The following is a 122,448-nucleotide window of genomic DNA, read 5'->3' on the forward strand; positions in this document are numbered from 1 at the left end:
CGGTACTGAGAGAAAAACACTTTTCTGTCTGCACTGCAGGGTCAAGTAATGAAAAGAAACAAAAAAGGGCCAGGGGAAGAGACGGGGAAAGAGCAGGAGCTGCGTCCTGAACCCCTCCCTCGGAACTGGCGATGCTCCTCCCGCCGCCGGCTGCTCCGAGTCTGCCCCCGCCGGCACCCAGCAGCAAATGGGGGTGAAAACGGTCCCTGTGTTGTCCCGCACGCAGCAGCCCCGCAGCCCCCGCGCGTGTCCCAGTCCCGTGTCATCGAGCGGACGCCAGACCGAGCAGGCAAGTGCTCCGGCGTGTGCCGCGAGAGGTGCTGGCGAGGAGGCGAGCCAGGCGGGCTGGCACGTCTGCGGCGCAGGTGCCCGAGGGCGGGCTGGTTCTTCCCCAGGAGCTGGGCAGGGAGAGGCAGAGGGGTGCGAGGGCAGGGGGTCGCCTCTTCATTTGGCTGGTTTGGTGATAATGCGAGCGGAGAAGTCAAAGAGGTTCTTGTTGATTTTCCGGAGGGTGCTCACCTCCTCTTCCAGCTCGCTCACCTGGATCGTCAGATGCTCCTGGTCTCCCACCAGGTTCTGCGACAGAGAAACGCAACAGAGGGGGGTCAGGCACCCGGGTTTCACCCCTGGCAAACGGCAGCTGGTGCTCCCTGCAGCAGCAGCAAATCCCAAACCCTTTCGTCCTCTCCCCGCTCTGTTTCCCACTCAAACCGCAGCCCCTCCTGCCGACGCCATTGGAAAACTCCAGGGCTTGTTCCTCCCCGTCCCCGCCTTGCACAGGGCCCCAAGAACCGGTTCGGCTGAAGAGAGGACCCCCGGGGTCTGTACCAGAAGGATGCGATTCCCGCACCCCGGAGTGGCTCTCACCTTTTCCCTCGTGGAGTACATCTGCGAGTACATCTTCTCGGCCTTCTCCAGGTAGCTCTCCCCAGACTCCTGCAGGGACCAGGCAGGAGTGGTTGACACAGAAGACCCAGGCCCCCTCCCAGCGCCCCTGGGCAGGGTTCCCCGCTGGAGCAGGCAAAGAAACCCCCTCCCTCATCCCCACAGGACAAAGCAGAAACCGAGCACGGACTCCAGCGGGGTCCGGCCGACCCTGCGGCACCAGCAGAGCCCGGCCGGCCTGTGCGCAGGGCTGGACACGGGCCCCAAAGCAGCCCCTCGAGAGCGCCCTGTGCAGGGACCGACATTGCCAAAGCAGCCCCTGAGCTGGCCCCGCGCCGCCGGCGTGCCGTCCCCTCCGCCGAGCCGCGGGCAAACAGCCCCTCCTGGGCCAGCTGCCACGTCCCCGACACGGAGCTCATCCATCAGCCGTGGCAGGCCCGTCACCCGCCTGGGGACAGAGCAGAGAAGCTCTGGGACTGCCGGCAGGGAGGCCAGGGGACGGGCTGGCACAGCATGCAGTGAGCCGGTGGTCGCTGATGGTGCAGGATACCCCCCTGCCCGGGGACGGCCCCGCCGGGAGCGAGGGACAGCAGCGGTGGGACAGCAGAGCCAGCCCATGCTGCGGCACAGGGCTGGGAGGACAAATGACCGCGCCAGGAGGGGGGAGGAACGGGGCTCACCACACCGGAGACGGGCGTTCGCAGAGGGGGAGCAGCCTCTGGCAGACAGAGGCAAAGCCGCGGCCTGGGGGGGCTCTGGACAGGCGGGACTTGGGGCAGGGCAGAGCTCCAACGACCTCCAGACCCCCCCGCCACGACTGACACGGGGGTGATTTCAAAGGGACACCCTGCGCCCCAGCCAGGACCCTGCTCCTCTTCCCCAGCCGAGAGGAAGGGAAGAGCCTGCCTGCCCCCCGCCTGCCCCCCGCCTGCAAGGCTCCCCCGCCAGTCAGTCAACTGGGCAAGTCACTGCTTTAAAAACACGGCGCTCGGGGAAGCTCAGCAGCGCGGGGGAAGCTCAGAACAGGCCACGGAGCGGCTGCCCATCCGGAGCGGATCAGCACAGACCGGCCACGGCCACTGCTCTGGCTGGAGGAGAGATTTTGCACCCTCCGGCACAGACCCCCGCCCCCCATCTCCCCCTCCCCAGCAGCCCACTCGTCCCCGGTACCTGCTGGTGGAGCCCGAGGCGCAGCGTCACTCCCTCGCTCCCCTGCTCGTCGTTGCTCTCGGTGCCGTGGAGGTGTTTGCTGAATTTGGGGAGAGGCACGCTGGGTTTCCCGTCCGGGTTGAACATGTTGGCTGGGGCCAGCACTATGAAGGCGTTTGTGACCGGACCTGGGACGGGACAAGAGGAGGGGACGGGTCACACTCGTCCCCTGGGGTGGGGCTGCCCCTTGCCTGGTGCCTCGGGCAGCCCCGAGCACAGAGAGCACAACCCGGCAAGGGCAGAGCCGCTCGCCCTGTCCTGGGCAGCGGGGACGTGGCTCCGCGCCGGGCCCGGCGGGCAGCGCGGGGAGGAGCGGGGCGGCCCGGCCACCCTCCGCAGAGCCCGCCATCCATCAGCGGCTGCTGTCTCCTGCAGTGATCTATCACACGCTCTCGTTTGGCAGAGCTAATGAGCGCTTTAATTACCGCATTTACCCACACAGGCTGCTGCTTTCTGTCAGCAGCCCCCTCCGCCCTCTCTTCTGAACTGGTGCTCGCTGGAGAACTCCCCCCACCGCCCCCCACCTCCAAACCTCTCCCTGTCAGACACGGCGACCTCCCAGCCCCCCGAAGCCCCCCGCCCTCCTGCAGCACACCTCCAGCAGCCAGCGGGCTCGCGTGCGGGCAGAGCAGCTCGGCCTGCGCTAACAAATCCCCGACCATCCATCTTCCCCCGGCCGGCCTCGACAGCGCGAAGGGAAAGGTTAAAAGGATCCAGATGCACCTGAGCTGCCGCAGCGCCCGCCCAGCGCCCCCGCCAAAGGCAGCGGGGCAAGGTGCCGGGTGAGGGAGGGAGCCCGGGGGGGCTCGGGGCCGCCCGAGACTTTCAGTCTCTGCGGAGGAGACGGACAAAGCAGCTCCGATGTGGACGAGGGCTTCCTCGCCATCATCTGCCCCCCCTCCAGCCAGACCAGAGCCTGCTCCGAAGCCTGACCCTCCCGGGATCCAAGGCTGGACCCCAGGGGCGAACCAAAGGCTCTGCCAAACGCTCGGTCCAGAAGCTGCTCTGCCAGCGGTCCCAGGCTGGCCCCGGAGCTGCCCGTTGCCAGCGCTTTGCTGTAACAAACCATTTGTTTGACTCTCGCTCCCTCCCTGCAGACAAGGCGTTTGCTGCTTCTTCCGAAAGCATCCATTAGCGAGATTGCTGCTGCTGGCTCGCCAGCCGCTCGAGGAGCGATTTGAAAGGAAGGGACGAGAAAGGCGGAGAGGACAAAATCTCACGAACTCGCCCACAGATCCCCAAATCTGGTCACCACCCAGGCACAGACCCCCCAGCCGCCCCCAGGCCCCCGTGCAGATGCAAGTCCCGTCCAAGCCCATCTCGCCACGACGGCTGGGGCACCAGGCGGTGGGTGACACCCTGCCAGTGCGGGCAGTGGGACTGGCCTCCACTGGGGGAGAAGAAATAATCTGGCTTCCAACAGCAGGAGGGATCGGCTGGCGCAGCCCCGGGGTGGGCGGATGGTCTGTGCCACGGTGTTTGCAGAGGGAAGGACGGAGCCTGCGCGACAGGATGGGAACCGAAGCCCGGAGGGATTTTGGGGCAATGCTGGCAAGAGAACTGGGGAGCGCTGGCTCACAGCCTCACCCCAGAGGTCTCCTGCTTCCCCTGGAAGCGGTGCCAGCCACGCTGGGTGACAGGGAGCAGCCCTGCCTTGCCCAGCACAGCCACAGCTCCTCACTCGCGACCAGCAGCCCAATTTCTCAAAGTCCATCCGCCTGCCCGCCCCTGTCAAGGACAAGCAAACCTTGCTGGAAAAGCCCCCTGCCTCTGTCCTGCCTGCACAGCCACGCTCCTCTCGAGCCCCGAGCCAGGCTCCGACCCCTCCGATCTATTTGCAGCACCATCGTGCGGGGAGGGCAGCGGTCTCTGCCTGGCCCCCAGCCACCCGCTCTGCCCTGCGAGCGCAGGGACCGCGCTCTCCCGAGCACTGCAGGCCGGAGGCTGCTGTCACGTCAGCTGCGGCAGAAAGCCCGTGTCATCTCAGCCCCGGGACGGGGAAGGCTCGGGGAAGGCGCTGGAGGGGCGAGCGGGGCGGCAGCAGGGGACAGACCTTGCCGGGAGGCTCCCGCCGCTGCGCAGAGAGGCGGCGAGAAAGGCCAAGGGGAGACGGGGCCCCGCTGGGCACCAGCACTGCGGGGGACCCGCTGCCCCGCTGAGGTGGGGTGGGCAGAGCTGCCGAGGGAGGGGAGAGCCAAGCAGCTCGGCGGGGGTGACACCGCTCTCTGGTGGGGTGCTCCCCCGCACGGCCGCTCCTGATCCACCGCACAGCTCCCAGCCCGCTCCCGGGCTCAGGCTAGGCGCACAGCGGCAGCAGCAGGGTGGTACCGGTGCCAGGGCTGCCGGGGAAGCCAAATCCCTGCCCGCAGGAAGCGGCGAGGCAGCGGAGGCTGCAGAAAGCACCCGCACCTCACGGCCCCGGCCCCCCGCCACGCGGTCAGCCTGGTCCTGCCCTTCACGGGCCGAGCTCGTGCCCATCCGCACCCCCCTGCAGCCTCGAGGAGGGTTTTAATGCCTGGCTCGCAGCGAAAGCTTGCTCCCCCCCTGCTCTGATGACTCACACAGCTCCGATTTTGTCTGCTTTCGCCTTTCTAAGTGGAGCAAGGCTGGACGGGCGCTGCAGTAGGTCCCCATTAGAAACGGTCCTTGGCAGCAGAAGGACAAGAGGGCAGGGCCTGCAGGCAGCCCGGCTTTCAGCGACTGCCCTGAGGCGGCAGCTTGCCCACCTCTGTCCAGAGGCAGCATCACGGAAGCACAGGGGCTGGCTGTCACCCCCGTCACCTTCCGGGAGGGTTCAGGCAGTGCCCGGAGAGCAGCGCGGGCAGCCCCCGCAGCGAGAGCGGCGTTAAGAGACTGGAGACCCCCACAGTCACGTAAGAAACCCAGTTAGCAACAGCTCGAGCAACAGGAGGGCTAAATCATCCACTGCTCTGAGGCACCTAATTGCCAGCCTGGGCCTGCAGAGGTTTGTTTGCTCGGTTTATCGGGGCCATCAGACCGAAATCCCAGGCGACAGCTTCTATCGGATTCACTTCAAGCCTAATGAGCTCATGGGTGCGCCTTGCTGGGGTCACAGAGACAGTCTCTTCTCCAGACATCCTCCCCCTCTCACAGCCTCCCCAGGCGTTAGGGTGCGTGTGGGGCAACCGCTCCCTTTGGGAACCAAGGAGGAAGATCCTGGTCGTCCCCAGCGACAGGGTGAAACCTCTGACTCACGCCCCGACAGTGCACAGGGGGGTTGTCAGCAGACATGGGCAAGGTCAAAACACTACTCCAGACAGCCGAGGCGTCCCTCTAACGCCTCTACCCTTCCTGGAGGTGTGAAGCAAGTAGCAGAGAAATGCCTGAAGTGCCCAGGGTGGCGTCAGAGCAGAATTGAGACAGCAGCTGAGGAGGAAAGGATCCCGGAGATAAGGGCATGCCTACCTTTGTGATTCATCGTCTTCAGGCACTGCTTGCTCTGGATGTCCCACAGCCGGACCGTTTCGTCGTGCGAGCCGGAAAGCAGCAGGCTGCCATCCGTGGAGACCGACAGACACGTCACCTGGTTCCTGGAACGGGGAAGAGGGTGTTTAAACTCAGGATGACCCCAGGACTGCCAGAAACTGGCCAGGCGGGCAGACGGGGCGATGAGGCGTTTGACAGGTATGTCTGGTCCCTCACCTGTGCCCTTTGAAGACCTTCCCGTTCTCCCGCTCTGTCTGGAAGGTCCGGTCTCTCTGGACCGGCTGCAGAAATGAAGGAAGAAAGGGAAAGAGCGGTTTGAATTCAGGAAGACCGAAGCCAGCAGGTTCGTCACTGTGTCTGGAGGGGGCAGAGGAGACACAGGGGAACCCAGCCCCTGCCTGCCCTGGCGGGTCACACCAGTCAGGCAGTGAGGAGGGGGCAGTGGCTCAGGAGCAGCACCGAGCAGCTCTGCAGCCCCCACACTCACCCAGGCACAGAGATCCACCTGGAAGATGGATCCGTCCATGCCGCCGCAGAACATGTGATACTCGGAGAGGTCGAGAGTCACGGCCATGATCCCCACATCGAAGAGGACGGAAAGCAGGAGCTCCCCAGATGAGACCTCCCAGAGCTGGAGTGAGGGGGTACAGCAGAGTCAGGGGCTTAAACGTTAGCGGCGGGATCGGGAGGACACGCTGCTGCTTACCGGCGCCCGCCCAGCGGCGAGGCGGCAGCGCGCACCGACATCCCCTCCCCGCTGCGGAGGGGACACGGAACCCAAGGCACAACCAGAGCAGAACCCAGGATCAGCCTCAACACGCGGCCCTTGACCCCCTCCCGTGCCTGTCCTGCCCCCCGGGGCAGAGCCCTCCTGGCAGGGCAGGAGGAGCAGGCTGCGGGCTCCAGGCTCTGCTCCCGGCCCTGGAGGCCAAAGGACAAGGCAGGGGAAGGGAGGAGCGACCCCGACATTCCGCAGGAGAAGAGGGGCTGCCAAGCCCGCAGAGGCCCCGCCGGAGGGCAGGTGCAGAGAAACTGCTGGTGTTTGGAGAGGCAAAGCCCATCAGCTCTGGCAGCTCTGAGTCATCGCAGAGACAGCCAAGAAATTCAGCTACCGCAGCCCTCCCGGCCAGCTCCGCTGCAGCCCAGCACAAACCCCGCTTTAACCCTGTGGGGCCCGCGCCCCTCTGGGGCTCCGGCTCGGTGGGACAGAGCCGAGCTTTACCTTCGCCGTCTGGTCAAGGGAGGCTGTGGCAGCCCGTGCCAAGGGCCCTCCGAAGCCGCAGCACAAGTCCGTGATGGGGAGGCTGTGTCGGGACCACACGTGGCGGGGGTCGGGGATCTGGGAGGGCTCTGCCTGCAGCACGCTGCGGGAGAGGAGAGCGCGGCGGGTCAGCGAGAGCGACGCCGGAGCAAAGCGGCCGTGGGGAGAGCTGGCCACGGCTCCGCTTCCCCGGGAGGGCTCTCCCGGCTGCGAGGACCGAGCAGGCCACGGGAGCCATCAGCGGCCACGGCACGTGCGACACCGAGGACGAGGGCCGCCGCTGAGTTCCCCGTCTCGGAGGGGACAGAGCCCGCAGCTGCCGTTAGCAGGGAGAGGGCACGATCCTCTCCGTGCCAAGCAGGGAAAAGAGGTCGGCGCCAGACGCCACAGCTTGGGACACTCAGACAGAGACCAGGAGAAGCCTCTCTGGCAGCCAGGCCGGCAGCAGAACCCGCCCAAGGGGGCACAGCCTCCTCGCCACCAGCAGGCTTTACCAACAGCTTAGGCACGCGGGCTTAGTTAGAGCCGATTCCGCCTCCGGGAAGCGGTGGCTGATCTCTTGTCCTAATATTCCTCGCCCAGATGCTCCCTGTCCCCCCCACGCGCGGGTCGAGCCCCCCCCCCCGCCGGGCGGGGTTACCTGTACAGGTTCCACACCAGGGCCAGACAGTCCTTCGCCCCCGAGAGGAAGTGGCTGCTGTCGTCAGTGAAGCAGAGGCATGTGAGGTCCTGGTAGTGTCGGTTCAGGATGGCGAGGAGGTTCCCGTTGGAGACCTGGAGCAAGGGAAAGGGCGGGTGAATACTAAGAAAGGAGCCCCGAGACGCCCCAGAGAGCAGGGCGGCGAGGAGGGGCAGCCAGCGGTGAAAAGGGAAGGTTGTGTCGACCACGAGAGCCCCTCGGCACCTCACTGAGGGCAGCCGACACAATCAAGGTGCAACCAGCACAACCACAGATGCTCATGACTGAAGGTAAACACAGCAGAAGACAGCTGGAAAAAGTCCTGCCCATGTTAACTCTGGAACCTAGTGACGCCAGTGCTGTTTCTCTGGTCGACACAAGCACACAATAAAGATTTCCTGTTCACTGTTAAAATTACTTTGACGGCTTCTTGCAACCGCCCACAACGTCTAACGAGATGGCTGAGGGGGATACAAAAGCCGTGGGAGGTGGGATGCCCCCCCAGAGGGTGGTGCAGGGTCCCGTGCCAACGGGGGCTTTAGGGTGGGCAAGAAGTTCCCTAAACCCGGAGCTTTCCTTGTTAGAAGGCAACACGGCAGGTGTGGAGGGAACGAAGGGGACAAGGAGGGAGCCCCGGACAAACCAGTAGAATCGACCCCCTCCCGTGGTCTGAACTGCACCTCAAAACAAAACCGCGCTGCAGCTCCCGTGGTTTCAGGGGGCAGGCACAAACCCGGGGCTCCCGGGCCCGCTTCCAGCTCCACGGCGGCTCCCACGCAGCCTCTCCAAGGCGCCGGTTCCCTCTGCCAGCAGGGCAGCACCATCCCCCGCTCCGGGCAGCCGCACGGAAGCGCCAGCAAGGCCGGGCCGGCCGGAGGCAGAAGGGGCCGCGTTCTGCGGGGGGAGCGGAGCAGGGGCCGGCTCGGAGCACCACGAGTGCGGAACCGCCGCCCGCTGCACTCTCAGCCCCACACCCCTGGCGGGGGCGTCTCTCCAACACCGCCCCAGCACATTTCTAAAGGAAAAATCCGATGAATCGAGATAGCGCCGCCCCCACAGCGAGGCTCAGAAACGTCCCCCGGGACAGAGAGCTCCCCGGGTTTGACATCGCGGTGTTTAATCCCCGGGCTCAGAACAAGCTGGTTCTTTTATTTGCTTGGTGAAGTGCTTAGAACGTGGCATAATCCCCCCGTAAATACAGCACTAATTAAAAATAGAAGGATGGTGACCAGAGCACAGCAGTCTCTGCAGACACCCCGATCACAAGCCACACACAAATATTAGGCTAAAACGTGGAAGAAGCGCTAAAGGAAAACTAAGTCTTTTGTTTCTGCTTCGGGGCAGCAACACCTGACCCCTGAGGAATCCATAGCAGCTTGGAAAGAGAAGGAAAGAACTGACCTAAGCCTCACCCAGCACCTCCCACCACAATTTCTCCCCCCCCAAGCCTTGACGAGCTGCCCCACGCTCTGCACGCCCACGGAGGCCGCCGAGCAGCCGGCCCAGCCCCTCGGGGTGGCGCGGAGCCCAGCTGTAACGTGCGTGACCCAGCAAAGCCCGAGCCCCACAGCGTGGGTTTACTGACACCCGACGGGACAGGGGCACTGGCCAACTGCGGGATGGGAATCTCCACTCGCCCGCGCGCCGTGCCGGCCGGCAGCCCCTCACCTCCCACAGGTAGATGCTCTCAGCAACCCCAGCCAAGATGTAGAGCCCGTTGGGAGAAGCCGTCAGGCAGGTCACCGGCCCAGGGCATATGATCTTCTGCTGGAGCTGGTCCTGGGGGCAGAAAGAACAGAGTGGCCGTTCAGCACGGGCTGGAGGCCGAGAGGGAGAGAGAAACAAGACGCTGGTTCAGTTGAGATCGGCCTGTGGGAGAAGAGGCGGCTCCAGCAGCCCCCAAGGCGCCGCGGCTGCCGGCGTTTGAGCCGTGTCCTCGACCCACATCAGCCCTGCCGCCGGTCGGAGACTTGACGCCAAAGAGGACGACGATGGAGGAGCGCAGCCCGTGCGTGCAAATCACCTCGAACTGCTCTGCATTTCGCTGGTTTTGTGGCGGTTGCTTTATGTTTAGCCCTGCAGGGAGAAGTAAATTCCCCTCCAGCGAGCACAGAGCTCCAGCAGGAGGGTACCGAAAGGCAAGGGACCTGGATGCGGTTATGCTGGGGAACCCTGGAGATTCAGCAGAACGTGGGCTCAGAAGATTACAGCAAAATAACCTTGATAAAAATATAAAAAAAAGATGATGCGACCTCACAGCCTGGGAGAACAAGCAGCAGGTCTGAGAGCAGCTCCTCGGGGGAACTGGAAAAAACAGACCCCGAGCTGTGGCGGCGAAGGGGCAGAGTGTGCCGAAACCGACGGGCGGCTGCTGCTCTCTGCAGCAACACCGAGGGGAACAACTGGGAACGGAGAGGCTCCGGCTGTATTTGCTGCTGCCCTGCCCTAGTTGAAGCGCAAGCGGGACGCAGCGAGGAGGAGGAGGACGGGGCACAGCTGTGTAGGGACGAGTGAGGTTTGTCCGTCCGTGTTTAGGCCTCCATTTTTGGCTGGAAGGCGCAGAGGGCGGACTGAGGTGATGGGGGCCTCCAGGTGAAGCAGGCCCAGCCATGGGGTGCCCGCATCCCCCTGGGCTCTCCCTCGATGGGGACGGTCGCGTTTCTGGCCAGCCCTGGGAGCCACGACGCTCCTTTTCCAGCCTCGGGAAGGGGGCTGCGGGGTGGGGAGCACGGCCTGGGGAGACACCGGCCCTGAGAGGAGCCCAACAGCCAATCCCTCCTGCAGAAAACACCTTTCCTGGTGGTTCCCGTGCGATCAGGTGGGACCCCCGGGAAGGCAGCCGGGCCTTACGGGACCCACGACCCCCCCGGGGAGGGAGCTGCAGGCAGGTCCCCCCGGAGATGGAGGGCTCAGGGGCAGCACCGGGGGGTCCCTGCGGAGAGAGGGATGTCAGGCATCTGCCCGTGGCAATGGGGGTCGTTATGGAGGGAGCGGGGGGTCTGGGGGCCTGACCATAGAGGCGGGGGTCTCCATGGCGAGAGGGGCCATGGGGGGGTCTGGCCATAGAGACCCCCGGAGAGAGGGGCCCTCGCCACAGGGCCGGGGGGTCTCCAGGGAGGGGGTCCCTGGCGCATCCCCACCAAGACGGGGGGTCCCTCCGCGGGGCCCGGGGGCGCCCCCCGAGCCGAGGCCTCCCGGGCCCGCCCGCCGCGCCGGTACCTTCCTCTGGAGCTCCCAGACGTTGATGTAGCTCTTGCCGAGCTGGGCCCCCAGCAGGTGCTCGCCGCCCAGCAGCGCCAGCCCGCGGGGCCCGCTGTTGCCGCCGCGGTAGCCGGGCAGGGCCGAGCCCGAGTGCAGCTCCCAGACGGAGCAGTTGCAGAGCGGCCCGGCGGCGTCCGACACCAGCGCCACCTCCATGGGCGCCGCCATCTTCGCGGTCCGCCAGGGCCAGAGAGAGCGCGGCGGCCGCCTAGAGCGCCGCCCTCCCTCCGCCCGGCGGCGGCCAACCAAGAGCGGCGCCGCCGCGGCTGCGCGGGGCGGGACCCGCGGCGGCGCCCGCACGCGGCAGGAAGCTCAGCAGGGCCCGCCCCGGCCCGGCCCGGGATGGGGGACCGCGGGCACCCCGGGATTCCGTGGGGACCCCCTGGCGCCCTGTAGTGCTACAGGCGCCCCGTGGGGACCCCACGGGCACCCCACAGCCCCGTGGGGACCTTACAGACCCATGGCCCCCTCGTAGCCCTATAGGGACCCCACGGACACCCCCCAGCCCTATGGACACCCCGTGGGGACCCCCTGGCACCCTACAGCGCTATAGGCACGCTGCGGGGACCCCACGGACACCCCACAGCCCCGTAGGGACCTTATTAACCCACGGGCCCCCCGTAGCCCTATAGGGACCCTATGGACACCCCAGGGACACCCCACAGCCTCGGGGGGACCCCGTGAGCACCCCAGAGCCCTGTGGGCACTGGGCGGGCACCCCCTGGACACCCCCAGGGACAGAAACCCCAGACAACGCAACTTTTTTTTTTTTCTTTTAATATTTCATCAACTTTACAGGGTTACAATTGTCTTAAATATTCTGAAGTTTAAATACAATCTGTATAATAATGTTATTATAAAATGTAAACTTTCAGTGTTTTTATTTTATTTTATCTTTTTTTTTTTTTAATAATCAAAAGTTTCAATACCTGAATGTTTGCAAAACTGAAATATTTCACCGGGGGCCTGGGTGCGCCCAAGGCCGCCGCTCTCAGAGGTAGAATGTGGTTTTTATTCTTTTTCTTTTTTTTGTCTTTTGTGGTTTTTTTTCTTTTTCATTTTTTACCTGAGTTAAGATATGCACGCTGGGTAAATGCGTCTGCAGCTGTGTCCGTTCCTTTTTTCTTTCCAAACCCCAGAGAAACTGATTTAGGCTTTTTTTTTTTTCTTTTTTTTTTTTTAAATTGATATGCAAAAAGAAAAATAAAGTGGAAGGTAATATGCTCTCAAAAAAAAAAAAAAAAAAGGGGGAGGGGAGAGGAAGGGGGGGGAAAATAAAAATAATTAAAAAAACAAAACAAAACAAAACAACCAACCCAAAACAGTGACTGTACAAATGCAAAAAAACTCACTAAGAAAAATCTAACGCCCACCCTGGGCACGAGAAACCCCCCCCCCGGGATTTCTCCTTGCGGGGAGCTGGGCTGGATCCCAACAGCAGCAGGAGCTGGACGGAGCCCCCCCGCCCCCCCCCCCCCTTCCCCTCAAGGGGACAAGGTCCCCGGAGCCACCAAGGGGCATTTCCAGCTCTGGAGATGGGCTGGGGGCAGGGGGGGGGGAAAGGCTGGGGGGAAAAAAAAAAAAAAAAGCTGGAAAATCCCCAAATCCCCTGAGAATGCCGCTTCCCCAAGCGACCAAAATAAAAATGGGGGGGGGGGGGGGTGTCCAGCACAGGACCCCCCCACCCCCCAGGCACCTGGGGAAGGGGGGGGAAAAAAACCCTGTGCTCGAGGTCGAAACCTGAGGAATTGAGATACCGAGTTGGGGGCGGGGAGGGGGGGGGTGTGGGGGGTGTGTTTCGGTATCGGGTCGCGATTGTGTCTCACGCAGATGTGGGTGAATGTTTCGGGGGCGGGGGCAAAAGAAAAAAAGTCTAAAAAACTGCAAAAAAATAAATCCTTGGGGCTGCGGGATGCTCCGGGGGTCCCGAAGGACGCAGAGCGTCCTTCGGGACCCCCGGAGCATCCCGCAGCCCCCCCCCCCCCAAGCATCCCCCTCTAGACCCCCCGCAATCCATCGCCCGGATCCTGCTCTCACCAAGCTGCTCATTTTTGGAGGAAAATACGCCCAAAGTGGCTTTGCACAGTGGCTTCGCCCCCCCCCCCAAGAGCAGGCGCAGACCCCTGCCCAGAGACTGGGGGCAACTGGAGGCTGGGGGCTGCCAGCTCTGCCTGCACAGACCCCCGGCCCCGTAGAAATCCCCCCCCTCGGGGTCTTGGGGAGCCCACGGGGTTCCCAGGGGAAGGAGCAGAGCTTTACCCGGCCACCGACAACAAGAGGAGAAAGGAGGTTACGCGGTTTCCAAGCTCCCGTTTCCCTGATGAACACTAATATATATCCTTTGCATGTTAAAGTTCGATTCTTTTCTCTTCTTTTCTTTTTAGAGAATAAAATAGAAGCTATTTACAACAAAACAATCAAACAACAACCTCTTAGAATCCCATACAGCGAGTGTAGTTCTCAAAATAAAGGGGGAGGGAAGAGGATCTAAATGAATAAAATCTCTCCCGATTTCCAATTATTTCTTTTTTTTTTTTATCTTTTTTTCCTTTAGAGAGTGCCGGGGGGGTTTCACTAAAGCTCGCGTCGGCAGGCGTCCGTGCGTCTGTCTGGAGGTAACACGAGTTAAAAAATAATAATAATAATAATAAATGTACAGTGCAAAGTGTGATGTGAGTGAGGTAAACGGTCCCGGACCGGCGCGGCGCAGCAGGACAGCCGGCGGCTCCGGCAAAACCCCCGGGCTAAAGCTTTTCTCCTCGCAAAGGAAAACCCAACAACACGAGAACAAGGGCGGACCCCGGCCAGACCCCGGCCAGACCCCGGCCAGACCCCGGCCCAGGCAGCTGCCGGGCAAAGGGCTGCGGGCGCTGCTGGCGAGGGGGAAGGGGCCGGGGGGCCGGGGGCGTTAAGGCGAAGCGTTGTTGGAGGTAGAGCTGGGGGGCACGGCCAGGCTGGCCGGGGCTGCGGGGGGGACGCTGCCGCCGCCACCGCTCCCCACCCCGCCGCCGCCGCCGCCGCCACCGCTGCTCCGGCTGCCGCTGCTGCCGCCGTTGCCTTTGCTGTAGGTAGAGGAAGGGAGCGAGGAGGAGGAGGAGGAAGAGGAGGAGGAAGGGCCGGGCGTCTGGGCAAACAGCACACCTGGGGAGAGAGCGGTGGGGGGCTGAGCCGGGAGGGGCGGCACGGCCGAGCCAACGCTGCCGGCACGCACCGCGTCCGCGGCCGAAAACGGGGCGAACGCCAGCGGGAGCGAGGCCGGGTGGTGCACGGTGATGGCAGCGGGGGCTGCTGGGGACGGCAGAGGTCGAGCAGCCCCCGGCCCGCGCCGGCGGCCGTGGGGGCCCCTCACCTGTGTAGACGATACCGTTGATCTCAACCGACATGCTGATGCTGTTGGTGCCGTTGCTGCTCAGGCCGGCGGCGGAGTCCTGGCGGTTCTCTGCCGGGGAAGAGAAGCGGTTACGGACCCCGCCGGGACCAGGGGCTGCGGCAGCTCTGCCGGGGCGGGGGGCCGGGGCCGGCGCTGACCTGGCGAGCGGGTGCCCTGGCTGTTGATGCGGATGCTCATGGGCAGCTGGGCCGTCATGGCCAGGAGGTTCTGCTGCAGCGCCCGCTGCATCAGCCGCTGCTGCTCGTCCGTCACCAGCGCCATCTTCTTCTCTGGGGGCTCCCCCGACTCCAGCTTCTCCCGCAGCTGCTCCAGCGCCGCGGCTTGGGCGGCCGCCGCCACCTGCACCGCGGCCGCCTGGGCTGCCACCACGGGGTGGCCGGCCAGCGAGACCGGGAGCCGGCTGGGCATGGAGATGGGGATGGGGGAGTCCTCCTCTGCAGGGGCAGAGCGGGCGGTCAGGGACGCAGGGGACAGGGACGGATGGGTGCCACCATCCTGGGGTGTCCCTGGCCCCGGCACGCCAGTTCAGCACCACTCCGGGCCCCTTGTCCGTGCTGGGAGCTGCCCAGCACCTCCTGCCCCTCCAAGGGCCAGAGCCGGGTGACCAGAGTCAGGGTCCCCAAAATGAACCCCTGTGCCCAGAGCCTGGGGAGGGAACGGGAGCGTGACCCCCCTGCCCGTGGCGCCCAGCTCTGCCCCTTTCGGGTCTGCGTCCCTGGTGCCGGGAGGGGGCTCAGCCCATGGCCTGGACCCCGCGGTGGCCGTTACCTTTCTTGATCTTCTGGACGGGAGCGATGGAGCCGCCGTTGGTGGCGGAGGCCAGCCCCAGCGCCGGCACTGGCAGCTTGGGGGAGGAGAGGAGGCCATGGGTGCCACTGGGCGAGTAGGTGAAGAGGGAGCTGCCGAAGCCCTGCCGGCGGCCCTCCCGCCGGTTGCTGTCGATGGCTGCCTGCAGCTCGTTGGGGTTGCTCAGCCCTCGCTTCTCACATTCGTAGGGGTACAGGTACTTCATGTACCTGCCGGCGGAAAGGGACAGGGACGGGGATGGTGACGTGGCGGCCGGGCACCCCCTGCCCACGTGCCTCCCCCTCCCTCCCCACCGTCCCCCGCATCCTGCGCAGCGCAGAGGCAGCGCCGACCCCACCGGAGGATTTGCCCCCCGCCAGCCCACCGCGCCGAGCCCCCGCCGCTCACTGGGTGCGCAGGGTGAAGGCAGCGCTGGTGATGGAGGTGGGCAGGTTCAGCCCTTTGGTGATCTCCCGCCACAGCTTCTTGTTGATGACCTCCACCAGGCCGCCCTTCTCCGTCACCAGCGTGTACAGCATGTACAGGTCCAGCACCTGCTTGGCCATGATGGGGATCCGGTTGACGGGGGTCCCTGGGGAGCGGGGGGAGGAGAGAGCGGGTCTGCGCTGCTGCTTTCTCACCCCCGGGGCAAAGACGGGGGGGAAGCCGGTGAGACCCCCTGCGAGGGAGCACGGGGGCTCCTGCTCCTCCCTTCCCTTCTTCCCTTCCACCGTCCCCTTCTTTCCCCCTCGAGACCCCCCCCTCACTGAGCATCACCCCCACGAACAAAGGAAACAGAAACTCGCAGTTTTCAGCCACAGCCCCCGAAACGGGGCCGAGCGCGGTTTCTCAGGCCGAGGTTGGCGGCACCCGGCAACACGAGTTATTTATAACGGCGGTGGCCGGTCCCGCCGAGCTGGGGGCCGCACGTGCAGGGGGGCGTCCATCCCCTCGGCGATGGGGAAGGGGCTGCAGCGTCTCCTCCCTCCCGAGGGTGTCTCTGCCCTCCCGGCACCGGCGGGTGAGGGGGCTCAGGGGGGACCCCGGCGGGACGCCGCCATCGCGGGCCGGTGGCTCCCCGGCCCCCCCGCGCAGGCACACGTGCTTCCCCCCACGCCTGCCTGACAAAAGGCTGAAGGCAGCGATGCGTCAGCATTTCCAGCCCTGTTTTCCACGCAGGAACCGGACCCTTGACCAGGAGAACGCTTCGCTTTCAGACCTTTCCTCCCTCCCCAGCCCCTCCGCGCCCACCCCCTGCCAGCCCGGGCAGAGCGAGGGGCTTCGCCCTCTGCAATAACCTGGGGAACAGGCAGCCGGGGGGGAGGCAAAGCCGGGGGTGACGCACCCAGGAGGGGCTGGACGTGTGGGGAAGGGGCCGCGGGTCCCGCCTGCGCTGGGTGCGGGGAGCGGGGCCAGGCGAGGGGGGGGCCGCAGGCGCCGGATCCAGCCCAGCAGGTTTGACCCCGCTGTGCAAAGAGGTTAAAAATTAACCAGCGGCCCGGCCGGAGCTGTGACCTCGGGGCTGTAACGAGGGGCGAGGAAATGAGCCCCTGGCCCCGGGGCGGGGGGGAGCGGGGCGGGGCACCGGCGGGGGGCTCACCTCGCTTCTGCATGAAGCTGAAGAGGTCGTCCAGGAACTCCTTCCTCCTGGGGTCCCCGTCCAGCTCGTACAGCTGCGCAACGAGAGGAGAAAAGCGCTCAGGAGACCCCTCAGCCCGTGCCCCCCGCCACCCACAGAGCCCCCACCCTGCCCGAGCAGCAGCCCCGGGCTTGAGCCCACCAGCCTGAGCTGGCCAGCTCGCAGGGCGCCAAACGGCGCCGGGGGGGTCCCTGCAGGGGTCATGGGGTCCCCGGGGTCCCGGCAGCTCGGGGCTGACCTGTGCCCACGGCTCAGCAGGACGGCGCTGCCATCCCCCGCCTGCCCCGCTCAGAGCTCGGCCCCGACACGCCGGTGCCGAAACCGCAGCGCTGCCCCACGCCTCGCCCGCAGGCCGGAGCGGTTCCCACCCTGCAAGTGCCGCGATCGGCCCCCGGCTCCTCCCGGGAACGCCGATCCCGGTTATTTTTAGCATCCGCCGCGTGCTCGGCACAGAGTGGGGCGATGCTTCGGCGTGATCCATCCTCCGCACCTGCAGTGCCGGAGGGAGCCAGTGTCGGGAGCTGGCGTTGGGAGCTGGCAAGCTTGTGTGCCACAGCATGAACTTGTGTGCCACGGCGTGAACTTGTGTGCCACGGTGTGAACTTGTGTGCCACGGTGTGAGATTGTGTGCCACGGTGCACGCTCGCATGCCACGGCGTGAACTTGTGTGCCACGGTGTGAACTTGTGTGCCACGGTGCACACTCGTGTGCCATGGTGCAAGCTCGCGCTTGCCACGCTGTGCTCGAAGGGGTCCCTGGGGGTACAGCCCTGGCAAACGAGGGCTGTGATGAGGCGAGGAGGGTGCCAAGCTGGACCCGCTCGCAGGACGTCCTCCCGGCCATGGCACGGCACTGGCTGCCATGCCGCCCGGCAGAGCCTGCTCGCCTCTGCCTGCTGAGGCCGGCGCTGAGCGTGGGCTGCCCTGGCGAGGCTTCGTGCCCATCCGGCAGCGGCCGTGGGGCTGGCAGCCTCTCCTCCTGCAAGAGCACCTCTCCCCACGTGGCCCCGCTGCCCGAGGCACGGCTGCCGGAGCAAACCCGGCAGGACGAACCGCATTGCGCCGCACCGGGACGTGCCTTTCTGAGCCGGGGCAGGCAGACCCGGGCAAGGCTTCCGGCACGGCCGTGCCTCGAGCACCCGGTTCTGCTGGGGCAGCTTTTGTCGGGACCCCACCCCGCGCCCGACAGCCCGGCACATTCCTGCCTGATTTATGGCTGCAGGATCTGCTGGCCTGAGCGCCCCGGCACGCAAGCAGGCACGCCGCGCCGGCTCTGCCTCTCCCCGGCGCTGGTAGCCAAAGCCCAGCGCGGTTTCTGCCCGGAGGTGGTGGCTGGCGGATAATCCTCACCCCCACCAAGGGGTGTCACAGCACGGCTTGCAGGGGCACGCGCTGCCCAGATGCCACGGGGATGGACGCCGCAGCCCTCACCCCGGCCCTGCCGCCCCCAGCCCCTCGGTGCCGAGCGGCTCCCGCTTTTCTCCATGACAACTCTGAACAACTGCCAGCGGAGCCGCGGCGGCCGGGAGGGGGCTATAAATATTCCCACGCAACTCACCAGGCACGCCCCGCGGGGCTGCCAACCGCACGGCAGCAGATCGGCGTGTTAACCGGGTCACCGGGACGCCCGCTTGTCCCACGGGCACCCCCGGCATGGCACCCCGGCGGCAGTGGGACCCGCGGGTGGGCGGCCATCGCCCCGGTTGTGAGTGAGGGGGTGCGAGCCCCCTCCTCCCACCGCCCCCCAGGGAGGATCCGGATCCCGCGGGGCTGAACTCGCCCACCGGCACCGATCAAAGGGATCAATGGGGCCGAGCGATAAGAGGGGCTGGGCGCGGCAGGAAAGCCATAAACCCCCAGTTCCCCTGGAAACCTCGCAAGGCTCGCCCGCAAACCCCCAGGGAAGGGCCAGGAGCCGCCGTCACCACCGGCCGAGACCCCTCATAGCCCCTCTCCCACCCCAGTGCCCCGGCAAAGGCTCTGGTGTGCAGGGGGAGCCTGGTGGGACCACAGCACGGGGGCAGAGGAGCGGTGCCCCCCGGCAGGGCAGGTGGGAGGCGGCACAGCGAGCACCACCGCGGTTTTTCGGGCTGAGCTGGGCGGGCTGCTCCCGACCGGCCGAGGGATGCTGGGCCAGCACCAATCCAGCCTCCCCCGTTTCCTCAAGCAGCTCCCAAAGCCGCACGCGGAGAAAGGGCTTCCCCGGCGCCTGCCATGGCGGCACGATCCTGCGGGGTGTGGAGGGGATGGGGCTGGAAGACCATCGGCCTCCTGCTCAGGAGAAAGGGAAACAGGAAAAAACAGCAGTGCTGGCAGCATGTCGCCGTGCCCCCGGCACTGGCAGGGCTTCGCCTGTCCACGGGGAGAGCTGGCAGCGGCGTCAGCCTCGGCCCCCGCGCCGTCCCTGGGGCCGGGGTCTAGAATCGCAGTGGGGCACGGGCATGACCAGCCAGCGCCGAACGCGGAGCCGTCCCGGCGCGGTGCGAGGGGGTCACCAGCAACCTATTAACCTGCAGAGCTCTAAAAATCGATTAGCCGTTTATGAAAACATCAGTTCATTCAACTTTTATAAAGCCAGCTCTTAAATAAAGCTGCTCTCCCCCGGCTGCAGGCGGGAGCTGCGGCTCCGTTTCGGAAGGGACAAACGCGCCGGTTCATTTACTGCCACGACACCCCCCCCCCGCCATGGGCCCCCCCGGGCTCAGTCCCGAGGGGAACGGACGCGTTTAAGAGGATGAAAGAAAATTAACCGTCAGCTGAGGAAAGCGTGCGCCGGCCGGGCCGCGGGGATTAGCGGCAGCAGGCGGGCGGCTGCCCCGTGTGCCGTCCTTCCACGCGCCCCCCGCCGCCCGCCGGCCCCGGTGGTCCCACGCCAAACTCCACCGTCCGTGGCCACTCTCCCTCCCGCCCAGCTGGGACGAAGCCACGGCGGGTCACCGGGGCCGGCGAGCAGAGGGAGCCCCGTTCCGGCCCGGCGCCCTCGACGCCCTGCCGGCACACCCAGCCGTCGCTGCCGGGCAAAGGACGTTTCGCAACCTGCCGCTCGTGGTTACTGGCGAGGTTTCGACAGCTCCGCCGTGCTCGGCTGCTGCTCCGCTGCCCCGGAGCAGGGAGAGGGGCTCGGCCAGGCCAGGGCTCCCCTGTGCCGGGTGCTTCCCTGCCTGCACCCCTGGGAGCCCCCCGGACCCTCGCCTGGCTCTGCGGCCGCCCGCAGAACGGCTCGTCGCAAAGGCAGCTACCCCGGGAGCTCGGCCAGCAGCGCCGCGAGGCAAGGATGTGCCCCGCCGTGGCCGGGACGTGCCCTGCTGGCACCGCGGTGGGTGCCGCGTGACTGAGCGGCATCCGCCGAGCTGCCCCCGGTCCCCCCTCGCCGCCCAGGCACAGGCAGAGACGTGGAAGCGGGCAGAGACGAGCGACTTCCAGCAGCCCCTCGCAGGATTTCCTTGCATTGACAGCAGTGCGGGCTTGCCGGGACACCTCGCTGGCAGCCCGCGGCGCTCCCGCGCTGGCGAGGACGCGGCAGAGCAGCCGCGCACCCCGTGAACACCAAAAGGCAGCGCAGGCTTTGTAGGAAAGCTTAGGTATTGGGTCTCAAAATAAAAATTGAGGAACAGAAACATGTTCTCGTTTCAGCAGCCTGTGAAACCGAGCATGCAGCCGGGCTCGGCACAGACCGGTTGCCGCTGGCATCACCAGACCGAAATCAGCAGGTGGTGATCCCCGGCCGGTGTCGGTGTCCTGCCCGCCGCGCTGGAGCACGGCTTCTGCTGGGCGCGAAGCACAGCTCCTCGCTGGGGAAGCGCGGGCGGAGGCGTCGGGGCTCGGTGCAAAGGTAACGCCGGCCGCCGGGCAGCGGGGAGAGGCCGCCCTGCCGCCGCTGAGTCAATAGATTTACATTTCGTAATTAGGGAGGCCGCAGGGAGGTGGAAACGACTTAATCTGTAATGCAGCTGCCCCGAGAATATCCTCTTACCGTGGGGAGGCCGTGCCGCCCTGCTGATGGGTCCCCGCGGTGCCAGGGGATGCCACGGCACAGCTGACCCCAGCCCAGCTGGGGGGGGATAGGAGATGCCCCCCACTTTCCCAAGAGCCCCCCGGGCTGGGGGATCCGGCCCCACGCACCCGGCAGCGCTCACCCAGCTCGGGGCAGACGCCCGGTGCCACCAGCACGGCCGGCTCCACACCGTGGTGCCCGACCCGCCTCGTTGCCAGTGCGACCCCCATCGGCCCCAGCCCAGCGTCCTTGCGGCCGGCTGAGGACGAGGTGCCAGATGGCCGTTGCCAGCAGATATATAATTAAGTGGAGGAGGCATTAGGAAGGCGGCAGGCGGGCGGCACTGACCCCACCACCCCAGCACCCCGGCAGGATGCCGGCCCGGCGTTTGGTGTGGATGACCGGATTAACGTTTCAAACCAGATTACGGGAAAATCCCAACCCGTTGGCTTTCAAAGGGCTGGCGGGGAGGCGGCCCCTCGGCAATGCCAGGAATGCAGGAGGGAGCCCTCGGCACGGGAGCGGTGCGTGCCGGGGGTCTGCCGGGAGGGACCGAGATAACCCCAGCAGCCCCCCAGCCCCCCCCCCGCTCCCCTGCTAACGGCCCCGGAGCTGCGGGCGAGGGGGGCAGTTAAAGCAGGGAGGGGAAGAGCTGCTCCGGGAGCGTGGCCCTGGCAGTGCCGGGGTTTACGCCAAAGCCAGGCAAGTCTCCCCATCGGCAGGAGCCCCCCTGCCCGCCCTGCCCAGGGTTGCGGGGACCCCCCAACCAGAGAGCAGGGGTGTGCGGGGCCGGGGCTGCAGAGGAGCCCGTGTCCCAGCATCCCGCGTCCGAGTTAAAAACAACCCCCCCTCCACAGCTTCGTTCCGGGTTTTCAAGCCTTGGGGATTAATTTTCAAGTTTCTCTTCCACCGCCAGGAAGTCTCGACACTCTCGGCTTTCCTCCCTTCTCTTCGAAACCGGTTTGGGACGTGCATGCCGTGAGCCAGGGGGGACACAGACCCCCAAGGGCCACTGTAGCAGGGGCAGGGGGCTGGTGGTAGCCCCTCCAGCAGGGCTGACTGCCTTCCAGGAGCTAAAAAAGCCTTAATTTCTGTATTTAGGGAAAAAATACAACAAAGGCAGCTGCAGGGGAGAGCCCACCCCAGTGAGGCGCCCGCGACAGGTAGCAGGACAAACGTTCTCTCGGATTGACCCCAGCCCGGACGGCGTGACGGGGGCGGGGGTCTCCTTCTCTCTTTTCTTCCTTCCTTCCTCCGAGCGGCCCCCAGGGACGCGTCCCTTTGTCCCTCTGACAGCTGAGGGGCGATGCCGGGAGGCGGGGAGAGACCACGCACGCTAACGAGTTATTTAACGAAGAATAAACACGCAGGCGGTGTTTCCCGCCCCTGGCACATGCAGCCCCCCAGCCCCTGGCATGCCGGGGCACCGCCCGGGCACCAGTCCCGCACGGATTGCACGCCAGGACCCGCAGCTGGGGCCAGAGAGGGCACTTGTTCAGAAAAAGAAAGTAATTGGTAAAAACTAGAGCGAAGGGCTGGTGGCGAGCCCCGAAATGAAGCGTTCCGGGTGGTGCTGGTGAGGTGGTTTCCCATAAGATGGTGGCTGAGTCAGGGCTGGGGGTATCGGGTTTGCTGGGGCCGATCCCTCCCAGCGAAGGGCGAAGGGAGAGCCGGGCCGGCACAGATCCCACTGCAGATAAAGCCCTCGGCTTAGGGACGGGTCACCTCTCGCCGTCCCCAGCCCTAATCCCCTGCGAGCCCCCCCAAAGCACAGCCCCTGCCTTACGAATGGGATGACGGCGGGGGGGCAGGGACACGCGCCCCCCTCCCCAAACTCCCCAGGGGCAGCCCCCCACCACCTGGCTCGCCAGCTCCAAGGCCGGCCGGGAGCGGGACGGTGCTGCCAGGAGCCTCGCCCGTGCGGGATGGGGCCGGCTCCCGCCGCCGGCAGCCGAGTCCACTGACCGGCCTGGCGGGATTCCTGCCGCCTGAGCACGGCCAGGGCCGCCCGGGGCGGGGGGCCGCTTCCGTGGGGGCAGCTGGGGAGGGGGCCGGGGAGCGCTGGGCTCTCGCCGCCATGCTTCCCGTCGGCACCATTGTTCCCACTGGTTCCCAGCATTGTCCCCTCCGCAGATCGGCACCACCCGGGCCGGGACGCAGCCCCACCGCAGGTGCCTGTCCCCAGCAGTGCCCCCTCCTCAGGCCGGGGGCTGAGGGACCCGGCAGGCGGCAGACCCATCGGCACTCCGGAGGCACAGGGATAGGCCCGCTCCCGACCCCCAGCCATCGCCCCAAAGGGCTGGGGGTCCCGAGACCACCCGGCCAGGCTGGCGGGAGCAGCTGTACGGGCGACCCAGGGGGATGCGGGCCGGTGACAGCGCCGACACGGCGGGTGTCACCGCGCCACGGAGGGGGACGCTGAATGGGCGAATTAGTCGCCGTTTAACCTCCCTGACCCCCCATTGTCCGCGCGCCGTCGGCCGCCCTCCCTGCCACACCGCAGGGACGACCCTGCCCGGCCAGCCGGCGGCCGCCAGGACGCTCCGCACGGATCCACGTCCACGCACCGAAGCCGTCCCGGTGCAGCGCGCCGCTGGGCCCAGACTGACGCCGGCTCCCAGGATGGCTGCGCTGTTGCTGTTTTTTCCCCTTCCCGCAGAGGAGGAAGCGAATCCTGCTGCCCTTGCACTTCAAACGACGGTTTCAGAGGGACCTGCCGGGCGGCAGCATGCCAGACTCTGGCTAAAATAAAAACCAGTTCGACGTCTGAACGCCGATGCGCGGCAAGGACTGCCGAGAGGTCACCGCTGAGCGGCGGTGGGACGGGGAAGCTGGGATCCTGGGGGCTGCTGCCCCCCACCAAGCCGAGAGCCGCCGGCTGGGGCAGGTGGCTGGGAGTCAGCCTGGCAGCGGCGGCTCTCCGGGCGTGCGTGCCGGTGCATGCCCTTGACACATGCTCGCTATCGCACCGGACCTTGTGCAAATATTAATTCAGTGGAGTCAGGCAGTGTTGAGAAAGCTCGTCCCAGGGAGCAACACCCAGGGTCCAGCTCGCACGCTGCTGGCGCAGCTCCCCACCACTAGCTGGGCAGGCCCTGGGTGGGCGGCCGAGCCGCAGCCACGTGGCATGGACCTGGGGGTACCGTGGCAGGAGCAGCAAAGCTTTTCCTGATGGGAAAGCAGTGCAAACCCCCGGGGCAGCGGGCCAGCCCCTCGTCTTGGGTTGTCCCTCACCGCGTGCCCCCAGACCTCCCCGGGGTGAAGCGGCAGGTCGAGACGCCCGGGCGAGGACCTGACCGGGGTACGGGGGGCAGCTGCGCAGGCAGGAGCAGCGGCCGCGCTGGCCCTCGCAGGCAAGCTGGGGTTTAAATTCCACCATATGTAAATGATCGTCTTAGAAAGGGGATCGCTGTAAGCCCGAGCAGATGAGTCACCCGGGGCTTCCACCGCCCGGCCGGGGATTTGTCTAATTGCAAATCTGTTCCTGAAATGCGAGGTCCCGCACCTCTGTCCGTCCGCGGGACAGCCGCTCCCTGCTGCGGTGGGGGTCCCGGGGGGGTCCCGCCAGCCCCACACGCCCTGGCCCTGCCCGTGGGAGCTGGAAGAGGTCCAGCAGCCGCAGATGGTTTTGACACGCAGCCAGCCGCGGGCCGTCAGCCCTGGGAACCATCACCGCAGAGCTGCTCCGGCAGCGCCAAAACCTCGCTGCTTCCTCACGACCCGCGGAGGGGAGCGGGGCGGCGGGAGGCGCTGCCACCGCACTGACGCAGCGCCGGAGCGATGCCGGCTCTGGCAAAGCTGCTGCCCGACCCCGTCCCACCGTGGCACCGGGGTGGGTGGCCATCGGAGGAGTCTGAGTCTCCGAAAGCAGGCAGTGCTGCCTGAGCGGGGGGCTCCACGGTGGCCGTGGGCAGAGGAGCGTGCAGGCAGGTGGGGAAACTGAGGCAGGAGGCTAAGCCCTTCGCTGAAGGGATTCAGGGCCAGGGCCCGCATGGGCGCTCCCGGCTGCCATCTGCCCCGGGGCGAGACCCCTGAGCCGGCTGCTGTGGGGGGACAGGGAAGCCCTTTCCCCAAAGGACGGTCACCACAGCAGTGACAGGGCCGCCCCCTCCCCACAGTACACACGGGGACAAGGGACCCCTCCCAGGGAGAAGAGCCCCAGCTGCTGAGCAGCCCCACGCAGGGCGGATTACCACGAGCTCTGTCCAGAGCGGGGACCCAGGCACAGGCCGATTAAGTGACCGATTGGAAGGGTCAGGGAGCGGGTCAGGAGCCGAGCTGGGAGCTGTGGCCTGAGCCCCCCGATCCCGCTGCCCCACGGGGCTCAGAGCGGCAGTATGGGGAGAGCAGGGGTCTCCCCACGTCCCCGAACTGCCGCCTGCCCCTCACCCTGGCCCCCGATTGCGGCACGTCCGGCTGGGCCCCAGGACCGGCTGCCATTTCTTCTGCGGTTTGGGCCAGAAATAGGGCGATGGAGCAACGCTGCGCCCTTGCCCAACCGCTCCGCTGCCGGGCGGCTGTTTGCTTTGCTGACAAAGGACCTGCTCTCGTCTCTGCTCTTTTTTTTTTTTCCTTCTTTTAAATAAACCCTCATTCCTGTTAGTTCAGCTGTGCCGGAGCTGGGAGGCAGCCGCCTCCTCTGCAGCCCTTAAATCAGCCCGGGGGGCCGGGGCTCTCAGGGGGACACGAGCAGGCGATGCCCAGGCTGGGGGGAAGCCAGCGCAGCTCCCGAGCCAAGGGGCGCTGGGGGGACAGTCCACCCCGGGGCAAACGAAATCATCAGGGTGAAGGTGCTGGCTGGGCACCCAGGGCAGGAGGGACGTGTCCCCCGTCCCCCACCTCATTAATTATCCCGGGTCTCGTTGGGGGAAAATGGCTTCACGCGGTACCTGGACACCGGGACTGGCACCCGTGGGCTGCACGGGCACCCAGGCGTCAGGCTGGGGGAGGCACTCGGCGGCTAAGCCGCTCTCGCCGAGAAGTCCCTGACCCCTGGCCAGGGATCTGGGGGGATTACGGCTCCGGGAATGCTCCCTGAGCGCTGTGAGCCGATTACCGGGCTGGATCCCTGGGGAGCACCCTTCAGCAAGCTGGACGGTGGCGCGGGGCAAGACGGGCGATGGCTGCGCCGGGGTCACGGGGGCGGACGCTGCCCTTCTCCCAGGAGGGGTCCACGTGCAACTGAACTGCTGCCCCCCACGCCCCGTCCCCTCCTCGCCCCCGTTATCTGCCGCCGGCCCGGCCAGGCGCCGCAATCACCTCCACCCGGCACAGAAGCGCCCGGCCGCGGGCCCCAGGGCGCTGCCCTTTATCTGTGCCCCTGCCATGCCACGGCACCGGCCAGAGCTAAACCGCCTTCGGGGTGGGGGGACGGTGGCCCCCGGCCGGGTGACGACGCTCGGGTGCCCCTTTCCCAGCGCAGGGGCCCCCTCGCCCTCCCCAGGGGCGGCTCATCCGCTCGGCTGGCTAATGCAATAAAGCTCTAATCAATATTTTAAAGAAAGTAAATGGACCCTCCTGCCCTTGTTAAGAGGCCGCAGGGCCCCCGCTCCCGGCCCCGCTCCCCCAGCCAGCTTTAGGCTTTTTTAAAGGAAAATAATCCACGGGAGAAAGGGGCTCAGGGCCTCGCGCCGGGGCTCTGCTGCCCGCGGGGGCAGAGGGGAGCCCCCACACCCCAACCGTAGCCTGGGGTTTCTGCACGAGGCTCCAAGCTCCGGGGCTTCAGAGGAGAAACAGGCTTTTCCTCGGCCCCTCCAGTGGTTCCCCCAGGAAAATCCTGGCTTCAGCTTCCCGGGAGCCGCCGTGGCCCTGGCTGGTCCCCAGGCCTGGGAGCAGGCGGGGCGGGGGGCCCAGTTTCGCCCCCCACCGCACCCAGCGCGCTGCCCGCCGAGGTTGCAGAGTTGCTTTCGGTTTATTTTTTTTTCCCCCAACCGTTGCACTTTGAAACGCCGTATCTCGGGGGAGCGCTGCTCGGCACAAGATAAGGGCTGAGGTTTTCGCCCCCTGCGTGCCACCGGCGTGGTTCAGACATCCCCATTTGGGGCAGCTTAAAAAACCTCCCACCCTCCCCCCAAAAGCACCGACACCCCACCACGGGCACCGTGTCGGCTTCTTAAAGCCTCTGATGCTCCCTGCGAACGGGAGCAGAGACGGGGGGGGGGTTAAACATCAGTCCTCGGTGTCCTAAATGGGGCACCCCAAAGGGAGCCCAGGGGAACACCGGGAGCAGACCCCCCCCAGCTGCCCTCCCGTGGGACGGGGTGACAGGGTGCACGTGCCGGGGGGAGCACAGGCAGCCCAGGAAACTCCAGTGGGGCAGGGGCAGGAAACTCCAGCCCCGTGGGCTGCCAGCGCGCCCTGGGCTCACGCTCCCGGTTTTAGTAGGGCACAGTAATAGCTGTAACGAAACAGAAAGGTCAGGAGGGGGGTACCCTGCGGGGCAGCAGCAGAGCCCCCCCCCCCCGGGGCTGGGGCACGAACATCAAAGCAGGTTTTCCCCCGGCAGCCCCACGCCGACGGCAGGAGCTCACCGGCCAGGCATTACGCAGCAGTTCGTGGTGGCGCGCAGCAGCGCCGGATTTTTGGCAGGGGTTGGCTGAGCCACGCGTGCTGTGGCGGCTCGTCAAAGCCCGGCTACCCCCGGAGCAGCAGCGCAACAGCAAACGCCCGCAGTGCGAGCGCCAGCAAGCCCCAGCACCCCGCTGCGGTGCCCTGGGGGGCGGGTGCCGGGGCTCAGCCCACGGGCAACCAGTCCCCTGCGTCCAAGCCCAGCTCCACTTGGCAGCCCGGATACGCCGGCATCGCCCTGGCCCCCCAGGACCTGTCGAGCCTTTTGGGGTGAAGTTAGAGACGATCCCAAACCCAAACAGGAGCGAACACGGCCCCGTCCCAGCCATGCAGCCCGGCACAGTGGCAGTGTGGGGCGATGTGCCGACATCCTGCCGGACCCCCCCACCCACCCGTGGGGCTACAACAAGCACAAGATCAAAACGAAAGCGAGCCTTTGGCTAGCGGAGGAGGACGTGGCAGCCATTCCCCATGGGGAGCCTCTTCCCGCCCCAAAAACGCCCCTTTCCCCCCCGAGGAGCCACCGCACCCTTGGCAGCCGCTGCCCCTCGAGCCCCCCATCGTAGCGGGGGCTCCTTTGTTCTGCTGCCCGCGCGGGCAGCGCCCCGGGTCAGCCGCCGAGCTGACCTCTGCCTGTGCGGTAGCCGTCCCCAGGGACGGGGAGGTGCCACGCGCCGGCTCCCTAACCTCCCTAACCTCCATAACTCTTCCTCGCGCCCTCCCCTTCCTCCCCCTTGAACTGGGCCCCCTCCTCCTCCTCTCCCTGGCCCCTCGTGGTTCAACCCAGGTTTGCAGGAATCTGCCCCGGACGGGTCAATAAAACCCTGCAGCGGAGGGTGGGGACAGCCCCACGGCAGGCATGGGGCACGGGGGTTTCAGTGCGGAGACGGGCACGGGGACTCGGACGGCGGCACTGCCCGGTGAGGACCGTGTCCTTGAGCTCAGAGAGAGCTGGGCCAGGGACACCAGGAGCCCGACGCCAGGCTGGGCCGTTCACCAGCGCCAGCACACCCGGAGCTGCACCCGAACCACAGCCGCAGGGAGACCCGGAGAGCCCCAGAGGCTGCAGGGGTCGGGGCCGGACCACCAGCCCTGTGCTGCCTGCAGGGGCTGGGAGAGAGATCGGTCACCTGCCTCCCCCAGACCGAGCACACACAGCCACAGCTTGGCCCTGGGAGGTGCCGCGATCCACAGCTCAACTGACCCACAAGCTCGCGGGGGAGCAGCGGTGCTCCCAGCGCCAAGCAGTTCCTTTGCAAAAAAAAGAGGAACCCCAAAATAGCCCTTTCCTCAAGCAGCGTTCCCCCGCCGTGGCGGGAAGGCACAGCGCCGGCACGGCCGCGCTCACAGCACCGATCCCCACCGTCTCTCCCGCACGGTGCCGCCCGGGTTCCCCCAACACCCCTCTGGCCCGGCGAAGGGGCGGCAGCAGGGCCGGGGAAGGGGTAAAGCATCCCCCGCCAGCAGCGCCGGGGCCGCGGCGGCCGCCCCATGCCACAGTGGCTGTTTACATTCCTGCTGCTCCTTCCCAGGCCATGCCGGCCTGGCTGCGCCAGCTGGGCTGCGGCTGGAGCCGGAGCGCTCGGCGGCACGCGCTGGAGCGTGGCCAGGAGGAGCTCCCAGCCAGCGCCGCGCCGCACCGAGCAACCCCCTGGCCCGGGTCCAGCGGCCGCGATCCAAGCGCCGGCGCGCTGGCGGGCTGACGTGCCGGGGAAAGCCTCTCCCGGCCGGGCGCTTCGTCTCCTCTCCTCCACCCACGGTGCAGCGGTGGCAGCCGCTTTCCTCCCCCCTCCGGCTGTTTCCACGATTAACCGCCATGCCGGGAAGCGAAAGGGAGGGAGAGCGGGGACTCAGCCCCTTTTGCCAGTACCTCTTGGGGGGCAGAGCATGGGCTGGGACTGGGGCTGGTGTCCCCAAGTGCTGTGGCTGCGGCAGGGGACTCGGCAGAGCCTACGGCATGGCCCATGGCACAGCTACGGACCGCTGCGCCGGCACAGCGTGGGCCGACCACCCAGCCCCAGGTTTTCCCATTGGATCCCGAGGGCTGGGAACAATTGCCGGGCCCCTGGAGCTGGCGCGCGGGCCCGGTGCAGCACCGACATGGTGACAAACAGGAAGATCACGGCTGCGGTCCTTGAAAAGCCTTTTCACAGATACGAGATCAGGTCCCCAGCCCGTCGCTCCCCGATGGCAGGAAGCACAAAAGAGAGAAACCACAAGACGAGGAGGCGGCGTGGGTGCAGCGGCACAAGGGACGCGTCGGGGAGAAGCATCCCTCCTTCCCCGCAGCCGGGCAGGAGCGCGCCGGTGAGGGTGGCTGCACGCTCCGTGCTCGCTTGTGCTTCCTCTGCCAGCCCTGTCGCGAGGCGGCCCGCATCCAGATGTGCCGGAAAATCCCGGCAGCCCTTTCCCCCTTTTGGGAGGGATGCGACGGCCCCTGCCCCTTCCCCTTCGGGGCCGTCGCATCCCTCCCAAAAGGCCACCGTGCCCTGGCCGCTCCATCTGGGTCCCATCTGCTGCTGTTGGCTCCCGTCCCTTCCCCCAGCCCTAAACTCAGATGTATTTAAACACACACATCAAAGGCACCGGGCAGCCCCCGGGGAGCCCCAGCTTGCAGCACATTTCCTTCTATTAGCCGAAAGCGGGGCGCAGCGAGCTCCGGCGCCGGGAGCGCGCCTGCCTCCTGCCAGCCCAGCTCAGCTGGCCCGGGGAAGGCAGCGGAGGGGGCAGCCGGGGTGCTTTCACCCCAGTTTCACTCTTCAATGGCATTTGGGTGGTGGCAGGGGGGCAGCTCTGCCTCCAAACATCCACAGGGTTGGACCCATCCCGCGGGGCATCAGCTCTGCGGTGACGGGTGCAAGCCAGGTCCCCACCAAAAACAGCTTAGGGAGGGTGGAGAAGAGGAAACTGAAGAGCCCCTTCAGATTTACAAGCCTGGGTGGGTTTTTTCCAACATTTGCAGCACGCATCCTCCCAGGTCCTTGCGGCGAGCCCCATCACACTGCCTGCCTGCGCGGGGGACCGGCCACAGTGCCAACCAAGACACAGGATCCCACCAGAGCCACCGACCAAAGCAACAGGGGAGGGGGCAAGGCTGAGCCCAAGCACCAAAACCCCGGAGAAATCCCACGCTTTCTTAGCGGCAGCGACAGCAGCTCGATCCGAGAACATGGCCGGAGGCGGCACTGCCAGAGGCGTCCCACCGCGGCTCTCGAGGACGCAGGGACGCGTGGCAGAGCCGAGGAGCAGGGGAGGGACAGGCACGGGGGGGACACGCGCGTCTCGGCGGGCACCTACTTGCTTGAACTGCTCCTCGTAGGTCCAGTCGCCGTGGTCGGGCGCCGGCGGCGGGGGCTGCGCGTGGCCCAGTCCGGAGGGGAGCCGCTCCTGCCCGCCCGGCAGCCGCTGCGGCTCGCCCCGGTAGTGCTGGGGCGCCGGGGGCTTGCGGAGCAGCAGGGATCCTGCGCCCGCCCGCACCGCCTCTGCCGAGCTCAGCCCTTCCTCTCCCATGTCTTCTTCCTCCTCCTCGTAGTCTTCCTCTTCCTCCTCCTCCTCTTCTTCCTCTTCCTCCTCCTCTCCCAGGTCCTCTTCAAAGTCGTCTTCATCCCACTTGCCCTTCCTAGGGCCGGGGGAGAGGACAGATTTGGTCACTAGGCCGGGGGCTGGGTCCCCAAGGCCAATCCCTCTCGCCTGCCCCCTGGGGAACCTCACAGCCGTGGGGCTGGGACCACCCGCCCCGCACACGGGGAACCCAGCGGAGCCCCGGCACACCCCCGTTGGTGGGTGGCAGCCCCGTGGGGCACCGCCGGCCACCAGCATCCCAAGACAGCAGCTCCGGTGGCAAGCGGGGCTCCGGCAGATGGCTCCCAGCCTGTTCCCTGCCCCGGAGAGGACACGGGCTGGAAGGAGGCAGCGGCGAGGGCCCTGCATAATTTAAAGCCAGACCAGGATCCTCTGTCACAGCCCCACGTGGTTCCGCAGGCAGAGATGAAATGTCGCCCCACGCCAGCCTGGCACGAGGAATCACGGCTGCTGAGCCGTCGCTCTTGGCGACTCCTGCTCCGGGACGTCCCGACGGCACCAACCTGCCTCCCTGCCCCAAGCCGCACAGACCTGGCCGCCCAACGCGGCACAGGCAGCCCCTGGCAGCCTCCACCACCACTCCCCGGCCCCAAAGGGAAGCCTATGTCCCCAACCGGCCGTGCCAAAACCCACCAGGGCCAGACCGCACCCCTGCCCCTTCCCCGCACCCATAAGAGCCGCTCGTCCGGGCTAGCGCATACTCACAGGTCCTCCTCCTCCTCCTCCGAGCCCATCTCCTGCTGGTACCCGCCATCCTCCTCCTCCTCACCACGCTCCTCCTCCTCCTCTTCATCCTCCTCGGAGGCCTGGCTCTCGTCCGACAGCCCCGGGCTGGACGAGTGGCTGAGGCCGGCGGCGGCTGCCCGCATGGCGGCCAGGGCGGCCATCTGCGCCCGCTGGATGTGGGCGCTCTCGGGCTCCGCTCCTTCCTCCGAGGGCGCCGGGGCCGGATCCTGGCTGCGGCCCCGAGCCGGGGTGCTGGTGGGGGTCTGCCCCGGGGCCGGCGGGGGCTGCGCCGGGGGGGTCGTGGAGCGCTGCTGCTGCTGCTGCTCCTGCTGCCGCGCTTCCAGCGCCTGCTGCAGCCGTGCACGCTGCTGCCGCTGCAGGTTCTCCATCACCGCCTGCAGCTTCATGGCTCTGCCGGCAGGCGGTGGGTCCCCGGGGGGGCGGGGGGCGATGCACCCAGGGGCCAACGCCCGGGAGGCGTGGGGGGCAGCGCCCGGCAGGCTGCCGCGCTCCAGCGGGGCTGGGGGCCAAGGCTGGGCAGTGCCGGGGGGGGGGCAGCCCTGTGAGGGGGCTGCCAGAGCCCGGGGTGGGGGGGAGCGAGGACAGTGGAGGGTCCGCAGCGCCGTGGGGGGTGTCAGGGCAGGAATCACCGCCGCCAGCGGGTCAGGGCAGAAGGACGTGCCCCCCGACCCCCCTCAGCCTTGCCCCGACGACCCCTTTGCTCGAGGGCCCTGGCGGGAGCTGCGGGCACGGGGCTGCGCGTTGTCAGGATCAGGGGGCTGCCCAGTATCGAGCGTGTCCCAGGCAGGTGCCAAAATCTCCGCAGGCTCAACAGGCAGCAGCTGCAGCCCGGTGCATCGCTCGCTCCCTCGCTGATCGGGCACGTTCCGGGGGGCAGCAGCAGCTTCGGGGTCAAGGCGGTGTCCCCCTGCTCGGGGCCAGGCGTCCCTAGTCCTCGGCCGGTTCGGCTTCTGGCAGGCGTCGGCGCAAACCTGCCGGGAGAAGCGGAGCAGAGGGTCAGCGGAGCTGCGGGCAGGAGCAGGCGAGCAGGAAGGAGTTAAAGACAGCGCAGGAGCCTCATTAATCTCGAGCTAATGAGATAGGGAGGCCAGGCCCTGCTGCTGGAGGGGGAAGGGGCCTGCCGGACCCGATAGCCCAGCCTGGCCCTGCAGGCAGCGGATACCGGGATCCCAGCGGCCGCAGATAACAGGGAGGGCGCTGGGAGAGCCGCCCCACACGTCCCCCACGGGGGACGGGGCACGTCCCCACCCGGGGACACCAAGGACATGCTGCATGTGGGCGAGGGGAGCGCGGGGATCACAGTGACGGCAGGAGCAGGCGGCTGCCAGGCCAGCGCTGGGCCATCCGCGGCACCGCGGTCCAGAGCGTGTGGCAGAGGGGTCCCTCACCCAGCGGGGTACCAAAGGGCGGTGGGACCCGTGTGACCCCAGGGCTCCGGGGCAGCCCCCCGCAGGACGGGCAGGCACAGCCTCGCTCCTCGAAACCTCGGCAAACAGGCTCTGCCGTCCGCCCCCGCGAGCCCCCGTGTTTCTCCCCTTCCCTGGGGGCTGTGAGTGTCTCCACTCTGCTTCACCGCGCCGGCAAGTGCCGGAGAAACCAGCACAGTACGGCCAGGCCCTGCGACACCCCCACCACCCCAGCCCGGAGTTCCCCCCACAGCACCAAGCCCCAGTGCAGCCGGCAGCGGCCCCCAGACACACAGGGCTCTGCTGGCAACAACTTCGGCGTGACCTCGGCTGCGCCGAAGGCCGGGAGGGAGCTCGCCGCGATGCTGCCACGGTAGTGCCACATACGGGCGTTGATTCAGCCGAGTGATCACCCCGTTTCTGCTGCCCAGGGGCCGGCGGAGCACTCGCACCCCGGGACCCTCGCAGGAACCGACCGGGGACAGACCCAGGGCCGGTTGGGGATGCTCCCCAGGGCCGCGGACAGCCCCCGCCGTGGGGGCAGGACAGCCGGTGGCACGCGGGAGCCGGCAGCTACGGCACGATCCCGTGAATTCTGGAAAGGGGAACCCGTTTCCAGCGCGGGCCGGTGCTGCTGCCGATTGGGCGGCCGGGTGGGAGCTGCTTCCCCCGCGCCTCGCTGCGGCGGCGGCCGCATCCGCTCACAGCCCTGCCGCGCTACGAACACGCCACCGCCGCGGCCGCGGGGCTGCCGGCTGCGCCTCAGCCGCTGCTGCGGCCGCCTCCAAGGGGAGCCAGCGCCGGGGTGGCAGGAGCCGGTCAGCCACTCGAGCACTGCCCAGCCTCTGCCCGTGCCTCAGTTTCCCCTTCTCTACCCTGGCTGCCTCCATCTTGCCTGCGCGGAAGAGTTGGGGCAGGGACCCTCTCCTCTCTGCACAGGCAGGGCTGCCCACATGAGGCTGCCCCAGAGCGGTGGCCACTCGCTGGCCGTGGCCACGCTCCCGGGCACCCAGCCATCCTGCGCCACAACCGAAATCTGTCCCCCGCGCCCACAACAGCCACGAAGGAAAAATGGAGTGAGATTCATCCCGGGCACGTGCTCCTCCGGCCCTGTGCCACCAGGGCTCTGCCTTGCCACGAGCTGCCAAATTACTCAGTGCCAGCACCGGTGCTGCCGAGAGCCGGGAGCGAAGCTGCCCCCTTGAGCACCCCAGGCCGTGGCCGTGCCGGGGCCACGCTGCCGCGACCCTGCAGGGAACCAAAGCCCAAGTGGCGAAGCCAGAGCCGGGGGACTGTGGCACCCTGGCCTGGCGGCCGCGGTGACCTTGAGCCATGGCCCTTTGTCCCTCCTGGCCGTGGGGGCTTGGTGCCTCCACGCCACGCAGGCGGTGGCAGGCGACGCTCGGGGGATTTCGGGCGGTGGCACCCGCGCCCCGCGGGGCAGGTGCTCGAGAGCGACAGCGGCTCCGCTGGGCTAAAAATACACGTCGGCGGGTGGGGGTGTGACGGAGGGACGGGGCCTTTGTGCCACCAACGTCAGGCCTGGCCACGGCTGGACACCCCCGCCTGCCGCCCCCATACCCCTGGGTGGGCTCACACCACCGCCTGGGAGGGGGCTCCGAGGGCAGCGCGGAGATGGGAGTGAGGAGGAGGAGGAGGAAGAGGAGGACGAGGAGCCCGGGCCCGGTGGGTGCTCGTCCCCGAGGAGGGACAGGGCTTGGGTCCTGCGGGAGGGACCCCCAGGGCGGGCAGGGTACTCGTCCCCAGGGCTGAGCCCTGCCCCGGCCCCGCTCCCGGCGGCACGTGGCACCGGCGGCCCCCGGTTGAACCTGGGGATGGAGGCGGCGGGGCCCGGCCCCGCGAACCAGGGACAAACGGCCACCGCCAGCACGGAGGAACGGGGCCCGGCTGGGCCAGCAGCTCCCACCCACCCCAGCGCGGAGCCCGGCCCCCTCCTCCGGCCGGAGCCCCGGGAGGCCGCGGGCCCGAGGCTGCCCCGGCCGGGGGCACAGGGCGGCGGCGGCACCGTCCCGTCTCCCCGTTGGGGACCGCCGGGCGGGGCGGGGCGCGGGGGGCTCTAACTGGCCGGGACAGTAACGCCCGCAGGGGACGGAGAGTCCGGGCTGGGCCGGGGGCGTGCCGGCCGGGCCGGGAGCGGCCGCGGGGGGGGAAGCCCCGGCCCCGCGCGGGGGAAGCGGCCGGTAACCGGCCGCGGAGGGAGGGGGCGCCCCGGTCCCGCCCAGCAACCGGCCGCGGGGGTCCCAGCCCGCCCAGAGGTGCAGCCGGTACCCGGCCCCGGTCCCGCCCAGTCCCCGAGCGCGGGGGGAGAGACCCCGACTCCCGGTACCGGCCCCGGGAGCGGAGGGGGGGAGGGGGGAGTCCCGGTACCAGCCGCGGGGCCTATGTGGCGGCGCATCCCCGCTTACCCGGTGGAGGCCGTGCGCCGCGAAGCCGCATAGCAGCCGCGGCCGCCCGGGGCTCGGGCTGCGGCGGGGCCGGGGTGCGATCGGTGCCCGCACGGCGGCTGCTCTCCCCGCGGGCGGGCGGCGGGGCCCGGCCCCGCCCCGCCCCTTCACCCCATTGGCCCGTCGCGCCGTCCCCGTCCCTCCCTGCCCCGCCCCGCGCTCCCACTGGTCCGCTGCACCCGCCACGCCCCGCCGCGCCTCCCCATTGGCCCGTCGCCGCTGCCGCATGCAAATATAGCGTGCGGCCTGGCCGCGGGGCCGGCCGGGAGCGCAGCCGCAGCGCCGCCCCGCGGCCGGGAGGGGCAGCGCCGCCGTGCAGGGCGCGGCCCCTCTGAGAGCCCCGCGGCGGTGCGGGGCGAATTTAAAGGGGCCGCGGCCTCGGGGCTCCGAGGCTGGCAAAGCCCCGGTGCTAGGGGTCGTGTTCCCCCCACCCCCTTGTTCCCTACCCCCCCTCCCGCGGCACCCCGGGGCGGGACTCCGTGCGGCCCCGCCGCTCTGACGCCACTTCCTGCGGGAGGCGCGGGGTGGCGGAGGCCCCGGTGCCGCCGCCTGTACCGGGCCGGGCCGGGCCGAGCTGGGCCATGGTGGTGCTGCGGGGCGGCGCGGGCCCTGAGGAGCCCTACTCGTGAGTGCGGGGCCCGGGGCCGGGCGGGCCGTGGGGCGGCTGGGGGCCCGTCAGGCCCCGCCGTGGGGCCAGTCTCGGTCCTCTGGGCTGTCAGCGCGGCGGCGGCTCCGTCTCCGTCTCCCCTCCCGCCCCCAGCACCCAAGCGTTCCCCCCGCGGGCTGGGCCGGGGGCTCCACTTCTGCGCAGGAGACTCCCGGTGGTGCCGCGGCGGGGCCGGGGGGAGCGGCGGGCGGGGGCGGCTGTGCTGCCCCGGGAGAGCTTTTGCCCCACCGACCCGGAGCAGGAAAGCGCCTGGACCCGGAGGCGGCTGTGTCAGAGGCAGGATGCCGTGACTGGGATAATGGGCTAATTAGTGTTTACCCCGCCGAAGGTCACGGGTGCTCCCCGGGAACACCGGGGCTGGAGCCGTGGGGAGAGCTGGGCCTGGGTCCCTGGGGACACCCGGTCCCGGTGGGTGCCCCGCTCGGCCCGGGGCTGCTCCCACCGCGGGAGTGGTGAGTGCAGCCCCCAGCCCGCTGCCACCCGGGACGGGACAGGGCTGCTGAGGGCCGTGCCACGGCAACCGGGAGCCGGCGGGGCGGCTCGGCCCGGTGGGGCTTTCTCTTGGCTGGAGCAGCCGTCCCGGCTGGCAGCGGTGGCTTTGCTTTGGGCGTGGGGGCTGCGTCCCGCTTGCTAAATGATAAACAGCAGGAACTGGTTAAAAACCTCCTGGCAGGGAGCAAAGGGGCTGCGTGTGACCCCTCTGGAAATGAGAAGTGGACGAGAAGCCACGGAACTTTCTGTGTGGAGATGCTGGGCCCATCTGTGCGGCCAGTGTTTGCTCCGGTCCCCGGGGAATGAGCTGGGCTGGGACCCCACTCCCTCAGGGTGCAGTGGCCGCAGCGGCCCGGCCGTGGCTCGCTGGGGAAGGGGCCCCGACACCAGAGTTCCCATCAGGGACTGGACATGGAACTGGTCCGAGACCGGCTGCTCGCTCCTGGCTGGCGCCCAGCGCTGTCAAGCCCGGCTCTGCTGGCGCAGGCCTAAGGTCACGGTCACCTGTGAGTCTCCCAGGTTGGAAATCAATCCCGCGGCTCTGCCGAGTGCCAAACGGCAGACGTGGCAGCGCCGGGCGCCAGGGCGGGGTGCCAGGCCCACGAGCACGGGCCGGGCAGCCTCGGCGTCACCACAAACGGCCCCGGAGGCTTTGGGGAGCGAGAGGCGCGTGCGGCGCAGCAGCCGAGCTGCTGCCGAGGGGCTGGGGCTGCGCCTGTCCCGGGGCCCCAGCCTCGGTGCTGGGCCGGGGGGTCCTGGCGGTGCTGGGGGTGCTCCCACCCTGGCGACACTTGCACAGCTGTTTTTAACATCCTTTTTTTGCCCCCTCCGGCGCAGGCTGGAGGATGAGCCCTCCTCGTTGTCCCGCCGCCCTGAGTTATGAAAACGGGGTAAATATTTACTGTGCGTTGCCCCAGACTCCTTCTCTTTGAAAGGCTTTTTCTGTGGCGCAGCCACCCCGGGGCCATGCCGGTGAGCCGTGACGGGTCCTGGTGGTGCCAGGCTCGCAGCTGCTGAGCTCTGTGTACTCAAACCTCCAAACTGGGGCCAGCAGTAAGGTGACTCCTTCTATTATCTTTTTTTTTTTTTCAACCACCTTTGTATCAAAACTTGATCTGCAAGCCCTGGTCACGCTCTGTTTGCAGCTTGGGTTACAGCTCCCCACCCGGTCTGTTACTCCTCGCCGGGGATACCTGCATGCCTTTTATTCCTTCCAAGGCCACCTCTGCCGCTCTTTTCTCTCCAGCTGGAAGGGGGAGAGGTTGGGGTTTTTTTTTTCCGTCCCAGAAACTGGCCCCGATGCTGCCCCCGTCAAGGGGAAGGGGAGGAAAAAAAAAAAAATCAAGGCTTTGACGTGGGTAAGCAGCTGGCTGCCTTCCCGGGCTGGCAGGCCGTAATCGGACGGTGCAGCCCGCTCTGCCCCGCTGCCGAGGATGGCTGTGCCAGCGCCTGATGGCGGTGCTGGGTCTCCCCCGAGCCCCAGGGTGCTGGAAAGGAGGGGACGCAGTGAGGACAGCCGTGCCTGGTGGGACACATCCCCAAGGAAGGGGCCGGACCACGGTGCTGCTGCAGTGGTGGGGACAGCAGCCAGCCTCGCTGCTCCCCTTCCAGCCCTGCCCGTTCATCGGGGGGGCAGTTTGTTTTGGTGGTGCTGGTTTTCTTGCCCACCTTCTGCTGCGCTGGAGGAAACCCGCACAAACCGGAGGGGAAGTTGCGATGCAGAGACCTCAGCAAGTGGGCAAAGAACAAGCAAAAAGGTAGTGAAACTTCCTGCCTTTGGCGGAATTTTAGTGAACTTTGAAACCAAAGCGGTTGCGTTGCGTGCCCAGTGAGCCTCTTGCTCATCCCTTGGTTTAATTTTCACACAAAATCATCTCAGTTTTATGGTTGTTCCTAAACTGTGCGTTGTCTGTAAGTAACGTGCTGACCACAGACTTGTTGCTAACAGAAGCCAAACGCCGCGGGTGCACCCGGGGGCTGGACCTTTACGGCAGCGAAGGCTCCCGCTGCTGGGCCCTCGGGCTCGCTGCCCGTTGCCCGCTCTGGGTGGTGCTGGGGCGGCTGGCGCTCGCTCCAGGCCCCGCTGGCTTGTGCCGTGCAGCAGCTGGGGGTGCCGTGCACCGGCTGCGTCCCCAGAGGATGGGGAACCATCAAAACCAGCCCTTGCTGGGGCAGGGGAGCACCTGGCTCTGGTGGGGTGGTGGGGAGCAGCAGCGTAATGGTCTGGAGGGAAGAGCCGGCCCAGCCAGTGGTTGCGTGGCCAGGGTGGGTGTTGCTGCTGCCTTCGGTCGGTGAAAGAGCCCCTTGCCGATCGCTGTGGGGGCTGTGGGGCAGGACGGCGCCGGCGGCTCCAGCGGCGCGCTCTGGCTGGGCGATGGCAAACACGAGGCGCAGCGGGTGTGCGGCACCGCGGGGTCCCTCCCCAGCCTCTGCCTCCGCAGAAACGAGCCCCTTCGTTTTGCCTTGCCTGCTGGTGGAGTGAATTCCCCAGGACGCCCGGCGGCTCGTGCGGCGCTCTCCGAACGGGCCGAGTCCTCGGAGCCAGCCGTGGTTCCGCAGTGCGGCGGGAGGCGGTTGGCCGTGACTGGGGGGGGAGCAGGGCCCCGCGGTGCCCATTGCACCGGCCTTGGTGGCTGATGCTCTGCCTCCCGCGTTGCCCCCGCCGCAGGCTCTCCCCATGCAGCTCCTTGTCCTTGCCCCGCCGTAGCTGCCCCCGGCCCTGGGGGTCTCGGGTGGGCTCAGTCCCTCCTGCCGTGTGTCCCTGCAGGAGGATCGAGGACTGCCTGCCCCCGCTGGAGGACTCCCCGTCCAAGAGGTTCTCCCCCTCCAAGCGAAAGCAGTATTTTATCAACAAGGCCATCCGCAACTCGGACCTCATCCCCAGGGCCAAGGGGCGCAAGAGCCTGCAGAGGCTGGAGAACAGTAAGGACCCGGGGCAGGCGCCGAGCGCTGCCTCTTCCCGGGCTGGCTCTCTTCCCCAGGGCAGGTGGCTGCTGCCACTGAACCCTCTGCGGTGTGGTGAGCCGGGGGGTGCTGGGGGGCGCAGGGCCTCTCTGAAGGCGCTGCCTCCCCTCTCGGGGGCTTTGCTCTTCCCCCAGCTCGCTACCTGATGACGCTTCTGGAGCGAGACGAATGCGGGAGCGACGAGGGAGAGCTCGCCCACTCCGCCACCCCCAGCATCTTCACCGAGGCCTGTAACAACGAGACCTACGTGGAGGTAGGCGCAGCCGCCCGCCCGCTCGGGGCTTGCCGGGGAGCCCCTGGCACAGCGCGTGCCGTTCTGGCAGCACGTGGGGTCCGTACCTCGTTCCTCCGTCCTGAGGAGCCCCCCGCCCCGGCCTGAGCTGCTGTGCCCTGGCTCCTGCCTGGTGTTGGAGTCAGGGCTGGCGTCTGTGCGCCCGGCTGCTGCCGTGTGTGCAGGGGGGGGGAAGATCAGTTCCCGGGGCCCCTGCGGGGTGGGGGAGTCCCTGGGCAGATCCTCTCATGGAGGATGTGCACAAACGGGCAGTGTGAGACCCAGGTCTTGCTCGCAGCCCGGCCAGGCTGGCTCAGGGGCGGCTGCTGCCGCCCCGGCGGTGCCCGGAGCGCTGCCGAGTGCCCCAAGGCGCAGCGCTGTCCCTGGGGAGCGCCGGGTGAGCTGCGGCGCTTCCTCCGAAACAGGCCCCTTGCCAAACCCCAGGGTTGCCTCACGCTGCCCAGCGATACCGGCTCTGTAACCGGGCGCTCTGACACTTGGCTCCTGTCCTGCTCGGTGCTCAGGGCTTTGGCTGCAGAGCGACCCGCGTGGTGTGCCTGCGCGCTCCTGGCTCTGCACAGCTCCGCTCTCGCTGCTTCAAGCCGCGCTTAGGAAGCCTGGTGTAGACCTGGCTCGGCTGTTGTGTCAGCACTTGGACTCCCAGCACCTGTTAAAAATCCACCTTCGTGTGTGGCTCCGAGTGTTAAATCTGCGTCTCCTCCCAAAGCGGTTGTTATGAGCTGTGATGGATGATCAGGAGCTGGAGGCACAGGGAGAAAGGTCGTCCTTGCTGCGGCTCGTGTCCACCGCGGTCTGTCTCCGTGCTGGCTGGGGCAGCACTGCGGCTGCGGAGCTCTGCCCAGCCCCATCCGTTCCCCTGCCTGAGCTGCTCTTCCTGCTCTGCCTGGGGACGGGTGGGTGAGGAGGAGGCTCACGGGGTGCCAGGGTGGCCGTGCACCGCCGGGTGCTCCCTGGAGACCTCTGCAGTGGGGCCCGGTGGCTTGTGTTGTCAGATATGGAACGACTTCATGAACCGGTCGGGAGAAGAGCAAGAGCGAGTCCTGCTCTACCTGGAGGAGGAGGCCAGGAAGAAGCACAAGAGGAAGCTGCCCGTCAAGAACGAAGACAAGTGGAAAGGTGCTGGGAGGGGACACTGGGTGGGGAGAGCCTCTCCCTTTCCTCCCTTGCGCGTGTTTGGGGAAGGACGCTCTTCCCCGAGGGCTGCATCCTGCTCCGGGCGCCATCTGCTCGTGGCGGGGCCACAGGATGACTGAACCCACCCCTGGGGTGCTGCGGCAGGGTGGGGTTTGTACCCCCTCCCATGGACCCGGGAGGGTTTGTGGGAGTCGGGAGTGGCTGGGGCGACAGGCACAGCAGCCGTCCCCCGGTTGCAAACCCCCAAATCTCCGCACCCTCCAAGCGCTGCTTGGCTGGGGGCGGGGGGTGTTGCTGGTCTGCAGGTGACTTTGTGCAGATCCAGGAGTGAAGGAGGTGGGTGGCCAGCCGGGGCCCCCCGGGGTGGTTATGGGGACGTCGGGCTGCTCCCGAGAGGTGCTGCCGTGGGGCTGCGGCCGGAGCCTTCCCGCGGGTGCTGGGGACGTGAGCCGTGTCCGAGTCCCTTCTCTCTTCTCTCCGCCGGCCGCAGAGCACCCTGCCTACACGCCCAAGGAGTGCTTCCAGCGCATCAGCCGCCGCCTGCGCTCCACCCTGAAGCGGGGCCGGATCCCCATGGTGAGCTGGGGCTGCTGGGGGGGGCGGCGGGGCTGGGGCAGGCGGGGGTCTGGCTGCCAGCGCCCCACGTGCAGCTTTGTCCGTGGCCGTGTCCCGAGCGCCGTCCCCTGACCTTGCGCTGGGGCGCTGAGCCAGCCGAGTGCCGAGTTTCAGATGAGCTCCTGGGGAACGTGCTCCGGTGCTCGTATGACCTCTGCGGCCGTGGCTGATCGCAAACAGACATTCAGCTCCCCGTGCAGATGGGGTTTCCTGGCTCAGTTCAGATCTTTCTGGTAGTTGCAGCACATTTTGATGTGGTTGTTACCCGGTGTCCGCCCGATGAGCAGCAGGTGACAGGGGAAACCCAACGCGTGTGCCCACAGGGGCAGCAGTGGAGACTTTGGGGTCTTCAGAGTGGTCCACGCGAGCCTGTTTGGAAAAACTCAAATGCATTTTGAAAGGGGTAAAACTGCATAAACTGCTGAGCAGACCATTAGGGCTGAATGAGAGGCAAGCGTGGCCTCGTGCCGCCTGGCTCGGGGAGCCGAGCTGCCTGCACCGTGCTGCCTGCCCAGACACTTGCTCTCCTGGGCCCCGGGGGTGCCTGGCTCCCTGCTCCCTCTCCTCAGCGGAGCTGTTTTCCTGCTCTGTTTGTTTTCTTTGCTCTAATTAGAGTCTCTAAAAGCAGCCTCGGCTCCTCCTGCCCGCTGGCTTCTGCTCAATTTGTTCTTAAATGAGACTCGCTTCTGCTGCTTGTCTCTGGGGTCACGGTGCTCTGGAGAGCTGCATCGAGCTGATCTTTGACTGTCAGGAGAAAAGGAGATGTGAGGCACGAGGCTTTCCTGGCTGCTGCCGCTCTGAACATGAGGGACGATGCCAGCCCTTGGCACACAAAGTACAGAGTTGGCAGGGGCCGGGTTCTTCCCCGCCTCGGGGGCTGGAGAGAGGAGCCGTCTCCTCTCCTTGTGCCTTCCTGCCGTCCCACATCCAGAGAACTTGTCTGGGAGCTGCTGGCGGTAACTCCTCGGGAGTCGGAGATCCCGTCGTGCCGGGGCTGTGCCCACTGCTGCCCTCTCCTCACTGACAGCCCCTGCCTCTCCTTGCAGGGGACACTGGAGGGCCTGGAGGAGGAGCTGCTGGCCTTCTTCTCCGTCACCCCTCACTCCGTCTACACGGCGCTGATGGACAACAGGTATTTCCCCGCTCGGGCTCTGTGGGTGTCACGGAGCAGGAGCCGGGGTCCCGAGCTGTGGGGCTTCCCGGCTCACCATGGCCTGAGCCTGCTGCCGCGCCCCCAGGCTGCTCCGCTTGCGTTCCCCTGCCCCAGCCTGCGCCCCAGAGCTGCCCCGGGCTGCAGGGGGGCTCTGGGAGCGAAGGAGACCCCTTGGCCTTCCCTCGGCCAGGCTCGGGTCTCTGTCTGGGGACGTTCACTGGCCTGGCCCCTGCGGAGCCCGCAAGGGATCCCTGCGCTGGGGGATCCCTGCGCTGGGGGATCCCTGCGCTGGGGGATCCCTGCGCTGGGGGATCCCTGCGCTGGGGGATCCCTGCGCTGGGGGATCCCTGCGCTGGGGGATCCCTGCGCTGGGGGATCCCTGCGCTGGGGGATCCCTGCGCTGGGGCATCCCTGCGCTGGGGCATCCCTGCGCTGGGGCATCCCTGCGCTGGGGGATCCCTGCGCTGGGGGATCCCTGCGCTGGGGCATCCCTGCGCTGGGGCTTGTGGCACTTTGTGCCCCCCATCACTGGTCCATGGGAGGAACGAGAGCAGGGCAACACTGGGGAGGTGCTGGCCTGAGGCAGGTCAGCTCTAACCCCATCCCCCATCTCCCGCAGCTTCGAGCGACTCCTGCTCCACGCGCTCTGCCAGTACATGGACCTCGTCTCTGCCAGTAAGAGCCTCGTGTTTGCTTGTTTGGTTTTGTTTTTGTTTTTTCCTTCTCTTCATCGCTATCTCTCCTCTCCAGCTCAGCCTCTTCCTCCTCCTGGCCCCACCTTGCTCTGTGGCTCACAGATAACCCTGCTCTCCTGCTTCCACTGCTCGAAGCTCCCTCAGGAGCCTCGGCTGTGGTCACACCGCTTCGCCAGCGCTGGTGGCGGGTGGGCAACATCAGCCACTGTTGGGGGCTGAAGCCCAGCAGCCGGCGTGATGACCAGGCCCGGCTGTGCCTGGGGGTGTGTCGTTCGCAGCAATGCTGTCATTTCTCCTCTTGGTTCTGGGTTTGGATGGCCCAAAGCGAGGGGCTGCTGGTGGGGCTCCCTCTCCTGCGACTGCTGCCCCCTCCCACAGCGAGCGGCCGTGCCCACACCCTGCCCCTGGGTTTCCCTGGAAGGGCTTGTTGCTGAGGCAGGGGAGGAGAGGCACCGGGCTCTGTCCCTGTGGAGGAGTCTCTGCTGCTGAGCGTTTCATTAGCTGCTGCTTGTGGAAAACAGCGTGAGAGCCCTAATGATGTGGAGCCTGCGGTGCCAGCAGGGACGTGTGGAGGGGGCTGGGGATGGCGGGGACAGCTGCCTGCTGTGCCGAGCACAGGTTCCCCTGTGCTCACTGCGATCCGCAGGGAGGAGGGGGAGGTAGCTGGGCTCGGAACGCCGTGTTTGGGACCGAAGTGGGGGGATAGGGGTGCGCTAACTGCTCCCTCTCGCCCCCAGGTTCGGACATCGAAGGGAAACGTCAGATGAAAGTGAGCAACAAACACCGCGTCTTCCTGCCCCCCGAGCTCTTGCTCTCAGACTACCTGGGGCAGATGAGCTGATAGCCCCGAGGGACGCCCTGCCCCTCGCTCGGGGCGCTGAAGGCTTCCGTCATCTGCTCCCGGCCTCTCCCAGCCCTGCCGTCCCCTCGGGTCCAGCCCGCTGCCCGCCTCTCCCCCTGCCTGAGCGGGGTGCAGTGCAGACCAGCTCCCCCTGCCCCGCGCCCCCCTCGAGGGGCTCGTCCCTTCCCCTGCTCCAAGAGCCGAAAATGATGGTGCAGAGCCGGGGGCTCACGGCCGAGCTCCCCTCGGGGTGCCGGGACTCGGGGCGGCGGGCGGCCTGGCCCTGCTGGGTGTCGCCGGGCGCAAGGCGTGGGCGAAGCCGGTGCCTATCTGCCGCGCTCACCCGGTTCCCCCGGGCTGCCGTGCTGCTGCTCTCCCTGGAACTGTTTGTGTGTCTATTTATAGCCCAGGTGCTTTTAAAAAATAATCAGGCTGGGCCAAACCCACCTCCGGCACCGACGCTCGTGGGGTGATTTTGGTCCAGATTTTTCTGTGGTGAAACAGCCCCTCGTGGGTGCTGAGCCAGCGCTGAGCGAGCGGAAGAGCCTCGGGGCCCCCGCGTTCCCACTTGGCCCAGCACCCACCGCCCCGCGCCCGTCGTGGGGTGTTGCATTGCGTGGGGGGGGCTGTTCGGCCCCTACCGGCCCCCCTCGGGCGGGGAGCAGCGTGGGTGCTGTCGCCCCGTCGGTGTGTCGGCAGCGCCCTGTTCCCTACCTCACGCGCCAGCCTGCGGCACAGGGCCCTGAGCTCTTTTTAAGTGTAACATAGCCTGTGGTTTTTAGTGTGCGTGTACGTGCCGACGCGTGTGTGTGTGTGTGCGCGTGTGCCAGAGCGCAGCCCGGCCCACGGGGGTCGTGGGTCTCCCCATGTCCCCCGGCCACTGGTCGTGGGTCTCCATGTGTCCCCCGTGTGTCGAGGGCTGCTCGCAGGGGATCGAGGAGCCCTGCCGGGGGTCCCTGCTCTGGCCTGGGACCACTGGAGGGGTTGGACCCCCACTCCGAGCTGTCTCTCTGCCTGTTGCGGCAGCACCCCCTGCCCTAGGAGCTCCCTGTCGGCCGTGAGGACTCCCACCGCCGCTGACCGAGGGGACCCCCCGGGGCAGGGGGGAGCCCCCAGCGCACCGTTGCCCCCCCCCCCCTTTGCTTGTGTGACTCTGGCGGCGTTCAGGAACAATAAACCTCGGTGCTCCCGCGCTCCGGCTGTGTCTCTGCATGGGGGGAGGCTCGGGGGGCGCCGGGCGGGGGTCGCGGGGGGTTCCCTCTGACGTTGACTTCAAAAGGCGGGTGCGGGCCGGTCCCAAAAATATGGAACGCTTCACGAATTTGCGTGTCATCCTTGCGCAGGGGCCATGCTAATCTTCTCTGTATCGTTCCAATTTTAGTATATGTGCTGCCGAAGCGAGCACGAACCAGGCGTCTTCCGCGACAATATTTAAGGACCCAGAATACAGGACCTGTCAGGACAGGGTGACTACTTTTACTCTCGCGGATAAATGGTTGTGGAGTCCTTCGTATTTTTCTGATCCGTTCAACACCTTATTTTCCTTCAGCTTCACTAAAATCGCCCAAATTCTCAGGTTATACTTGCTGCCGCTGCCCCGGTGCGTTCTGGGTAGCCTTCCATGTAAATTAAACCGCTCTCGGTGCTGAGGGCCTCCGACCCGGGGTGCCCGCAGCGGTGCCTGAGCGCGCGGGGCGGGGCGCAGGCGCGCGGCGGGCAGCCCTCAGGGGCTGGGCGGGGTCCTCGTGAGCGGCGGGAGGCGGTGCGGGGCCGGTGAGTGCGGCCGCTCCCGCCCCGCCGTGACACCCCCCCCACACACACCGTGAGGGGCCGGTGGGTCCCCCCCCCGCCACCCGCTGTGGGTCGGTACCCCGGCGGGCAGCCCCCCTCTGCATCCCCCCTTGCGGCAGGCCCGGCTCCCCCCCGCCGTGAGCGGTAGGCCGCGGTCCCACCCCCACCGGGGCGGGCGCCGGGGCTTCTCCCGGTGCGGGCCTTGTCCCCACCCGCATCCTGGGGGCTGTGCTCACCACACACATACCCCCCCGCCCCCGGGGATGGGATTCCCGCTGGCCCCTCGGGAGCTGGGGGTTGAGGTGCGGCTGGGCCTGGGCGGGTCTCGGTGGCGGACCCGGTGTAACCGGGCCTCTGCTCGCGGCCTGCGAGTGCTTAACTGGCTGTTTCTTGTTTCTTGCTTGAACTGAGCACCTTTCCCCTCTTTTCGGGGTCCCAGGGCCAGCGGAGCCCCGGGGCTTTGCCGGCGGTGCGATGGACTTGGCGTATGTCTGCGAGTGGGAGAAAAAGCCGAAAAGCGACCACTGCCCTTCCATCCCCTTGGTGTGCGCCTGGTCCTGCCGCAACCTCATCGCTTTCACCACGGACCTCAAAAATGAGGAGGAAAAAGGTACGGTGGGCGTGCAGCGGGCTGGGTAGCATCTGTCGGGAGCTCACGACGGGTCGAGGCAAGTCCGGCCCCTGGGAGCCGCGGGGCCGGTGGCCCGGGCTCTGCTTTGACCCTGGAATCTCTCACCTGCACTGAGCGGCACAAGAACCTCGTGCTCTTTCTTTTCCTTCTGTTGCTTGTATTTAACGGGTGTTTTGTTCGCTGGGGAGCGGTTCTCGCCCTGCTGCACCAGGGCAGGCTGCGGTGGTGCCTGGCGCCTCACCAGAGTTGCCAAGCGCAGTCGTTATCCTTCCCCGAACTGCATGAGAGGGAATATTTTCTGTCTTTCCCTGCATCAACTGAGGCTCTGTGGGTCTAAAAGTGCCGGCTGGTGACAAGGGACGGCAGCTCACTTCCCTTGTCGTGTAGATCTCACCCATATGGTCCATATCATCGACACCGAGCACCCGTGGGACGTCTACTCCGTGAACTCTGGCCACGCTGAAGTCATCACATGTCTGGAGTGGGATCAGTCGGGTGAGCCTGGATCCCTTCTCGTGACCCCTCTGTCCCGCCGTGGGCTTGTGTGCGTTTCCCAAGACGACGGCGAACGCTCCGCGGTGGAGGGGGAGTTTGTCCGTTGCCTCGCGGCCGTGAGCCGGCTGTCTGTGCTGGGGTGGGGTGAGGTCTGGGTTGATCGTTCGGCCGCACCCCCCGGTTCTTACGAGGCGCCGCCGCCGTAGGCTCCCGGCTGCTCTCGGCGGACGCCGACGGCCACATCAAGTGCTGGAGCATGACCGACCACTTGGCCAACAGCTGGGAGAACACCGTGGGCAGCATGGTGGAAGGGGACCCGGTTGTGGCCCTGTCCTGGTTGCACAATGGCGTGAAGCTGGCTCTGCACGTGGAAAAGGTTTGTCCCGGCTCCGCAGGGGATCCGCTCGGGGAGGCTGGCTCAGGTCGTGGGCAGAGGACGCGGGGAAACCCCTGTCTGTGTGCGTCTCTGCTCTGGGCTTCCTCCGTGGCCCTGGGCAGGTCGAGTAGGGGAATTTTTGCAGTTGAAAAGAAAAGTCAGTTCCTAGTTCCTGCTGAATTTCAGCGGGGGTTGGGCGCCTTGTTTCCCTTGGCGCTTTAAACATGTCTTCTTTCGTCTGGTGCTTCAGTTTCCTTGGCTGTAAAGTAGAGATAAAAGCGTTTCTTTGCCTACTGTTTCCTAAGAAACGCATTCAGGGTCCTGAGGTTTGATCCAGGGATTTGGGACCAGGAGCCATACGTGTGTGGAGATCAGCTGCTCGTTTAGAAACGTGTCCGCTGCGGTCTGGCTCAGAAAGAGCAGGTCTGCCAAGGAGCAGTCACCTGCTTCTGGGTTTTTAAACGTTAACCCTTAGGGGGTCCCGCAGAGAGAAGCCTTTCCCTCGCCTTAGTGCTGGAGGACCCGAGGCACGGGGGCGCCAAGGGCTGTGCAGCGGGTGGGTGTCGGGGCTGGGTTTGACCCTGAAAGGGAGAGGGGCTGCCGGGCCCGGGCACGGCCATGAGGCCCGGGCGCCGCGAGAGCTTTGCTGAGGGGCCGGTGCGTCCCGCTGCCGCCTGCCCGCTGGCACCGCTGCGGCGCGGGGCAGAGGGGGCTCTGCAGGGTCACGTACCGGGGCTGGGCGGCCGTGGGCGCCCCGCGGGCGTCGGGCGCGAGTGCCTGAGCGGTGTCGACCTGTGTTCGCAGTCTGGAGCGTCGAACTTCGGCGAGAAGTTCTCCAGGGTCAAGTTCTCTCCGTCGCTGACGCTGTTTGGCGGGAAGCCCATGGAGGGCTGGATCGCTGTGACCATCAGCGGGCTGGTGACCGTCTCTCTCCTCAAGCCCAACGGGCAGGTGCTGACGTCCACGGAGAGCCTGTGCCGCCTCCGCTGCCGCGTGGCCTTGGCGGACGTCGCCTTCACCGGCGGGGGGAACATCGTGGTGGCCACGTCGGATGGCAGCAGCACCTCCCCCGTCCAGTTCTACAAAGTCTGCGTCAGCGTGGTGAATGAGAAATGCAAAATAGACACCGAAATCCTGCCCTCCCTCTTCATGCGCTGCACCACGGACCCTGCCCGCAAGGACAAGTACCCAGCAGTCACTCACCTGAAATTCCTTGCTCGGGACATGTCGGAGCAGGTGAGCCTCTGCTGTTAAGCCGGTGGGAGCCAAAGGAACAGCAAGGAAAGAGCTGTTTGCTCCACCTTTGGCTTCCCCACGTGGCTCTGGAGGGGAACGATCGTGTCCCCCAAAGCCCTTTGCGCTTCCGGCTGCTGGGTCTGGACGTGCCGCTGGTTCAGCTTCGCCGCCAGCGGGCGGCACCCCGAAGGCCTGGGGGGTAGTGGCGGCGCCCTCCGGTCCGTGGAGAAGCAGCCTGAAGGCCCCGGCCCTCGTTAGCCTGACGATGCTTTGCTTTGTTTATTTTCTGGATCCGGCAGTGGTGGTTGGGGGAGCTCTGCCGGGCGGCCCGGGGGGCTCTGGGGTGTGAGGTCTTTCCTCTTCAGGCCGCGGCTCCAAAGCAGCCTCTCGCCAGAGCGCCCGGAGCTCGTGGTCTGTGTGACTTAATTTAGTGGCTTCGCTCTGTTTGCCGGGGCATGGCTGGGGCGAGTCGGGAGAGCCGAGCGGTCGGAGGAAGCCTGGCCTCTCCTCTGGGCAGGACGGTGCCGTGCTGGAGAACAGCCTCCGGCTTCACAGTCAGTCTGGTCCCGCCCTTTCCTTTACCTTTGGCTTGTGGCACAAATGAACGGCACGGCCGGTCTCAGCCTCGCGGGGGATGAGGGTGTCCGTGGTGTGGAGAGGCGCAGGCGGCGACAGCGCGCGGCAGAGTTCCCTCCCGCCCGGCTGGAGCGAGGGACTTCGCCGTTGCGTGTCGCCGATACGATCCTCCGCTTTTCGCCAGTGGAACCTAAACTGGTCGGGAGAAGGAGCCTCAAAGTGGAGGAGAGAGGGAGGGGGGGCAGATGCGACGGGCTGGTGTCTGTCCCCGTGGCCCAGCGCGCGCGTGCGGCTGCAGCCCGGGTTCTGTTTTGCAGGTGTTGCTTTGCGCTTCCAACCAAACCAGCAGCATCGTGGAGTGCTGGTCCCTGCGGAAGGAGGGCTTGCCGGTCAATAACATCTTTCAGCAGATCTCCCCTGTGGGTGAGTTTCTGCTCCGGGTACTGGTAAACAGCGGGAGCGTGGTCGAGTGGAAATGCAGGAGGTTCTCAAGGAACGGTTCCCAAACGCGTCGTCGCATACGTGGGGTTGTCCAGAGCCCCGTGTTTATTTTTCAGGTGTTCTCAGTCAGGCGCTCTGTTCCGTCTGTTTGCCTCTTCGGCAGCAAACTGCAGGTTTCCAGGAAGCGGTTTGGTTGTTGCTCTCACTCAACAAAAGACACTTTCTGTGTGACGCTGCGCAGCCGCTCTCCCTGCTGAGAGCCGCGTGAGCTGAGCCTTCTGGAGGAAGGAGCTGGTGCAGCAAAGCTCCTGTAATCGAGCTGTCCGGTGGCGTGGCTTTTCCACCCGATTTCAGATATAACAAAGCCAAATCTATGCAGCTTGTTCCAGTGAAATATAAAGGATTATTGTACCTAAGGAATTTTTAATTGCCGCCAGCAGAGCCCTCCATCAGAAGCGATTTCACAAAACAAGTTGTGTGTACAATCCAGGAAAAAAACCTGGGGAGATATGAGGGGAGTACAGTGGTGTGGTGGAATGAACAACTAGTGCTTGATCTGTAATCCCACGTACCTGGGGGGGAGCGGGGGCAGAAGTTGGGGGGGGGAGGGGCCTCTGATCTCTCTGGGGAGACACGTCTCACTTAGTTACTTGTTCTTCAAAGTTGTAGACAAGCAACCCATGATACTGAAATGGCGGATTCTTTCTGCCACCAACGACTTGGACCGGGTTTCGGCCGTGGCTCTGCCGAAGTTGCCGATCTCCCTGACCAATACTGATCTGAAGGTGGCGAATGACACCAAGTTCTTCCCTGGGTTGGGTAAGGAGTTTCTGTTGTCTTTCTCCTAAATATGTAGCTTTTGCCTGAAACGGTACCTTCTTCACCTTCTGAACTGTAGCGGGAGTCAGAAGGTGGGACAAACCATGTGAAGTGCTGACAGGAACACTGACAAAGACAGGGTGTCCTCCTAGCCGTCCCGTTCCACTTCCCTGGGAAGAGGCGCGAAGCGCTGTCGTGGCCTCAGGACGGAAGAGGGCTGCGAGCTCGCGGCCTTCCCGGTGCCGTCTCGTTGCCACGTGGGCTTCGGTGGCGGCCACTTCTCTGGGCGAGGTCCGTGTGCTGCCGGGAGGAGTCGCTTGCTCAGCCTCGGTTCTCTTCTCCCCCCAGGGCTGGCTTTGGCTTTTCACGACGGCAGCGTCCACATCGTTCACCGCCTGTCCTTGCAGATGATGGCCGTCTTCTACGGCTCCTCCTCCCAGCGCCCCGTGGACGAGCAGACCATCAAAAGGCAGCGGACTGCCGGGCCCCTGGTTTACTTCAAAGCCATGCAGCTCTCCTGGACGTCTCTGGCCTTGGCCGGCATCGACAGTCACGGGAAGGTATTGCCCCCCCGGTACGGGGGCGGGGGTGCGAGTCATTCCCATCCAGGCTCTCTCTGGGTGGCGGTGGGTGGCTCAGGAAAACGCCAGCGGTGTTACTTCCAGCGGTGCGGTCTGGGTTAAGCAGAAGAGCTGTGTCCCGTGGGCACCCGGGCGCTGTCCTTGGGTCAGGAACGAGCTGCCGTCGGCCCCGAGTTGTGTGGGAGCTTTGTGGAGCGTTTCCAGCCGGTTCGTGACGCGGGTTTTCCTTCGCCTCCCCCTTCAGCTGAGCATGCTCCGCATCTCCCCCTCCATGGGCCACGTGCTGGACATGAACATGTCCCTCCGCCACTTGCTGTTCCTGTTGGAGTATTGCATGGTGACCGGCTACGACTGGTGGGACATCCTGCTCCACGTCCAGCCCAACATGGTGCAGAACCTGGTGGAGAAGCTGCACGAGGAGTACATGCGCCAGAACGCGGCCCTGCAGCAGGTCAGCGGGAGCTCCCCGGCTGGCTCCGGGGGGGTCTCCGTGACCGGGAGGAGCGGGGGGGCAGTTGCCAGGGCTCAGAAGCCGGACGGCTCTGCCTGCCTGGCTGCGCCGCCTCCGGGGGCTCCGCTGGGGCAGGCTGGGGGTGTGCGGAGCCTCCGCTTAAGCGTGTTCGTTGTCGCTGACGTTAACGCGTCTTTACCGGCTGGAGGCTCCTGGTGCGAGGGTACGGTCTGGTTTTGGCAGGGAACAGTAGCGCCGTTTGTACACGCACAGAGCAGCGTTCCCCTGCACCCACAGCACCCCCTGTTCCTGTCGTTCAGGTGGCAGAAACGGAGCGCAGAGAACAAAGCAGCTCGCTTTGATGGGCTCGTTCTGATTCTGCCTTTACTCCTCCGTTTTTCCTGGCGTCTCTCTGTCCGTCAGGTCCTCTCCACGCGCATCGTCGCCATGAAGGCGTCTCTCTGCAAGCTCTCCTCCAGCACCATCGCCCGCGTGTGCGACTACCACGCGAAGCTGTTCCTGATCGCCATCAGCTGCACCCTGAAGTCGCTGCTGCGCCCCCACTTCCTGAACACCCCGGACAAGAGTCCCGGGGACCGACTCACCGAGATCTGCTCCAAGATCACGGATATAGGTAGCGATTGCTCCTAACATCCTGCGCTGCATTCGGAGGGGTTTGTGGCAGATCGTTCCCCTTTTAGGTTCGTCAGAAGGCGTCACGGTCTCATAGAAGCCCCCTGGGTTTGAGGAAGGGGAGGGCGACCCCTCTTGGCACCGCAGGGACGGTGGGGGGAAGTTCGGATCCATCTTCCCGAGCCAGGAGATGTCTCGCTTCTCTTTCAGACATTGACAAGGTGATGATTAACCTGAAGACAGAAGAATTTGTCCTGGAGATGACCACGTTGCAGTCCCTGCAGCAGCTCATCCAGTGGGTGGGAGATTTTGTGCTCTACCTGCTGGCCAGCCTTCCCAACCAGGTGAGAGCCGGGATCCTGAGAGGAGCGAACAAATCCGTGTGCAGGGTTCGGGCAGCTTCAGCCGAGTCACGCCCGGCCCTGGTGTTCCTGCCGAAACGGGCTTGGGAGAAGAGTGTGAGAAACAGCAGAAACCCAAAACGGTCCTTTCTGTGCCCGTCGGGGCACCCGTGGCCGGCTCAGCAGCGGCCCGACTTGCTTGAACTTTTGCTGAGCCTCTGGGTGCCGCTGCCCTCCACGGCCTCCTCTGGCAGCGGGTGCCGCGGGCCGCGTCCTGCGTGGAAAAAGGGGCCTGAAGGCGGAGCGGTGGTTCCTGCGCCTCGTGTAAGTCCCGACCTGAGCTGCTTCCCCCCTCCAGGGCTCCCCTGTGCGGCCGGGACACAGCTTTCTGCGAGACGGGGCGTCCCTGGGCATGTTCCGGGAGCTGATGGTGGTGATCCGCATCTGGGGCCTATTGAAGCCAAGCTGCCTCCCTGTCTACACAGCGACCTCCGACACCCAGGACAGCATGTCCCTCCTCTTCAGGCTCCTGACGAAGCTCTGGCTGTGCTGTAAGTGTTTGCCGGTTGCCCTGAACAAAAGATTCCTTCCCTGACGTGGATTGTGTGCGTGAAAGGAGTAATTGCAGGGAGTAGCTTTGAGTGGGTCTGTCGTGTTTAGAAAGGGCAGGTGCAGCTGCCAAGTTTATTGTTTGCTGTGCCGTGTTGGCGGCTGGAGGAGGAACCGCACGCGATTCGCTCGGTCTCTAACTGAGAAGGTGAAGCTCACGCTGGTTCTCTCTCTGCTCCATTTTCCGCGCAGGTCGTGAGGAAAATCACATAACGGAGCCAGACGATACCCTGATAGACGAGTGCTGCCTCCTGCCCAGCCAGCTGCTCATCCCCAATATCGACTGGCTGCCCATCAACGACGGCATTATCAGCAAGCTGCAGAACAAGCAGCTTGTCCGGCTGCAGTTTGGGAAAGCTCCCGGGCTCGTTGGTCACACTGTCTCTTCCCAGTTTGACGCCTTTGTCAGGTACAGAGGCCCGGAACAAGTAGGTGGTGTGGGGAGGAGAGGGGATGGGGCGGCTTTGGCGTCCCTTTGCAGCCCTGAGAGGTCGGGGGGTTGGGCCGCCTGTGGCTTTTGGCTCATCCGCTGGCTGGTGTGACCCAAGAGCCCTTTGTCCTCTCTGCCCGAGTTCATTTCTCGCCTCGCAACGGGCTGGGAGTTTAAGGGTCAAAAGGAGATGGCAAGGGGAGGGGGAAGAAAAAAGCTGGTTTGTGATGAGGTTCGTGCCAGCGTGGCTTTGGGTCTGACTAGTGTCAGAGCCCGTGTCCTGTTGAAACGCGGCCCGCGCTGTCCTGGGAACAGCTTTTGGCAAGTGCCCGCCTAGAAACGGTCCCGTCCTCCCTCCTGCCCAGGGCGCCTGGACAGCCCAAAATCGACCACCTGCGGCGGCTTCACTTGGGGGCCTACCCGACGGAGGAGTGCAAGTCGTGCACCAGGTGAGCGAGGCCAGGCGGGCGTCGCCCCGGGGGGCTCGGCAGGGGCTCGGACGGCGCTGCTGGCGTTCGGGAGCTCCCTCGCCGTAGTTGTGTCCGCAGGAGGGAACGCTGCTCCTGCGACCCGGCTGCTGGCGGAGGCGCTGCCCCCGCCGTGAGGAGAGCGGTTGTGTTTGGGGCGTCCCCAGCCCGCGGGACCCGGACCCTTACGTGCTCCTTGCAGAGCCGCAGCCGCTGTCCCGTTGCAGCCTGGCTGTGGGGTGACAGACCCGAGGGCTTCGCCCCGCGCTGAGCGACCCCGGCTCTGGGCACGAGCTGCCCTCGGCGCTGCCAGGGGCTGCGCGGCGCCGCCTCCAGGGCTGGACGGGGCGTCTCGGGGTGAAGCCGGTGCCGCTCTGGCAGGGAGGGCTGGGAGCAGCGGGGCTGCGCGGGTGGGTGCAGGCCGGCTTTGGGCTGGAGGAGTCTCCCCCAGCAGCGAGAGGCCCCAGCTCGTTTGGCAGATCTGGCCTTCAAGGAGAGCCGCCCGCGTTCGGGGAGAGGAGATAATCAGGGTGTCCATGGTGCCCATTTTGGGTCGCCTTTCAAACTGGGCTGGCGGTTTGGGCCCCTTTGTGCTGTCCTCCTCATCCGCCCTCTCACAAGAGCCTGGCTTTCAAAATAATGGCACAGGGAACAATCATCCATCTAATCATGGGCCTGAATTAGCCTTAATTATTGGGTTTAATAGAAAGCCGCTGTAGCAGATGAGTTTTACAAGACGACTGTCGGCCCTTTCATGTACAAACAGCAGCTGGGGCTGGTGTCTTGAGCGGCCCTCTCTTCCCAGAGACCCCCTCTCCCTTTCGGATCCTGCTCACGCGGCTTCAGCTGGTTTCTAGTGCTGACAAATGTCGCCTGCCAGTGCCAAAAGCCGTTCCCTCCCCAGACTCCTTCCTCCCCGCCTTGCGCCAACCCCCCAGCGGCGCTGGTTCTTTGCCGGGGCCTGGCCGCACCGCTCTGCCTTCCCAGGTGCGGCTGCGTCACGATGCTGAAGTCGCCCAACAAGGTCACGGCGGTGAAGCAGTGGGAGCAGCGCTGGATCAAAAACTGCCTCTGCGGGGGGCTGTGGCGGAGGATGCCCCTCAGCTACTCCTGAGCGGGGGCAGAGGGAGCGGCGGGCGCCGAGCAGGGGGGCCGCTCGGGGCTGCCCTCGGCGGAGGTGTTGGGGACAGAGGGACGGCCGCTCCTCCCCCGAGCTTGGAGAGCACCGTCCTGGTGCTGCCCGTGAGAGGGTGCCCGGCAGCTGCCCGCAGCGCTGCGCTGCTGCTCTGCTCTTTCTGCCGCAGAGAAGAGGAGGGAGCTCTGCCCTTCCGCAGGGAAGGCTCCGAGCGATGCTGGAGGCTCCCCTGTTGTGTCGGCTCCGGGAGGAGCGAGCGCTGCTGCGTTGGTCTCCGGGCCGAGCCGGTGGAACGGCCGGGCCCTGGTGTGAGCCCTCGCCTGGGCTGGGGGGTGGCTGGGGGCGAACAGGCCTGGTCCCCGGTGAAAGGGGAGCAAATTCCCGGTGCCTCGTGCTCGTCGAGGGCAGCGTGGGCTGGTTACTCCGTGTCCCTGCGCTTCTCCATCCCCTGCGTAAACTTACCCCCGATGGGAGACTTCTCCATCGTTCCCGTCTGTGTTTTAACGGGCCGATTCCTCCCCGCCCAGAGGAGCAGGAACACGAGAGTGTTGCCGCCTGGAGCAAACCTCTCTGGCCCTCAACCAGCAGCTCTTTTGTAAATAAAAGTTCCCTTAATTTTGTACAGAACGTTTGGGTCGTTTTCAAAACTTCGGTGGTCCTTCGTGGGGCTGGTCCTACGGCACGTGGCCAGGACGGCCCGTGCGTGAGAGGAGCGGGACAGCCCCGTTAATGGCGTCTGGAGCCGCCCTCGCTTGCGAAGTTGGAAGGAGAAATGAATGTTTTCAGGCTTCCATCAGGTTATTGCGGACACGAGAGGAGAAAACATCGAGTCCTTGGGGCTGCTGCAAGGCTCCAGCCTCGAAGCCGGACGCCAGCACGTTTGAGGAGGAATGTCCCCCCCCGCAGCACCGCGCCGCTCCCGAGGTCGGGCGCAAACCGCATCGACCCCTTGCGCCGCTCTGACAGTGCTCGGCTCCCTCCGCGCTGGGCGCCAACGGGCGGTGCCAACGCTGGCGCCTCTGCCGGGGGCGGGAGCCCTGTGGGCGACCCGGGCTGGCGGCGTGGGCTTGCTCCGCTCGCTCAGGTCCTGCCGGTCTTGGGGGGGCTCGTGATTGCCTGAGGAGAAGCCCCCAGGCGGGTCGGGGGGCGCTGGATGCAGCGCAGTTCGGCGCTGCCGTGGGTCTGCCCGGCGTGGGGCTGGTGGCAGCCGCGGGGGCAGGACCCGCCCACGGGAGCCCGGGCACCGCTGGTGTGGGGCCGCTGGGAGCGGGCGGCTGCTGGGAGGTCCTGCCCTCTGCTTCTGCTGGGATCCAGCCAGGCCCAGGGCGCTCAGCACCTTTCCAGAACCGGACCTCAACGTCCCCGTGCTTTGACGAAGCGCAGCGGAGATGCTCGGAGCTGTTCTGTGGCTCGGCCAAATTCCTGCCCGGCCAGACACCGTCTGGGCCACCCCAGAGACCATTTACGGGAGAGCACAAACCCGTTTTTACACACGCCTTTCCCTCGGGAACTGTGTTTTCATTTACCAGTGAGAAATCGAGCTGATGGCAAAGAGCTCGTCTCTCAGCTCCATTTAATGGTTTGCTGTATGGAGCTGGTCTCTGCCTCGCTATTCTGCCGGTAATTAAGGAAAATCAAATGGCTAATTAGGAAACTACAACCTCTTGTTAAGGCTCTTTTCTCCTGTAAGTACAACGGTGATCAACCTGGGCCCTCGTTCATCTCCTTTTTCTCAGGGACCAGGTTTGGGGTTATTGAACGTTTGATCACTGCTTCCCCCCGTTTGCATGGAGGTGGGGCTGAGCGGGGCGGGTGGGTGCTCGCCTCCCCCCAGGATGGAGCCCTGCGGCTGGGAGCAGCTCCCCGAGGCGCTGGCTGAGCTCTGGCGCAGCTGCCAGCATGGCGAGGGGCGGAGGGTGGGTTGTAAAGTCCAGACCCCCCTTCTCCTCCTTCCTCCCTGATCCAAGGGCCATCAGCCTGCGCCTCACCCTCCTCCCGCCCAGTCCATCCCTCCTTGTCCCACTCCGTCCCGCTCCCAGCACAGGGATGCTGGAACGGTCTCGCCATTCCCTGACACGACGCTCCTTTGTGCCTTCGCCCTGGCCCTGCTCGCTCTAAGGGCTGGGGGACCCCGTCCACAGGAGGGTGAGGGGCTCCTTGTGCCAAGGTCCCGCGCTGGCCCTGCCACAATGGGGGGCACAGGACAAGGACCAGGGTCCTGCCATGGCCTGGCTGGGGCAGCGCTGGTGCCGCAGCTGCTCCTGGGCCTGGAGGGAGCCTTGCAGGCAGGGCTGGGGGGGGCTCTGCCTTGCCCCTGCCCCTCGTGATGAGCGCAGCATCTCCCGGCCCCCTTTGCCTTCCCATGGCTCCTTGTGCAGGGATCGGGGGTCCCAGCCCCTCCTCTTGCCCTCGGCCTTATCAGCGATTTGCAGGTTCTGCTTTAACAAAGCCATCGCACAACGACCCCCCCGGGAGGTCCCGACTTCAGACCTTATCGCCCCCGGCCGTGTCGCAGGATGTGTCCCCTGCTCCCCCCTGAGCTGCGGGCGATGGGCTGGGGGTGCTCAGCTGCAGGGTACGGGGATGGGAGCGGGGCCAGGAGGGGTGCTGGGGGGTCGGCAGAGTCCCTGTGCCCCTTGGGGAGAGCCCGCTCTGGGGCAGAGCTGGGGTCGAGCGCTCACAGCAGCGACTTTGGGGGGGTCTCAGCCCAGGGCCAAGGCAAAGGAGGGGATGGGGCTCCCTCCAGCTGCGTGGGTGGCAGGGAGCCGTCATGGGGGGCCCTGGCCACGCTGTCCCCATGGGCTCGGCCTCAGCACCTCCCCACCTCGTGTCCAGCTCCCCCCAGTGCTGCCTGCACCCCCTGGGCAGGGGGCTCCCATGCAGACCCCCCCCAGGGCGCTGGCAGCTCTGCAGGAATCATCATTGCTTTATTGCAGCGGGTCGCAGTCAGCGCGTTCAGCAAAGCCTGTGGCTCGCGCCGGCACGGGGGGCTGCGACCCCCTGCCCTCCCCCGGCTGGGCCCTGTGCTTTGCGAGCGGGGGGCCGGAGACCCCCCGGACCTGGGTTCTGGCCAGTCCCCCAGCCCAGCAGCCCCCGACGCTCCAGCAGCAGGTCGGGGCAGCGGTGGAAGCCTCCGGCGCTCGGCGGTGCGGCTTTCCCCGGGCGGCAGCGTGGGCGCTCCGGCCGTGCCGGCAGCAGCAAGCCGTGGCGTGGAGCCGGGTCCCCGGGGGCTGCTCAGTGAGTGTCCCCCTCCCCAGCCGCGGAGGCCATGACACTGTCGATCCAGGCCGCGTACGGGGCGATGCGGGTGTAGATGGCCGGTTTCTTGTAGTTGCCGCAGACGCGGGAGCCGGCCGTGACCACCCCCTCGGCCACCCCGTCGCAGACCAGGGGGCCGCCGGAGTCTCCCTGGGGGACCAAGGCCCGTCAGCACCGATGAGGCTTTGCTGCCCGGTCCCAGCCTGTCTCCCACCCCAAGCCTGGAGCTGGGGGTCCCTGTCTGATCCAAGGCTCTGTGGGGGGCCCTGGGTGCTCTCAGCCGCGGGTTTCACCCGCAGGAGCTGTGGGTCGGGGTCCGTCCTGTTCTCCCTTGCTCCGTGGGATCCCTGACTCTGCTGGGACGTGGTGGGGCAGGCTGGGGGGCTTTCAGCATGGTCCCTGGCACCCTGGCAGACCCATCAGTGGGTACACTTGGGGTGCACAGGGTCATGCCCGTGGCCTCATCCCTATCTCCAGGCTCACGAGAGCAGCTTTGTGGTGGTCAGCACAGGGCAAGGAGCCCCCATCACCCTGGGGACGCAGACCCCATCCTGCCCCCCAGCCCCACACCCTCACCTCTTCCAGGCCACAGGTATCCTCCCCCCGATCCAGCCCACTCCCAGACCCCCGAGGGGGGCCGGCAATCCCAGCACACGGGTCCAGCCGTGGTTCCGTGTCCGGGAGAGGAGGGGGTGGGAAACCCGGGCGAGCGGTACCTTGCAGGTGTCCTTCTTGCGGGAGTCGGTGCACATCATCTTCTCGGTGATGGTGTGGTCGTGGCGGGTGCGGTGGTTGCAGACGTCGCGGCTGATCACCGGCCGCTCCACCTGGTAGAGCTTGTCCGGCCGGCGGCCGCTGTGGCTGATGGTGCCCCAGCCTGCCACATCGCACACCGTGTCGGCCGCCACGTCCCTGTCCTCCCGCTGGAACGGCAGCACCCGCACGTGCTCGTTCAGCTCCGCTTTCTCCTCCAGCTGCCACAGAGCAAGAGGGGACCTGGGTCAGCGGGGGACGGCTCTGGCCCAGGATCTGGCACGGGGCACAGTGAGTCCAGTCCCGACACTGGGACTGCCCCAGCCTCGGCCATGCTTGGGGCTTTGCCTTCCACCGGCAGCCCCCGGGACACAGCCGGAGCCCAGAGCCACCAGGGCCGCGGGGAAGACGGAGGCATTTGGATGCAGCCCAAAGGTCTTTGCTGGGGGAAGCAGGGACAGTCCCACGGGACAGGGAAGGAGGGACAGGGGGGACTGAGCAGTCCCAGGCTGGCCTCGAGGGTTTCCTCCCGCTGCAGCCAGTGACCCCACGGGGTCCCAAGGGGCACAGAGATTTGCAGGAGCGGCGATGTGCGCGGCGGGTGGTGGGGAGGAGGGTGCTGGCTGGGGTCCCGGTGGCCCCGAGCCCACCTGGAGGAGGAGAAGGTCGTCCTTGTTGTTGTGGATGTTGCTGCCAGGGTGGGGGATCTGGGCGCGCACTCTGTACAGGCGTTTGTGGGGTTCCGGCTCCGTGAGCGAGTGGGCGCCCAGGAGGACCTGGAAGACTTTGCCATCCCTGGAAGAGAGGCAGCACGTGGGGACCCTGCCCGCCCCATGGTGGGGATGTCGCTGCACCCAGCCACAGAAACAGGGTGCTGTGGGGTGCCAGAGACACACACACACACCCCCCCCCCCGGGGTGCCAAGAGGTCCTGGGGGTCCTGCAGCCCCTGCCCAACCCTCATGGCAGGTGGGAGCAGAGCCCTGATGCTCTGATTGGGGCTATGGAGCAGGATTTGCCCTGAGACCAGCAGTGACCCCCTCCAGCCCCGGCGCTGACACCCCCACCCCTCCCAGCACTTACGTCTCCTCGGTGCAGTGTGCGGCGCTCAGCACCCACTGCTCGGCGATGAGGAAGCCCCCGCAGACGTGCTGCCCGTCCAGCTGCAGCGAGGCCATGTACGGCCTCAGGTGGGGCTTGGCCTCGTAGCCCCCCAGGATCCGACCCCGGGGCTGCCCTGTTGCGGGGGAAGAGGGGCCGGGTCAGCCGGGCATCGCCCCAGCACGGGGCAGGGTCACCCTGGTGGCCCTGGGACCCCTCCCCACAGGCCACTGCAGTGTCCAGCTGCAGGTGGAGGCAGGAACTGGGGGACTGGGCAGGACCCCCCACCCTGTGCTGGGGATGTCACTGCCACAGCCTGTCCCTGTCCCGGGGTGCAGGGGGGTGGACATGCTCACCGTTCACCGCGGCCCCCAGCAGCAAGGCGAGGATGAGGGTGAGAGCGAGGCTCAGCCCCATGGCTGCGGTGGAGCCTGGTGGTTCCTCTGCCCCAGCCGTGGGGTCCGTGGGGTCCGTGGGTTTTGCGGGACGGACACTGCTTGGCCGGGGCTGGGGCTGGGACTCGCTTTTATGTCCAGCTTTGGGGCGGCGGGGGGGGCAGGAAGGGGGAGCGCAGGGGGGAGCAGGGGGGGGGGATTTCCGCAGTGTGGGCCGAGTGTTTTTAAATATTCAGCTTATAAAAGGGGTCAAGAGTTCCCAGCACAAACGGCGCGGGAGGGAGGAAACAGCCCGTCCCAGCTGCCGGACCTGGCACCCGCCGCAGGGGATTTCTGCTCCGTTGTTTTCGAAGCCGAAACTGAATCCAGCCCTTGGCGCGTGAAGGCTCCGGCACATGTGGCAGTGACCGGGCCTGGCCCCACTCCCCCCGGACCAGGGACCCCCACCCAGCTGTCCGGAGAGGGTCGGTGGGAGCGTGGTGCTGGGTGCTGGGTGCCGGCTCGGTGGGTGCCCAGGGCTGCGGAGCAGAGCTGAGCTTCCCCCGGGCGTTTGCCCTTGAGGCTGGCAAGGACGAGGACAGCGGGGTCGGGACCACCAGCACCTGGTTGGGGTCCCCAGGAGGTGACCCCTGCCCCGAGGGGGGCTCCCGCGAGTGCCGGCGGGCGGTGGCGATGGCGGTGGCGATGGCGGTGGCGATGCAGGGGCGGTGGTGGCGATGGCAGCCCCAGTCCCCTCTGCCTTTCTCCCCGGTGCCACTAAGCGGAGCCACCGCCGCGGCTGCCGGCGCGTCCCCGAGCTCCGGAGCCGCCCGTCGCTCCCGCCCGGGCTCGTCCCCGACGCCCCTCACCGCGCCCCGGGGCTGCGACCGGCGGCTCCGCGCAGAGGGGCCGGGGCTGGGGCCGGGGCTGGGACCGGGACGTCGCTCCCTGCCCTCCTGGGGCGGGGGTCGCGCTGCCTTCGCCCTCTCGCCACGGTGGCCACCGTTGACCCCAGGTGCCCACGGCCCGGCTCTGCCAGCGCGGCCGGGACCGAGCAGGGAAACCGGGCAAGGGGCAGGAGCCCACCCTCCTCTTCCTCACCCTCCTCTTCCTCCTCCTCCCGCGCCACGAGCCTTTACAGCTCCAGCCCGCCGGGTTCTCCTCCGCGCAGACACCCCATCACCCTAACCCATCGACCGTGTGTCCCCCCCCCCCCCCCCCAGCGCCAGCCGGCCCCCCGGCCCCCCGACCCCCAGCTCCCACCGTCCCTGGGGACACCAGCGAGGAGGGTGCTGGGGCCGGGGTGCCCGTGGGGGTGAGGGGGTTTCGCTGCTGGGTTGGCTTTGGCTTCGGTGTCCCGCTCCCCCCCTGTGTGTGGGGCAGCACGTGGGGGCAGGGGTCGGCCCATGCGGGCGGGAGGAGGGTGTCGCGGTGTGGCCGGCTCCGGAGGTGGCCGGGTCTGGCTCAAACCGGGGATTTTCCGCAGGGAGAGCGGCTTAATCGCGGCTTCCAGGGATTCGGGATTTAGGCGTTAAATACGCCGGGAGATTTCTGCCCACTTAGGGCCAAAAATGGAACAAGGGCAGCGTGTGGTGGCCGGTGCCGTGGTGTGGGAGCTCGGACGGGACCGTGAGTGGGTGGGCGGTGGGGGGCAGGTGATGGGCCGAGCGTGGGGTGCAGGGCACGGGGCGTGGGGTACGGGCTAGGGCTCGGTTGGGGCCACGATCCGCTGCAAGCGTGGGGCAGGGGAGGGCAGCGCGGGGGTGCCTTGTCCTCCTCCGGGAGGTGCGGGAAGTCCCCGGGGGAGCAAAGGGAATTGCAGCCGCTTCCCCAGCCCTGAGTTTGGGGAGACTCGAGGCTCCAGCTGAGGTTGGCCTCGGGCTCCGTCCCCGGTGCTCCTCTTTCTGCCCCCCCCACCCCCCACCCCCGGCCTCGCTGAGTGCGGGGAAAGGGTTCGCCCCCGCGTCGCCTCCGAGGACCCCGGGACGCAGCGGTGCCCGTGGGGGGAGCGGGTGCCCCCCGGCCGGCAGAGCCCAGGTGGGTGCCGGGGGCTGGCGGAGCTCGGGGCGGTGGGTTTGGGGCTCACACACCCCCGTGCTGGGGGGACTCGGCGAGGGCGGCGGCTTCGCAGGGCAGGAGGATCCCCGGGGCGGTGGGGAGGGGAGACCCCCACTCTCTGCAGCACACGGGGGGGGGGGGGGGGAGGACTGATCCGGGCGGGGCCAGGGGAGGAGGGAGCCCCGGGGGGGCGTGGGGCGGGCCTCTGGGACCCCTCGGTGCCCGGTGCGGAGCCCGGGGCGGGGAGCAGCTTTCGGGGGTGCAGAGCCCGGGGTGCGGAGCAGCTTTCGAGGGTGCAAGAGCAGCGCGGGGGGGTCGGTCCTGCTCGCTGCCCCCGGCCCCGCCCGGCCCTTTGTCTCGCCCCCGATGCCCCCAGACCCCCATCCCCGGCCCCGAGGGGGCTCAGAGACCCGGGAGGGGCCGGAACTGCGGGGCGGGGCGGGGGGCGGTGGGGAGCAGGCGGTGGGGAAGAGGCGGTGGCGAGGAGGAGGAGGAGGAGGAGGAGGAGGCGGGGGCGGGGGCGGAGGAAGCTGCCGCTCCCCGCGCTCCGCCGAGGCAGGAGCATCCCGGCTCCCGGGGAGCCCCGCGGCCGCCGCCCCCGCCGCCCCCCCCCCCCGGCCCCGCGTCGCCCCGGGGCGGCCGCAGCAGAGGTGAGTGGGGGGCGGGGGGCCGCGGGCTGCACAAAGGGCCGCTCCCAGCCCCCCCCCCCCCGCGGCCCGACCCCCCGCCCGCGGCTGCGGCACCGCCGGGAGCGCCCCCCCGGCCCCTGCGCGGGGTGAGCCCCTGGGTGCCCTCTTTGCTGCCCCCCCCGTTAATACCCCCGCGTTATTGGCCGCCGTTATCGCTGCCCCACGCTATCGCCCCCGTTGCTCCATCCCCGTTATCCCCCTCCCCCAATTTTTGTAGCCCGGGGCTCGGTGGCAGCTTCGGGGGGCTGCGGCCGGGGGCTGCCCGGGGACCCCCGTCCTCGGCTCGGCTCTGCGGGCGGCACACCCCCTCCCCACGCCCTCCGCGGCAGCTTCGCTGCCTGTCGCGGTAGTGGCCGCCTGTCGCGACAGCCGAGCCTCCGCCCCACCTGTAGTCGTTGTCACAGCCCCCGGGGTGCTGGGGGTCCCCTGGGGGGGAGCGGGGACAGCCCCGGCCCGGCTCGCCCCGCCGTGGTGCCCGGGGGGGTCCCGGCATCTTCTCCCCGGTGAGCGGCTGCAGGGGGGCTGCGGGGTGAGCCCGAGGGCTGCCCGGACCCCCGCAGGGCCGAGAGCCGGGGGTGACGCTGCTCCCCACAGCAGGGCGGAGGCGCAGCCCGGCGGGACCCCGGCGCCTGCCCCAGGACCATGATCCCCCCCAAGGAGAAGGCCAGGGCTCCCAAGGACAGCATGACGCTCCTGCCCTGCTTCTACTTCGTGGAGGTGGGTACGGGGTGTGTGGGCATGGGGTGGGGGGTCTGAGCCGGGGGCTCCTTCCCCAGGCCCTGGTCCTGCGCTGGCATGGAGGGGACGGGGGGCTTTGCCCCTTCCCGGTGGGGCCGCACGATGCCGGTGCCCGTCGTACTGGGCGGCACGGTGGTCCCCACGCTCTCGCCCCCGCAGCTGCCCATCGTGGCCTCCTCCATCGTGACTCTCTACTTCCTGGAGCTGACCGACCTCTTCAAGCCGGCCAAGGTGGGCTTCCAGTGCTACGACCGGGCGCTCTCCATGCCCTACGTGGAGACCAACGAGGAGCTCATCCCGCTGCTCATGCTGCTCAGCCTGGCCTTCGCTGCGCCTGCTGCCTCGGTGCGTCCCAGGGCTCGTCCCGCTGCGGGGGATTTGAGGATGGAGCCTGCTCAGCGGCAGAGCCAGGGCTTGGGGTCCTGGTACCAGCAGGGGACTGGTGCGGGGAGCCTGGCAGCACCCTGCATCTGTGGGGCGGCACCACCGGCAGCCCAGACCCCCCAGTTCCCCATGGGGCAGCACCCCCTGAGCTGCCGGTTCCTCCCCAGATCATGGTCGGGGAGGGCATCGTGTACTGCCTGCAGTCCAGGCTGAAGGGACGCGCCGGTGCCGAGGGCAGCATTAACGCCGGCGGCTGCAACTTCAACTCCTTCCTGCGCCGCACCGTAAGGTTTGTGGGTACGTTGTGCCGCAGCCCGGGCAGGAGCCCTGGTCTGAGGGGCCGGGGGCTGGAGGGGGTGTGGGGGCACCCTGGGTGCGACAGCAGGAGCGCACGGCCCCACCCAGACCCCAGACACCGCACTGGACGCATCCCAGCGTCTTTGTGTGCCCCGGGGCTGGGTGGGCCCTGGGCGCCCTGTGTGGGGCAGGGGGTGACTCGCCGCCCTGCTCCTGCCATCCCCAGGCGTCCACGTGTTCGGGCTCTGTGCCACAGCCCTGGTGACAGACGTTATCCAGCTGGCCACCGGCTACCATGCGCCCTTCTTCCTGACTGTCTGCAAGCCCAACTACACGCTGCTGGGCACCCCCTGCGATGCCAACCCCTACATCACCCAGGACATCTGCTCGGGCACGGACAAGCACGCCATCCTCTCCGCCAGGTACGTGATGGGGGTGACACCCGTGCCATGATGCTGACCTTCCTGCCCCATCCCAACTGCACCCTCCGTCTCCCCCGCAGGAAGACTTTCCCGTCCCAGCACGCGACGCTCTCAGCTTTCGCTGCCGTCTACGTGTCGGTGAGTTCCCGGCGCTGCCCAGCCCTCGGCCCTGCGTGTGCCGGCTCGGAGGTGGCAGCAGCTCCACGGCACTGGGCAGCAGCATCCCCCTCCTGTCGGCACACGCCCTCCCATGCACAGACAAGCTTTGCCCAGCACACGTGTGCCATGTTGGGTGGGGTGGTTGCACACCCGTGTGCACGCTCAGGCACTTGCAGCACCCACGAGCTCTCTGCATGGCTGGGGCTGGAGGGGGGGGGGGCGCTGCGGTGCCATGGTGGCAGTGGGTGCTGGTGCCATGAGCCACAACTAACGGCCTGTTCCTGCCCCACCGCTGCCACCAGATGTATTTCAATTCCATCATCTCGGACAGCACCAAACTCCTCAAGCCCATCCTGGTCTTCGCCTTTGCCATCGCCGCCGGCATCTGCGGCCTGACCCAGATCACCCAGTACCGCAGCCACCCTGCCGACGTCTACGTGGGCTTCCTGATCGGCTCCGGCATCGCTGCCTACCTGGTGGGTGCTGGTCCCTGCCCTCGGGGCGGCCGCGGTGGCTCGGGAGGGAAGGATGCTGGGTGCAGGCGGCAGTACCCAGCGCTGGGCTGACCCCACACCCCCCCCCCCCCGCAGGCTTACCACGCCGTCGGCAACTTCCGCGCCCCGACGGAGAGGGTCCCGGCACCGGCGCCAGCCAAGGACGCGCTGCGGGCGCTGACACAGCGGGGCCACGACTCCGTCTACCACCAGAACAAGTCGGTGAGCACCGACGAGCTGAACCCGCAGACGCGGCTGGAGGAGGCGGCACGGCCGGTGCCGCGGGAGAAGAACTCCCTGGGCAGCCTGAAGCGGGCCAGCGTGGACGTGGACCTGCTGGCCCCGCGCAGCCCCATGGGCAAGGAGAACATGGTGACCTTCAGCAACACCCTGCCCCGCGTCAACACCCCCTCCATGGACGACCCTGCGCGGCGCCACATGACCATCCACGTCCCCGTGGACGCCTCCCGCTCCAAGCAGCTCATCACCGAGTGGAAGCAGAAGTCGCTGGAGGGCCGGAGCATGACGCTGGCGGAGGAGGCGGCGCACAGTCAGGGCGCTGGGGATGCCGGCGAGGACGTGCCCCCGTCCCTCTACCCCACGGTGCAAGCGCGCTCGGCTGAGCGGGCGGCCATGGGGCCCCGCGTCCTCATCCAGCCCCGGCCGGGCGCCTCGCAGCTGGTGCACATCCCCGAGGAGAGCCAGGCGGGCGCCGGCGTCCCGGCGGGCAGCGGGGCGGCCGTGCGGGCCAAGTGGGTGATGGTGGCGGAGAAGGGGGGGGCACAGCGAGTGGCCAACCCCCCGCGCCTGATGCAGGTCATCGCCATGTCCAAGCAGCAGAGCATCGTCTCCGTCACCCCCAAGCACTCGGAGACGTCCTCGTCCTCCACCAGCTCCGACTCCTCGCAGTACCGCTCGCCCTCCGAGCGGGACAGCTCCAGCATCATCACCATCGACGCCCACGCCCCCCACCACCCCGTCGTCCACCTCTCTGCTGGCAACGGGCCCTGGGAGTGGAAGTCGGGGCCGAAGGGGCCGGAGGGGCCGGACGCCTACGAGCTGGGCGAGATGGGGAAGGATTTCCGCGGCTTCCACCCAGCCAAGAGCGCTGGCGTCTCCCCCGGCTCCTCCGTCAGCGACATGGAGCAGGACGAGCCGCGCTACGGCAGCCTGGCCGCCATCCCGGGGGCGGCGGGGGGTGGCGGGGAGCGGGGGGACGCGCCCCCCGAGGGGCTGCTGGGCACGGCCAGCCGGGAGTCCACGCTGCGGAGGAAGCCGGTGGAGCGGGACGGGCAGGCGGACAGCGAGGTGGACCACTACTACAAGAAAATGCAAGCCAGCCGGAGGTTTAAGGACTGAGCCCCCGCTGCCTTCCCTGCGCCCAGCCCCTCGCTCGCCTGTCCTTGGAGGGGTCTGTAACGCCGGGGTCCCTCTGGGAAGGCGGGGGGCAGCAGGACGGGGCTGTCTGGCATCGGAGCGACCGAGCAGCACGAGGACGTGGCAGAGCGCGGTCACACCGGAGCCTGAGCCGGGCAAGATTTGTGTGGCGACACCCCCCGACGCAGGACCCTGCTCCTGCCTGAGCAGCTGGGGGTCTCGGGGGTCTCTGCCCACCCTGGCCCGTGGGGCTGGGCAGCTCCAGGCACTTTTGACTTTCTTTTTCTCTCTAACACAGGTGCTGACATTTCTGAGGGGTTAATTTATTCCAGCTCTGGATGTGTGTGTCTGTCGGGGGGCGGGAGTCTGGGGTGGGGTGGGGGAGCAAATGGTGCTGAAGGGCTTCAGGGGGGCTGGATCGAGGGGTCATGAGTCGGGGGGGGGGGCGCTGCCGTGGGGCAATGGATGTTGGGGCTCCTCCAAGAGCTCTGCAGGAGGGGTTGTCACAGACCCCCATCCCACGCCACTGGGCTGAGTTGGGGGAGGATGAGGGGGGACAGTGCTGGGGCGGGGGGTGCCCAGGGCCAGGGCTCTGGACAGGCGAAAGCTGTAAATAGTGCACGGGCTGAAGTAGAGGTGGGTGCTGGGGTGGGGGCACGGGGTCTGGGCGCCGGCGGGGCTGGCATGGAGGGGGGCCAGGGCCAAGATCTGTCCCCAGGAGCAGCAGCCCTGTGCTGGGGACCGAGGTTTTGGGGTGGGGGGGTTGGTGTCTCCAGGCTGTGAATGCGTCGGGCAATGGCTAGAACCGCTGTGGTTTGAAAAGCAAATAAAGATGTGGATGTGCCCCGGCTGGATCCTTCGCCAGGGTGGGGGGCTGCTGGTCCCACGGCTGCTGGGGGGGGGCAGGACCAGGGCTTGCCGGCATCTGCGGGGTCTGCTCTGGGCTGGGGAGCGCCGGGGTCTGCCGGCCAGGAGAGCCCCAGCGCTACTGGGGCAGAGCTCAGCGCGGGGGGCTCAGCCTGAGCCTGTGCTGTGGCCAAGCAGCCCAACGGTGAGGGAAGGTGATATGCTGCTCATGCAGTGTGACACCACCCCACCCCCCCCCCCCCCCACCCCCACCCCACCCCCCCCCACCCCCCACCCCCCCCCACCCCGTTCCCAGGCCCCCCACCCCTCTGAAATTGGCTTAGGATCCTTCTTCTCCCTCCACGGGCCAGGTTCAAGCCCCTCCAGGCTCCCCAACCCCTTAACCATCAGGCAAGCACAAGCGATTCCACTACTACAGCACGATGCGTGACCACCCATCGGCTGCCCCTGCAGCGAGGAGGGGGCTGCGAGCCGTGCTGGGTGCTCCATCGCACCCTGGGGAGTTGGGAGGGGGGCTGCGTGGCCCTGGGGCATCGCTGTCACATGCATCGTCCTGCAAATCCCCGTGGACAGAGGGGCCCAGCGCACCGAGACCCCCTTGCCGGAAAGTGCCGCCGCTGCAGTTTCCCACCATGTTGCTGTGGCAACGTGGGCTCTGGCACCGCGCTGGGCTCCCATGTGCCACCGCCGGCAGCGGCACAGCCATGAGGCCGGGAGACCCCCCCGGCCGGTGCCCTGTTGTCCCACGAGAGCAGCCAGCAGAGCCCCGGCAGGGCAGAGGCCATCCCGTGGGCAGGGACCAGCCATGGTGCAGATGTCCACCCATGCCGCCACCTCCCCCAGACCTGTCCCCGTATGGTGGCGGTGAAACCCCGCACGACCCAGCCCCGGTGCGGAGGAGCATCTGCTCCCGTTTGTCACAGCTTGTGGATCACCCCGGGGAGGGGCGGCCGCCCACCGCAGGCAGCCTTCCCCGGGGAGAACCGCGGGCAGGGGTGGGGACGGCCGGGAGAGCGGGCAGCGCTGGGCAGAGGTGGAAAAGCAGCCGAAGCAGAAGGGAGCGAAGCAGGAGCGCTGCCAGGCCGCTCTGGTCTGGCGGGCAGAGGGCAGCTGGGCTGGCAGCCCCGTGCTCCAGCCTGCCCAGTGCCCGCAGCGAAGGGGCTGGAGCAGCCTCGGAGCCTTCCCGGTTTACAGCAGCTCCAGAGCACTGTGGAGTCGAGGCTGGTCTTGCTCCTCAGCCCACGGGAGCTGCCACCGAGCCGGGGCCAAGCCCTGCGGTGCCGCCGCCAGAGCCGACCCAGCCCAGGGCGCAGGGACAGCCCGTGTCCCCCCAAAACCAGGGTGACGTGCCAACAGCACCAAACTGCCACCGCCAATTGGATTAACGGTGGATATCCCAAAGCCTGCGCCTTGCAAACATACAGATTATCCGGCATAATAATGACTCGGTGCTGGAAAAGCCACCCGGGGATTAGCAGGGGGATTGCTGGCAGCAGCTCGAGGTGTGGGGGGCTGCGGCGGGGGCACCGGCGGTTGCATCTGCCCGGTGAACGCTCGGCAAGCCGTGGGTCCGACGCTGGCCGGTGGCAGCACGTGGGACCGAGGCTGCGGCATCCGTCCTTGGCGCCGTGACCAGGCTGGGCCCACGCCCCGCGCTGGCAGCCCTGGGGGAAGGGGGACGCGGGGGGCTCCCACCACCCAGGCCGCCGCCGCCGCTCTCACGGCTCATTGCGGTGAGCGATGGCGTCACACGCTGCTTCACGCGCTGCCTCTGACCCAGCGGTTTCCATAGCAACTGGCAGCCCCGCATTGCTCCCGCAGCCCCCTGCCCCCCCGGGCAGCCCCCCCAGCAGCCGCTGCTGCATTGCTCAGGGACCCACGAGGCCTGTGGGGGAGTGGGAGCATCCTCCTCCTCATCTTCCTCCTCCTCCTCCTCCTCCTCCATCCTCCTCCTCCTCCTCCTCCTCCTCCTCCTCCTCCATCTTCCTCGTCCTCGTCCTCCTCCTCATCCATTATCCTCGACCTCCTCCTCATCCTCCTCCTCATCCTCCTTGTCCTCCTACTCATCCTTCTCGTCGTCCTCCTCCTCCTCCCCTGGTCCCCACCTGTGGCCGCAGAGCACCCCTGCCCTTGGCCGCAGGCAGGAGGGAGCAGACATGGGGTTCCATTGAGGGCTGCCAGACCCCCTCTTGTCACCCCCACCACGGACAGGGGACGGGCACGGCTGGGAGCTGCAGCGGGGACCTGGCATGGGCACCGTGACCCCACGGCTTTGAGTGGGGCCGATGCTCCCGGTCCTTTGGCGAGCAGGCGTGGCCAGGCTGATGGATCCTGTGGTGCCCGAGCCCAGCTCCCCCGGCACGGGCTTCGGCCAGGACTTGCCATGGACAGCGAGTGTCCGGCGAGCCCTGATCCAGTCTTTTCTCCCTGGCACACGTCCCTGTGACCCCCCGGCTGTGACCCGGGAGAAGCGCCCAGCTTTGGGGCAGACAAAGGGCTCAGCCCATTCACCACCGACAGGCATCGCTGCCCCCCCTCCCCTGTGGTTTCTTTGCCCCCCAGCCAGGGGTACCTGCTTTGGGACCCCCTCTCTGGCTGCAGGGAGCGAGGAGGTGAGAGGAGATGTCACCCTCGTTAACCAAAGGGCAGTTGCTAATTGCTGCTGGAGGGCTGGGCACAAGCAGCGGTTCCCGCAGACCCTGTACAATACGGACATCGGACCCAAGGGGTGGCCGGGGCCCGGCACCGTCAGGACCGGGGGACCGAGACGAGGGGTTCGCTCCCCTTAACCACGCTCGAGAGCGACGATGCCGCTCGACGGCGTCTTTATTGGAAAAGCTGCAACTTCACTTTCACTAAGGGAGCTTGAGCGCCCCGGGGTGCAGCAGCCCTGGGTGAGGGGGTTCCCGGGGTCACCTCCCCCCTCTCCCTGCCGCGCCATTGGGAGGGTTCGCATGGCGCCGACTGCCCCAGCCATGTGTGGCAGCGGGGCAAGGGGCTGGAGCAAATACGGGTGCGGGGTGTGCAGGGGCCCCCCGGCCGGAGCAGCCCGGGGCGCAGCAGGGGCACCCCGGGAGCAGCAGCCCCCACAGGGCTCGGCCGTTGTGCCACGTTCGCTGAATTCTGCTCCCAGGGACGTGTGCGCAGAACTTCGCCCTTGCTCTGAGCTGGTGTGGAAGGGCGGTTTGACCCCGAGAGCTGGCGAGGGCGGCGTGCTCCGCTGGGAACAACCCAGGCCGCCGGCCGCCAGCGTTTTCCCGCCGGAGGCACCTTTGGAAAAGCCGCCTGCACCGGCCAGCGAGGCGGCCTCGCTCCACGCACCGGCAGGAGCTGGCGTCCCGTCCCGGAGCCGCGGCGATGCCAACCCCACACCAACCCCACGGGCAGGACCCATCCTCCCGCCGGGCAGCTGCCACCGTTCCCATGGCGACCCAGCCCCACGATCAATATTTGCTTCGCTGGCAGAGCTGCGAGGCCGTAATTACTGCACCGGGCAGCTAATTAGCAATTCATTGCTCGTCGGAGAGGGACAGGGCAGGGGTCCGCCCGGCCGGGCAGAGGAGGGTGCTGCAGGCCTCCCGCCTGCCCCAGGGCACCAGTGCCTGGTTTTGCTGCCACAGCGCCTGGTCTTCACCGCAAGGAGAAACAACCACGGACGTCGGTGCCCGCAGCTTTGTCACGCTTCGTGACTCTCCCAGAGCACCGAGAGCCGCCCGGCCCCGGAGAGCAGGAGGCTGCGGAGCCAGCCCGGGGCAGGGAGGTGCTGCGGATCCCGGCGGGGCTCTGCTGCTCGGGCGCCTCTCTGGAAGATCAGGCTGCAACCACCTTCCCAGCGTCAGCCACCGCCAACCTCATCTAGAAAACCAGACAGAGCGGCGGTGTGTGCCCAAGCCCGTGACACTGGGGATGGGCTGTGCACCTCGCTCCCGGAGAACTCGCTGGACCAAACCAGGAGCAACCGACTCGCCCCCTCCCGCGGGGCAGCGGCGCACACAGCTCGGCCTCGCTTTCCCACAGCCAGAGCCCGGCCAGGGAAGAGGCCGCCGTTACAAATCCCATTATGCTTTCAAGGAACAACAGGGACCTCTTTCAGCCGCCCGAGGCTCGCAGGACCCCGCTCGGCAGCCGTGGGGGCTGCAGCTGCACCCCGGCGCCCATGGAGTTCCTGTTCAGCGCCAAGGGGCTCAACGCAAGGTGAAGGGGCAAAGGACGGGAGCCAGCAGAGCCACGGAAGCAACGGCTCAGTCCATTTATTCTCCCAAGGACACAGGTGCCCACCCATGGGCCCACCCGCATTCCCCAGTGTCCCCAGCTCACAGCACTGGGGGGCTGGACCCTCGGTCCTGTTCAGCTGAGCAGCGAGGCCAGGGGCTCTCGGCAGGGAGCGAGGGGCACAGCATGCTGGTGACCGGCCACCGAGGGGCTGGGCTGCACCCTGGCATCCCAGGGGGGGCTCTGGGGGAGCACAGCCCCTCTCCCAGCCCAGGGGCCCAGCCTTGCTGCCTTCCCCTCTCCCCACCAGAGGTCTCGGTCTGTTCCCTTCTCCCACCGCTGCCTGCCAAAACAAAGCCGTGGAGTCCCCCACCCAAAAGCTCAGGCCTGCCTCCATCGCAGGCCAGGGCACAGGGGGAAGCCTTTACTCTTGGAAAGGGATTTTAACAGAGCTGAGCACACAGGTAAGAAGCCGGAGTGCGTAAGGAAAAGCCCTGCTCCCCAGGGAGCCCACGGACACGCACGTGTGCCCAGCACTGCTGGGGTATTTGCACATCGGAGCAACCCGTGAGAAGCGAAATGACCTGCAGCTCAAGGGGAGGCCCCTGCTCCCCCCAGCTGCGAAGCTGCACCCTCCAGGCGGGCAGAGCTGCGACCCACCTACGGTACAGCACTACAGAGAGGGGAAGGCATCCGAGTCGAGAGGGGGTTATTTCATGGTTTATGAGCTAGAACATATGGAAAGTTTAGGAACATGAAGTAAAAAAAAAAAAAGTGTTGGAGCGTGACAAAGGCAGAGCATCAGTTAAGGCCCCACAACCCCCGACCTTGTCGAGCACCAAAGGGCTGGGGCGCACAGGGCCGGGAGGGACCCGTGTCACAGCCCCCCGCCCCTCGCTCGGCCCAGGGTGCTGAGAGGGACAAACACTCCGCCAGCCCAGAGGTACGGGAAGAGTCAAAGTTACACAAAATGAGGCAGCTGAAATTACATTAGAAGGAAAAATCAGAAGCAAAACAGGCACAATAAAAAGATAGGAAAATCAGAAGCAAAGAATACAGAAGAAATTTATTGAAAGCACAAGTACAGACTGGCCAATAACTGCTTTCTACAATCTGAACAGTAAATAATGGAGCTACAGAAAGGTACAAAGGTTGTTATAAAATAGTTTTAATTTCATTTCTTTTTGCATTACAAACATTCTTTGAAAGAGGCAATGGAATTCTGATGTTGTGTATGCTTACCCTCCCCACCCCACCTTCCACAATACTGAACCTGTAATAGCTGTTATCAAAATATACAATACATCTGTTCACCATAAAAAACTGGGTTTTGCTGCCCCCTCACGTCTTACAACAGGTATAAAAAAATTATAAATATGTACACCCTTTTGTTACTCACATTCTTTACATGCAAACACAGGGATCCAAAGGAAAAACCCACCACCGCCCGGGGTCCGGGGCTCCCTCCACCCGCCCGCGTCTCGCAAACCACGGGGCCGCGGGCGGCCATGCCGGCGGTGAAGGCCCCCGGCCAGGCGTCATTCCACGAGCCTCTTCCCCGCATCCCGGGTGAGGTTGGTCGAACGCGACTCAAGGTTACACCACGGCCGTTCCGCTCGGGTTGCGCATGGATCCTCGGGGCGCGCTCCCTGCGCCGCGCTCGGCGGCACCGGCGCTCCCCGGCTGCGGGAGGAACCGATTTTTCACTTGGGGAGGGAGAGGAGCAAACTAACGCTAGCTGACAACTACCAAGACACCTGAATTTGCCCTCCTGAACACCAGATGCTGGCGAGGACACACGGAGCCTTCCAGAGAGGCAGCCGCCGGGCGGCACCGAGGCTCGCCCAGCTCGAGGGGGAGCCGCAACCAGCGTCCCCCCAGCCACCGCACGCAGAGCGGGGCAGTCGAGGCCCGCCGGTGCCACGCCAGCAACCCTCGCTCGGGCCTCGTGCCCCTCCGGCACAGCTCACAGCCTCGGGAGCTCAGGGAGGAGCTAAGAACAGTTAAGACTTCTCCGAACACTCAGTGCTAGGCAAGTCAAGAGCTCCCACGGTAAGCAAGGAAATCGTAACTTGCAACACTAAGACAATTAAAAAACAAACTTTGGTCCACAATTTGCAGAAAAACCCTGAAAAAAAGTACAAGATTCTTGTTATTTTGCATCCGAACAGGTTGCAGGTTAGAGGGAAATGTAAGGCAACATCGGATCACACAACAGAAGGCAGAATGGCCCGGGAAAGAGTTGTAAGCCAGAAAAAACACCCCAAAAGGTTGCATCATTGGGAAAAAACGATCTGCTGCATTCTACTTTTAATAAATTCCCTTCCTATAACTTAAAAGATCTGGGCTCGTAGGTTAAAAAGGTAAAAACTTTAGCCTGGGTCCTTTTACTTCAATCACAAGCTACTGGTGCTCGTTATCGCCAGCGCTTCGCTTTGGAAGTCCGCTTCGCTTCACATGATTGATTGGTTTCGTTACATCACTCGTCCTCAGTCATGACCTCAGCCTGGTAACTAAATTCCTGCCCTACAGTTTCAATTACAAAAAAAAAATAAAATAAGAAAGTACAGCATACAAGGGTAATACCACAAAGGAGTAAATTTAGATTACGTTTATACCATCTTATCGTTCTATAAAAAGGTACTTAAACTATTCCTTTTGCATATAGAGAGATTAGAATATTTGGTCAACTGGAAATATTGCTAGGCACAGATGACAGCAACGGCATCAAAAAGTATAATACAAGAATTAAAACAAAAAGCTCAAATGCTGAAGACATGCTATAAGAATGACGGCAGAGCTACATCGGTCTTGTTAATCTCAAATTAGGGGCACGAAGGTGACTCACGCGAACACCTTTCTAACGTGGGATATCCAAGAACTCCTCGAATCCTAGCCAAGTATTTAGATATATATATATACACACACGATTTCGACAAACTCGCAATGATTCGTCTTCACAAGTGTCCAACAGTGGTTAATTTTGTATCTTGATCAACGCTCTTGGGAAGGGCAGAGCCTGTTGGCTTGTGACTGACAATGGAATGTGGTTTGGTCTCGGGACGCTTCCCCACCCAGACCTTTCTGCTCAGCCTGAACGCTACGGACAAAGGGTCTCACGTTTAACTCCCGCTCGGCGGTTTGCAGATGGCGACAACCACAAGCAGATTGGAGGTGGCATGAAGACACGTGACACTGTGCAGATCGAGACATTTCACGGGCAGTGGCACACAACTGCCCGAAGAGTCAAAGCCCAATATTTTCTTTATCCACTTTGCCAGCTCCACTCGTCCTTCCCTACAACAAGCCGATCCGGTAACCAGAGCTCACACTCCCCTCAACTCTCCCAATCCACTCCCTGCAGTTCCGATGGTTTCCCCAAAGAAGAAAGAGGTTTAAGGCACAGGACAGCAGATGCACAGTCAAGGTAGGATCAATGCAACTTAAGCTTTGTGCTGGGCGAGTTGGGAGCTCCTATACACCATGCGTCTTGCAAAATCCTGACTCAAAGGCGCTAAAGTGAATTCACACAGTGGTTTTAGGTCTTTCAAGGCATGGATGGGTAAAGAAAATAAAAAAGGCATCAATGTGAAACCTGATAAACTTGTTAGGATCTGCTTTTTGGGGGAGGAGGAGCAGGAAGGGAGGGGAATTTCCCAGAGCAGGTTCCAAAGTGTAAACTTTAACTTGTGATTTTTATTTGAACAGTCAAGATTGTTACCCATCACCGCAAGGTTAGCAATATGAATTAGATTTAATTTTTCTTTTTTAAAAACCGGTAAACTGATTTCTCTTTAAAAAAATAAAATCTCTGGTCTTTTAAGGTCACTTCAGCTGCATTTTTAAAGTGGCTTTTTTTCTGGAATGATGGAAGTTGAAACCCTAGTGTTCAGCCTTTTAAGGTTAAGGCTGAACCCAAGAGGTTTTAAGTCAAGTCCATTTTGTCTCGCGCCTTCCAAAGCTTTAAATGGTGGACTTCGAGAAGGACACACGCAGGTGATGATTCTCACCCAGGTCATGATTATGGAGGTCAATGAGGGACTGAATGGCTTCTTCCAGAGAGCCCATCTGGATCAGAGCCATTTTACGGTCCTTCCTGACAAGACACAAGTTCACATCACGGTCAGTACTGCTGGGCACGCGCTCCTCAACTCGAGGCAGGCTTCTCACCCGGCAGAAACCCAGCACCAGGTAACCACAACACCCCTCCCTTCAACACGGGAGCATCTACCTGCAGATAAACAGCACACCCCAACTCCCCGCCCCGTGGCCTCAGCGCCCTTCATCTCACACCCACCCTGCACTCCGTCCAGGGCATCAAAGGCCTCATCCATCATGGACGATTCTGCTCACCTTTTGCTCGCCCAGAGCTGGAACTTGACCAGAACTAAGGACTTCTACCCTTCTCGTACTGAAGCGCCCAGTGTAAGGACGGGGCAGAAGAGAAAACACTTACTGGAAGAATTTGAATCCTTTGACCATCCCACCATTGCTTGAAAACAACATCTTAAGGTCGTCTTCAGTTATCGAAGGCCTGAAACAGAACAGTTTTTCCAGTCAAATGTACGTTGACAGACTAAATCTCTAAAACCCAGTTCTCATCAGAGCCTTTCCTAAGTTCTCTACCAGTAGCTTCTCGGACTGGAAAGGCAACGAGAACAGGAAGACGGGCAACCTTTCCCCTGCCAGCGGCAAAAAGCTGACCGTGTTCACTCTCACGCTGGATTTGCGGACATCTTTACACTCGGCCATACAGGGGCTCTCCGCACAGGTACTTACGGAATATTGGACAGATGAAGGGTGGCAGAAGGGGGAAAGATGTTTTGGAAATTTTTGGAGCCTGGTTTCTTGAAACGATGTAGAGGAGAGTTTCCATAGTCCTTCGTCAGGCCTTGGTCCTCCTGTCCCTCGCGGGGCAGCTGGACTGTCTGATGCTTGGACAAGGTGATACGGATCGGCTTCCCGTGAAGCTTCTGACCATTTAAATGGCTCATGGCTGCAAGGGTTAGAGACAGCACTGACTGCGGTGGCCTTCCAGGGCTCAGACGTTCAAACCAAAGCCAGAATCTCATTCTAGTTCTTCCCTGTGCAGACTGCTCCAGGAGCTGCACGCCAGGCACCGTTACTCTGCCTCCCTCTATTGTTTCATCTCCTTTCCCTCTAGACTGCCACACACTAACGGACCGTACCTCCTCCAGAGCTGCCCCAAATCTGTAGCACGTACGTGGGGAAACAGTTAAGTGCAAGGACACACTCAGGGTTTGGGTCTTTGTTTGGGAGAGAAGAACGTACTGACATGACATGAAAGCTTTAATTACCCATCAGGTCCCTTCACGCTAACAGACGGATACTTTTAAGCTTGCTTACCAAGCTGGGCCTGGTTTCCATCAGCCATCTGAACCAGGGCATTCTCTTTCTTATTAAATAAAATCTTCACCCTCTGCACATCACCATAGACTCCTTCAAAAAGTGAGGAAACAAGAACAGTCTTAGGTAGGGAAAAAAATGAAGTCTCATTCAACTTAATATTAATATTAGCTAATCAATCCAACAGCAAAAACATTCATTCACAACCAGAACCGATCTCATTCCAACCATGGTTACTTATTCTGCTCTAATTAAGGAAAATTCTTATATAGCAGAATAATAATGGAACAATACATTAAAGAAAAGACACTGGGTTTCAGCAAAAAGCAAAACTCTTACTGCCAGAAGACTGGACAATTTAGCATGCTATCACAATTTAAAACTCTTACAAAAGACATGCAAAGCAATAAACCATGCATAACTCAACATAAAATAAAGGCAAACTAAATTAAACAGCAAACTAAGTAAACAATGTAAAAATGAAATTATGCATTCAAAAAAATGGCAAACTGCAAACTGTACATTTTTGAAGTATCAAAAAAGTAATCTCAAATAAATGAAAAACAAGGTAATAAAAAGTGTGAATAATAACATACCGAAAAGAATAAAGAGGCATTGGGGTGTAACTCTCTTTAGAGAACAGCAGAGCAAGGCAGCGGAGGGACAGGGAAGAGGTAAGGAATCGAAGGGGAGAGCGAGGTTGCACAAATCGTCCACAACGAGGAAGGGCAGAGTCCCCGCAGGAAATGGCGAAATTGGTTGATGGATGATGAAGTTTTCAAGATGGTTAATATTGAAGGGCAGGTTGGTTTCCGAAGAGCAGGGTTTTTTTTTTTTTTGGAAGGGGAATGTTTTTATTTTTTGTTTCAAGCAACAACAGGAAGCAGAAGTACCGTGCAGTCAGTTGGCAAAGAAATTCCGGATCAGGGGAAGAAAAAAAATTCAGGGATGGGGAGAAAAGAAAAAAGTAGCAAAAAACACAGGTCAGTAAATACATAAGGAAATATGTAGTGTTCCATCAGTCAGATTTATAGAATTCTACATACAATAACTTGTTTACAGAAACAGTTAATGGGTTTTACCTAGTGGAACACAATGATAAAGAAAAGGCATTTTTACTTAAGATATACAAAGAAGTAAGAGACAGTATCACGACAGAGTGACTTCTACAGGCTTTGATATTGAACCAAATGGCAACGATGTTCCCCAAAATTTGACTACAAGTATTTTCTGCGATTACAAGAATGCCTCAGAAGAAATGACTGCGGGGATCGACCCAAACACAGATGTACTGGCTGCCTCGGGACCGCGGCCGCAGGGAGCGGTCCGCATCGCAGCACTCAGCCGTACCCACACCAGCCCAATTTAGACGCCAACCGCTGCCTCTGAAGCAGAGGTTATCCTGGCGAGCAGCTGTAGCACTACAAAACCCCCGCGGTCTGTCAGCGGCATTTGCTATAGAGGACTCGGCACCTCTTCGCAACAGAGGTCTCTCCCCTTCCACCTCTGCGGCTCGGCCTCGCCTCGCGGAAACCCCGCGCTGCCGCTCCTCAGCCGGAAGGCGGGAAAAGCACCTCCGCTCCCAGCAACACCGACTTCACGGCAGGCAGGAGTCTGCGCTCAAAGCCAAAGTCAGCACAAGCCGAGACACACGGACAACCGCCGCTCACCGCGGAAAGGAAAAAGGGAGCAATTCCAGTTTCCGTGATTCCAGTTCAGAAAGCACCTTACACGTTAGGGCAGAGCAGTCACTCCAGCGAAATACTGTCTCTTAACTAACTGGTCGTGGCACAGGTAAGTTTCTACAACACTGATTACACAGGCAACGGAAAAAGTTTCAGGTCTGTTAGTTCACAGCTTCAGTACAAGTATCAAAGTCTCTCTAGCCCAAAGATAAGCTGGATGGATAGTGAAGAGCTCATCAAAAAACACAAGGCATGAAATAACTGCTTCCTCCTGCTTCAGCGAGGACTGTGCACACGTTCAGACACTGCCCAGAGCCGTGAGCACGTGCAGATTAAGCAGAGGTAGGGCACAGCCCTTCGTCCTGCCACTGCCATCCAGGCAACGCAGACTCATCCCAAGAAACACACGCTTGACCGTTATCACGCTGGTCAACAGTAACGACACCAGCTCTTAACGTCCATGACTTCTGTCACAGGACCGAGCCAGAGATGACAGTTCCTGGAATGGCAGAGGAGTTCCTCGGCAGAAAGAGCAACTCACCCAAACAGCCCCTGCTGTTATTTCATGCCCTGGAGAAAACAGTAATGACAGATAAAGAGCAGTCTGAAATACTGATTCAATTGGTTCATCTCATCAAGAGTTTAAACGTTTAGATTGTTCATCACATCCAGGCTTCCCCTTTGATGCAAGAGAGGTTTTGCGGTTACTCTGACATCACTGGTTAAGTCTTTGCAAAGTAGTATTAACTTGTGTGCACAGTCCCACCAGTTAAAGAGTTTTTCAGCAGAGGCTCATCATACTCTACTGCACACACTACATGATTCTACACTTTCAATCCAACAAAGAGCCAGAAGCTGACTGAAGAAAATCCAAGATACCCGTATCAAATTCTCTGTGATGCCGTCTTCCATTAAAGAAGATTTTTGTTCAAATATTACTTGCTTTATTTTTAAAGGAACCCAAATATTTCAACTCACTAAGTTAAGTAGAATTGAAAATGTAAACTGTGAGCTGTTAAGGGGTTCAGCTAAGGAAAAACTCCCAGGAATCTTGGAAAGGGAAAATGTGCAAGCACGTGGCAGAGGAAATACTGCACAGGTACAAGGTCAAGCTGGCAGGGGTCCAGACACTACACAGAAAGAGCAAAGGTCAGAATGAACTCTCTCTGTAGTTCTGAATTAATGTATTAAAAACCAGAACATGCCGAGGAAAAGAAAGAATGGACATGACTATTCTGTGACCCAAGTGACACTATTCCATGGGGATGGCAGGGAGACTCCAAATAAAAGAGGGAGGAAGGGACAGGCATTGTAGTCTTTACGGGACAAGAGCAGACAGGCAGCATCCTTGGCTTTGAACCAAAGAAGAGCAAGACTTTAATTTGAGATGGACTTTCTCATTTCCCTTCAGCAACTAGAGTACTGATCTGCTTTGAGTTTTAGAGCCGGCAGAGCACGTCATCTGCTTTTCTAGTTTTGCCGTTTCCTTTAGGATACAGTAGGATTTCACTTTCAATGTGTTTCAGCACAATCTGTGTTCAGAAAGTGAAAGCAGAGGTAACAGGAAGGAGAAAAAAAGAGTAAAGTTAGGACTCCACTAACCTCAGGATTCAGATTGCTAACCAGCAGAACAGAGTTCCCTGCCCCAGTGAGGCCGGGAATGGCAATCCGTCCCGCTGCAGCCGCTGCAGCTGCTGCTGATGGGATAGCCAAAGGAGCTAGTGCTCCATGAACATTTGGAACTGACAGGCCTGGAAATCAAAGAATATCAACCAGTAAAGCAATTAACAGCACGTACTCTAGTGTATCTGCTGCACCAGAAGGGAGAACAGTGCCCCTCAACACACGAGTGGCCGTTCAAACCACAGCGACCGGCTAGTCCGAGAGCAACAGGAGCCTCCAGTTCTGGTGCTGCAGGGAATGGTAACCATTTCTCACAGGATTTGCTCTTGGAGTGCCTGGTGCTTAGAGGTGCCTCAGCACTACCTTGTGGACTACAACATTTTGCACGTTTCGCAGGAAGCGGAATCAGCACAAAGCCTCAGCTCTGTCGGTGCAGGAAAGGTATCACAAACAGTGCATTTGTCAGGTCTTTCCAACCAGTGCATGCCAACAACGCTTTGTTCTTTAACCATGCAGAGAACAACGAGACACTGTGTGCTACCGCCAGCTAACCTCTTCTCGAACGGAGAACCCCTACAGTGTGATTCACAGGCGTTTCGGGTTGCTCACAGTAACAGCCGGCACCTCACTGTAGGAGCCCCCCAAAGGGAAGAGCTTTCGAGTTCCAGCACCAATTGCCAGTAATCAATAAACGCCATCGCGGCTCCAAGCGGCACCGTCCGTGTCCCCAGGACAGGGGATCGACACGTTAGCGGTTCCACAGTGCGGTGGTGCTTGTTTGTCAGAAGCAAGGAAATTCCATCAAGTCAACATAGCTTGGTGTGCTACGAAAAACAGAGCAAAATTGTTTCATCTAGCACTCCAGCCAGCGTCTTTAGCACCTAAACCCTACGACTTTAATCTCAGACACTTGGCTACTTGCAGAAGCAGCAGGAACTCGTCACCTGCAATACAAGCTGTGAACTTCACAGCGCACCTGTAAGGGTGTATGTAACCAGGCTGGTGTCTGAACAGTAGCTTTGCTCAAAATGTTTAGGAACACACAGACAAGGATTCCTTGCTTTTGACCACATTTACAGCTGTCAAAGTGAGTTTCCGACCTCTGCAATCACATGAGGAAATTCCAAATACAAAACGCTTGATCTCCTCCCCATGTCCCCCGATTATTTTAAATACTGCCCTTACTGTCTTGCCCATCCTGCTACTCATTCCCCCTCCCGTCCCTGGGGCAGGGGCTAGCCAGAGGTGCTACAGCTGCACACTCGCATTCCCAGTCACGGTTATGCACTGAAACACCATCCCCTGCCATGCCTAAGTGCCAGCATTTAGAATTTACATGACTAACCCCAATAAAAGTATCACTACTTAGCTTTAAAACATCAAGATGCTTCAGCAACAGAAAACCTATATAAAATTTCAACTTACGAAATACAGTACCTGCAGCCTGAGGAATTGCAAAGGCAGGAGGAAAGCCAGCTCCTGCATATGGAGAAGCAGATATTATTCCTGGGGCACCTGGGAAAGACAGACACATTATACAAAAACAAGTAACAGCAAGAAAACCCCAGACTTAACTGGAATGTCTTGATCTGTCCTTCAACATAAGCACTTAGTTGAAAGCTAAACCTTAAAAGAAACAGTTCAGAAATGTCTCTAACATAACACCGAGCTTCAAGAAACCACAACCACTCCTCCTCGAACTCTGCTGCTCCCAAACAGCTATCAGAACGTAGCTGCTGACCACCACCCAAGCTGGTAGCTCCTCTACCTGCTCAACCGTGACAGTCTGAAGCACAGGTTACACCCCCCTGCGCTGTCCCCGGGCCCACACTGCAGCACAACGGCAGGTGGCACCAGCAGCACAGACGGCTGGAAAGCCTTGCCCAGGCCTCCCCAAACAGAGGAGCTCTCAAAGCAGCAGCAAGCACCCACATCCCTATGTCCCTGCTGCTACCTCGTACGACTCTGACCCAGCAGTCCCCACATTTCCCTCATCAGTCGCATTACTCCAAAATTTCCTACAGCCAAACACACTAGGATTACGTCCCCTCCCCTTCCCCAACTGACACCCATATCAGTTATATTAGTCCTGCTCCCACTTCAGGAATTCTCACCAAAAGCAGCTGCCATGGTCTGATCAAGAGAGGGCTGGTTATCCCCAGAAGGTAGGTCTGGTCGTGTGTAATCTCTGCTCTTATCATTGTTGTATTTTACATTGAGACTTGTGAGCTTTGAGAAATCTATACGCAGCGTACAGCAGGCATTGTAGATATTCTGTCCGTCTAAAGACTGCAAGAAACAAACCATTCTTCATCCAAGGTGCATTTATACCAAGACCACAGCAATAAATCTCTGGAGAGAGAAGGTGTTACATCACCCCAGGTACCAGTGCTCCATCTGCGGGCACGCAGGTATCTTGCTCTGCGTGGAGAAAGCACTGCTTCATCTTACCCCTTCGGGGTCCACCCACGTCAGCCGTGCTGCTCTTGCTGGGGAAATCCCCTCCCACTGACACTCTGCGTCAGGGCAATCCTCACATAAACCTAACACGGGCACCGAATACCCCAAAATCTGGTTTCTAACATTGATCCTAGCTTAATAAAAGCAAGCTTAAAAGATAATTCAGGTGTTCAGCCCTGCAAGCATACTACTCACCAGTTTGGCATGCTGAGCACTCACTGGGTCGGCATATTGTAACAGGGCCTGAAACTGGTTGTTCTTCGTGAATGTAATTATTTTCAAGACTGTACCAAACTTGGAAAAAATCTGAAAGATAATATTTGCATTTCCAGTAAGTTAATTTCATATTGATCGTAATTATTAGAAGCAGAAATAACAGAAGTCACCCTTTTGCCTTGCTAGCTTGACAACTGAAAAATCTAAGGTTTTAAGCTACACCACGGGTGGTGTTTAACTGGCACCGTGGCATCAGACTAGAAAAACATCAGGGTGACCAGACTGCCCCCTTAAAGTCTTTGTTTTGTTACAGATTCTTACACAGAAGATTCACACACACCCCTTCACAAACTGGAACTTCTCCAAGAATTTCAGGGATTCTTAAATGCAGTCAAGCTGTCACTTTAAATGTGAAGATTAAGTTAAGCAGCCATGGCAGACAGCAGGAACTTTCCAGATAGGCTACTGCCAAAAGGACTCCTGGACACTCTTTTGTTTCCCCCTACCCTCACACAAGGGCATGAAGCATCTACTTCTGCTAAACCCTGAACAGAACTTGAAGAGTAGTCTTGAAAACAAATATTTGTCCCTTACACTTTGTCCAACTGTAATCCAATTAAAGTGGACCAGCCAAAAAAATGTCTGGAAATTAAAGTCTGGCCAGACTGGGACCAAAACAAGAAGAATCTCGTGTAGGCATCAGGGTCTCCAGAAACTGGAAATTTGACAGCTATGCTCAGAACTTGAATTACACAGAGAAAACCCACATGCTGTTAAAACACTGACATTGCAAATAGAACAATTCACTGTTTGTTGCTACCCCTTTCTCCAGGACAACCTCCAAGAAGTGGCGACATGTTTTACCTGATGCAGAACATCTAGAGTGACAGGATAGAAGAGATTCTCAACAATGATCCTCAGGACAGGGCTCTGGCCAGCCATCGCCATTCCTGCATCTACGGCTGCAGCAGAGGCTGACAGCGCGAGGTTTCCAGACTGCACGGAGTTCACTGCTTGCAGAGCTGCTTGGGCACGCTGCAGAACCAAACAGTCTGTTAGACCAACACTTCTGCTTGCAAAAACACACATTCAGCTTTTCTTGAGCTTCCTATCTGCAAGTTACTAGCAGAACTCAACCGCTAGCAGAACAGAAAGCAATTCACTGTTCCTAAGGCTAGGGACACAGTGACTTCAGCACATTCTAAACAAGGACAATACAGACCACCCCAATCAGTAAGAGCAATACAAAAATACAAACTAAGTGAAATATCAAGTACTTACGCTACTGCTAGAACCCTGCTCAGCATCTCACGAGGCGGAAAAGTTATTCCATCGTTTAGAAAAAAAGGAAAAACTAGGGTCTTCTGGGGGTGAAACACCATCTCCAGAATACTACACAGACTGCACATCTGCTCTAGGGATCCAGGAGCGAAAACTGACTTGAGTTTTCCTGCAGCATCCCTCCCACACGCAGAGCACTATGACGTGCCTGCTGCTGCACATCAGATCCTGGCTTTGTCTGATGCACCGAGTAGCAGCATCGTGTCTGCACAGCACCAGGTGCTCTGATCCTGATGAAAGCAGCCTGAAAGCGAGGTGGCAAACTGGATGTACTTGGCAGCCACCTCGATAAGGAGGCACAAGTAACTTGCACTTCTTTCCAGGGTTGCTGTCCTGACAGACTGCCAAGAGCAGCTGAGCCCAAAAAGGGAACTTCTTACCCTGTGTAGAGCACATCTTACACAGAAACCGCAGACCAAGCCTTAAGAACTGCTGCACCCAAGGGCTGCCTGCCTCAAAGCTGGCGCTTACCAGCAACAGACTGCACTCTGCTGGAGCCACAAGTTTTGTCCCATTAGAGCTCCATTTTATACAAATCTTTCAAATATTATGAACAAACACCCTAAAGCACTAGATGTTAATCATGTCTTTTAACAGGTACATCTCAAACCCCTCCCAGGCCTGTACCAGCAGCACAAATCAAAACAGCAGCTAAGAACTGTCTGTCCCTCCCACCAGTGTGACAACATGAAGAACAAAGACTAACTGCTTGGTTTGGAGAGTTGTCTGTCTTAAGCTCCTTGTGGTTGGAGAACTGAATATAGATGGGCTGGCTTCGAAGGACTGGAGTGACTGTGGTGTAGTAGTTCACCATGGTGTTGGCTGCCTCCTCCGTATTCATTTCTATGAAAGCCTGTCAAACACAACATGGACACGCGGTCAGAGCAGCTCACACTAGCAGACAGCACCACACCACTGAACTCCAGGAGGAACTCCCAGTTGACACGTGTATTCCATTTTCACAGCTGTGTTCACATGCAAGTTTTTGTAAACAGAATTAAGAACCAACTGCGCCATCTTCACTCTCCACTGATTTAACGACACGTTACAGTCTCATCCTAAGATCTCCATGCTACAGGGACTTAGGAACCTGGCAACAAGAGACACGACTGCAAGAACACAAGAATACAGCAATAATCCAGACTGAGCACTTATCACATCGAGCGACTTCCCACACTTCTCTACAGAGCAGCAAGCCCGTCATTGTTCCGTACCTTTATGGTCTTCTCTACTTCAAAACAAAAACGTAAGGGATCGAAGCAAGTCACTAACTTAAGTACTTACATATAATCACACCACGCAATATATGAGGCACATTTTCATAATTAAGATTAAACACATAGTATTTTAAGCGATGATTAAAGTTGGCTTGCTTTTTCACTCCTTAATTGGTAAGACAATTGTAGTTACCAAATTAGTGCACACCTTCTGCATTACCCAAGAGTGTTTTAACTTTACCCAGCTCACTTCTTGTATCTGTGAAGTTGTCCTTAATATGCAAAGTCACCCTGGTGGTTACTCAACTGTCAAGCCAGCCTGAGTGAAAAAGGCCAACTCATGCCACTGCTGTCCAAATAATTTACCTGGTCTGTAATTTAAAAACAGGCATAATGCTAATTATAAGTGATAACCTATAATTATGGACTTAGCTCCTCCCACACCCTGAAAATAGTATTTTCTACAGCTCATGGAATAATCATGGAAAAGTAAAGTAATAGTATGTAGAAGTTATTGACTCCTAATACATGACAGTTGATTAAACAATTTGCATCAGGTTTACCGGTGACAAACTCAATCGAGCCTTTGACATAATCCTGGCTTTCAATTACAGAGACAATACCTGATTTTTTCCTTTCAACATGAGAAGATTGGTGACCTTGCCAAAAGGTAAGCCCAAAGAAATGACCTCTGCCTCCGTGACATCACTGGGGAGTTTACGGACGTGGATTACTCGGGACGGGACCCCAGCACTTCTACTGTCGCCTTTGAATTTTTTGCTGTCGTTTCCATTAGCTGCAAAAAGCAAGAGTTACTGCTTAGGAGAGTGGGTCTGAAAGGACAACCACACACTCACCACCTTTGACATACAGTGCTCCCCATCCAGCTGTTACTCTATTACAGAGAAATGCCACAGTAATTCACCTAGAGTCTGAAGACACGCAGTTTTACTCTTTTTCTTCAAATTACACGTTGTGACGTAGCTGAATGCCACGGCAATGGAATCAACTCTCCAGTGGCCATTTTACAGCCTGTTTACAGCACACACCCACCCGCTTCTCTACTTTGTGCGGGCCTGAGCCACTAGTTCTAGACTGCTGCTTTATTCCTTTTCACTTAGTATTCCTGGCAATGAAGCAGTTTGAAGGGGACATCTTAAAGCAAGTTCAATTTGTCTTAGTATCACTGAAATGTCATTTTAGGTCAGCTTGATTACACCTATGGTGACGACTGTCAGCAGCACACCACCAAAGACATGAGCTGACAGCCTGGCAGGACACAGGCAAAACAAAGTGCCTCAAAGGACAACCGTAGCTCAAAGCAAGTCAATTCGAGGCACTGGCAAGCACAGAGGGTAAAATTCAGGACTGAGCTGTCTTGGTGGGATTACTAACCTCTAGATGGTGTGAGACTCCCGAATAGCAGCAAACTACTACACACAGCCAAAACAACCCTACATGAAACTCAACTGTGTTTTAAGTGTAACAGTTCACTGCAAAACCTGCATGTTCTAATTCTGCACAATCACTTTAGCAGCTGCCCTGCAATGATTTTATTCAGTCTACTAACCTTTTAGGGGTATAGGGCAGAAGTTTGTATCGTTCAGCACTGTCCTACAAAAGGTCTAATAAGTACTAAGAATTAAGACATTTTAAAATTAAGGCTAAGTGAGAAAAACCAGACCACGTCACAGTATTTGCAATACTTACAAACGGCTGCTCTGCTCTTTAGGCAATATTACCTGCAGAAGAAGAGTTGCTGCTCATGATAAAGGGTCCGTTAGTAACACAAGTAGAGAAGAGCTCGTCAGATCCCCGCTGGAAAAGAAAAGACGAAAGGTAAACTGACAGCATTTTTACTAGATTCTGCTCAGGTACTCCTAAAGCAGAACAACTCGGATCAAACTGCAGAGAAGCTGAACAGAAGCCTAAGTGAAAATATACCAAGAGTGGGCAGTGAACCTCCACTCCATAAATTAGGCATAAGATCCAATCTAGTAACTGAGTAGCACTATCCAGTATCTCTTTTAGCTAAGCACAGGAATCTTAGGAGTTGAAGCACTGCTGAATTGTCTGAAGCCACTAAATGCAGCCTTCTGCATTGGTATTCACATTCTCCCATTGTCTCTAACACAACAGGTTTCTGATGACTCCTACCAGCCAAGATTGTCATTCTTTTCAGCTAAGCTTGAGCAATACCGTGGTTGATCAGGAATAGCAAAACAGATAGGCCTCCTGGCACTCACCAGGGGACAGAGATTACTTGACTGTGGGTTACCAGGGTTAAGGAAATCTTAAGCAAAAGACAAGTCGTCAGAAGCTGGCCAAAACTGTTCATCTGTGACTTGGCAATTATGAATCAAAGATGTGTATTTTCCAGTCACAAGCAGACGATGCAACTTTGAGAAACTGAGGCTTGAAAGAAACTAATCTCTTCCCCTCCCCACTCCAAAAAAAGTGCCAATCAGGAAAGTAAAGGTACCAGCAAAAAGCTACCTTTCAAATTTTACAGCAGAAATAGGTCCACATAGAATAATTTGGGTTTAGTATAAAATAGTCTGATCACTGGTTTGTGGCCTTGTAGCCACAACCCCCAGAAGAGCAGCAAGAGCTTCTAGGACACCAGAACCACCAAGTCCCTGTCTCAAGTCAAAGGCAGACCAGAATCCCGAAGCAGAGGAGCGAGTGCCATGGGCACAACCCCTCTGCAATCCCACCCCTGCCGCCTTTCGCACTAGGAGCTCTTCTCCATTAAAGCCTACGGCTACTTGCAGAACAAGAAGCTGTGAGCAGCACAGTGTATCCCAACATCTTGATTCTTTGGTTTTCCTTACTGCAGCGCTGTGCCTTCCAACTCCACGGAGGAAGAAACATTTGACAAAAAAATCTAAACCAAATCGTTCCTACTAGACTTAGGCTACCTAAACAAACCGGTCCTGCAGAGCTGTAGATACAATTCCATCTACTCACATGCAGTTACTGTGCCCAGGAGCCTGGCACCACTCCTCCATTCCTGCAAGTAAAGCCGAACAGATCTATGGAACAGGTGACTGTAGCAACGTATGTGTTTGAATTCATTACGGCATTCGCTGCGAGGTCACCCGGCTTACCTCAGCTGGCCAAGACTAGTCTAATCCAAGCAGGAGGTATGAAAAACACTACTAAGACAAAGGGAAACAACTACAAATTACTTCTTAGCACAATCCATACTTATATACATAACACCTTAAAATCAGCATGTCTTAATTTCAACTAAGTTACATGGGAGACCTCAAACCCCGTTGTAAACTGCAAACGAACACGATAACGTAAGCCTAACACACAAAAGCAGTTTCTCCATTTTCTACACCACTCTTGCACAGAAACGTCACACTAAAAGGCTTTCACCACCAGAAAAAAAGAACAGAGCTCATCCCTGCCTTGGCCAGCTCCCACCCATCTCGATGGAAATGTACCCTGCTTCCCTGGGGCCACTAGAAATTCTACCTTCCACCATGCCCTACATCTGGTGGCACCTGAAGAAACAGTATCTGCACAACAACAAAGCTCTCTGCTCACTCCCCCCGCAAACAGGCTGGGAAAGTAGGTCACTCGAGGGCCCCAGAACGCCAAACTACAGACTCGGATTTTGGTTTTTTTCTTTCCCCCTCAAATCTTGAATTTCTTGTTTGACTACTCACTGCTAACTCTTCAAAGACAGGGTCAAGGACTTTGATGTCCTGAATATGAGAAATTGGGGCAGGTTCCAAAACCACAGTTCATGTGCCGCTGCTGGTCACCTGCGAGCGCTGACCAGGTCCACAGAGGCTACAGGCACCAGTGAGGTCTCCTCCTTCCAACAAGGTCCAGTAACCAGGAATAGGCTTTTTAACAGCCGTTCTAATTAGCACTTGGATGCCCCAGTACAGCAAGAGGCAAGCGAGTCTGGGAGCCTATTAGACTGTGATCCCATCCTTTTGATGACTCAAATTAATGTGTAAATCCAAGGCTAAAAAAAAATCCACCCATTTACTGTAAAAACACTCCCGTGCCTGCACTGCTGCAACCAGTACAGGTATGGCTTTGCTTTGGGGCCCGGGACACAACTGGCAGCTATTTACAAGAGCCACCCAGCAGCAAACAAAAGCCCTACCAATGCAGACAAGCGTTTACTGGCCTCATGAAACCCCCTGCACCAGGCCCTAATGGGTCTTCAACTTAAAAAAAAGTTTCTAAAGTAGTAACTTGTAAACTTCTGAACATACAGAACCCCAGCAATCCCAGTATGAATCAGTGGTCTGTACAAGCACACTCCATCATGGAAACACCAAGAGAACAAGCTGCATGTCTGGCTCTCAGGGAGGCAACACTAGGAAACTATAAACTGGAAAAACAAACATTTATACTATTATGGAAAGAATTTAAATTCCCTGAATTTAACTTTCCTAATGGCTTGTTTAAAATAAACATTTTCTCACATATTTTAAAATTTACTTGCAAGGCACTTTGACAAGGAATGCTCACTGCTGCTGGCTTCCACATGCCAGTGTTTCTTTAATGAAAGAGCAATTTCAAATCCACTCCCCTCTTATCTTGGAGACGTCTACGCTGCCCCGCTGTGACCAGAGCCAGGAGGCTGAGGGGGATGATTGTTCGACATCAAAAGAAGCAGCAGTCAATTTGTAAGCTTCCCAGCTGGAAGTACGTGCGAATGAGGAGGGAAGACTGCAGCAGTTGGAAAACCACAACGATTCCAAGGTCTTTTCTCTACACAACAAGGTTTACAGATGTGCCATTGAGTTACTCCAAAATTATTCCTCCCAGGCTCCCTTTAAAGGAATGGCTTGTGAAGTGCAAGCCTCTGAGGAGCACACCCAGGAGTTGCTCTGGTGCCACGGGCTGCCACCCTCGCGCGGCACAGACCGGTGCTGGCAGGCTTCCCGCGGCAGAAGGAAGCTGCATAGACTACGACCTCTCGTAGCGTTTGTTCCTCCTCTGATACTGCCGGAGCTGATCTCTGATAACCACAAGAACTCTCCATTGATGGGTGGCTTTTTGGAACCACCTCCGCTGAAGCAAACCGAAACCGAGTGCCCTATTAACCTGCACTCGGTGTCGGGACCTTCCGCAGGAGCCCGCGGCGTTGTCTGCCTGCACACTTGCAGCAACCACCATGATCTCTTTCCACACTCCAGTGTCGTCCCTTTCTACACATCTCAGAGCTGGGAACAAGCTTTAAACCACGCTACCCATCCGGATGCTCCACATCAAGTATCCCCATTCAGGAAAGGCAGAGGAGCCAAAGCAAGCCTGCTTGTTTCAAAGGGTTCAGAAGTTTCTCACCTACAACGTATCCATTGGTACTCTGAATTATGTTGGAAAAGTCAGTACAAAAGCTATTGATCCTCAAGCATTATTTTATTTCAGTTTAAACCTATGCAAAGTCAGCAAAGGGCTGTGTGGGTGCTCGGCTGCTCACCAGTGTCAACCCACAACACTGCTTTTTACCTTTTTTTATTCTCCCACTACCCTGGGGAGCCCCAGCTGCGCAGTGCTTCCCTCAAGACACTTCTTCAGATTCTGGAGTTCACATCCCTGCTCACAAGAGGCATTAATTTATGCTGACATTTCTGTTTAGCCAATTCTTTTGCAGCTGGTATTTTTATGACGAGATTAACAGAAGCAACAGTGTGCTAGCAGGAGCAGTGCTCTACACAAAACTCTTCACTGGAACTAACAAATCTCCTCTTCCTGTTTACGGAAAGCCAACACCGTTTCTGAAGTTACACTGCCAGACCTTACCTAGACCAGGGCAAGGCTGGTCCTCCTACCAAATCACCGGTCGGCATACACGCCACTACCAGGTGAAGCACTGCCTGGGAGCGTTTCTATGGCAGCAGCCTCTTTTTGTCTGCCACACTGGCTACAAAAGGCCTGTTGCTCAAGCTGCGTTAATTTAATAACACACCCCTGCTCCGTGCAGCCTTGCTATCCACACTTGTTCAGTTCCCCTCTCTGAATTAGAGAAAGACAGGCTGCCACAAGGTAGAATTCTAGTATTTCATATTTTTCCGACTTATCTTTTCGACCAGCTCCCTAACTCTAAGGCTCTTTTTACTTTAAAGTTTTAGCAAAGTTCTAAGGATTTTTAATTTGTCTAAGCTTTCACAGCTTAAAGCAACTGCTAATTCATATGAAAACTGAAAATTATCTTACTGTCAGTAGGATTTTACCTGAACTTCACCATAGTTTGGAACAAAGCGAGAAGTTCTCAGCTTCCACCAGCACACGTAGAAACACTACAGGAATTCTCAGCTGCCCTATGTAATCCTTTACAACTTAAGATCCAATCACTTACTGTACATGCTTTACAATGCACCAACTGCATTCTGCCTGTGCAAAAGGCCAGAAACAAATACAAACCAAACAACCATAAAAATATTAATTTCAAGACAAACAGGCGATATTAATTATTCAACCTTCAGAAAGCACCAAGTTACAGGCAGAGAGCAAAATCAAAGCAGTGGCAAAAAGACAGGGCATATGGGAAGGAAGAGGGCAATGACCAGAGAGGCCAGCAGCTCCTGCCCAGCCCAAGATCTATGAAGAGCCATTTCTTCCCCGGGCTCACTCAGGAAATCCTACACAGCGGCTGCATCCTCTGCCTTTGGACACGCAGCACCTCACACTGCTCTGGTGACTGTTAGACAGACCAAGGGTGGCAGTGCCCCTCTCCCTCATGAGGGAAGGGTGGATCTCTGAGGCATCCAGGCCACCAGCTAGCACACACCTACAGAGAGCAAAGCAGGTAACAGCTGCACCCGGAAAATCCCCCTCTGAAAATAAAACAAGAAAAATCTGTACTGTTAAAAATCCTCTGTCTGCTTTTCTTAAGTTTAGACAAAAAACCGCTCAGTTGAAGTCCTGTAACTCTGCCTGGCCAGAGCATGCAAGCATCGTTCTACTTCACTGTCCCTATTTTCGTAAGAAGATTTTAGGCCCAGTAAAAGACCACCGTAATATTTTACACACAAGGCGACACACAAATCTGAGAAGCTCACACAAACCCTTTGCTCCAATGAAGGCAGCAGAAAAATGTGTTTGAGCCCCGAAGGAATGGAGTGCCTCTGAAGCGTGCTCCAAGGGCTCTGCATGAGGTCAGCCCCAGAGGAATGGAAGAATGTATTCTGATACTTCAGTTCACAGCTCAAATCACCGCGAAGAAACTAATAAGAGAAATCCAGTCTGATGACATCATCATTCTCACTCATGTCACATTCCAACATTTTTTGCTGAGAGATTCGAGAGCTCAGAGTGGGGCTGAATTTACAGACCAGGAAGAAGGATGCCAGTTCTCCTTGTCTTCCACAGAAGATGCCATTCCAGCACAGTTCACTTCTGGTACCCACATGTGCCCCCCCTTTCCCCCCTCCTGCCTCCAACACCTCAGCCATTTAAAGTTAGAGCAGTGTAAAAAGAAACACTCCGATCTGGGTGACAAACAGAAAACCTGAGTCAACTTCGATGTGAAAGCACCTCAGCAGAACACACCGCCGTATCCTGCTTCAGTCCTGGTACAGCTGGAAAGTTGAGATCAATGCAATCACCCCAAGATCCTGAAGGCTGCAGCCTCTGAGGGGGCTGCTCAGCAAAGCGGGATACTGCCGTCCCACCGGTCTGAGGGAGCAGCTACAAGCTGTGTGTCACTCACTCCCCCCGCTACCCCTCTTGGAGACACAGAATTTTTCACCTGATCAGAACCAAAAGCAAGGAGGGGGGGAGAAATCAATGTAGTTCATCAAACAGCTCATTGCACCCCTGTATCGCTTATCAAATTAAACCCAACCCAGCAGTCAGTGTATCACCTTGATACAGTCAATCTGCGTCAGAGGCATTAATTACCCTATCTGGCAGGCACAGAGTGCATACTCCTCTTCCGAGCTATGCTCTGTACAGCTGGGGCCAGCAAACACCCACCACCTACCACTGAAGGCTTTTTAAATTGTTATAACCTCACTCTTGTCTGGACAACATTTAGCCCAATACATTTACAAGAGAGCCAGCACAGTGAACTTCCCACCAAGATTCACAAGAGCATACGGGGTACACATACACACACGTTCAGCATCTTTGAAACTAGGTTAATTGGTTGGAGCATCGCAAAGAATTTAGTGCTTTGGAAAATTCTCCTACCACATGTACTGCCACAATTGCCGGTACCATTTCTACAGCGCAGATTTTGAGTTCCTAAAAGACACTAGGGACGTAAGCATCGCATTAAAGCAATTGCTCACGCCACCCGACGTGAGATTTCGCAATCGATGCACGACGAGCTCAAGCACACACCAGCTTTAGTGCGAAGCCGGATCCTCAACCCACTCATCTCCTCAGCCCCTCCCTGACTTTCTTTCCCCGTCTTTGCTACTATGGAGACACCCTGTGAAACAAACCTTCCCTTTGAGCAAATAAAAGGTGTGGCCATTTCAAATAGCCCAAAACTACTAAACTCCAAGCGCTGCAGTAATGCAGTCATTCTGGCTTTGTAGGGCAGCACACACCCAAGGTTTATGATAGACTGTTCTCAAGTTGAAACTTAACTAGTAGTCAGCCTTGAGCTTTTAAAATCATCGCAGTGGAGCAGACAGGTCCTTGGTGGAGCTTAACACAAACACGATCAGAAAGAAATACTGCTGGATGAGTCACTTCGGGAAACTGGAACCTATGAAAGGACATTTTGTGCCCAAATCTGTAAAAGGGCAAATTGAACACACAGGTTTAGAAGGAACTCCACGCTAATTCAATCTCATTTAAATTGTGGTTGTGCAATAATTACAATCTGCTTTGGCAAACTCCAATCAATCATTACGTTGGGATTACCAAAACACACTTGCTGAACTAAGCACAGTATTCAACAAGTTTTCGTACCAAGCTTGAAAGACAGCCATACCAGAACCACACAGAATCTGAAATGATACAACACTTACCTTTCTTGCTAGTGGAAGACAACAAATGTGGCACCAGCACATCTGCATTTTCTAGTTTGACAATACTTAAAACAGATGTCAGTGACTCAGAGACCAGAGTCTACCCCTACACTTGTAGGATTAAAAAGATAGTTGAATAAATTCATGGGTGTTAAATATTTTGCTATTTTTTAAGATCACCACAGAGTGAGGGCAAACCAGGCCTGAGGTTAAAATAGAGTATTTTCTACAATCATTTGATTAACTGATCATTTTCTAGAAAGTCTCACAGTTTCATTTTCATCTACAACAGGATTTTCAGCTTGTTTCCTTTCCAAACACAAGTAATTTGAGCTGGCTTCCACATAAAAACGTGGTTGAGATGGGATTGAAGAAACGGCTTTAACAGATCTAAGAGCTGATAAGCCTGCAGTAGCAATCTCGCTCAGCGCCTGTGCTTCAGCCGAGAGCTTAAATTCCTGTTCAACATTAACGCAGATGTAAGGAGTTCTCCTAACCCTGGCCGAGCCTCGCCGACTGCCCTGCGCAGGTCAGCTGTCTGCGAGCTGGAGGCAGAGGGGCACAAAGCCCCTGTGCAGCACGACCCCAGATTAGAGCGAGCTACTGACCAAACCCAGCTGACACACGCTTGCCAAGACACTGCCATCCACCAACCTGGCCACCAACATGTGGCTTACATGTGTGATCACGCCTGTTAGAGAGGCCACAAGAGCCAGCTTGTTGCAGCCTCTAACTAAAGCCATAGGAGGGGACTGGAATTTCCTCACAACATTCTTGGCTTGCTGCCTGAAGCCATAATTACTGTTCCCATGGCAAAGATCCTGGCTTGATCACAAATCACTTCTATGCAGTCAGCCTGTATCACACTCCAGCAAGCCCTGTTTTAAAAATTAACTTCTCAAATGCCACAGGAGTGAAGTTTTTGTTTCTGGAAGCATAATCTTTCAAAAAGAGCTCAACTTAGCCAAGAAACTACAGGATTATTCAGCACCTAAACTATGCTGAGACTTTTTCGATCACTGAAACACTATTTCACTTGAACAGCAACATCTAGTTCATGCTCTTCCTTGCAAGTCAGAGACCATACCATGAGAGCCTAAAAAGACACTAATATCCAGGCAAATTAAAGAAAGCGAAAGGAGATACAGCGAGTGATCTTGTTCAAATTACTTAGAAGAGGCAACTGCAGGGGTCAGACCCAGTACCTTAGAGTTCAAACACAGTGACTCCATCGTAAAAGCCATACTTCCTTCCTTTTCAGACAGCAATGACATGATGGCAAGAAATAAGTCTTAAACCATGTGTTTCCAATCCCCAGGACATTCAAGAGGCTGTGCACCAAGAGCCTGTATCAGAACTGTAATGAGCTTCCTCAACAAATTCACACACTTTAAACCAAAGAGCCCGCGGACTCGGCTAAATGTGAAGCCAGGGAACAGCTACTACAATCCCCACCCTGACTAAAAACGAGGCCGTCAGGCAGTGCAGTGCTCACCCAGTAAGCCATGGGAACATCTGGGGACTTCTTAAGTTACAGAGCCTCAATATAACAAAGGTCTCAGCACAACTAATAGAAGCCGGTGTGAGTACCTTTAAAAATGTAAATTAAGGATGTGAGAAAATACTAAAAAAAGGTGTCAGCACTCTGCTTTTTAAAAACAATAAAAAAGAGGAAATTTACACACACTTTCACAGTCTTCAATTTCAACATTAAACTTAGCAGCCAAGAACATGTACAGCCCAAGACATCCAACAAGCCACTCTACCCTGACAATTTGCTCAGCAGTGTTCTAAGTTACAGGCACTTCTGCTTGTCTGGGTTCCTCAACGCAGGGACATTCCAGCCACAAGAGCAGAACATCGAAAAGGTCTGCTGGTGTCTCAGGAACAGGGTGCCTAAAGCACGACAACGGCTGACAGCTTCTGGGGACTGCAACCTTCTAACACCTTAATGAACTTGGAGCTCTATTCCCACCTTCTTTGTACACGCATGGCAAGAATGAGTAAGTTTACACCTCAGATTAAAAAGTTTTCCAGCTTAAATTTTCATGTCTAATTTAGAAGCTCAGCCAAGGTCTCTTCTGAGCACAGCTTTCCGAACAGTAACAAAGCAGTCCCATCTCCACCTGAATCTCATTTGTATGAACACGTTTTATAACGCCAGCAGATGACAAAGCTACAGTTCCACTGCATTATTTTACATTAGCAAGCAATTATAAATAACATCTGCTTCTGAAGGGGGGGGATCAGTTCATCCTTGAAGCGATTTCAGTCACGCCCCAGGGATCAAACAACCACCGATGGAAGATGGATGAACAGGGCACTCTCACTGTAGTCACTTCAAAGACAACACTGAAACGCTTCCGTGGTAGTACAGAACCTGCAGCCCCTTCAAGCTACGTAGTGGCAACCCAAGGAGGGCAGGTTGAAGCGGAAGCACCACAGAAAAAGCAACAGCACAATTTCAGAAGAGCTGCAGCCAATGAGGTTTTACACTTACCACAGAGGGAAGTATTTTTAGGCAGCAACCGATACATGATTTGATCACACAGCTTTGAAACAGAGATGCCTGCACCTCTCCCCGTGTGAGAGTCCGCAGTCAGAGGCAGCAGCACAGCAGCAGAGTGCGGGGAAACTGCCTGGACACAGCTGACCCGCACGCAGAGGACGCAGGCACAGGAGAAGCCTCTGCTTTGCTCCTAGCTGTGCGCAGACAGGCTTCTAACTTACCAAAGCAAATCCATGACATGTTACACCGTAACTTTAAAGAATGTACTTCTATTACGTGATCTACACCAGCACATTCAATGACTTAAACATAATCAGATAATATAGCTATCTCAAAAATAATTTTAGAACTTACCTTTATCAAGATGGTTCAGCTTTCCTTTTTGCTTCTGCCACTTTTTAAATTTTGATTCAACTTTCTCAAAGCCTGCCTCGCCTGACTTGACAAGAAACCTCATTTTTGATGCACGCTTTTGTCTCACCACTCCCCATCCCACTGCACAACTGGCATATTCGTGGTCACAACTCTGTCCTGTGCCAGGAGTGAAAGCACTCCGCTGGATTTCTCCCAGTCCTCATTTCAGAATCTGACTGTACTGCAGGAGGGACTGGAGTCACCCCACAGACTGGAGCGATGAGGCACACAATACCACATCCTGAAGCTTTTCAAGATTCACCCAGAGGACTACAATTACAGTTTCAGAAGCATCCTGGTCAAGTTTAGTTATGCAGAACCACTTCTTAAAGCTGCAGAAACCTAAAGCTGCAAATTACACATTGTTAAAACCAACTGAGGGAACTTTTACACAAATTAATCCATTTACTAGAAGATTTCCTATCAACCTGCTCTACAGCAGTCAAGGGATGACTTAGTCTACCTTCTATAATGGCTATGGACGATTAACCAACCTCATTGTCCCGGCTCAAGCCTTTCCTCCTCCTCCGATGGCAAACTGAACTCCGGCAGCAGATCATGTTCTCACCCAGACCCAGACACCACCATGGCACAAAGACTAGTTCAAATTTGAGATTCTCACAGGAGGAAAGGTTAGAATAACCCTTCCCCTACAGCTGTTAACTAGAGCCCCTTCATGCGTGCAAGACTACTCAGAAAGCCTAAAGCACTAACAAACGTGCCGGGGCTTACAGCAGTTGCATCTGATGTGGTACCTCCAGTACAAGAAGCCAGTGCTGCCCAGGAGTAAATTCTCCAATGCTCCCACTCCGCTTCGGCAGACCTAACAGAGCTCAGGATGCACAAGCTCAGCTCTACCTCAATCCAGGCCTCTCGCACTGCACCACTTCGCCAGCCTATTCAAGCTGCCACATGCACCTCTCCCAGCCAGTAGTGAAGATGCCAACACCGCACAATCCGGGCCATCAAAAAGGCTGCCGGATTACCACTTTGAGGGCCAACATTCACACACACAGACAGACTAATAAAAAGAACTCACAGGGCTGAACTTACTGTAATCCTGATCCTGAGCATTAGCTACAATGTTCACAAAGCAAAATGAAAAACCTTTAATACACGAAGGAGTGCCAGTCTACCCTGCACATTCCAGTTCAACATTTCACAGGAATGAGCTTTCATCCTGGGAACACAACAGCCTATTACCACGCACGGCAGATAAGGAGGCTCCTGTCAGCACTTTGAGTTTCAGGGCTAAGCCTGCAACTTTCAAAACCTGAGACTAGAAGGGTGAAGGTCATATTTACTGTACTCACAAGAGATAAAAATCAACAGCTAAACACTCCATTTTTTGTGGCAGAAGGATTTTTGACATATAACTGAACAGGAATTCACATAAACAAAAGAAAACAGAGTTCTCAAAAGAAAAAGGACCAATTTCTCCATTGAGAAGTATTGTCTAGCACACAAATAACAAGCACGGCTTGACATTTTAGCAGGGGAAAGGGCTGTTTCTAAATGCAATGAAGTTTGTTTTTTTTCCCTGACAGTTGATAATCAATGTCCAAATGCCAAGAGCTAAATGCTGAGCCATAATAAAAGTTTTAAATGCACATGAAACTAAATTACCTTCTGGTTAAAACCAATTTACATGGTACCAGAAATAGCCCTTTAAAGCTGAAGATCCACATTTGGTGAGGCTAAAACTAGGTCAGATGCTGAGCAGTGTAAAAAGAGAGAAAAAGTGAGAAGTGCCTACCTTTGTACCAACTGTTATATCTTGGACAATGCTGTAGAAAAAAGAAAGAAAAGGATTAAAAAAGTTAGATAGGTTTGCCACAAATATCCAGCATAGTTTACAGTAGTAAGAAAAAAAGCAAGTCAAAGTGCACAGTTGTCTTTGCGAGTGAGCCAAGGACAGTTTATACAAGGAAAAATTATTAGAGGGTGATGGTGGAGACCCAAGACCCAGCAGCGGGGGGCTGAGATCGAAAACCCCGGAGTTAACACAGCCTAGCCATCTTCACGGGGACGCGATGCGATTCAACCACCACCTCTGACTAAGCCAGGAGCAAGAGTGGCAACAGTCAACTCCATCACCGATATTCACTCTGCAATTCCTGACAGCCTTCCATGCAGAGGAGGGCTGCTGCTAGGCTGCAAACGGGCAAAATTATGGAGCCAAGGGTGAAGACCACGAACACTGCAGCTCCAGTGGCACCAGACACACCACGCCGAGTCTGGGCTGTTTCCTCGGCCAAGCTACGAGCCTGCGCCAGGCTTACAGCAGCCCTCCAGCCACACCACCGCCACTGGAGCCAGACCAGTCCCAGGCTAACAGCGCAATTAGAAAGAGTGGGGAAGGGGTCCAGGCAGCTCCCTGGTTGGGGTATGCCCATACACATTCTTTTCTACTCAGGAAAGCAAACAGTATTTTCCCCCAACACAGATCTGAAGGAAAACACGGTTATTAAACTACCACATAGCTTAAACCTCCTAAAATGAGACTTCCTGATTAACTAGTACGAAAAACACTGTTAGCTGTACCTCGAGCAACTTGTGGTAGCTCTTGCCAGCAGCGAACGTTATACACCACAACACACATCTACTTAGAGCAACTTCTTTCATTGATGGAATTGGAACGACTTGGCACGTTGTACCTGTGTAACCTTCCAGAGTACTACAGCACCTACACGTTACTTTTTTTTTTTTGAGTTCTCAAGACAGCCTCATGATTTCAGCTACACCCTTGCACTGAAGATCGCTGCCTTTTTTTTTTTACAAACTCCAAACCACTGTAAAGCAGCAACACAAAACTGAGAGCAGAAATGATCATTTTAGGCTGACGTATATGCAGCACTGCCTGTTTCAACTCCTGTCTTTCAAATACTTGACCATAACTTCAGAGTAACAGATCCAAAAGCAGCGAACAGACCTGCAGCAACTTCAAGGAAAGAGAGGCAGAAGGCAGGGCAGTTCTTAAGACAGCAATATGAAATCTGAAGTACTCAAGAACAATTCTACAAGGTGATTTAATGCTCAGAACTCACATTTACTAGTTCTTCCTTCCCTACCCTCCTGCAACAATCCCTAACGTCTCAGGGAATAAACGCTGCTCGATCTCACTAAGGCAGTCATGTTTCACTAGCTCCACAAACAAGCCGCGGCACCAGCACCCGCCAGCTCAGCTCCTCGCGCTTCCCCTTCGAAGCCAACCTGCCATGTCATCACAACCCAGCACTTTGCAGCCGGCGCCGCAGCCCGGCCCAGGCGCCGCTGCCAGAAGCCACGCGATAGTTTCTTTTTTCCACGCGAACTACTCGAGGAACGCTCTGCAGAGAACGCCGGGCTCCGCAACCCCCGGTGTCTGGTCACCACCCCAGATGGGTGCTGCTGCACTCTGAGGGCCAGCACTAATGAACTAATTAAACCCATCTGCACGTATCAGTTCAAAGAATCATCATCGCTCCGTGAGAATTACTACATATTCTACGAGCACACATTTCTTTACTTAAAAATACATACATTGACCCAGTGATTTTTCATAACCTTAAAAACAAATTATTGCCAGCAAAGCATAAGAAGAACAGGGAATCTCCCAAGTTTCCAAAACTCTCAAACTTACCCCAGAGCAATTTCTCTGACTTCCTGTTCCTCTCGTGGGCCTCACACACAGGAAATGTTTTACATAAAGTAGCCTTAACAGGGGATAGTATTTAAAATTATCCAACAGCAAGAGCTGTTTATTTACCAAGAATTATCGATTCCTGGGCTATTGTTGTAACCCATTTGATAGAAAATGCCACACGAAACGAGTACCAACAGTATTTGAGGATGTTTATTCAAGAAGTGTGCAATTGACTTCCAGTTCACATACACACACCCTCAATAAATCATACCTTAAGCTTCATTCTCCTGTCCTATGTCAACCTTAAGTAGGGGATTAAAGCTTCTCTCATTTCCAGAAGAACTGGCAATAAAGCCTTTCACAAAAATCACCTTTACATGGAATGGGATGATTCCTACGCAATCAGGGGGAACATTAAGCAGCACCAGTAAAACCTCCAGATTCTTTTCTAAGCAGCATTTCCCATCCAAACTCCTCACATGCTTTAACAAAGCAACTTACTCAAACGGGATCATGTGGAAAGCACAGCTACGTATCGTTCTAGGTAGGAGAAGCAGACAGAAGCAGCCTGTAGCCACAGAGGCCGCTCACCACCAGCTAGGCACGAATGGAAAACCACTTTCAGGAGCAGCTTTCGACAGGGGACAGCTTTCACAGTGTAAACAGGTCACGCCACAAGATCTCCAAAAGGTAATGGATAATTAAGAACCACACTAAAATTTCTATATTCAAACAACAACTGCTTTAACACATGCAGTAAGTCAGCTTTCCTAGCAACCACACAGTGAAGACAGCTGATAACAGACCGATTTCTGCCATCAGAACGTGGGATCCCACATGCTGAAGATTTCTGGTTTTTAAGTATCATTCAACATGATGAGCAACTTGTTAAAAGCAGAGTAACCCGAACTGCATCCTGGACTGTAAAAATTAACTGCAATATACACGATTTTTACGTGTTTTCAGATGAAAAATAACACTGAGACGCCACTTTTTCAGCGTGTAAAAAAACCAGACATGTGACTACGCCTAATTCTCACCAGACTAGTGTTCCGAGGCAAGAAGCGAGGAGGCACTAATTTGGGCTTCCCGTACTTAAGTCTCTGGGAAAACAAACTGCTTACTCAGAGGCCTTTAGAAATATTTTAACTACTGCACTCTAGAAGAAACAAAAAATCAGATCACTAAAAAAAATACACTACGCAAGAGAAATATGGAGACCTCCTTTCTGACAGAGTTGCCTCGATAAAACACCAGTTTTAAAGCAAACCCTTCCGAAGCGAGACACCAGCCAAGGTGGTGATTAAAGAGAAATCAACGCCGCCCAAGATAAAAGAGTTGCACTCCAGAAAAACTAGACGAGTCACACAGCTCCGGAGGAAAGTTCTATCCCGAAGGAGTTCAGGAGCGGACAATGGAGGCGGGAGCAGAAGAACAGCTCCGCTCCGCCGCTGCAGCTGTACCTACGGCTCTCAGGTAACGCTGCGGGGAGCCTGGCTGCCAGCGACCCCCCGGCGCGCCCGGGAGCGTTACGGCTCCCTGGAAACGGATGCGAGAGTCGTGCGGCTCCAGAAACTGCTCACAAAAGGAAACCCAGCCAGAAACACCCCCCCGCCCCCCCCCCGCTTGCGAAAGCGCAAGACAATAGGAGCAAGGCCCCGCCGTGAATCCGCTGCCCGCCCCGGCTGCGCCCCCCCGCCAGGTGCACCCGCTCCCGGCCCCCCGTTCCACCCCTCCTCCCCCGCGGGGCCGGGCCGCCACCGGGGCGCGCCGTACCCGGTCCGCCCGCCCGCCCCCCCCCCCCCCCGCACCGCACGCCCACGCGGCGCCCGCAGCCAGCCGGGCCCCGCCGTGAGGGACGCCCCCGCCGCGCCCCCACCCCCAGACCCGGCGGCGACGGGGCGGCTCCCCCCGGGCGAGACCCCCCGGCGGGGCGCGAGCACGAGGCGGCGGCGGGAGCACGCGCGGCGGCCCGTCCGCACGAGGCGCCGCGCCGGGGCGGCGGCCGCGGAGTAGGGGCCACCCCCGGGCCCGCGCTTCCCCACACCCCCCACACCCCCCCCCCCCCACCCCCCGCCGCGGCGAGGGGCTCCGGGAGGGCGGCCCGCGCAACAGACCCCCCTCCCGCCCCGCTGGCGACCGCCCCCGCCCCTTCCCGCCTCGCCTCGGCCGGGCGGCCCGGCCGCACCCTGGGCGCCCCCCCTCAGGTAACGCCCCGGCCCCCGGCGCGGGGCGAACCTCGGCCGCCTTCTCCCCCCTCCTCCGCACCCCGGGAAGGCTCCGGCAAACGCTGCTCCCCGGGCCCCGGCACGACGCTGCCCGTGCCGAGGCCCGGGCCGGCGGAGACTCACCCGTCCATTGCACACGGAGGAGACCCGTCAGGAACGGAGTGGAGGCGCCGGAATAGCAGGAACGAACCCAACCGCTCCGTGTTATAGACTCACAAAATGGCGGCGCCGCCCGGCCCGCCTCACCCGCGCCAACACCCCATTGGCTATCGGAGATGTCATCTGGATAGCAGGGGCGGGGATCGCCCACCTCCGAGGGTTGGCGCCCTGGCGCCCCTCGCGAAGCCTATTGGCTGCAGGCGGGACGAGGGGCGGTGCAAAGCGCCCGTGCGCGGCGCGATTCGGTAGGCGAAGAGAGACGGTTGGGAGGAGCCATCTTCAGAGCGGGAAGGGTGCCGAAATGCCACACGCATCCACCATCTTGATTGGGGGCAGGGCATGCGATAACAGCGTTGGGCGCCATCTTGAATACGGGCAAGGGCCCCGGCGTGCGCATTGTGTTGTGCCCCGCAGCGCGGGCCGGGGCCTGCGGGAGCGGCCCAACCGCTGCCGCCATGTTGACTACGGGCACGGAAGCCGCGGGCTCCTCTCCGTTGCCATCTCGAGTAAGGGAGGTCGGGGGGGCCTCATCGCCGAAATTCGGTTAACGGTTAGCACCGCCGGTCTGGGGACTTGTAACTGTGCTAGGCAGCGCTTCAAAGCTTTATTTAAGGTACAGGCTGTTTAATTGCAGTTAATGGCTTAAGGATAAAGATTACCCGGTGGGTGCGAGAGAGAGAGAGAACTCATCAGGTAAGATTGACCGCCTCCCTGCTCCGCACAGGCATGAGGGCCACGTTTTTCCCAATTTACAGTCCTGACACCGTTTGCTGACCAAAACAGCTCTTCTTCCAGTCTGGTGGGCATCAGTGGTTAATTAGATAAGCTTGTTTCACTCTCAACGTGTGTCATTGCCTGTAGGCCTAACTTCTGCAGAGGTTCAGGTAAAATCCATGGATTTCCTGTCTGTGGGGATTTTCAAACCTCGAGAAGATTTCCTGTTCAGGTGCTGGGCCATCTATAGTAAATTTGAGCTTAGCACAGTGGCCTGAATTGTGTTCTGTTCTTTTGGTGGCTCCCTTCAAAATGGCTGTCGAGGTCGTCCATGTGCCACAAGATGAAGGTCCCTAAAAAAACGCAAGGGAGAAGCGGGTGTGCATCTGGTTCCCACTGTAAAGGGGGCTGGTGCGTTCCCTTTGCTCCTGGGCAGGAGTGGGCACGCGAGGACCGGGATCCTGATGGAGGCTGAGCAGATCTTGGCTCATCCTCGCATCCACCAGGACATCGCCGGTTCCTCTCCACTGACACCGCTCTGTAAAACACTTTGCTTCCATAGATGAAATGCTGCATGTCTCTGTTTAAATATAGACAATATTTGCTCACTGGGAATTCTACTAGCAATTACTCATTTTCTTTGCCTCACTTGTCATAACCCTATCTCTTGAGTGCAGCACAAGAATTAATTGTCCCAGACCTCGCTACAAGTCCCTTGTGTAGCATTGAATCCAATATCAAATGTCCAGTCTGCATTGATCTTGGCTTCATTAGCTGCAACCCTGTTTTGAGAGTTTCTAGGCAACATAATACTGGTTTTACTGTAGAAAGGATCCTTCGTACCTCACCAGCCCACCCACTTTCGACATTTTTGTGAAAACATTTGTGCGATTCTGCCAATCTGCCTCTGTTGTCAGCGGTAAACAGTACAACCCTAATACAGATCAGCGCCATTGATGGAAGCATCTGAGTTAACACAGCAGTGTCAGTGGTTCGTATGTGAAGGTTTAGAAAAAGATTTTTAAAACACAGTGCAAATGAAATTCAGAGTCTTATCCTTGGGCAGTGTTTCTGTCAGGGAACTTTGACAGGTACAGACATGCGTTTTATATTCTCATTTCTTTCTGAAGCGTACACTAGACACATGAATATGGAAAACAACAAAGTTAAAAGTGAAACCGCCCATTATTTTCTCCCACACACGTATTACTGTTTTGGTTCCTACGGCCAGATGCCGTATTTTCTCGGTGGGGCAATGCTCAGATATTTTGGTGGCCAGGACCAGACCAATTTACTGCCTCACTCTTGTCACGGTTTGTGGAATGCAAGAGCGTCCAGTGACCTTGGATCTTACCAAGAGCTGGTAGCTCTAATTTCCATATCTGGTGTCTTGGGCTCCCCAGCCATTTGGCCCTTGTTCCAGCAGTGAAGTTTAAAATGGAGAAAAAGTATGTTCTTACCTATTGCTACAGGCAACTAAAGGCCCCATCTGAAACCAAAGTTATTTTACTAGGTACCGCATATGAAAGGCTCAGCCTTTGCCGCAGATAAGAGATTTACAACTTAGATGAGGCAAAGAATGGGAAAACGATGGGATTATGCGATCCACTTCAGAGCTGCTGAGCTGAGAGCCAGAGAGATAACGTGATTTGATCAAAGCAGAGCGAAATTTAACTCCCATCTCACAAGCCACAATGCACTTTCTTGCACTCTGCCTGTTTTAAGATATTTTTTCCCATGGAGGTGTTTCACTTCATCTTCCCTTCAGAATAATCTGGTTTATATACTGTAAGTAAGAAATCCCTCCACAGTAGAGGATGGTATGGGGACAGGGTCACTGTTTGGTTTTTGATTTTTTTTTTTTTAATATGGGATATTTCAGTCCGCTTGTAAAGAAGAGCACCTTAGAGAAAGGTACCCCGAATATGACACAAAGACTTGGAAAAAAATCATTAATGCTAGATATTGATCACTAGTAAGAACAATATCTGATTTTCTTGTGGCTGTTGACCTTAGCTTGTTGCCCGTGCAGATACCCCAGCTGCTTCTCAGGTATCTTTGGAAAAGCAAACACAGGTGGCTGCCGTCACAAAACTATGACTTTTCAAAGACCTCTCCTGTGCATTTGGTCTAACTTGAAAGACTCTTTTGGGGTTTGTGGAAGCTCCCTCAGATTTTCCGTAATTCTAGCAGAAATGCTGACTATGCAACAGTTTATCAGACATTTCCCTGTAATGAAATTTAAAGAATTTTTCAGACAGCATCTTTTCAGAGACTATGGGAGCAAACTGAGCAGCGATGCTCTTACGTGATGCAAGGTCCGTCTCTGGGCCAAACAGGAAAACGTGTTTAAGAACAAAATACTGCTTTATACAAAAAAAAAACCCAAAAAAACCAGCTGGGAGAAGGACCTGCCTCTGTCTATCTTTGTGTTTGTTTTGAAAAAGAAACCCCCATGAAAATGTCCATATGAAAACAAAGAGGAGGGAGAAGGGAAAAAATATGAATCAGCTGCTTTTGTACAATCCAGCAAAGGGACTCACCCTCACCCGGCTCCGGTTACTCACTTGCTACAAGGGCCCTGGCGGGGCACACCCAGGTTTTTCTCTTTCTAAGCCCTTCCTGCCTGTGTTATCTCTTTGAATTTAATTTACCGTGCAGCAAAGAAAAACTCTCTGAAACAAAAAAGACCCTTTTCCTGCCTTTTTCCCTTTGTGTTTTTAAAATAGCTCCAAGGCCTGTACTGCCTTGCAGGACACTGCTCTGCCTAACTACATTCATTTGCAAACCAGCAGAGTTTTTTTTCTCCTTCTCCTTCCTCTTCCACCCAACGTTTCTATCAACGAGAACCCTCCTAAAATATGGCCTCTGCTCAGGAACTCAAACTCCTGTGCATCGGCACGTCCTAGATACTGGTTTTAATGACAATTGTTTCCCTGCAAGTTCCCCTCCTCCCCCATTATTCACAGCACCCTGCAAGGTCCCGAACCAGGAAACTCTCTCGTGTATAACCTTGCTGCCAGTATAGTCCCAAAGACACTTGGGGGGCAGGGGGTGTTTCAAATACTTTTGCTTCTTTTTGTGGCTTTTATTTATTTTCAACCCCTTTCAATTAGCGGGGCTGTTTTGTTTAAAAGGGTATTTGCAGCTTTAGCAACATCCTAGGATGCCAGAACATTCCTTTGTGCATCCTTCACGGTGCCACATCACAGCTCTGGAAATGGTTAGCCCAGCGCCGGCAGAGGAGGAGCGCTCACGGCTGCCTTTATCGGTCCAACAAGACACGCGTGGCTTCTGCCCGCCCGCCCGGCTCGCCCACGGCCCCGAACCGCTGCGAGCGCCGGCACCTTCTCACTCTGCACATCCCGCGGGGAAGGGGAGCAGAGAGGGACCGGTCACAGGAGAGGCCACAAGCCGCGCAGGCAGAGAGCAGGGGTGGTTGGAGGAAGAGGGTGGGCACAGGGCGGTCGCTGGAGAGCTGGCTGCGTTGGGGCCAGCGCTTGGGGAAAGTTTGTTTCTTCGCTGCAGGTGCATGGGTTTACACGCGGGGTCCATCTTTAGCAAGGGCAGTATGTGAGCCATGAGTTTGGGCACGTAAAGGATTATCGAAAAGTCGGTAGTTGATGGAATAAATTGGTTTGGAGTTCAGCTTCATACAGCTTCAGTATTAAATAGAAGTAAGTGCTTCAAACCAGCTCACAGGTTCCCTAAGCTGGGGTTCGACAGCCATGCTGCCACAGCAACTCGAGGCCTCCTTTCCAGGGATGAAGTTAAAAAGCACTTTGCAAGTGTATCCACACTTAGACCTTCCGTTAGCATTGCCACTGCACATCCCGATTTCTCCTTTTAGCAGGACTGCCAAGCTGTCCCTACAGGTATTTTTTATGCTGCAAGCAGTTATATCAACTTAAAATTTTAAGTATAATCATAGCAGCTCATATTTTACATTTCTTTCCTTCCTCCTGATCTGTAACAAAACAAGAGACTTCTCTGTATGCGTTATTCTGTCGTTATCAGTCCCAGTTATTTCAGAACTTCCCTGTCTTAGCCTCCTCGGGATGCTTTTGGGTGACTCATTTCCTGTGAAGGATGAACCAGCCATTTCCTGGCTATTCAACACAGGACTTCTTTTTTTCTTCCAGTCTGTGTGGAGTGGTGTGGCTTAATCTATAGTTTGATTATATCCCCACAACTTGCACCAGAACTGCAACGCTTCACTGGAGCCTTCCAAGGTGATAAACTGTCAGCATGCGTCGCTTGGGGATCCTGGCCTGCCCCTGCCTACCTGGGCCATAGGCTCGGTGGTTTGGGGCTGTGGAATTAACGTGATTACAGTGATAGACGTTCAGCAGTGCTGCCCTTCCAGTCACTGCAACCCAACTCTTCTCTTGATTCAACCCATTTCAGCTCATAATAAATAGAATGTTAAAAAAGCACCACAGGGCAAAGATACTGATCTTACAACACGTATCTAAGCCCAGGAATTTTGCGTTGCCTAGGAGGTGCTATCAAGATGGATATTGGCATTCGAGAAATCCAGGCAATACCCATACTGGGTTTTTCGTGTTAGACACAGGCTACTAGAAGACCGGGTCGGTTTCTGCGTTGATTCTGTGCCCGTAATTCCAGCTCGTTCTTCCATCCTGTGTTTCCAGTTTCCTGAGCCACTGGTTACTCATACTTCTCACTGATTCTAACTGCTGTGGACAGCTTGCTTGAACAGCGCCACCGAGGTACAAGGCAGTCTGGTCGTCCTGATGCCAGCCTGAGGTATCACAACTGCTTTGAGCAGCTTTTTACTGCCATTTTTGAAATTATTCTCCTGATCTTATTTCCCATCATTTAATTTGAATATTTAGATTCATTTGCCTGTCGTACATCTGTAAGGTTTGAGAAGAAAACCCGCACAATAGGGGTACTGCCTGAATGTAGCACACGTCCTAGGGATGATCACTGAATAATTCATACCCGTAATGATTTATTCATGCCCCAAAGCTGGATACCTCCTCTGTGACTTTCCATTATCTCAAAGAGAACGCGAGTTCCTGTTCCACTCGTGGGGGGGTGCCAGGAGCAGCCCCTGCGCTGGCGCCCGAAGCAGGTCCGAGGGCAGCAGCAGGTGTGCGACAGGAACCGCTCCCGGGGGATGTTTCTGAAACATTTCTGCTCCGCAGCAAATGGGAAACTCGCTGCTCCAAGGCCATGCCCTTGACACAGAAACTAAAACATAGGTCCAGGTTTTTGCAAATGCGTTGGAAAGGAAGGTGGGCGAGCGAGCACGTTCAGCTCTTTCCCGCCGGTACACGCATGCAGTGAGAGGCTGCAGCCACGATGCAGGAGCTTCTGAGCGTGGAACAGACAAACAGGCCGTGACCGTAGGCTGATCGTGTTCTCCATGAGAAATTTCAGTTTTATTTTCCATTGTAAAGTTACAGATTCTGAGACAATTGATGTAAACACAGCAAGATTGTTTCCTGCCCTCTCAGGAAACCTTGCAGGAAAGCCTGGACAAAGAGCAGCAGTTCGGACCAATCTCTTTCCTGCCTAATGTGGGCTATCAAAAAATACGCCTTTAGTAAAAGCTTGTGAGACCACGACCTGCATCTCCTGACCTAGGTGAAGATTTTGCAAGACATTCAAATTCCATCTGTCTAGAAGGAATGAAGGAGATTCTGTGTTTCAGCAAAGTCTCCAGACCCACAGGCAACACTACCCCTAGCCGGCTGGTATGAAATTTCCTAATTGTTTATCCTGTAATCCTGACTTCTTTTGTCCTTGGAATAGGCTCTACATCAGCATAATTAAAAATGTCAAACACGCTTGAGAAACTCTCCAAGTTGCTAAAAATGAACGTGAATTTCCTCCCCACAACGTCGCTTCATCTTTCCCTTACCCTGGCCTCAGCTTTACAAAGTGGTCTGTTTCCAGCCCTTCAGCATAGTTTGCATTCCACTGCCAAGAATGAACATTTATTTATACAAACAACCATCCTCACTAGCACATCTCCCCGTGCTGTCTTAGGGCAGGGAAAAAGCCATCGTTTCTGTTCTCTTCTGTAGCTGCAGCTCTACATTTCTTTTTTCTTTATTTAGGGGCATTTTTTGCAACGAAAGATCAGTGCAGTTCAGTGGCTTTCCCGTGCTACAGATCTGCTCAGAAATGGACTGGAATGCTCCATCACTTCCTTACAATGCTTTTATTTTATTACCCTTTAAGGATGGTGCCAGTTTCTTGATAAACCACTTAGGGGGTCTAGATGGCTCAGCAGCAGGTTGCCGAGGAGGCCTCGCTGGGGCTGGAGCCTTGAGGGCTTGAGTAACTCTCAGGAACGGGAGGCCCAGTGCCTGTTCCTCTCCACAGCGCACCAGTGACCCAGCTGCCCCAGCTCCGCGACTGGGCTGCCGTGCTGTACCAGTTCTTCCAGCAGCGCAGCTGACGTGGAGAGGGATGAGGGTAAATGACCGGCCGCTCCAGGTGAGCCGCAGCTCATGCCCTCATGCATTATTCGTGGCGCTTCTCGTCGCTCACCTGGCTCAGGTATTGTTCTCTGAAATGCGAGCTCAGCACCCACGTCCTCTGTCCTCGGGTTGTCTCCATTGCACCTGCCGTTTCAGTGGCTGTTACCCAGATGCTGGGTGGCTCCAGACAGAGGCATAGTCTGGCCGCAGGTCATTTAAATGAACCAGGGGCCCCGGCAGAGGTAGGCTCACGCCCGCAGAGCACCTCACACTCTCGTGAGATGCCTGCGCCCGCACGCTGCTCCTGCTCTCCCCGCAAGCACATCAGATCTTGCTGTGTGCGAGCCAGCTTCCATTTCTCAGTTGATATAACTGTTTGTAACTAAGAGTAATATTTAGATTGATAATGTTTACAGTTACCTCCACCAGGGAATAAGAAAAAGTGGTTTTGTTGGGAACTCTCTCACTTGCATTTCTGAAGCAGCCTTCTAAGAAACGAAGCGTTTAAATAGTTTCTGAAGGATCCAGGGGAATACTTTTTTAAAAACAGTAACAGCAAGATGGTATTTTAGAATGTAGTCCCAGCGCTATCTTTTTAGGAAGAAAACCCAAACAGCTTCCTCAGCGGCATTGCCAAACCCAAATCAATGAACTATTGCAAATGAATGAATTAGGAATTTTTAGTGACTACTTTCCATGAAGGATTACTGAATATTTTATGGATCTTACTGTTTTCTTAGTAAGCTTACTCTTGCAAGGTTTGCAAAGATATATTTACTTTTGCTTCAGTGTAAGGCATCAGTCTTTTTTCTTCTTTACCGTGATGCACCACGAAGGGCTGATGTCCTTTAGGAAAGTCCCCGTAACATGCCTGGGTCTGGACTCAGGCCTGAATGGATACTGCTCTCTCCAGGAATTACCATTGGGCCTGGTGCTGATGAGCTCGTGCAGCAGCTTCACAACCAGCGCAGAGCGGGAGAGAAGAACCCCGCACTGAACACGCAGCTGGCGACGTAGCACTACCTCCTCCTCCCTGGGCTCCCGTTCAGAGCAGGAGTTGTTCTAACCTCGCAGGTTATTATACGTGTGCCTGGAGCACACCAAGGCGTATCCTCATGGGATTCTTCACATGGCTTTTTTTAAAGTCTTTTTCATTGAATTCTATCAGCGAGTGTAGTCGTAGGAATTTCAGCCACTTTTGAAGAGGCGCCCTATAACCTAGAGGTACAGATGCACCCACGGTGTAAGTGTGTGTATAGCACAGCACTGGCCTTGCACGTTCCTCTGTGTCTGAGCATGCGGCACCCTGACTAGCGCAGTAATTCCCTTGGAGATAAGGGAGAAACGAGTGACCCCAGAGTGGTGTGAGCCACACGGACAGGCGCGCAGAGGCATGCCGGCTCTGTTTGGGGATCGGCAGGATCGTGCTCCCTCTCCCTGTTCCCGATGCCTCGTTTTGATGTCATGCCTGCAGTTTATAGGCGCTTCAGAAACGCAGCTGCATTAAAATCCTTGTTTCCGCATCGATTCAAGAACAAGGATGTCCAGATACATCTGAAACAGTAAGAGGGCTGACGCACCAGCCCGCTGTGTGCCTGCCATGAGGCCGCATTGTCATACAGGCCAATAAAGACATCATTTTCCCAGGGCTTCAGCTCTATTAAACACAAAGCTCCAAATGATTTCCTACTTGGATCAAAGATGTGTTTGTTCCAGTGCCACTTAAGTTTAAAAGGCAATACTGGGAATGAATGAAATCTCCCCAGTGGCAGCTGCTGAGGTTCAATTGGTTTGTCAGTGCCGTAATTATGCAGCGGACGTCGTCTGTTTGCTGGCCCATATGTTCCTGAAGGATGTCAGGCAATGGAAACAGCGCAGGGAAGCCTTGCTCCCGCAGCAGCGGGGCTTTCGCTTGGGTGGTAGGAAGACTCGCTCGTGCTTCAGATGGTGCAAACGTTCAGACATCTCACATTCTGACTTCAGATTTGAAACTGGAGTTGCTGTTACCTGATCAAACGAGATGGCAGTGTAGGAAAAGAACAGTGGCCTACATCCCGTATCCTAGAACTAGTGCTTTAATACGGAGCCTGGCCACTGTTTGCTGTTAGGTCTGTACTTACAGCTGGCCTCTGAAAGCGAGTGTTCCCCTCAGCTAGCGCAAGGAGCTGTCACTGTGACCGGTGGCAGGGTTTGGTGTGACCCTTGGTGCTAAGAATAAACGTGGCTTCGGGTGCAGCCCGCCACCGCTGCGTGCCCATCCGCCTCTTCTTGTCTCTGTAGGTTAGGGTCTGGGTGCTGATGAGGAATGTCCACTCGTTAAATGGCCATCTCCTTGTCTAGTGCAGCAGATTTTCTGTGTAACGGACGAGTGCGTAGTAAAAACTCCAGAGTATTAAATTAAGCATTAAAAGAACATTAAGACACAAACCTGCAAAACGTGAAGTCAGGGAGAATTGAGAGCACTCGAGATCTCAGTTGCCAGAGGAACAAAGGAAACACAATATCCTTTAGAACGTTTAATATTTAATTGGGTGAGATGCTCGGATACTGGGGCAGCGCTTGCAGAGGGCGATGACAGAGGGCACCTTGCGAGGGGTGCTTGGTGTCAGCCCCGGCCCCCGGCGGGTGTGCCAGAACAGCCACACAGGCTCCTGTGTGCAGAGCTGTCAGCTTTACCCACGGTGCCTGGTCTGCACACGCCCTGTGCATTTTCTAAACACTGTTTAATTCGTCTGCGTTCTTGTTAAAAACAGAGCAGCACCGTTGTACAAAGGAGACTCCTAATGACTGGGCGAGTGAGAAAGGAGAGAGCCAGCGGCACGTCCTAACCTCCTAACCGCTGGAGATCTGCCGCCGACTGACCCCTGCTATTCACGTACTGCAAGCACCTACAGCCACTGCATGAGTTGCAGGAACTGAGTCTTCCTGCAGAGCTAAGTTGAACTCAGAGGGGCTTCTTCAGCTCAATTTTCTTGCTTTAATGTCAGTGCCTAAAAAAGTCTGTAACTGATACTTCATTTTCTGAGAAAATACTTAGCTTCATCCTATGAGTTGACCAGTTACTTCTGCAACAACTAGAAGTCAGCTAGCAAGAGCCTTCCCTCTTTGGTTTTGTCGTGAGGCCTTAAGTACACATGTGGCCACCAAAGCAGCAAAAAGAGTTTTATGTGAAGAGAGTGGCACGGCTGTGGCTGGGACCCAGTCCCTAATGGCCAGGCCTGCTCTCCGAAAAGCTGGGCTGTGCCTAGATGGGGTTTTTTTGAGGTTCCCATTTGGGCTTCGGGTAGCCAGCAGCCTAGGTGATTTTCTAAGAAGCGTTCACTGATGCCTCCCTCACCTGTGAGTGGCTGCTGGAAGACCCAGTGCGAGACAGCTGGGTTTGGAGAAAGCTTGGAGAAAGGTGCAGGCTTGGAGAAAGCTTCCCAAGTGGGATTTCAGAAGTGCCTTTTTGGGCAGTTTCAGCTGAGGGCTCCACCCATTGGCTCAGGTTTTGCTTGACTCTGTAGGGTGGGCTTAGTTGTTTGCTCCTGCTTGCGGTCTGGCAGGTGTGTTACCACTGCTGCAGGGCACGGGCTGGCAGCCTCTCACGGGTACCATGCCAGAGTGTGTTTTTCTTTTCCAAATCAGCAGCTAGGTGTGCCAACGCTGGGTTTTGCTGCCTCTCCAAGAGGCAAGATGCCATCCATCTGTGGTGGTTTTCATCTGTGGGGTGCTCAGCTCCTGCTGAATGCAGCACGCAAGAACTGGGCGACAGAAACTGGGAGCCACTGCCTCTTACTGGTGCCTCTTCAGGTACTGCCAGTCCCAGCTCCTGCCTCAAGCATGCCGTTCAGAGCCTTTATAAACTGAGTGCGGGCTCAGCTCTCAGGGCAGAGAACTTTTTGCTTATTGCTTCCATCCCATGCAAGGGGTCTTCAGGTTGCTGGAAGATCACTTTTCTAAATAACTAATACCTTATCTCTCTCCCTTCTTCCCTAGGCTTCCCTGTCCTCTAGGTGCTCGTGAGATTCTTGTTGTTCTGCAGACTGCTGCTCTCCGTAGGAGGCTTCCTGAAGCATCTTGCGTGACCTTGGAGGAGGTAAGGGGGCGAGTGGCACTTCAAAGCAAGAACAGTAGTAGAAAACTAAATAGGAGCAAAGGCTCCAAAGGTGGGAAGCCTGCCAGGCTCCCGAATGTCCAACCGGCATCACCGGATACCGTGAACTAATGAATTTGCCTGCAGCCAAAAACCTTGGGTCCTGCTTGGTCCGATGTGTTTTGTGAGGGACAAGCACCTTTCCTTCACATGGGCACCGCACTTTGGGTTTCCCTGCGCCCTCCCCGTGCCAGCTGTGGGTATCTGCATCTGCCTGAGACCCCAGCAGAGACCGTAAAAAGTAATGCCACACAGCGGGACCTTTCCCTCCTCTGAAAGTTCCTGGGTTGCCAACAAAGTTATCTCTTGTACCTCCAGGAGCCATTTCCCATCACATCCTCAGCAAACCTCCATAAACAATCGGGATGTAAAAATAAGAGCTAGCTCTGCCTGTTGCTAGCGAGACTAACTTCTACATACACCCCCAGACTGAGTCACCACGGATTTAAAGTGTTTCTGAAAAGGTGAAATCCTCAAGCCTGGGAATGAGTTGAGGTGTCAGTCACTAAAATTGTTCTGTATTGTAAAAAAGCAGGTTACTACGTCTCATTGTGAACCATTACGTCTAATTACAAGTCACAGATTCACCACAAATACTATTTAATAACAAATTTCTACCAGGCTTTATCCAGAGCGCGTTGTGAAGTGCCACGTTACCTCTGGTTGGCGGGCGGGTGACGCGTGGTGCAGCACAGGAGGGAAGAGCGCTTGGCTCGGGTCAAGCCGAGGGGAGCGGGTGCGAGGCCCCGACGCCCAGTGCAGTGGCTGGAACGTTGGGTGACGCGTCCCCCAGCTTACAGCACTGGTTAGTGCCGTTCGGGTCGGCCGGGGGGAGAAACAATGGGGTGTGCCACGTGAGGGGTTTAGGTAAACTTTAAAAGGCTGCTCCGAAATACATAAAACTGCGGTAAGGGCCTTGACAATAAAATTAAACAAGATTTGCAACTTCCCCTTAGCAAACTCCTAAACGGGATGTTCATTTTTGCTAATTGATACGAAAACATACGCCTCAACAGAGGAGAAGCCGACAGGACGGAGGGTGCGGGAACACCCGTGTCCCTGCTCCGGGGACTGCGCCCGCCGCCGTCTGTGCTGGGCCAAGGCCGCGTTACCAGTCAGCGGTTCTGCGCTGTATTTTTAGCGGTGAGATAGCAAGTTTCCTGTAAAGTTGGCACGTCGAGAGCTCTGTAAATCCACGTCGAGAGCTTTGTGCTATTTTTTTGCAGTTTCCTTTCTCTAGAGCTCCCGGTGCAAAGGTTCTCTGGCTCTGGGAGGTGCCTCCACCCCGAGCGTACCTGCACGGGGACCTTCACCCCGGCATTTACAGCCGTGTTTGTTCAGCATCGGAGCCGGGGCCAGGGGCAGGGCTTGGGCGGGGGCCCGGCCAGCGGCGGGGCCGGTGGCCGAGCACCCTCTGCCGGGACCGGGCGGCGGCGAGCTCCAGCCCAGGGCCGGGCCGGAGGGGAAGAGACGGGAGAGTTTTACATCGCTCCTGGCTCCTTTTTGAGCCTGTTGCAGTCAAACTGCGAGGATTAAAAGTGTTTTTTGTAGCAGGAGATGGTGGCATTATCCCGTGGCTGGCAAAGCTTGTGCGTCGTGAGAAATCCCACAAATAGCGAGAGAAGCAATTAAAAGAGTAGCGAACGCTCCTACAAGTGCCTTCTTGCCAACCGACATCTTCTTCCGTTAATTAAGTGAAAGAGGATCATTTTAATACAAACGGCTGCTGGGGAGCCATTTCCCACAGCCACCTCCGCGCCGGTGCGGTTGTGCCCTGCCCGTAGCGCAGGCTGGAAGTAAAACCGCCCAGGAGGAGTCGAGCAGCCCGCCTGGAGCATCGCTGCGGCCAGTAACGGCCCCTCTGCCCTGGCAGCGCCAGCCCTGAGCGAGGGGCTGCTCACGAACGGCAGCGTTAGCGGGGAGCTAACACCCTTGCTGTCGAGCTCGGGCGTTTGCTGCCCCGGGAGCGTATTTGCCCTTCGCTAATTTCAGCTTTCCCACTTCTTCCCGGGAAATAAACTATTAGGTCCTATTTATAGAAGTTCGTGTTTCAAATTAATTTTTTCCTTCACTACAGCTGTTTTTAGTGGTTGATTACTGTTTGTTGGACCAGGCAACCCTCTGCCAGCTGGCTGCGGCTTTTATTAGCTCTTTTAAGAAGACTTGATTTAGAGCTCGCAGTTACGTTGCAGGGACAGCAGCTCTGTAATGCAGACCCTCAAGAGAAGAGATAATTAGGACTCATGGAAAAAATTGTGTCCGATTCTTTGAACAAAAAAGCTCTTGTTTAAGGAATGTGGTGCTGTAGGCTAATATTTAACAGCAGTCTGTCTTCTCTGCTCAGAGCTGGTGCATGCAATTAGACCTGCCCGCCATCAGATAGTGGATATTATTTTCTGAGAACATCTCTCAAAATGGAGGAGTGCCACCCTGCAGCAAGTACAGGCTGTATCTTGGGAACCGTATCTCTGCGAGCGGGGCAGGAGGTGGTGAAGCAGGAAAAGAGCTGAAGAGGTGCTGAGAAGGCTCTTGTACAGGGGAGGGGGAGGAGAGGAACAAACATTGCAGAGAACAGGAAAAACGATGTGCTGGGAAATGATTAATCCACCCCAAAGGCCCTTGCTAAGAAGTGGTGGGACAAGCTCAATGATTTTTGGCAGCCATGAGCTCCTTTTGCTCCGCTCTCAACTCCCGTCTTGCAACCAGATGTGTTTAAGCACAGCTTCATCCCACTCCTGCCCCAGACGCCCCGTCTCCCGTCAGTGTCCTTCGCGGCGTTCCTGGCAGCTCTCTGGCAATACGCCCCCTCCCATACCTGTGTGTTACGGCAGTCCCATGTCCCTCCACCTCCAGTGTGTTTCTCAAGTGAGCGGGAGCACACGACCCGTGCCAGGGGAAGGGGGCGGGAGTCAAGTTTAAGAACTGCTGCTCTGTATCCTGTTGTTTTCCTGCCGGGATTGTTCCAGTTTCCTGCTCTGTGTTATCTGGAGCTGAAAAGCCAAAGCTCTCGTATTTACTTGCTTTGTGCCCGCCTCAGGTTTCTAATCTGTGAAATAAACTTGTAAGAGGAACATGGCTGGGACTAGGACAGCGTGGAGGGACAGGAACAAGGTGGTTAAAGGGCTTTCAGTGCCTATACAAGTAGTTTCTTCATTTCGTTTTGCCGCTCGCCTGTGCATGTCACAGAGGGTTCCAGAGAACCCTGGGCGTGCCGTAGTGCTGCCCAGAGTCCACCGAAACGTAGAGAGTGGGATTCAGGTGTTTGCATTCTCAGGTGGTTCCAGGTACCTGTGTTTGACAGACCTTACAAGAGAATCATTTTCAGAAATACTCGGAACATGCTGAGTATGTTTTTTCCCCCAAAGGGCTCAAACTAGTCCCAGGAAAGTCTTAAAACAGAATAAGCATTTTAACGCTTTTAGTCAGCTTTGAGCTTTAAGAGCTCTGCTGAAGCGCTGTAGACTTCGTGGAAATTACTTGGCCACATTTTCTTGAATGCAGAGGTAAAATAAGCATATACAGTGCTGACGTCTTGGAAGCTTGCTATGTAGACCAGATGCATGAGAAAGCAAAATATTGTAGACTTTTTTTAAAACTGCATTTTTTCCTCTAGTGAGCATGAATTCACTTAACTATAGGTTATATTAGTGCACTAAATTCCCTATGGGTTAAAAAAAATTAAAACATTTACCGTACAGCTTTGGAATGTCCTGTTTTTCTGCACAAAGGTGTGGGTCCTGCATACACAGTGTCCATTATCAGATGGGAGCCTTTCCTGGAAAGATAATTAAAACGCTGCATCACTCAGAGCCATGCAGATCCTGAACCAGGAACAAGGTTTCCAAACAAACCTCAACTCCCAAACTCCAGCCCCAGAACCCTCCCCCCCAGGGATCTGGCTTTGTTGGAAGCTGTAGAGATTGCAGCAGTGATCAAGAGGGGTTTTATTAATTGAAGAGATGAGAAGTATATCGGTTCAGCCTTTGTGGGTATATACATAATTCATTTTTTTCTGCTCAGCTGTAACTGTAAATTCAGACTCATTCCCCGTGACAGCTTCTTTGGAGGTGCTCTCGGCTGCTGTAAACAAGAGAGCAGGAGCGGGCTGAAGAAGTGTCCTTAGTTGATTCGAAGAGCTTTTATTTGGAACTAAATACCAAGAGAAACAAGGCTTTTTTTCAAAGAGATCAGGAAAAGGAAGACATGTGCTTGGAGATAAGGACAGATAAAAGCATTCCATTTAAAGATGCCTGTGACAGAAATCGAGATGTTCATCTGCCAAGTCAGTAATTTCACAGCCTTATGACCATGCAGAGCTTCCGTTCCTGTTACCTTTTCCCACACAAACTGTAAGCACCGAATTATTGGCATGAAAGTTCCTTTTGGTTTGTCCAAGCGGCTCAGCCCTTTGGGAAGGAATTACACAGGTTGAGCTTGCAGATAAAACTCTCTTTGACTTCAGACGGGAAGAACGGTTCTCCCGTAAGATTCCGTTCAGCTTTCTGAGGCACAGCAGGGCCCGGGAACAGTCTGTGAGTTCCCGGCCCTTGGAAGGTTTGAGGACAGGTCAGACAAAGGAGCGGTTTGGGCAGAGGCCTTCCCCCGCACGTTTCCACGTCTCCTTGTTTTTCCGTGAGGAATGAGGACAGCCGAAATGGCCATTTGAGGTGACTTCCAGCGCTGTTCTCTGATTCACTGGAGTGAGATCACAGTGACAGCAGATTCTAGACGGTGCCTAGAGTAATGGAGGTCAGGAGCTTAAAATGCATTTGCTGCTTTAAAACAGGGGGGTTTGGTCTGGTGTTTTGAAGCAAGCAGTACAAAATTCTTTGAAAACCTCAGCTTTGCAGGTTTCACAAGCCAGCATAGGCGAACAGCAAGCGTTCTAGGCTAAAATTATCCGTGCTCTCGTTAGAAGGCCGTAAGAGGGAGCATATGGATTGATACGAGCGTAAGCATGGAAGGGCCTGTCAGAGCTGCGCTGCCGTGCAGCAGCTTCCCCCCAAGACAGGAGCCGTCCCGATGCCTGCTGTCCGTTCCCGATGCCTGCTGTCCGTTCCCGATGCCTGCTGTCCGTTCCCGATGCCTGCTGTCCATTCTCGATGCCTGCTGTCCACTCCCACGGGGACCTACAGCGGACGCACTGTGAGAGATTCGACCCGTGCTTTTCTCTTTGGAAGGGACATTTAGTTCCCTGACCTGTCTGCTGAGGTTGGAGAGGGCTCCCCTTGTGTGCTTCGCTTTTGTTTCCTTTCCTCTTCGGGTTGTGCTTTGCCTCCCTGCCCAACGCTCGTTAGTGGTCCCACGGTGTTTGTCGCACAGTCATTACCCCTGCCGGGCTCAGGCAGCGGACAGGCTCCCGCGTGCCAGGCAGCCTGGAAGCCCACACCACTTCTGTGCCCTCCTTTCTTGTTTTTTTTCCCCTTCCTGCTAGGAGCAATTAAACATTTGCCTGAAGATTTTGCATGCATCCTGGCTTAGGCTTCACGTCCACCAAAGCACGTTCAGCTTTGGCATCAGCGGTCGAAGCGTTTGTTTAAAATGAGGCAGGCGGGTAAGCGCCCGGCCAGCGGCAGCCTCGGAGCTCTGCCACCCCTCAGCCTCTGCAGCTTTGGCGTTGGCAGAGCAGGGCGCCTGCAACGCACTTCCAGAGGGCTCCTCCTCCGTGCAGGAGCTTGGCCAAGAGGCAGTTTCACCATCACTGGGGTTTTTTGGGTTTCGCTGGTCTCAACCCTGTGCAGGGGGCCCCTGCTGCTGGCTGATGAGGATGGGGGTATGGGAAGGGGGAAGGCAGCTGCCCCCACCCGCAGCCAGCCGGGCTCCGTCAGGTGCCCCTGGGCCCCCTCAGACCGGCCCTGCTGGCGGAGAGGGGGTTTGGGTTGGGGCAGGCGGGAGAGGGAGAGGGCAAGGCCTTCCCCCGCACCTTCCCACGTTCCCCCCTCGGTTGCAGACGCTGGCCAAGGCCTGCAGCAGCCCCCACGCTTCGCCTGCGCACGGGGCTGGTGGCCGCCCTGGGCAGCCCGGCCCGTGGCACTGTCCCTTCCCTCCCTCCAGGCAGGGCTCCTCAGCCTCGCCCGCATCCCTGCTCGCCCCGAGCCGCTGAGCACAGCCGGTGGAGGTAGAATCGTGGAATCGTTTCGGTTGGAAAAGACCTCTGAGATCATCGAGTCGAGCTGCTAACCTAACGCTGCCAAGGCCACCGCTGCACCAGCGGCACTAAAGGCCCCGGTGCAGCGGCTGCCTCGGGTGCTGGTGCGCAGCCGGGCTGCTGCAGCGCGGCAGCCTCCTGCCTGCGCGCCGGATTTCCCGCGGGTTCACCAGCGTGCTCGTGAAATCAGTCCCTGCAGACGAGCGCCGCCCTCGCAGGTTACAGAGCAGCCCCACGTCTGTCAGCAGGGACGGGCTTCTCCCGGCCTCGCAGCTCGCTCCGAGGATAGGAGCGTGCAGAGCCGGAGAGCCGGGGGCTGGAGCTCACACACCCGGCCAGGACGCGTGCTCGCAGCGCGCTGGGCTGTCCCAAAGCCCACACGGGCCTGTTCCTCCCGGGAAGCTGCGCCACATTTAGGCCAGAGCTGCTCAAAGAACCAGTTTAGACGAGATTCCCGCGTCCGGTGCTTTCAGTCTGGCATCTTTTACCACCACTAAATGCAAAGCTTTTAATTAATAACAGGCTAAGATGCCGGGAGCAGAGGTGCCATTACGAGCTGTAAACGCGGGCGGTGTCAGTCGCAGGGCTGCTGGGCTCTTTTGTGTGCCTGTGTTGGTGGTGAGTTCTGTGACCTGACTTCTTCTCTAAGCCTGACACAGAAATGATGATGACTTCTAGGCTGCTGCACAGAGCTTTTCAAAACAGATGGGAGAATTTCAGATTTAGTCTCCAGTAAATATGAGTTATGTATGCAAATATTCTTTAGTTAGGAAGCTTCCTCTTCCTTTTACTGTTTGAAAAGGCAGATAATGTCAGAGTCA

At 59.5% G+C, this 122,448-nt stretch overlaps 7 protein-coding genes and 1 non-coding gene across 9 annotated transcripts; 3 read left to right on the forward strand and 5 right to left on the reverse strand.

Annotated features, from left to right (window-relative positions):
* Positions 1-443: 443 nt before the first annotated feature.
* WDR18 (WD repeat domain 18) lies at positions 444-10,910 on the reverse strand. Its single transcript, XM_086477605.1, has 10 exons — positions 10,701-10,910; positions 9,150-9,260; positions 7,443-7,576; positions 6,764-6,905; positions 6,029-6,172; positions 5,758-5,822; positions 5,521-5,645; positions 2,056-2,222; positions 868-936; positions 444-576 (listed from the first exon to the last, which is right to left on the reverse strand). Exons 1-10 carry the CDS (start codon positions 10,908-10,910, stop codon positions 445-447), a joined length of 1,299 nt encoding a protein of 432 aa, XP_086333731.1. The 3' UTR covers position 444.
* Positions 10,911-13,650: 2,740 nt separating this feature from the next.
* Positions 13,651-31,833, reverse strand: ARID3A (AT-rich interaction domain 3A). Its single transcript, XM_086477478.1, has 8 exons — positions 31,406-31,833; positions 30,416-30,737; positions 16,520-16,592; positions 15,328-15,511; positions 14,902-15,149; positions 14,271-14,567; positions 14,092-14,181; positions 13,651-13,883 (listed from the first exon to the last, which is right to left on the reverse strand). The coding sequence occupies exons 1-8, from the start codon at positions 31,831-31,833 to the stop codon at positions 13,651-13,653; spliced, it is 1,875 nt and encodes a 624-aa protein (XP_086333604.1).
* A 4,060-nt stretch (positions 31,834-35,893) lies between these two features.
* R3HDM4 (R3H domain containing 4) lies at positions 35,894-44,218 on the forward strand. 2 transcript variants are annotated; one of them, XM_086477480.1, is made up of 8 exons: positions 35,894-35,943; positions 39,245-39,399; positions 39,576-39,694; positions 40,726-40,849; positions 41,358-41,443; positions 42,529-42,614; positions 43,255-43,310; positions 44,068-44,218. In XM_086477480.1, the coding sequence occupies exons 1-8, from the start codon at positions 35,900-35,902 to the stop codon at positions 44,169-44,171; spliced, it is 774 nt and encodes a 257-aa protein (XP_086333606.1). In that variant the 5' UTR covers positions 35,894-35,899; the 3' UTR covers positions 44,172-44,218. The 2 variants fall into 2 exon arrangements, with proteins under 2 accessions (XP_086333606.1, XP_086333605.1); XM_086477479.1 differs by lacking the exon at positions 35,894-35,943 and adding an exon at positions 37,912-38,234.
* A 1,251-nt stretch (positions 44,219-45,469) lies between these two features.
* On the reverse strand, positions 45,470-45,576 carry LOC147413835 (U6 spliceosomal RNA). The gene has a single exon (XR_015184024.1). It is a non-coding gene; the product is annotated as a U6 spliceosomal RNA (small nuclear RNA).
* A 360-nt stretch (positions 45,577-45,936) lies between these two features.
* On the forward strand, positions 45,937-55,482 carry MED16 (mediator complex subunit 16). The gene is made up of 15 exons (XM_086477435.1): positions 45,937-45,944; positions 46,402-46,572; positions 46,981-47,088; positions 47,295-47,464; positions 48,269-48,700; positions 49,594-49,699; positions 50,381-50,536; positions 50,885-51,096; positions 51,362-51,568; positions 51,992-52,202; positions 52,412-52,545; positions 52,901-53,093; positions 53,344-53,560; positions 53,947-54,030; positions 55,036-55,482. Exons 2-15 carry the CDS (start codon positions 46,437-46,439, stop codon positions 55,160-55,162), a joined length of 2,493 nt encoding a protein of 830 aa, XP_086333561.1. The 5' UTR covers positions 45,937-45,944; positions 46,402-46,436; the 3' UTR covers positions 55,163-55,482.
* Positions 55,483-58,417: 2,935 nt separating this feature from the next.
* Positions 58,418-60,711, reverse strand: LOC147413836 (complement factor D-like). The gene is made up of 5 exons (XM_086477465.1): positions 60,651-60,711; positions 60,277-60,430; positions 59,845-59,989; positions 59,158-59,415; positions 58,418-58,591 (listed from the first exon to the last, which is right to left on the reverse strand). The coding sequence occupies exons 1-5, from the start codon at positions 60,709-60,711 to the stop codon at positions 58,418-58,420; spliced, it is 792 nt and encodes a 263-aa protein (XP_086333591.1).
* A 3,346-nt stretch (positions 60,712-64,057) lies between these two features.
* On the forward strand, positions 64,058-67,268 carry PLPPR3 (phospholipid phosphatase related 3). Its single transcript, XM_086477527.1, has 7 exons — positions 64,058-64,132; positions 64,313-64,498; positions 64,705-64,834; positions 65,061-65,256; positions 65,337-65,394; positions 65,718-65,891; positions 66,006-67,268. Exons 1-7 carry the CDS (start codon positions 64,058-64,060, stop codon positions 67,266-67,268), a joined length of 2,082 nt encoding a protein of 693 aa, XP_086333653.1.
* A 6,249-nt stretch (positions 67,269-73,517) lies between these two features.
* On the reverse strand, positions 73,518-104,237 carry PTBP1 (polypyrimidine tract binding protein 1). The gene is made up of 15 exons (XM_086477525.1): positions 104,137-104,237; positions 99,917-99,947; positions 88,017-88,092; positions 86,898-87,070; positions 85,764-85,910; positions 84,581-84,751; positions 83,696-83,806; positions 83,155-83,329; positions 82,478-82,555; positions 81,020-81,168; positions 78,329-78,362; positions 77,733-77,825; positions 77,145-77,361; positions 76,822-76,899; positions 73,518-76,461 (listed from the first exon to the last, which is right to left on the reverse strand). Exons 1-15 carry the CDS (start codon positions 104,142-104,144, stop codon positions 76,329-76,331), a joined length of 1,674 nt encoding a protein of 557 aa, XP_086333651.1. The 5' UTR covers positions 104,145-104,237; the 3' UTR covers positions 73,518-76,328.
* Positions 104,238-122,448: the final 18,211 nt, after the last annotated feature.

This window comes from Leptosomus discolor, chromosome 24 (assembly GCF_034619465.1).
Source record: "Leptosomus discolor isolate bLepDis1 chromosome 24, bLepDis1.hap2, whole genome shotgun sequence".
NCBI lineage: Eukaryota > Metazoa > Chordata > Aves > Leptosomiformes > Leptosomidae > Leptosomus > Leptosomus discolor.

What these genes read in the sequence shown, in the direction of transcription:
- WDR18 (XM_086477605.1), bottom strand. Translation starts at nt 10,910, where the DNA reads ATGGCGGCGCCCATGGAGGTGGCGCTGGTGTCGGACGCCGCCGGGCCG. An exon ending in GAAGACGATGAATCACAAAG is followed by an intron (nt 2,223 to 5,520) that starts GTAGGCATGCCC and finishes GTCCCGTCCCAG; the next exon opens with GTCCGGTCACAAACGCCTTC. An exon ending in TGTACTCCACGAGGGAAAAG is followed by an intron (nt 577 to 867) that starts GTGAGAGCCACT and finishes TCTCTGTCGCAG; the next exon opens with AACCTGGTGGGAGACCAGGA.
- ARID3A (XM_086477478.1), bottom strand. Translation starts at nt 31,833, where the DNA reads ATGAAGCTGCAGGCGGTGATGGAGAACCTGCAGCGGCAGCAGCGTGCA. An exon ending in CGTCCAGAAGATCAAGAAAG is followed by an intron (nt 14,568 to 14,901) that starts GTAACGGCCACC and finishes CTGCCCCTGCAG; the next exon opens with AGGAGGACTCCCCCATCCCC. An exon ending in CCAGGGCACCCGCTCGCCAG is followed by an intron (nt 14,182 to 14,270) that starts GTCAGCGCCGGC and finishes CTTCCCCGGCAG; the next exon opens with AGAACCGCCAGGACTCCGCC.
- R3HDM4 (XM_086477479.1), top strand. Translation starts at nt 37,930, where the DNA reads ATGGCGGTGCTGGGTCTCCCCCGAGCCCCAGGGTGCTGGAAAGGAGGG. An exon ending in ACAACGAGACCTACGTGGAG is followed by an intron (nt 39,695 to 40,725) that starts GTAGGCGCAGCC and finishes TTGTGTTGTCAG; the next exon opens with ATATGGAACGACTTCATGAA. An exon ending in AGCGGGGCCGGATCCCCATG is followed by an intron (nt 41,444 to 42,528) that starts GTGAGCTGGGGC and finishes CTCTCCTTGCAG; the next exon opens with GGGACACTGGAGGGCCTGGA.
- MED16 (XM_086477435.1), top strand. Translation starts at nt 46,437, where the DNA reads ATGGACTTGGCGTATGTCTGCGAGTGGGAGAAAAAGCCGAAAAGCGAC. An exon ending in CAAAAATGAGGAGGAAAAAG is followed by an intron (nt 46,573 to 46,980) that starts GTACGGTGGGCG and finishes CTTGTCGTGTAG; the next exon opens with ATCTCACCCATATGGTCCAT. An exon ending in TGGCTCTGCACGTGGAAAAG is followed by an intron (nt 47,465 to 48,268) that starts GTTTGTCCCGGC and finishes CTGTGTTCGCAG; the next exon opens with TCTGGAGCGTCGAACTTCGG.
- LOC147413836 (XM_086477465.1), bottom strand. Translation starts at nt 60,711, where the DNA reads ATGGGGCTGAGCCTCGCTCTCACCCTCATCCTCGCCTTGCTGCTGGGG. An exon ending in GCTGGGGGCCGCGGTGAACG is followed by an intron (nt 60,431 to 60,650) that starts GTGAGCATGTCC and finishes CCCCCGCAACAG; the next exon opens with GGCAGCCCCGGGGTCGGATC. An exon ending in GCACACTGCACCGAGGAGAC is followed by an intron (nt 59,990 to 60,276) that starts GTAAGTGCTGGG and finishes CCTCTCTTCCAG; the next exon opens with GGATGGCAAAGTCTTCCAGG.
- PLPPR3 (XM_086477527.1), top strand. Translation starts at nt 64,058, where the DNA reads ATGATCCCCCCCAAGGAGAAGGCCAGGGCTCCCAAGGACAGCATGACG. An exon ending in TCGCTGCGCCTGCTGCCTCG is followed by an intron (nt 64,499 to 64,704) that starts GTGCGTCCCAGG and finishes GTTCCTCCCCAG; the next exon opens with ATCATGGTCGGGGAGGGCAT. An exon ending in CCGGCATCGCTGCCTACCTG is followed by an intron (nt 65,892 to 66,005) that starts GTGGGTGCTGGT and finishes CCCCCCCCGCAG; the next exon opens with GCTTACCACGCCGTCGGCAA.
- PTBP1 (XM_086477525.1), bottom strand. An exon ending in TGGAAACCAGGCCCAGCTTG is followed by an intron (nt 77,362 to 77,732) that starts GTAAGCAAGCTT and finishes TAACCCTTGCAG; the next exon opens with CCATGAGCCATTTAAATGGT. An exon ending in AAAGGATTCAAATTCTTCCA is followed by an intron (nt 76,462 to 76,821) that starts GTAAGTGTTTTC and finishes GTGTCTTGTCAG; the next exon opens with GAAGGACCGTAAAATGGCTC.